The sequence below is a fragment of the Falco peregrinus genome, unplaced genomic scaffold (assembly GCF_023634155.1).
Source record: "Falco peregrinus isolate bFalPer1 unplaced genomic scaffold, bFalPer1.pri scaffold_29, whole genome shotgun sequence".
Classification (NCBI taxonomy): Eukaryota; Metazoa; Chordata; class Aves; order Falconiformes; family Falconidae; genus Falco; species Falco peregrinus.
In genome coordinates, this window is record NW_026599598.1 from 634003 (window position 1) to 775748 (window position 141746).

Below are 141746 nucleotides of genomic sequence, written 5' to 3' on the forward strand. Positions count from 1 at the left end.
TCTTCTTAACATTTCATTGTATTTATTTACGTATTTAACAGGTATTTAACAATCATCACAACATTTTCAAAATAAACTACTCATACAGTCCAGACAACTCGTCCCTGAACTCTTTTGTTCTTCTTTGTTGAAACATGTTTTACAAGTGTATAGGATTTGACCTGTGATGTGGTGTGCTACATTCGCAACTCTGGTGGGATCAGGAGGACTCACGGACACGGAATGCTCATTTGAAACCGGTGGGAACATTGATAATGTATGTTAAGAAGAGTGATTGTTGTGTACGTACCCATTTCCCTGAATATACTCAGGCAGGAATTCCTCTAGCTGGTATCCCCGTTCCGTTTGGGACTAACGGGAATAACTTGTGGCTAAGACCAGGATACGCTCCTTGGAACGAGACTGACCTCCAGACTTGGACAACACTGAATCCACACTTGTCCACTGTGAAGTGTGTTACTGCAAATGAAGCCAAGACACACGCAAATGCTCCCGCAGAGGGGGCGTGCCTAGGTGGGCAGCAGCTGAGGGCATGCGTGCTCAAGCACCTCCAAGTCCTTCCTGCCTCCAGGAGGTGGAGAGGTGGCCAGTGGTTGGCAGGCCTGGTCCTCTTGCAAGGTGGGGATGCTGGGGATGAGCAAGCACGTGGGCTGCAGCCACAGGCCATCCACATGCCTGAAAGGCTCTCTCACCCCTCTTGCTGGTCACCTAGTCCAGCTTCAGGTTCACTAGTGAGTTGCGCGCACACACAGGGCTCCCAGCAGTAGCTGGCCCGAGACACTGGGGCTTTCCAAGCGCTGGCTGCCTATGGCCTGTGTTGCCGTCAGCCTTTGCTAGCAGCCAGGCCAGGGGACCCACCGCGCAGCGGGTGCAGGGTGGGCCCACACAGGAGGGGCTTTGGGGTGGCTCTCCAGAAGAGGCCAGCGGGTCCTGTGGTGATCAGGCACAGGGCTAAGCAAGTAAAGCAGCCAGCGCTTTGCTTCTGTGTGCCTGGCTCCTTGATCCCCCCTTCTCTCCGTTTGCCGTGCTTATACGTGCCCCTCATCTTCCCTGGCTCCTCCCTTTCTCAGCCCTGCTCTCCTTGGCCAAGACAAGGCCAACCCCGCTTATTTTGCCCCACCGTGCTCCCAGGTTTGCCCCATCTGTCAACACACAGATGTGGCCTTTGGGTGCTCTTAGCTAGGTCCCCTTGCACTTGCGTGCCATTGCTGACGGGCTTGCCTGGGAACTGCTGTCCCTGCCAGAGTCCTCTCTGCAAAATGACCCCAAGCTCTTGAAGGTCAAGCAGCTGTGAAGCGTGGCCACCTCTGACGCCATTCCCCGCTAACCACCTGCCAAATGTGGTGCTGGAAGAGCAGCGTATCCCCAGCAGACAAGTTGTCTTCTCCAAGGACGCCTTCTGCCTGCTCTCCGCAGACCCACGGGAACCGGCAGCAGGTCCCTTGTCAAAACACAAAGCAGCCTTGAGCCCGCTGGCTTGGAGGCCCAGTTCTGGGGCCTAGGAAGCCCTGTGCGCCTCAAGCGCCTTGAGAGCAGCTCTTCAACTTTCAGGCAGAGCCTGCCCGCTCCTCCTCCTTGGGACCCAGTTGCTCCCTCCGCTGTGTTCCTTATGCCTCGCCACACAAGCCAGGGTGGCAGCAGGGAGCTGCCGCACCTTTCACAAGCTTTGAGGCTGCCATGCTTCAAGCCACTGCCCTCGCCCCCCACGGACCTAGCCCTGCTGCGCTTTAAATGCAGTGCACGTGCCTGGATCCTGCTTCTCTGCTGCACTCCAGCATGTGAGTGAGCAAGGCTCCCCCAGGCAGTGGCAGAAGGCAGACTCCTGAGACAAGGCTGATGCAGGATTTACCAAAGCCATGGACAGCAATGGCACGTACGGCTAAGAGCAGGAGCATCCTTGTCTCTCGAGAGCTTCACCTTGCTTGTCCTTGCCACAAATGCCCTGCTCAGTGTGCGCCCAGAACTGCAATCAGACTCATGGATAGCAAGGAGGACACGAGGCCTGCCAGAGGGCGTTGCTGTCACTGACATAGCCAGCGAGGACTGTGCTGCACCTGCATTTCACTGTTCTTTGTGCAGCAAGGTTGACACTGCTGGGCTACGCTTGGCTTATTTGGCTTGCCCAGCACTGTTGCCAGCCGCAGCCGTAAGAGACATTGGCTCTTGGACACCCAGGCATGCGCGTGCTGCCTGTAGTAGCCCCGTTCTCTGGCGTCTCTTTATTGGGAAGGAGCTGGTGGCATGGGGCTGCGGAGAGCAGGGCGGCAGGGAACTTCCCAAAGAGGCTGTGAGGCCAAGCTCGCTTTTGTCCTGTGAGCTGTTAGAAGGCAGAGCTGGGAGCCAGGCGCCGCTGCCTGCCATGGGGCCTGCCCACCCTGATGGCGCAAGCAGGGCATTCCACAAGGCTCTGTCGGGGTGCGCGATCCCAGCTTCTGCCTCCACTCCTGCTTGGGACCCCTCCTATTGCCTCCCCTCCCTCCCCTCCCCCCCCGCCCCCCCGACGCCACCACGCCCAGCACCCGGAACCAGGCACTCTGTGACATCAGTCCCACGTCCAAGGGAACCCCGGGCAACGGGAATCCTGCGGGCAGTACGTCAGCAGCCGTACTGGTGGCGACAAGCCCTCGTCCTTGCAGCTGCCACATGTCGCTGGCAGCGATGGGTTTTCTGCGTCTCCTCGTTGTCCTGCTGGCCGTGTGCTGTCCTGTGCACGGCACATGGGACAGCTGTGGGTAAGTGGCCCGAGGCTCTGGGAGGGAGTTGGGCAAGCCTTGTGGGCTTCACTGGAGGGGGCCTGCTTGTCCCCCATGGCCACCCCCCAGGTTCCTGAAAGCCATGTGGGAGGCTCAGTGCCTTGACAGCAGCCAGGCTGCCGGCACAACTCGTCTACGGGCTGAAGCAGAAAGCGGGGCGAGGGGAGCGGGTTTTGGCCCCACGGGTTTCCTCGGCCCGTCTGGCCATGCCTTGTGGGGAGGGAAGACGGCTGGCCTTCAGCCGCAACGGCGCAAGCCATCCAGCAGCACAGTAAGGAGTTTCTGGTTACAGAGGGAGCTGCGGGCTTCGTCCCATGGCTTTGCACTACGGCATGTCGCGCGTCGTGGGTGGCACAGATGCCCAGCCAGGGGCCTGGCCCTGGATCGTCAGCATCCAGGCTCTCGTGGAAGGAGGCACGGCGCACATCTGCGGGGGCTCCCTCATCAGCCCACAGTGGGTCCTCACAGCAGCCCACTGCTTCATTGAGGTCAGGTAAGGAGGACCAGGGGTCGGGGCTAGCCCCACAACACTAGCAGGTGCCCTGAGCGCAGCGGCACGTGCTACTGCCGTCCCCTTGCCCTGCAGCACGCCCAGTGCCTGGGCACTCCGGAGCCCCGCCGAGAGGCTGCTCAGGAGAAGGCTGGGCTCGTGCCACTGCTTCCCAGCAGCCTCCCGCTCGACACTGCTTGAGCCCAAGGCACGCGAGGGCAGTCGCAGCCTCCCTAGCGCTGCTTGCCTCTCTCCCTCGTCGAGCAGAAGGCAGGGCAAGTGCCGGGCTGCTGCAGCACGTGGCTGCGCTCCCTCTGAGCCCTCTCTCCATCTGCCTTCCAGGCACATCACCGTCTTGCGCGTGGTGCTCGGTGCTACCCAGCTGACTCAGCTGGGCCCTGAGGCTCAGGTGCGCGCCGTCAGGCGGCTGCTGGTTCACCAGCACTACTGGAACGTCACACAGAGGAACGACATTGCCTTGCTGGAACTGGACCAGCCTGTCCAGTGCAACAGCTACGTACAGCTTGCCTGTGTGCCCGACGCCTCGCTGAGAGTCTCAGAGCTGACAGCCTGCTACGTCAGTGGCTGGGGTGCCAGGAAAGCAAGAGGTGAGTGGCCCAAACGCAGTGGCGGCGCCAGTGCAAGCTTGGCCAGCTTGGGGAAGCAGGATGCGCTTCCTGACGGCAGAGGCGAAAGCCAGAGTCAGGCTGTGGGGGCGTAAGCCTCTCTCTTCGAGAGAGGGGCCGGCGCCATTGACCCAGAGCAAGGCAGAAAGGCAAGAGCGGTCCAGCGCCTGTCCGCATGCAAAGCCAAGCCCCGGGGGAGGGCTTCAGCCAGACGGGGGAGGAGAACTGGCAATGAGCTGCTGGGTGTTCATTCCTTTCTGTGCTCTTCACAGCTGGAGGATCGGCATACGCGCTGCAGGAGGCCCAGGTCCACCTCATTGATGCCAGGGTCTGTAACAGCAGCGGCTGGTACAGGGGGGCCATCCACAGCCACAACATCTGTGCTGGCTATCCGCAGGGCGGCATCGACACCTGCCAGGTAGGAGCGTGCTACAAGCCAAGCCCTGGCAGCGCAGGCAGCCCCGCCACAACCGCCCAAACGTGCGCCATCACGGCCTTTTGCTGGCCACTCACACTCCCATGGCTGGGTCCCCACCGCTGAGGGCCTTACCCGCCCCTCCCCATGGGCAAGCCCTTGCCCAGGGCCTGCCCGCCTTGTCCCAGAGGCCTGGCACGCTGCCCAGAAGGCCCGCCCGGTGCCCCTGGCAGCCCAGAGCTTCACCATCCCAGCCGTCTGACACACCTTCACCACCACCGTGAAGAGCGGTGAGAGCGAGCCCTGCCTTACAGGCCCACCGCCCCCTGCCAGGCAAGCTTCTACAGAGCTTGGCTGGCCACTGAATGCAGCTCTGGCAGGTGCCGTGAGAGAGAAGGAGCCAGCCACCGGGCTGACGGTGGCCACCCAACAACCCCTTCGTCCTCTCTCCTGTGCTGCAGGGGGACAGCGGTGGGCCTCTCGTGTGCCAAGACAAGAGCGCCGACTACTTCTGGCTTGTTGGCGTGACCAGCTGGGGGACGGGCTGTGCGAGAGCAAGGAAGCCCGGAGTCTACACCTCCACCCAGCACTTCTATGACTGGATCCTGGCGCAGATGGGCCTGCGCCCAGCAGTAACCACTACTGCAAGGCCACAGCCAGTCTTCACCTACACCCCCGTTCAGAGGCCGAGGCCAAGGCCAAGGCCAACAGAATCGAGCCGGTTTCCACCCTGCCCGTTTCCAGTCCAGAAGCTGCTGGACTTCTTTACTCGGCTGCAGGAGCTCCTGCAGTACCTAAGAGCGAAATAGCTTGGAGCAGCACGATGAGGAGCATCCAGGGCAGGCTGCAGCGCACAATGACCGTTTCCTGCTGGGGCAATGCCTGCTGACGAAAGGCAGCCTCAGTGACAAAGGCCTGCTCTGTCCTGCCCACGCTCCTCGCAACGGCAGAACCCAGCAGGCTGCCTTCTTGCAATAAAGTGTTTCCGTTGGCATGGCTAACCACGCGCCAGTGCACTGCAGTCTCCTGTGCGAGGCAAGGACTTCCAGAGCCGGCACCTGCCGAAGGAGGCAGGCTGCCAAGTCGGGCACAAAGGGTCACCGCAAAGGGCTGAAGCTCTGCCTGCTCCGAGAGAAGCATGAGGGAACAGTGGAAGGAAGGAAGGCAGGTCATAGGAGGGCTCAGGGCCTTGGGGGTGGCAGTTGGAAGCAGAGAATGCCTTAGGCTGGCTCCTGCTGGCATCCCTGTGGGCTTCTGTACGAGGCGCAAGCCAGCTTGAAAGTGGCCTCTCAGGGCCAGCTGGGCTTCAGGGGAAATCCACGAGCTGGGGCCTTTGCTCACGCCACGGAGTTCCTGGGCTTCCCCAGGCTGCTCTGCTTTCGCAGCTGCACCATGTTTCCAAGGCCAGGCCTACGGCTGCAGTGGCTGCCGGGAGCACCATGAGCTTTGAGTGGGAGCAAAGAGGCTGCTGCTGCTGCTGCTGCTCGGCAGTTGCCCCCCTCCCTGGCTGCCTTCTGGCTGTAGTAGCGGCCACGCTAGAGGAGCAACCGGAGGCCTGGGGCATACCAGACCCCTATGGAGGGGTGCCGCGGGGACTCGAGTGGAATGGTCGAGACTAGGGGACCGGGCCCCCAGTCCGGTGTCTTTTTGAGGGCTTGAGGCTCTGCAGAGGGGTCTGGGGTGCAACGAAGGCCTCAGAAGGGGGCCTGAGTGGACTAGAGAGAGCCTAAGGCAGCCTCCGGGTAGCCAGGGGAAAGGGTGCCCAGTGCCAGGTGGCCTCCACAGCCATCAGGGACCTGGGCACAGGCACTGTCATGTGGGGAGGCAGGGAGCGTGGCATGGGCTTGTTGTGCTCATCATCTCCTTGCCCCTTTGCGGTGCCTTGATGTTGCAGCTAGCCCAGGCACTGCCCCCCACCAGCACAGGGACCCTTGCACAGCACTCCAGCTTAAGATCACTGGCACCGGCTGCCCAGAGAGGCCCTGGAAACATTCCAGCACCACCTGCACATGATTTTGTGCAACCTGCTCTAGCACAGCCTGCTTTTGCAGGGCGTTGGACTCGATAATCTCCAGAGGTTCCCTCCAACAACGACCATTGTGTGATTCTGGGACTCGTGGCACTTTGGCTGAGGAAGAAGAGGTCAGGATCCTCAGGCCACCCGACACCTGACTGCCTTCCCAGTGTCTGTCCAAGAAACCTGCCAGTCCTCACTAACAGAAGTTGGACCTGCACACGTGGGCTTGCACATGTGCATGAGCACTGCAGGGCAACAGCCTTCTCTCTCTTCCCCGTCCTCTACTGCAGGGCGAGCGCAGATGTTCTGCCAAGGGAGCACCAGTCTGCACAGGCCCTGCTGCTGTCGCTGTCATGCAGCGGCTCTTCTACCCCGGGCTCCCGCTACTGTGTCCCACACCACTGGCCTGGTGTGATGGCAGAGCCAGGGGCACTGCCCGGTCTGCACCTTCCCGGTCCATCAGGGCAACCTGGGTGCCAGTGAGGAAGCTGGGAATTGCCCTTGGCCAGGCCCTCTCCCTGGAGTTGCCAGAGGAGGAATTCCTTGTGGATGGCAGGGATGCCAAAGCATGAGGAATTCCCCATTGGACGGCAGGGACAGTGCGTAGAGCCCCATCGATTTGAAGCCACCCCCAGCAGCCCCTCAGCCATGGCCACGGTCACACAGAACCTCACCGAGGAGCTCATCCATATCGTCCAGGACACCCTCATAGTAACCGGGCAGTACCAAAAGTTTCTGCAAGTAATGATGGCCAAGTGGCAAGAGGCGGTCTGTAGTGGGACACACACCACGCTCACCACCACCCCACAGTTCTCTCCCTCCCCCCCGCTAGGAAAGAGGAGCAGCAGGAAAGAGGATCAGCTCTATCCAGGGCTGCTGGAGCCCAGAGGGTTTTTCCAGGGCCTTCGAGTAGAGCTGCTGGGGGCAGATGCGCACATGGAGAAGATGGCAGATGGGGACAAAGGCCAAGGGGAGGACATGGGGCCAAGCAGAAGCAGCCCTGTGCAGGTGGGCAGAAGGAGCCCAATGGGGATGAGGAAGAGGAGCCCCATGACTCCAGACAGAATCAGCTCCATGGGCCTGGGCAGCACCATCCACATGGGGCCAGGCAGCAGCACCCCAGCAGAGCCCAGGCCCCAGCACCATGTCCCCATGGGCAGGGCACGTGGGCAGGCAGCCTCAGGACCGTGCTGGGCAGGATTGTGCCTGCAGGAGGGCTGCTCCCAGCTGTGGGGCTGCCCAAAGGCTTGGTGGAGATGCGACTGCCGGCACCACTGTGTCTGTTTCTGCAAGCCCCCGTGGTGGCAGCGCTGCTCCCACAAGAGCAATGGGTTACCCTGCCAGTGAGCAGCTTGCAGGGTGCAGGGCTGGGACACCCCTGGCGTGCCCCTTCATCTGAAATGTTCAATCTTTTCTCTATCCATGGTTCTATCTATGGAGCTCATCCATCCATCCTGCAGCTGGGGCTGCATCACCCTCAGTGCCTGAACCCAGCGGGGATGGTCTGGCATTGGGCACCGTTGGCACCCACAAAATGGGGGGTAGGGGTGTCTGGTACCACAGTGGGTGTGCTGGCAGCTGGGGACCGAGTCTGGCTGGAGAAAGGGCGCAGCAGGGACCCCATCAGGTCCAACAAGTGCTGAGTCCAGCCCCTGGGGAGGAACAAGCCCAGGCCCCGGCACAGGCGGGGGCCACCTTGCTGGAAAGCAGCTTAGCAGAGGAGTCTTGGTGGGCCCCTCAGGCAGCTGCCTACTGGTCAGGGGATCTGGACCCCTGGCAAAGGGGGGATCCAGTATGTATTGAGACCCCACGGTGAATCCGTGCACCACAAATAGGAAGGCATGTTATCCCCAGGCTGGCATTTCAAATGCCTAACAAATGGGGTATGGCCTTGGTCCCTTGAATGCTTCTCGTCCAAACCAGATAATAGGGTTGAAACATGGGAAATAAATCCCCTACCCTATCCGAATACTCCCCTCAGGAATTGTTCATGAACAGTTTGATGTGAGTTGTGAAATAGAACCACGGTCTACCCCAGAAGCGCGAAGCCTTATTCCAGGCACGTGTTCTTGTTGGGGTTTTCTGGCACCAGTGTTTAAACCTGGAGATCGTATGTGTTATGCAAAAACTACCAATCCAGAAAACGCATTGAAATATGTAGTTTTGCTTACTCACAAAACAAAATGGAATTTTGTGTGGGAAGGGAAAACAAACAAGCTACCACCCATCAGCACGCTCCACCGGTCAATATCCAGCCCCTCAGGGTCCGTTCTGGGCATGTTCAGATGGGAAGATGTACTTTGCACTAACTACTTCCTCAAAATTATTTACATATGCATAAGGCACTTGCCTATGGCCCTTTGCTCCTGGGGGGTCTTTAATGGGGTCTTTGGAGAGCGCTGGTGGTCAACAACTTGGTGAACTTCAGATGAACTTTCCTGGGGCACCTGCACTCTACTTGTTCTTATAGAACTTCATCTCTTCTCTGTGCTCTATGCTTTGGAAGGCAACGCTGCGTTACCCCACTTCCCTTGGCTACTGTTATAGCCCAGCTGCCTCAGAAGGCTTGCCACCCCTTGGTGAGCTAATTCAATAGGTGGAGTTAATCACTGCCGTAGCTGCAGCCTCTCCTAGTGATTCTTTATAACTTCATCCCATCAGCGAGGAGAAGCGCCCAGCTCTGCCGCTGAAGGGCAGAGCCCCAGCAGGGCCCCAGCCCAGCCCAGGCTGCGCCTGCCCAGCTCAACATGGCTGCTGGGAGGCTGAGGGTGGGCAATGGCAGCTCCCAGCATGCCACGGGAACAACATGGCTGCCCTGCAGCACCGGGCCTACAGCTCCCAGCATGCCCTGGGAACAACCTGGCCATGGGGCTGTCCCAGGCCTACAGCTCCCAGCATGCCCTGGGAACAACATGGCCATGGGGCTGTCCCAGGCCTACAGCTCCCAGCATGCCCTGGGGACAACATGGCCATGGGGCTGTCCCAGGCCTACAGCTCCCAGCATGCCCTGGGGACAACATGGCCATGGGGCTGTCCCAGGCCTACAGCTCCCAGCATGCCCCGGGGACAACATGGCCATGGGGCTGTCCCAGGCCTACAGCTCCCAGCATGCCCTGGGGACAACATGGCCATGGGGCTGTCCCAGGCCTACAGCTCCCAGCATGCCCTGGGGACAACATGGCCATGGGGCTGTCCCAGGCCTACAGCTCCCAGCATGCCCCGGGGCACGCCTTCTCCTAGCAGCCTCCCCAGGCAAGAGAGGGGAAACACCAGCCGTCCCCAGGGGCAGGGGTCAACAAAAGCCACCCAAGCGAGTTGGTGGCCAAACTGGATGCCTCAAGGTCAGGGTTTGTCTCGGCGGGTAGGTGAAATTCCTTGGCAGCGCACCTGTCCGAGCCCAGGTGCTTTGTTCCACGAGTCTCACGTGCACAGTCCTGTAGATGAGAAGAGTGACAAAGAAACCCTGCACAATGGCCGGTGCCAGCCACAGCTGTGCACGGGCAGCTTCCAGCCCTGGGCAGGAGTTTCCTCCTCTGGCTGTGCGGCGCAGGGAAGAGGTGGGAGCTGTGCCGGCGGCCAAACAGCCCTTCACCAGCAGCACGTGGGGAAGCCCAGCGGCAGCCGGCTGCTGGCTGCAGGGGAGGTGGTGGCTGCGTGGCCACCGTGTGTCGCCGTGCAGCCTCGTGTCACAAAGGGGCAGTGATGCGGCACCCACCCGGAACTTGTGACCTCACCTGGCCAGGGCTGGACATCCTGAGCAGCGGGCCAGTTGGGCCGAGCTGCCCGTTGGGATAACTCCTTCTTGAGCTACTTGCGTGGCTACCTCTTTCTAAACATTTCTCCTTTCCTGCTGACCCCTCCTCACCTTCCACCCTCTTTCAAAGGTAAGTTGGCTTTGACTTTTGGCACAGATCCTACAGGAGGTAGATCGGGAATAAAAGTGGAGGCCGCTCTCTGCCTCCCAACCTCTAGGCTGAGCTCTTCCACCCTTCTAGGCTGGCCAGACAGGCGCTATGGGGAGCGTTCCTCTTGGCTAATTCCTATGTCTTTCCCATCGCCTAGGCTAGGAAAGTAGGGAGGGGGCAGCCCGAGGCGTTGAGCTCAGCATAGCCTGACCCGAAGCCCACCTTGACTGATGGGTCAGGAAGGGAGACCAGAAACACAGCCCAGCAATGGCAACCGTTAAAGGAGCGGCCAAAAGGCAGTCACTCCTGCAGACAGGGTGGGCAAATGTGGGCTGGAGAGCCAGAGGGCTCTGCTGCCAACAGTTGCTACAGGCAGTTAAAACGACCACTGGAACACGTTTGATGGTGACTGCTGGCCTCTGGGTTTTTCGGTGCTTGAATGATTTTCTTGAGCTCCGCTTCTTTCATTGCAACCAGGTGACGGGATTGGAGCTGATCTTCTTTTTCTGGACTGCGTCCGGACATCCTTTGTCAGCCAAAGCTTCCCGCTGTGCTGCTGAGAGGAGCGATGGCCGCAATGGGGAGCAACTCCTGTGAGTAACGGTTTCACCAGCAGGCTTGGCCTTGGTGAATCCCCAAATGCAATGGGCACGGCTGGTGTTCCATCCCACAACGTTGCTGTGGGGACAACCTCAAGGGAATTCTGGGGCTTTTCCTGAGAGCAGCCAGGCCTACCCAGGGGTTTTGTGCAACAAAACCATCATTTCCCTGCAGTCGTTGCCAAGGGAATGGCTCCACCACAAAGGATCCTCTTTCCCCCGGAGAAGATTTGCATGGGCTGGCAGCAAAGGCAGAGAGCTGGAGCAGGCCTCTACAACCTGGGCAATACGTGCTTCCTCAACTCCGTGCTGCAGTGCCTGACGTACACCCCACCTCTTGCCAACTACCTGCTCTCTTGTGAGCACAGCGACTCCTGTGAGTACTTTTTGGAAGATCTCCTTGTCAGTCTGTTGGGCACTTCCCAAGGACCCCCAGAACCTGCCGCTGGATGCAGGAGAAAAGCAGCCCTTCTTTCTCAGCCACCGCCAAGGTGGTGCTCTTGGGACGCTCAAGCCTACAAGCCGCTTGGCCTATCGAGGCGTGTTTGCTGTCACAAAGATGCCTCTTTCTAGTGCTGCCTGCCGTTCCCTATTCCTGCATCTAACCTACATATTTGCTGGTTGCACAGAAAACTTCTGTCAGCGAGGCATCCCTCTCAAGAATGTTTTCTGTGTGCTGAGATGTCGTGGGCTTGCTGGGCCATTGGCACCTGGGGACGACTAGGAGACTGTCCTAGCAGAACTCCAAGGTCTCCATGAGGTTTCCCATCACAATGGCTCTTTGACTGACCTGACCAGCTTGCTTCCTTCCCTCCCTCCTTCCCTCCCTCCCTCTTCAGGTCAGCAGGAAGGCTTCTGCATGATGTGCATCATGGAAGCGCACGTTAACGATGCCTTGTCCACCTCAGACTGTGCCATCCAGCCCAGGGCCGTCATCAATGCCCTCTCACGTAAGTCATCTCAGCTGCTTTGACTTGCTATCCTCTGTTGGCAGAGGACTGAAGTACTACCTTCCTCTTGATTAGGAATAGGAGGGCATTTCACGCTTGGCATGCAGGAAGACGCCCACGACTTCTTACGCTGTACTGTCACTGCCATGCAGAGAGCTTGTCTGGCTGGAAGCAGCGCGTAAGCACAAGCAAACGACCTTTCAATGTTGCCCAGCGCTTTGGCCTCCTTGACGTACCCCATCAAGGAAAGCCTATGCCCAGGGCTTTCAGGCACAGGAAAACTCTTGGAGGAGATAACTCTCTGCCTTACCATTTCCTTCCAGCTGGGACATCTCTTCTCAATATACTACCATCGTCCATCAAATATTTGGGGGCTTCCTGAGGTCCAGAGGTATGTTTCCACAACTGTTGCTCTCCTTACACTTGCCTGTGCCCTGCTGTGTGTCTGTGAGAGACAGCTGAGCGTGGGGCTGGCTCGAGTAGGGATGAAGAGCATAAACGGGCACGGTCAATCGACTTCGCCTGTCGCTGATCGTTTCCGTTTGCCTTCCAGTCACGTGCTGCAGCTGCAAAGCAGTTTCCGATTCCTACGAGGCCTTCCTGGATGTGCCTTTGGATATCCAAGTAAGAGGGTTTCTCACTGTGCTTCAAGTCGTCCCAAGCTCCTTGTGGCTTCCCAGAATCTGCGCAGCTGGCTTTGAAAAGTGCGCTGTGAACACAGGAGAGCTGTGGGGGTGGTGGGAAGTGGTATGGGTGGTGTCTTCCTGCAACGGCCGTGGCAGTGGACTCCTTGTAGATGCTGGCTTTAAAGCTGGACAAGCACGCATTATCCTCTCTGCACCCCTGAGGGACTCTCAGCCACCTTCTCTTTGCCCTCCCTCAACACCCAACTGGCTCCTAGGCTGATGGCTCGTGTTGTTTTCATTCCTGATGACCCTGCACACCATCGGTAGCTGAACTGAGCGGTGGCACGGTGAGGTAGCTCTTAATAGTGCCGGCCGGGAATCTCTGGGAAGGGAGGGAAATGTTCGGCATCATACCCTCTTTCTGCCTCCCTCTGGCCAAGGTTTGCAGGGTCACAGTGGATCTCCTCAGCGGCAGCTCCCTGGGTCTTGTGGGCAACTCCTCCTGAGTGCTTGGGCGAGGGCATTTCCACCAGCTCAGAGCTCTCCTTTCTCACCCCTCCAGGCAGCCTCATCTGTCACCGCAGCTCTGGAGGACTTTGTCAAACCCGAGCAGCTGGCTGGTGAAAACAGCTTTCGATGTAACAGGTAAGAGGATGACTAACACCAGATTAAGACTTGTAGCTGTGTGGAGATGCTGCGTGTCATCGAGCCTCAGGAGGTTCGATGCACAATCAGGAGGCACAGCTTTTCTTTCTTCCAGCCTAATGGTTCTGAAGAGCCATGAAATGGCGTGAGGACGTGTGAGGTGGAAAAGGTTGTCTGGCCGCCGTGGGGCAAGCTAGGGTGCATTTCAGCGCTTTTCTCTCTGCTTGCTTTCAAGCTGTGGCAAGAAGGTTACCGCCCTCAAGAGGTTTACAATCGAGCGCGCGCCCAGGGTTCTCACGCTGTGCCTGAAACGCTTTGATTTCTCCGGCAAGAAGATCGGCAAGGTGTGTACGCAATTGGAGGGCCACTTTCTTTCTCGTCCTGGAGCAGGAGATTTCCCAAAGCAGCACGCTCTGTCACAAGCTGTTCAGGTGGAGCTTTTGGTGTTCCCTTCTGGGGAGAGGAGAGCTCCTGTGGCAAGGCAAGCACATGCTCTGCTGCGACAGAGCTGCTCTGGCCGAGAGCAGTTTCCTGCCACCCAAGGCGTCACCTGCTGCTTCAGGGACAAGCGAGTGTTGACGAGCCCCAGAGATGTATTTCTACACAGCTGGGCCCCGGTCTTGCCAGGCTCTTTCATGTCGTATGCCAGGATCCCTTATGAGCCCTCTTGGTCTCTCCACAGTTTGTGCAGTATCCCCAGTACTTGGATCTCCAGCCATACATGTCTCAGGGAGCAGCAGCACCGCCCCTCTACACCTTATACGCTGTCCTGGTGCACAGCGGTGGCAGCTCCTTGGCAGGACACTATTTCTGCTACACAAAGGTAAAGAGCCACTTCCTTCATCTCGGGGACTATGTGTGCTGGGGAAGGCAAACTTTGGCGGCGCTCTTTCTGGCAGCCAAGGTTCTGGGGGAGAAGGTCCCCTGACCAGCTGGGTGGGATTTGCGTTGGCGGACTCTTGCTTGTGTAGTTTTCTGCCTGTGTCGTTCGAGAGAAACCATGCAGTTCATCTCCACACGTCCTTGCCTTTCTTTGACAGGCCAGCAATGGACTCTGGTACCAGATGGATGATACGTCTGTGGCTTACTGTGACCGCAACACAGCTCTCGGGCAGCAAGCCTACTTACTGTTTTATATCAGGTAACAGCCAGGACTAACAGCTGTTCAGAACACGTTTCCTTTTCAGGGTTTTGCTATTTCTCTTCTGATCCTCCTGAGTTGTTCCGTCCCAGGAGGCAATTACTACCCGCACCACTCAGGGCTGTCGAAGGTGACCTACCTGCCGCCAGTCCTTCCCTTCCCTTGCTGGGCTTTAGGCTGCTGCCCCCATGTAAACTGCTATTTGTCTGCTCTCTGTAGGTGGCTGATAGAGAGCAGAGTCCCTGAAGGGGCCTACAGGGAAGATGGGGGGGGGGGGGGGGGGGAGGAGGACAGGACTCCTGCTCAGGGAGCGTAGTGATAGGGCGAGGGCCATTAGTTTTCAACTTAAGGAATGTAAATTTAGATTTAATGTTAGGAAGAATTACTTTATGGCAGGGGTGGGGTGACCGTGGAAGTGGTTGCCCAGAGAAGCTGTGGATGCCCCCTCCCTGGAAGTGTTCCAGGCGCGCTTGGACAGGGCTTTGAGCAAGTCGGTCTAGTGGAAGGTGTCCCTGCCTGTGGCAAGGGACATGACCTAAATGCTCGCCGAGGTCCCTTCCAACGCAAACTGTTCTGTGATTTTACGATTCCACGAAATGGAGGCCATAGCGGGTATGAAGAGGAGGTCTTGCTGTGACAGGGGCAGAGTTGGTGGGAAGACCCCAAGTGAAGTCCCCATTTGTAGCCTGACATGTCTTCTCTCTGTCATACAAACCGCTCCAAGTCAATGAGTGAAGGCCAGTGGAGGTTGCAAGAGCAGCCCTAAGTGGACATCACTCTTTTTTCTTATTTTCCCCAGATGCTCTGATGGGAAATCTAGTCAACAGGCGTCAATGTCACCAGCACCATCATATGCCCGCTCCTTCTTTGGTCAGCAGCGGGGCGGCAGGCAGCAGGCAGACCCTGTGGGACCACGGGATCAGCCTGATTGGACTAAGGTAACTCTGGGGAGGTGGGTCAGGGCAGCAGATGGACAGCAGGTTTCTTTCGGGGGTCTTGGCATTGCTCTCCTTGCCCCCACACACTGCAGCCTTCTTCAGAGCCACCACGCTGCTCCGTCTCAAAGCATCGCCCCTAGATCCAACCTACTTGTGTGCCTTCGGCCCCTCTGCCTTTGCAGCCCTCCAGGAGGGCCTCTGGGAGGTCTTTAGTTGTCGCCTCAGAGCGCTCTGGAGGTTTCCCACTGCTCCATCCCCTCCAGGAGGAAAGGACAGGACCTTTTCACAGCTCTCTTGGCAGGATATGGCGATGGGCATGGAGGACTCTGCAGAGGACAGCAGCTCCTGGCCAGGCGGGCTCAGCATCACCTCCCATGTGGACATGCCCTTGCATCACTCCTGCGTCTGTAGGAGGCTGGAGTCCTGCACTAGAGCTGCATGCCCACACTGCCATCCACCATTTGACCATGTGCTGCACACTGCGCGAGAAGACAGCCACCAAGAGGAGCACAGATTCAGCCCTTCTTCCCGCTGCCAGAGGAATGGTGCCAGGAAGAGAACCCGGAGCAGATCCCCGCAGCGCAGAAATGATCTCCACAGCTGCTTCGTGGAAACCACAGACTGCAAGCGCTCCACAGGGAGGAGGAGGAGACCTAGTCCTCCAAGTTGTCACCACACTCCCAGGGATAACACAGCTCCAGGGCCCTCCAAACGCAGCTGCCAGTATACTCCTGCACCCAGGGCTGCTCCCAGGGAGCAAACCCTGCCAACGCAGAGAGCGCGGAGCCGATCCCTGTGGCACCGCTATGATCTCCACAGGCAGTTCACAGAGTACCACCCCTCAGCAGCGGGGATGAGAACTGGTCCTCCAACACAGGACCGTGCTCCCAGCAACAACAGAACGCAATGGCCTTCCCACAGTAGCTCCCACTTGGCTCCCGCACCCAGGGCTCTTCTGGAGCAAGCCCTGCTCAGGCAGAGAGAGTGGACCAGATCCCTGCGGGCATGGCTAACATCTCCGCAACTGGTTAAAAACACACACCATTAAAACAAAACACACTCCTCAGGCCTATGCCAAGGACAAGCTGCCACCAATGAGGTTCATCTTCCACAAGGCATCACCATGCAGGAAATCTTCCAGACGAAAAGGAAACGATAAAATAAAGACATATCAAGCAAGAGCTGGCTAAAGGCTTAACTGGACGCAGTAGTGAAGGAGAGGCAAGCTTTTAACTGCCTGAATCTCCAAGAAGCAAGTGGAGTGTTGGAAGGTGTCTGAATGATCGAAGAGTAAGGGGAAGGGAAATCTAGCAGGCAAGCGCAAGGGCTTCTGTGCAGATGGGCTGCTGGAAAGGGGACTTCAGACGTGGCGTCCTTGGGCATGAGTGTATCTGCACGCTTTGGTGGTCCATTCTAAGTGGGGCTAGTACGGAGAAGGGTGACACCAGGAAAAGCCCAGGGCTGGGACCGCCAGGTGGGTAATAAATATCTCTGAACCTGTGCAGAGCCAAAGCTCCACTGCAGGCTGGCCAGCAGGTCCCTAAGGAAGGGATCCGTCAATCCAAGGAGCCAGTGAGCCACTCAGGTCCCCAGCCATCGGCAGCTCCAAGCCACCTCCATGGGCTTGGAGACTCCAGGGGCGATCACCCAGAGGCAGAACTGAAACCCATCGCTTGGCAATTACAGCCTGCCTCTTCAGGGGAAGCACTTCTTGTTTCCTCCAAGCCTTCCTCCTCCTGACGGCATCCTGTCCCACCATGCGGAAGGGCTCTTCTTAGAGATGTCTCTTTTGGGTTGGAATGCTGGACTTCAGAGCCTGCCTTCCTTGCAAGGAAACACGCCAAACACTAGAAAGCTTCAGGCCACTTTGGAGGCTACGCTCTGGCTGCTGAGGGAAGCAGGTTGGTTTGTTAGCTTCACCTTTGCCGGGGGCTGTGATGTGCCCGGCCCCACCATCCCAGCACCAGGACCACCCAGCCACCCTCTTGAGGCTCTGGGAAGGCGGGTGATATTTCCTTTACTGCGCCAAGTAGCTGACACAGGCTTTAGTCATTCCCTCTTTCTTGGCAATGCTTAGGATGGGCTTCAAAGAGGTTTAGTAAAACATTTCCCATCAAAAACTCTTTTGACAGAAAATGGCTTTTGGGCACGATGCAAACTCCTGTGGAGAAGAAAAGTTCACATCAAACCTGCTCAGCCGATGTGAGAGACCTTCATGAGAAACCAGGAGTTGTTTTCCTCCTCCCAACATTTTTGGCAAGGTACTGCTGATGCAAAAGGTTCTGTGTTGTCAAGGTGGACACAGGTTGGTGGTGGAAGTAATGGAGACGTTTTCATGTACTCCTGGGCCAGGAATCACTTGCGAGTGCTTGAATCTGACAGCAGCAGCGCCCAGGCAGAGCTGGGAGCAGCCCCTGGCGACATCTCTTGGCTTTATGGCAGTGTTTGCAGCCCCAGCACACGTCCCCTGCCCCCTGCAGAGATCAGGCAGGAGGCTGGAGGGAAGACTCCCACCGATGGCTTTTGCCTCCAGGCTGGAGCGCACTGTCCCAGGCTCAGGAGCCGCCACCTCCGCGCTCCCCTACCCCATGCTGGGGCAATAAGGCAGCACTCCTCCTTCTACAGAACAACACCCCAAGCTTACGCCGAGGATGAAACGCCGATTTCCTCCTCATGCAGGTTTCTCCCACGGCTACAGGCTGCCACAGGGCTGTAGGGTCGACGTTCACAGGTGTCTCGAATGCCAGCACAAGTGTGGCTTTTCACAGGCAACACTGCAGGGAGATTTCTGGAAGAGTGTATCAAACCACACATATTCATTTGCCTTTCGAGTCTGTTATGCCGAGGACCTGGCAAGGTCACTGGTTTTGCACAGCAGCGGAGATGCTGATGTAGCCACATGACTCCAAGGTCCAGGGGCTTGACAGGAACAAACCTCAACATCTCGGTGCTCACCAGAAAGTCAAAGGAGCTGGCAGTGAAACCTTCCTTTGAGACGGCTACATGAAATTGCATGGCAGAAACGGAGAGGCAGCAAGCTTTGGACCAAGGAAGCAGCTCTCTTTGCCCGGGGGCTGTAGCAAACTGCCGTGTTTCCTCCCCAGAAGCTTCCTCCGGTCCCCGCCCTGCTCGGCACCGAGCCCACAACGTTGCACTGCCAGTAGCACCAAAGGCAGACAAGGGGACAGGAGCAAGGTGTAACAGTCAGTCTGGGGTGGGAAGATAGGTGCGAGCTGACCAGGGCAGGAATCGTCACAGCCCTTGACAGGGTAAGTCTCGGCCAGCAGGGCAATGCAGAGGAGGTCCTGGAACATGTCACAGCTGAGAGGACCTGTCCTGATGGCTCTCCTGCATTTTCTGGTGTGGGGCAGAAGACGTGCTCCAGGGCAGGCCTGGCCTGCTGCACCACGGGAAGGACAGAGCATGGTGGACCCCTCCTCCCAGGGCCGGCTGCAGGGCTGCGAAGGTGGCTGTGCAGGCAGGGGTGCCCAGCGCTGTCCTTGCCAGCAGGGTCCCTGCAGCCCAGGGGGCTGTGTGCTGGGGCAGGGGCTCTGCCACCTGCCAGGGGCAGCTCTCAGCCTGCCGGGGGGCTCCCCACAGAGATGCGGGGAGAAGCTGTGCATCGCGTCCAGGCAGGTTTTGAATGTCTCCAGAGAAGCAGACTCCACAGCCTCTTTGGGCAGCTTGTCACACTGCTCCAACACTGTCAAAGCACTATAAAAACTAGCTGGCTGCTCCAAGGCTTTTACCATCATATGCCAGGTTAACTTCAATAAGTAGTTCCCACGCCTTGCCCCGGCACAGCCACCAGTCCCCTACAAGGTTTCAGAAGTTCATCTACGGGCCATGCTGTTTCTTCAGCCTCTTCAAGCCAGTCTACCCTGCTTCTCCCGGGGCCTCTCCTTGTCTCTCCGCCATCTTGGGAGGGGAGGGAGGGGGTGGGGGGGTGGGGAGCGGGTGCAGGAAGCAGCCACAGCTGCACATTATCCACGTCAGCCGCCAACACACCACCCCTGAGGCATGCCCACAGCTGTATATTATCAATATAATTAACCTGCCTTCATTCCTCTATAATTCCTCTACAATTCTCCCCCGGTTTTTTCTTTTCTTTTTTCTTGTTCTTCTTAACATTTCATTGTATTTATTTACGTATTTAACAGGTATTTAACAATCATCACAACATTTTCAAAATAAACTACTCATACAGTCCAGACAACTCGTCCCTGAACTCTTTTGTTCTTCTTTGTTGAAACATGTTTTACAAGTGTATAGGATTTGACCTGTGATGTGGTGTGCTACATTCGCAACTCTGGTGGGATCAGGAGGACTCACGGACACGGAATGCTCATTTGAAACCGGTGGGAACATTGATAATGTATGTTAAGAAGAGTGATTGTTGTGTACGTACCCATTTCCCTGAATATACTCAGGCAGGAATTCCTCTAGCTGGTATCCCCGTTCCGTTTGGGACTAACGGGAATAACTTGTGGCTAAGACCAGGATACGCTCCTTGGAACGAGACTGACCTCCAGACTTGGACAACACTGAATCCACACTTGTCCACTGTGAAGTGTGTTACTGCAAATGAAGCCAAGACACACGCAAATGCTCCCGCAGAGGGGGCGTGCCTAGGTGGGCAGCAGCTGAGGGCATGCGTGCTCAAGCACCTCCAAGTCCTTCCTGCCTCCAGGAGGTGGAGAGGTGGCCAGTGGTTGGCAGGCCTGGTCCTCTTGCAAGGTGGGGATGCTGGGGATGAGCAAGCACGTGGGCTGCAGCCACAGGCCATCCACATGCCTGAAAGGCTCTCTCACCCCTCTTGCTGGTCACCTAGTCCAGCTTCAGGTTCACTAGTGAGTTGCGCGCACACACAGGGCTCCCAGCAGTAGCTGGCCCGAGACACTGGGGCTTTCCAAGCGCTGGCTGCCTATGGCCTGTGTTGCCGTCAGCCTTTGCTAGCAGCCAGGCCAGGGGACCCACCGCGCAGCGGGTGCAGGGTGGGCCCACACAGGAGGGGCTTTGGGGTGGCTCTCCAGAAGAGGCCAGCGGGTCCTGTGGTGATCAGGCACAGGGCTAAGCAAGTAAAGCAGCCAGCGCTTTGCCTCTGTGTGCCTGGCTCCTTGATCCCCCCTTCTCTCCGTTTGCCGTGCTTATACGTGCCCCTCATCTTCCCTGGCTCCTCCCTTTCTCAGCCCTGCTCTCCTTGGCCAAGACAAGGCCAACCCCGCTTATTTTGCCCCACCGTGCTCCCAGGTTTGCCCCATCTGTCAACACACAGATGTGGCCTTTGGGTGCTCTTAGCTAGGTCCCCTTGCACTTGCGTGCCATTGCTGACGGGCTTGCCTGGGAACTGCTGTCCCTGCCAGAGTCCTCTCTGCAAAATGACCCCAAGCTCTTGAAGGTCAAGCAGCTGTGAAGCGTGGCCACCTCTGACGCCATTCCCCGCTAACCACCTGCCAAATGTGGTGCTGGAAGAGCAGCGTATCCCCAGCAGACAAGTTGTCTTCTCCAAGGACGCCTTCTGCCTGCTCTCCGCAGACCCACGGGAACCGGCAGCAGGTCCCTTGTCAAAACACAAAGCAGCCTTGAGCCCGCTGGCTTGGAGGCCCAGTTCTGGGGCCTAGGAAGCCCTGTGCGCCTCAAGCGCCTTGAGAGCAGCTCTTCAACTTTCAGGCGGAGCCTGCCCGCTCCTCCTCCTTGGGACCCAGTTGCTCCCTCCGCTGTGTTCCTTATGCCTCGCCACACAAGCCAGGGTGGCAGCAGGGAGCTGCCGCACCTTTCACAAGCTTTGAGGCTGCCATGCTTCAAGCCACTGCCCTCGCCCCCCACGGACCTAGCCCTGCTGCGCTTTAAATGCAGTGCACGTGCCTGGATCCTGCTTCTCTGCTGCACTCCAGCATGTGAGTGAGCAAGGCTCCCCCAGGCAGTGGCAGAAGGCAGACTCCTGAGACAAGGCTGATGCAGGATTTACCAAAGCCATGGACAGCAATGGCACGTACGGCTAAGAGCAGGAGCATCCTTGTCTCTCGAGAGCTTCACCTTGCTTGTCCTTGCCACAAATGCCCTGCTCAGTGTGCGCCCAGAACTGCAATCAGACTCATGGATAGCAAGGAGGACACGAGGCCTGCCAGAGGGCGTTGCTGTCACTGACATAGCCAGCGAGGACTGTGCTGCACCTGCATTTCACTGTTCTTTGTGCAGCAAGGTTGACACTGCTGGGCTACGCTTGGCTTATTTGGCTTGCCCAGCACCGTTGCCAGCCGCAGCCGTAAGAGACATTGGCTCTTGGACACCCAGGCATGCGCGTGCTGCCTGTAGTAGCCCCGTTCTCTGGCGTCTCTTTATTGGGAAGGAGCTGGTGGCATGGGGCTGCGGAGAGCAGGGCGGCAGGGAACTTCCCAAAGAGGCTGTGAGGCCATGCTCGCTTTTGTCCTGTGAGCTGTTAGAAGGCAGAGCTGGGAGCCAGGCGCCGCTGCCTGCCATGGGGCCTGCCCACCCTGATGGCGCAAGCAGGGCATTCCACAAGGCTCTGTCGGGGTGCGCGATCCCAGCTTCTGCCTCCACTCCTGCTTGGGACCCCTCCTATTGCCTCCCCTCCCTCCCCTCCCCCCCCGCCCCCCCGACGCCACCACGCCCAGCACCCGGAACCAGGCACTCTGTGACATCAGTCCCACGTCCAAGGGAACCCCGGGCAACGGGAATCCTGCGGGCAGTACGTCAGCAGCCGTACTGGTGGCGACAAGCCCTCGTCCTTGCAGCTGCCACATGTCGCTGGCAGCGATGGGTTTTCTGCGTCTCCTCGTTGTCCTGCTGGCCGTGTGCTGTCCTGTGCACGGCACATGGGACAGCTGTGGGTAAGTGGCCCGAGGCTCTGGGAGGGAGTTGGGCAAGCCTTGTGGGCTTCACTGGAGGGGGCCTGCTTGTCCCCCATGGCCACCCCCCAGGTTCCTGAAAGCCATGTGGGAGGCTCAGTGCCTTGACAGCAGCCAGGCTGCCGGCACAACTCGTCTACGGGCTGAAGCAGAAAGCGGGGCGAGGGGAGCGGGTTTTGGCCCCACGGGTTTCCTCGGCCCGTCTGGCCATGCCTTGTGGGGAGGGAAGACGGCTGGCCTTCAGCCGCAACGGCGCAAGCCATCCAGCAGCACAGTAAGGAGTTTCTGGTTACAGAGGGAGCTGCGGGCTTCGTCCCATGGCTTTGCACTACGGCATGTCGCGCGTCGTGGGTGGCACAGATGCCCAGCCAGGGGCCTGGCCCTGGATCGTCAGCATCCAGGCTCTCGTGGAAGGAGGCACGGCGCACATCTGCGGGGGCTCCCTCATCAGCCCACAGTGGGTCCTCACAGCAGCCCACTGCTTCATCGAGGTCAGGTAAGGAGGACCAGGGGTCGGGGCTAGCCCCACAACACTAGCAGGTGCCCTGAGCGCAGCAGCACGTGCTACTGCCGTCCCGTTGCCCTGCAGTACGCCCAGTGCCTGGGCACTCCGGAGCCCCGCCGAGAGGCTGCTCAGGAGAAGGCTGGGCTCGTGCCACTGCTTCCCAGCAGCCTCCCGCTCGACACTGCTTGAGCCCAAGGCACGCGAGGGCAGTCGCAGCCTCCCTAGCGCTGCTTGCCTCTCTCCCTCGTCGAGCAGAAGGCAGGGCAAGTGCCGGGCTGCTGCAGCACGTGGCTGCGCTCCCTCTGAGCCCTCTCTCCATCTGCCTTCCAGGCACATCACCGTCTTGCGCGTGGTGCTCGGTGCTACCCAGCTGACTCAGCTGGGCCCTGAGGCTCAGGTGCGCGCCGTCAGGCGGCTGCTGGTTCACCAGCACTACTGGAACGTCACACAGAGGAATGACATTGCCTTGCTGGAACTGGACCAGCCTGTCCAGTGCAACAGCTACGTACAGCTTGCCTGTGTGCCCGACGCCTCGCTGAGAGTCTCAGAGCTGACAGCCTGCTACGTCAGTGGCTGGGGTGCCAGGAAAGCAAGAGGTGAGTGGCCCAAACGCAGTGGCGGCGCCAGTGCAAGCTTGGCCAGCTTGGGGAAGCAGGATGCGCTTCCTGACGGCAGAGGCGAAAGCCAGAGTCAGGCTGTGGGGGCGTAAGCCTCTCTCTTCGAGAGAGGGGCCGGCGCCATTGACCCAGAGCAAGGCAGAAAGGCAAGAGCGGTCCAGCGCCTGTCCGCATGCAAAGCCAAGCCCCGGGGGAGGGCTTCAGCCAGACGGGGGAGGAGAACTGGCAATGAGCTGCTGGGTGTTCATTCCTTTCTGTGCTCTTCACAGCTGGAGGATCGGCATACGCGCTGCAGGAGGCCCAGGTCCACCTCATTGATGCCAGGGTCTGTAACAGCAGCGGCTGGTACAGGGGGGCCATCCACAGCCACAACATCTGTGCTGGCTATCCGCAGGGCGGCATCGACACCTGCCAGGTAGGAGCGTGCTACAAGCCAAGCCCTGGCAGCGCAGGCAGCCCCGCCACAACCGCCCAAACGTGCGCCATCACGGCCTTTTGCTGGCCACTCACACTCCCATGGCTGGGTCCCCACCGCTGAGGGCCTTACCCGCCCCTCCCCATGGGCAAGCCCTTGCCCAGGGCCTGCCCGCCTTGTCCCAGAGGCCTGGCACGCTGCCCAGAAGGCCCGCCCGGTGCCCCTGGCAGCCCAGAGCTCCACCATCCCAGCCGTCTGACACATCTTCACCACCACCGTGAAGAGCGGTGAGAGCGAGCCCTGCCTTACAGGCCCACCGCCCCCTGCCAGGCAAGCTTCTACAGAGCTTGGCTGGCCACTGAATGCAGCTCTGGCAGGTGCCGTGAGAGAGAAGGAGCCAGCCACCGGGCTGACGGTGGCCACCCAACAACCCCTTCGTCCTCTCTCCTGTGCTGCAGGGGGACAGCGGTGGGCCTCTCGTGTGCCAAGACAAGAGCGCCGACTACTTCTGGCTTGTTGGCGTGACCAGCTGGGGGACGGGCTGTGCGAGAGCAAGGAAGCCCGGAGTCTACACCTCCACCCAGCACTTCTACGACTGGATCCTGGCGCAGATGGGCCTGCGCCCAGCAGTAACCACTACTGCAAGGCCACAGCCAGTCTTCACCTACACCCCCGTTCAGAGGCCGAGGCCAAGGCCAAGGCCAACAGAATCGAGCCGGTTTCCACCCTGCCCGTTTCCAGTCCAGAAGCTGCTGGACTTCTTTACTCGGCTGCAGGAGCTCCTGCAGTACCTAAGAGTGAAATAGCTTGGAGCAGCACGATGAGGAGCATCCAGGGCAGGCTGCAGCGCACAATGACCGTTTCCTGCTGGGGCAATGCCTGCTGACGAAAGGCAGCCTCAGTGACAAAGGCCTGCTCTGTCCTGCCCACGCTCCTCGCAACGGCAGAACCCAGCAGGCTGCCTTCTTGCAATAAAGTGTTTCCGTTGGCATGGCTAACCATGCGCCAGTGCACTGCAGTCTCCTGTGCGAGGCAAGGACTTCCAGAGCCGGCACCTGCCGAAGGAGGCAGGCTGCCAAGTCGGGCACAAAGGGTCACCGCAAAGGGCTGAAGCTCTGCCTGCTCCGAGAGAAGCATGAGGGAACAGTGGAAGGAAGGAAGGCAGGTCATAGGAGGGCTCAGGGCCTTGGGGGTGGCAGTTGGAAGCAGAGAATGCCTTAGGCTGGCTCCTGCTGGCATCCCTGTGGGCTTCTGTACGAGGCGCAAGCCAGCTTGAAAGTGGCCTCTCAGGGCCAGCTGGGCTTCAGGGGAAATCCACGAGCTGGGGCCTTTGCTCACGCCACGGAGTTCCTGGGCTTCCCCAGGCTGCTCTGCTTTCGCAGCTGCACCATGTTTCCAAGGCCAGGCCTACGGCTGCAGTGGCTGCCGGGAGCGCCATGAGCTTTGAGTGGGAGCAAAGAGGCTGCTGCTGCTGCTGCTCGGCAGTTGCCCCCCTCCCTGGCTGCCTTCTGGCTGTAGTAGCGGCCACGCTAGAGGAGCAACCGGAGGCCTGGGGCATACCAGACCCCTATGGAGGGGTGCCGCGGGGACTCGAGTGGAATGGTCGAGACTAGGGGACCGGGCCCCCAGTCCGGTGTCTTTTTGAGGGCTTGAGGCTCTGCAGAGGGGTCTGGGGTGCAACGAAGGCCTCAGAAGGGGGCCTGAGTGGACTAGAGAGAGCCTAAGGCAGCCTCCGGGTAGCCAGGGGAAAGGGTGCCCAGTGCCAGGTGGCCTCCACAGCCATCAGGGACCTGGGCACAGGCACTGTCATGTGGGGAGGCAGGGAGCGTGGCATGGGCTTGTTGTGCTCATCATCTCCTTGCCCCTTTGCGGTGCCTTGATGTTGCAGCTAGCCCAGGCACTGCCCCCCACCAGCACAGGGACCCTTGCACAGCACTCCAGCTTAAGATCACTGGCACCGGCTGCCCAGAGAGGCCCTGGAAACATTCCAGCACCACCTGCACATGATTTTGTGCAACCTGCTCTAGCACAGCCTGCTTTTGCAGGGCGTTGGACTCGATAATCTCCAGAGGTTCCCTCCAACAACGACCATTGTGTGATTCTGGGACTCGTGGCACTTTGGCTGAGGAAGAAGAGGTCAGGATCCTCAGGCCACCCGACACCTGACTGCCTTCCCAGTGTCTGTCCAAGAAACCTGCCAGTCCTCACTAACAGAAGTTGGACCTGCACACGTGGGCTTGCACATGTGCATGAGCACTGCAGGGCAACAGCCTTCTCTCTCTTCCCCGTCCTCTACTGCAGGGCGAGCGCAGATGTTCTGCCAAGGGAGCACCAGTCTGCACAGGCCCTGCTGCTGTCGCTGTCATGCAGCGGCTCTTCTACCCCGGGCTCCCGCTACTGTGTCCCACACCACTGGCCTGGTGTGATGGCAGAGCCAGGGGCACTGCCCGGTCTGCACCTTCCCGGTCCATCAGGGCAACCTGGGTGCCAGTGAGGAAGCTGGGAATTGCCCTTGGCCAGGCCCTCTCCCTGGAGTTGCCAGAAGAGGAATTCCTTGTGGATGGCAGGGATGCCAAAGCATGAGGAATTCCCCATTGGACGGCAGGGACAGTGCGTAGAGCCCCATCGATTTGAAGCCACCCCCAGCAGCCCCTCAGCCATGGCCACGGTCACACAGAACCTCACCGAGGAGCTCATCCATATCGTCCAGGACACCCTCATAGTAACCAGGCAGTACCAAAAGTTTCTGCAAGTAATGATGGCCAAGTGGCAAGAGGCGGTCTGTAGTGGGACACACACCACGCTCACCACCACCCCACAGTTCTCTCCCTCCCCCCCGCTAGGAAAGAGGAGCAGCAGGAAAGAGGATCAGCTCTATCCAGGGCTGCTGGAGCCCAGAGGGTTTTTCCAGGGCCTTCGAGTAGAGCTGCTGGGGGCAGATGCGCACATGGAGAAGATGGCAGATGGGGACAAAGGCCAAGGGGAGGACATGGGGCCAAGCAGAAGCAGCCCTGTGCAGGTGGGCAGAAGGAGCCCAATGGGGATGAGGAAGAGGAGCCCCATGATGCCAGACAGAATCAGCTCCATGGGCCTGGGCAGCACCATCCACGTGGGGCCAGGCAGCAGCACCCCAGCAGAGCCCAGGCCCCAGCACCATGTCCCCATGGGCAGGGCACGTGGGCAGGCAGCCTCAGGACCGTGCTGGGCAGGATTGTGCCTGCAGGAGGGCTGCTCCCAGCTGTGGGGCTGCCCAAAGGCTTGGTGGAGATGCGACTGCCGGCACCACTGTGTCTGTTTCTGCAAGCCTCCGTGGTGGCAGCGCTGCTCCCACAAGAGCAATGGGTTACCCTGCCAGTGAGCAGCTTGCAGGGTGCAGGGCTGGGACACCCCTGGCGTGCCCCTTCATCTGAAATGTTCAATCTTTTCTCTATCCATGGTTCTATCTATGGAGCTCATCCATCCATCCTGCAGCTGGGGCTGCATCACCCTCAGTGCCTGAACCCAGCGGGGATGGTCTGGCATTGGGCACCGTTGGCACCCACAAAATGGGGGGTAGGGGTGTCTGGTACCACAGTGGGTGTGCTGGCAGCTGGGGACCGAGTCTGGCTGGAGAAAGGGCGCAGCAGGGACCCCATCAGGTCCAACAAGTGCTGAGTCCAGCCCCTGGGGAGGAACAAGCCCAGGCCCCAGCACAGGCGGGGGCCACCTTGCTGGAAAGCAGCTTAGCAGAGGAGTCTTGGTGGGCCCCTCAGGCAGCTGCCTACTGGTCAGGGGATCTGGACCCCTGGCAAAGGGGGGATCCAGTATGTATTGAGACCCCACGGTGAATCCGTGCACCACAAATAGGAAGGCATGTTATCCCCAGGCTGGCATTTCAAATGCCTAACAAATGGGGTATGGCCTTGGTCCCTTGAATGCTTCTCGTCCAAACCAGATAATAGGGTTGAAACATGGGAAATAAATCCCCTACCCTATCCGAATACTCCCCTCAGGAATTGTTCCTGAACAGTTTGATGTGAGTTGTGAAATAGAACCACGGTCTACCCCAGAAGCGCGAAGCCTTATTCCAGGGACGTGTTCTTGTTGGGGTTTTCTGGCACCAGTGTTTAAACCTGGAGATCGTATGTGTTATGCAAAAACTACCAATCCAGAAAACGCATTGAAATATGTAGTTTTGCTTACTCACAAAACAAAATGGAATTTTGTGTGGGAAGGGAAAACAAACAAGCTACCACCCATCAGCACGCTCCACCGGTCAATATCCAGCCCCTCAGGGTCCGTTCTGGGCATGTTCAGATGGGAAGATGTACTTTGCACTAACTACTTCCTCAAAATTATTTACATATGCATAAGGCACTTGCCTATGGCCCTTTGCTCCTGGGGGGTCTTTAATGGGGTCTTTGGAGAGCGCTGGTGGTCAACAACTTGGTGAACTTCAGATGAACTTTCCTGGGGCACCTGCACTCTACTTGTTCTTATAGAACTTCATCTCTTCTCTGTGCTCTATGCTTTGGAAGGCAACGCTGCGTTACCCCACTTCCCTTGGCTACTGTTATAGCCCAGCTGCCTCAGAAGGCTTGCCACCCCTTGGTGAGCTAATTCAATAGGTGGAGTTAATCACTGCCGTAGCTGCAGCCTCTCCTAGTGATTCTTTATAACTTCATCCCATCAGCGAGGAGAAGCGCCCAGCTCTGCCGCTGAAGGGCAGAGCCCCAGCAGGGCCCCAGCCCAGCCCAGGCTGCGCCTGCCCAGCTCAACATGGCTGCTGGGAGGCTGAGGGTGGGCAATGGCAGCTCCCAGCATGCCACGGGAACAACATGGCTGCCCTGCAGCACCGGGCCTACAGCTCCCAGCATGCCCTGGGAACAACCTGGCCATGGGGCTGTCCCAGGCCTACAGCTCCCAGCATGCCCTGGGAACAACATGGCCATGGGGCTGTCCCAGGCCTACAGCTCCCAGCATGCCCTGGGGACAACATGGCCATGGGGCTGTCCCAGGCCTACAGCTCCCAGCATGCCCCGGGGCACGCCTTCTCCCAGCAGCCTCCCCAGGCAAGAGAGGGGAAACACCAGCCGTCCCCAGGGGCAGGGGTCAACAAAAGCCACCCAAGCGAGTTGGTGGCCAAACTGGATGCCTCAAGGTCAGGGTTTGTCTCGGCGGGTAGGTGAAATTCCTTGGCAGCGCACCTGTCCGAGCCCAGGTGCTTTGTTCCACGAGTCTCACGTGCACAGTCCTGTAGCTGAGAAGAGTGACAAAGAAACCCTGCACAATGGCCGGTGCCAGCCACAGCTGTGCACGGGCAGCTTCCAGCCCTGGGCAGGAGTTTCCTCCTCTGGCTGTGCGGCGCAGGGAAGAGGTGGGAGCTGTGCCGGCGGCCAAACAGCCCTTCACCAGCAGCACGTGGGGAAGCCCAGCGGCAGCCGCCTGCTGGCTGCAGGGGAGGTGGTGGCTGCGTGGCCACCGTGTGTCGCCGTGCAGCCTCGTGTCACAAAGGGGCAGTGATGCGGCACCCACCCGGAACTTGTGACCTCACCTGGCCAGGGCTGGACATCCTGAGCAGCGGGCCAGTTGGGCCGAGCTGCCCGTTGGGATAACTCCTTCTTGAGCTACTTGCGTGGCTACCTCTTTCTAAACATTTCTCCTTTCCTGCTGACCCCTCCTCACCTTCCACCCTCTTTCAAAGGTAAGTTGGCTTTGACTTTTGGCACAGATCCTACAGGAGGTAGATCGGGAATAAAAGTGGAGGCCGCTCTCTGCCTCCCAACCTCTAGGCTGAGCTCTTCCACCCTTCTAGGCTGGCCAGACAGGCGCTATGGGGAGCGTTCCTCTTGGCTAATTCCTATGTCTTTCCCATCGCCTAGGCTAGGAAAGTAGGGAGGGGGCAGCCCGAGGCGTTGAGCTCAGCATAGCCTGACCCGAAGCCCACCTTGACTGATGGGTCAGGAAGGGAGACCAGAAACACAGCCCAGCAATGGCAACCGTTAAAGGAGCAGCCAAAAGGCAGTCACTCCTGCAGACAGGGTGGGCAAATGTGGGCTGGAGAGCCAGAGGGCTCTGCTGCCAACAGGCGCTACAGGCAGTTAAAACGACCACTGGAACACGTTTGATGGTGACTGCTGGCCTCTGGGTTTTTTGGTGCTTGAATGATTTTCTTGAGCTCCGCTTCTTTCATTGCAACCAGGTGACGGGATTGGAGCTGATCTTCTTTTTCTGGACTGCGTCCGGACATCCTTTGTCAGCCAAAGCTTCCCGCTGTGCTGCTGAGAGGAGCGATGGCCGCAATGGGGAGCAACTCCTGTGAGTAACGGTTTCACCAGCAGGCTTGGCCTTGGTGAATCCCCAAATGCAATGGGCACGGCTGGTGTTCCATCCCGCAACGTTGCTGTGGGGACAACCTCAAGGGAATTCTGGGGCTTTTCCTGAGAGCAGCCAGGCCTACCCAGGGGTTTTGTGCAACAAAACCATCATTTCCCTGCAGTCGTTGCCAAGGGAATGGCTCCACCACAAAGGATCCTCTTTCCCCCGGAGACGATTTGCATGGGCTGGCAGCAAAGGCAGAGAGCTGGAGCAGGCCTCTACAACCTGGGCAATACGTGCTTCCTCAACTCCGTGCTGCAGTGCCTGACGTACACCCCACCTCTTGCCAACTACCTGCTCTCTTGTGAGCACAGCGACTCCTGTGAGTACTTTTTGGAAGATCTCCTTGTCAGTCTGTTGGGCACTTCCCAAGGACCCCCAGAACCTGCCGCTGGATGCAGGAGAAAAGCAGCCCTTCTTTCTCAGCCACCGCCAAGGTGGTGCTCTTGGGACGCTCAAGCCTACAAGCCGCTTGGCCTATCGAGGCGTGTTTGCTGTCACAAAGATGCCTCTTTCTAGTGCTGCCTGCCGTTCCCTATTCCTGCATCTAACCTACATATTTGCTGGTTGCACAGAAAACTTCTGTCAGCGAGGCATCCCTCTCAAGAATGTTTTCTGTGTGCTGAGATGTCGTGGGCTTGCTGGGCCATTGGCACCTGGGGACGACTAGGAGACTGTCCTAGCAGAACTCCAAGGTCTCCATGAGGTTTCCCATCACAATGGCTCTTTGACTGACCTGACCAGCTTGCTTCCTTCCCTCCCTCCTTCCCTCCCTCCCTCTTCAGGTCAGCAGGAAGGCTTCTGCATGATGTGCATCATGGAAGCGCACGTTAACGATGCCTTGTCCACCTCAGACTGTGCCATCCAGCCCAGGGCCGTCATCAATGCCCTCTCACGTAAGTCATCTCAGCTGCTTTGACTTGCTATCCTCTGTTGGCAGAGGACTGAAGTACTACCTTCCTCTTGATTAGGAATAGGAGGGCATTTCACGCTTGGCATGCAGGAAGACGCCCACGACTTCTTACGCTGTACTGTCACTGCCATGCAGAGAGCTTGTCTGGCTGGAAGCAGCGCGTAAGCACAAGCAAACGACCTTTCAATGTTGCCCAGCGCTTTGGCCTCCTTGACGTACCCCATCAAGGAAAGCCTATGCCCAGGGCTTTCAGGCACAGGAAAACTCTTGGAGGAGATAACTCTCTGCCTTACCATTTCCTTCCAGCTGGGACATCTCTTCTCAATATACTACCATCGTCCATCAAATATTTGGGGGCTTCCTGAGGTCCAGAGGTATGTTTCCACAACTGTTGCTCTCCTTACACTTGCCTGTGCCCTGCTGTGTGTCTGTGAGAGACAGCTGAGCGTGGGGCTGGCTCGAGTAGGGATGAAGAGCATAAACGGGCACGGTCAATCGACTTCGCCTGTCGCTGATCATTTCCGTTTGCCTTCCAGTCACGTGCTGCAGCTGCAAAGCAGTTTCCGATTCCTACGAGGCCTTCCTGGATGTGCCTTTGGATATCCAAGTAAGAGGGTTTCTCACTGTGCTTCAAGTCGTCCCAAGCTCCTTGTGGCTTCCCAGAATCTGCGCAGCTGGCTTTGAAAAGTGCGCTGTGAACACAGGAGAGCTGTGGGGGTGGTGGGAAGTGGTATGGGTGGTGTCTTCCTGCAACGGCCGTGGCAGTGGACTCCTTGTAGATGCTGGCTTTAAAGCTGGACAAGCACGCATTATCCTCTCTGCACCCCTGAGGGACTCTCAGCCACCTTCTCTTTGCCCTCCCTCAACACCCAACTGGCTCCTAGGCTGATGGCTCGTGTTGTTTTCATTCCTGATGACCCTGCACACCATCGGTAGCTGAACTGAGCGGTGGCACGGTGAGGTAGCTCTTAATAGTGCCGGCCGGGAATCTCTGGGAAGGGAGGGAAATGTTCGGCATCATACCCTCTTTCTGCCTCCCTCTGGCCAAGGTTTGCAGGGTCACAGTGGATCTCCTCAGCGGCAGCTCCCTGGGTCTTGTGGGCAACTCCTCCTGAGTGCTTGGGCGAGGGCATTTCCACCAGCTCAGAGCTCTCCTTTCTCACCCCTCCAGGCAGCCTCATCTGTCACCGCAGCTCTGGAGGACTTTGTCAAACCCGAGCAGCTGGCTGGTGAAAACAGCTTTCGATGTAACAGGTAAGAGGATGACTAACACCAGATTAAGACTTGTAGCTGTGTGGAGATGCTGCGTGTCATCGAGCCTCAGGAGGTTCGATGCACAATCAGGAGGCACAGCTTTTCTTTCTTCCAGCCTAATGGTTCTGAAGAGCCATGAAATGGCGTGAGGACGTGTGAGGTGGAAAAGGTTGTCTGGCTGCCGTGGGGCAAGCTAGGGTGCATTTCAGCGCTTTTCTCTCTGCTTGCTTTCAAGCTGTGGCAAGAAGGTTACCGCCCTCAAGAGGTTTACAATCGAGCGCGCGCCCAGGGTTCTCACGCTGTGCCTGAAACGCTTTGATTTCTCCGGCAAGAAGATCGGCAAGGTGTGTACGCAATTGGAGGGCCACTTTCTTTCTCGTCCTGGAGCAGGAGATTTCCCAAAGCAGCACGCTCTGTCACAAGCTGTTCAGGTGGAGCTTTTGGTGTTCCCTTCTGGGGAGAGGAGAGCTCCTGTGGCAAGGCAAGCACATGCTCTGCTGCGACAGAGCTGCTCTGGCCGAGAGCAGTTTCCTGCCACCCAAGGCGTCACCTGCTGCTTCAGGGACAAGCGAGTGTTGATGAGCCCCAGAGATGTATTTCTACACAGCTGGGCCCCGGTCTTGCCAGGCTCTTTCACGTCGTATGCCAGGATCCCTTATGAGCCCTCTTGGTCTCTCCACAGTTTGTGCAGTATCCCCAGTACTTGGATCTCCGGCCATACATGTCTCAGGGAGCAGCAGCACCGCCCCTCTACACCTTATACGCTGTCCTGGTGCACAGCGGTGGCAGCTCCTTGGCAGGACACTATTTCTGCTACACAAAGGTAAAGAGCCACTTCCTTCATCTCGGGGACTATGTGTGCTGGGGAAGGCAAACTTTGGCGGCGCTCTTTCTGGCAGCCAAGGTTCTGGGGGAGAAGGTCTCCTGACCAGCTGGGTGGGATTTGCGTTGGCAGACTCTTGCTTGTGTAGTTTTCTGCCTGTGTCGTTCGAGAGAAACCATGCAGTTCATCTCCACACGTCCTTGCCTTTCTTTGACAGGCCAGCAATGGACTCTGGTACCAGATGGATGATACGTCTGTGGCTTACTGTGACCGCAACACAGCTCTCGGGCAGCAAGCCTACTTACTGTTTTATATCAGGTAACAGCCAGGACTAACAGCTGTTCAGAACACGTTTCCTTTTCAGGGTTTTGCTATTTCTCTTCTGATCCTCCTGAGTTGTTCCGTCCCAGGAGGCAATTACTACCCGCACCACTCAGGGCTGTCGAAGGTGACCTACCTGCCGCCAGTCCTTCCCTTCCCTTGCTGGGCTTTAGGCTGCTGCCCCCATGTAAACTGCTATTTGTCTGCTCTCTGTAGGTGGCTGATAGAGAGCAGAGTCCCTGAAGGGGCCTACAGGGAAGATGGGGGGGGGGGGGGGGAGGAGGACAGGACTCCTGCTCAGGGAGCGTAGTGATAGGGCGAGGGCCATTAGTTTTCAACTTAAGGAATGTAAATTTAGATTTAATGTTAGGAAGAATTACTTTATGGCAGGGGTGGGGTGACCGTGGAAGTGGTTGCCCAGAGAAGCTGTGGATGCCCCCTCCCTGGAAGTGTTCCAGGCGCGCTTGGACAGGGCTTTGAGCAAGTCGGTCTAGTGGAAGGTGTCCCTGCCTGTGGCAAGGGACATGACCTAAATGCTCGCCGAGGTCCCTTCCAACGCAAACTGTTCTGTGATTTTACGATTCCACGAAATGGAGGCCATAGCGGGTATGAAGAGGAGGTCTTGCTGTGACAGGGGCAGAGTTGGTGGGAAGACCCCAAGTGAAGTCCCCATTTGTAGCCTGACATGTCTTCTCTCTGTCATACAAACCGCTCCAAGTCAATGAGTGAAGGCCAGTGGAGGTTGCAAGAGCAGCCCTAAGTGGACATCACTCTTTTTTCTTATTTTCCCCAGATGCTCTGATGGGAAATCTAGTCAACAGGCGTCAATGTCACCAGCACCATCATATGCCCGCTCCTTCTTTGGTCAGCAGCGGGGCGGCAGGCAGCAGGCAGACCCTGTGGGACCACGGGATCAGCCTGATTGGACTAAGGTAACTCTGGGGAGGTGGGTCAGGGCAGCAGATGGACAGCGGGTTTCTTTCGGGGGTCTTGGCATTGCTCTCCTTGCCCCCACACACTGCAGCCTTCTTCAGAGCCACCACGCTGCTCCGTCTCAAAGCATCGCCCCTAGATCCAACCTACTTGTGTGCCTTCGGCCCCTCTGCCTTTGCAGCCCTCCAGGAGGGCCTCTGGGAGGTCTTTAGTTGTCGCCTCAGAGCGCTCTGGAGGTTTCCCACTGCTCCATCCCCTCCAGGAGGAAAGGACAGGACCTTTTCACAGCTCTCTTGGCAGGATATGGCGATGGGCATGGAGGACTCTGCAGAGGACAGCAGCTCCTGGCCAGGCGGGCTCAGCATCACCTCCCATGTGGACATGCCCTTGCATCACTCCTGCGTCTGTAGGAGGCTGGAGTCCTGCACTAGAGCTGCATGCCCACACTGCCATCCACCATTTGACCATGTGCTGCACACTGCGCGAGAAGACAGCCACCAAGAGGAGCACAGATTCAGCCCTTCTTCCCGCTGCCAGAGGAATGGTGCCAGGAAGAGAACCCGGAGCAGATCCCCGCAGCGCAGAAATGATCTCCACAGCTGCTTCGTGGAAACCACAGACTGCAAGCGCTCCACAGGGAGGAGGAGGAGACCTAGTCCTCCAAGTTGTCACCACACTCCCAGGGATAACACAGCTCCAGGGCCCTCCAAACGCAGCTGCCAGTATACTCCTGCACCCAGGGCTGCTCCCAGGGAGCAAACCCTGCCAACGCAGAGAGCGCGGAGCCGATCCCTGTGGCACCGCTATGATCTCCACAGGCAGTTCACAGAGTACCACCCCTCAGCAGCGGGGATGAGAACTGGTCCTCCAACACAGGACCGTGCTCCCAGCAACAACAGAACGCAATGGCCTTCCCACAGTAGCTCCCACTTGGCTCCCGCACCCAGGGCTCTTCTGGAGCAAGCCCTGCTCAGGCAGAGAGAGTGGACCAGATCCCTGCGGGCATGGCTAACATCTCCGCAACTGGTTAAAAACACACACCATTAAAACAAAACACACTCCTCAGGCCTATGCCAAGGACAAGCTGCCACCAATGAGGTTCATCTTCCACAAGGCATCACCATGCAGGAAATCTTCCAGACGAAAAGGAAACGATAAAATAAAGACATATCAAGCAAGAGCTGGCTAAAGGCTTAACTGGACGCAGTAGTGAAGGAGAGGCAAGCTTTTAACTGCCTGAATCTCCAAGAAGCAAGTGGAGTGTTGGAAGGTGTCTGAATGATCGAAGAGTAAGGGGAAGGGAAATCTAGCAGGCAAGCGCAAGGGCTTCTGTGCAGATGGGCTGCTGGAAAGGGGACTTCAGACGTGGCGTCCTTGGGCATGAGTGTATCTGCACGCTTTGGTGGTCCATTCTAAGTGGGGCTAGTACGGAGAAGGGTGACACCAGGAAAAGCCCAGGGCTGGGACCGCCAGGTGGGTAATAAATATCTCTGAACCTGTGCAGAGCCAAAGCTCCACTGCAGGCTGGCCAGCAGGTCCCTAAGGAAGGGATCCGTCAATCCAAGGAGCCAGTGAGCCACTCAGGTCCCCAGCCATCGGCAGCTCCAAGCCACCTCCATGGGCTTGGAGACTCCAGGGGCGATCACCCAGAGGCAGAACTGAAACCCATCGCTTGGCAATTACAGCCTGCCTCTTCAGGGGAAGCACTTCTTGTTTCCTCCAAGCCTTCCTCCTCCTGACGGCATCCTGTCCCACCATGCGGAAGGGCTCTTCTTAGAGATGTCTCTTTTGGGTTGGAATGCTGGACTTCAGAGCCTGCCTTCCTTGCAAGGAAACACGCCAAACACTAGAAAGCTTCAGGCCACTTTGGAGGCTACGCTCTGGCTGCTGAGGGAAGCAGGTTGGTTTGTTAGCTTCACCTTTGCCGGGGGCTGTGATGTGCCCGGCCCCACCATCCCAGCACCAGGACCACCCAGCCACCCTCTTGAGGCTCTGGGAAGGCGGGTGATATTTCCTTTACTGCGCCAAGTAGCTGACACAGGCTTTAGTCATTCCCTCTTTCTTGGCAATGCTTAGGATGGGCTTCAAAGAGGTTTAGTAAAACATTTCCCATCAAAAACTCTTTTGACAGAAAATGGCTTTTGGGCACGATGCAAACTCCTGTGGAGAAGAAAAGTTCACATCAAACCTGCTCAGCCGATGTGAGAGACCTTCATGAGAAACCAGGAGTTGTTTTCCTCCTCCCAACATTTTTGGCAAGGTACTGCTGATGCAAAAGGTTCTGTGTTGTCAAGGTGGACACAGGTTGGTGGTGGAAGTAATGGAGACGTTTTCATGTACTCCTGGGCCAGGAATCACTTGCGAGTGCTTGAATCTGACAGCAGCAGCGCCCAGGCAGAGCTGGGAGCAGCCCCTGGCGACATCTCTTGGCTTTATGGCAGTGTTTGCAGCCCCAGCACACGTCCCCTGCCCCCTGCAGAGATCAGGCAGGAGGCTGGAGGGAAGACTCCCACCGATGGCTTTTGCCTCCAGGCTGGAGCGCACTGTCCCAGGCTCAGGAGCCGCCACCTCCGCGCTCCCCTACCCCATGCTGGGGCAATAAGGCAGCACTCCTCCTTCTACAGAACAACACCCCAAGCTTACGCCGAGGATGAAACGCCGATTTCCTCCTCATGCAGGTTTCTCCCACGGCTACAGGCTGCCACAGGGCTGTAGGGTCGACGTTCACAGGTGTCTCGAATGCCAGCACAAGTGTGGCTTTTCACAGGCAACACTGCAGGGAGATTTCTGGAAGAGTGTATCAAACCACACATATTCATTTGCCTTTCGAGTCTGTTATGCCGAGGACCTGGCAAGGTCACTGGTTTTGCACAGCAGCGGAGATGCTGATGTAGCCACATGACTCCAAGGTCCAGGGGCTTGACAGGAACAAACCTCAACATCTCGGTGCTCACCAGAAAGTCAAAGGAGCTGGCAGTGAAACCTTCCTTTGAGACGGCTACATGAAATTGCATGGCAGAAACGGAGAGGCAGCAAGCTTTGGACCAAGGAAGCAGCTCTCTTTGCCCGGGGGCTGTAGCAAACTGCCGTGTTTCCTCCCCAGAAGCTTCCTCCGGTCCCCGCCCTGCTCGGCACCGAGCCCACAACGTTGCACTGCCAGTAGCACCAAAGGCAGACAAGGGGACAGGAGCAAGGTGTTACAGTCAGTCTGGGGTGGGAAGATAGGTGCGAGCTGACCAGGGCAGGAATCGTCACAGCCCTTGACAGGGTAAGTCTCGGCCAGCAGGGCAATGCAGAGGAGGTCCTGGAACATGTCACAGCTGAGAGGACCTGTCCTGATGGCTCTCCTGCATTTTCTGGTGTGGGGCAGAAGACGTGCTCCAGGGCAGGACTGGCCTGCTGCACCACGGGAAGGACAGAGCATGGTGGACCCCTCCTCCCAGGGCCGGCTGCAGGGCTGCGAAGGTGGCTGTGCAGGCAGGGGTGCCCAGCGCTGTCCTTGCCAGCAGGGTCCCTGCAGCCCAGGGGGCTGTGTGCTGGGGCAGGGGCTCTGCCACCTGCCAGGGGCAGCTCTCAGCCTGCCGGGGGGCTCCCCACAGAGATGCGGGGAGAAGCTGTGCATCGCGTCCAGGCAGGTTTTGAATGTCTCCAGAGAAGCAGACTCCACAGCCTCTTTGGGCAGCTTGTCACACTGCTCCAACACTGTCAAAGCACTATAAAAACTAGCTGGCTGCTCCAAGGCTTTTACCATCATATGCCAGGTTAACTTCAATAAGTAGTTCCCACGCCTTGCCCCGGCACAGCCACCAGTCCCCTACAAGGTTTCAGAAGTTCATCTACGGGCCATGCTGTTTCTTCAGCCTCTTCAAGCCAGTCTACCCTGCTTCTCCCGGGGCCTCTCCTTGTCTCTCCGCCATCTTGGGAGGGGAGGGAGGGGGTGGGGGGGTGGGGAGCGGGTGCAGGAAGCAGCCACAGCTGCACATTATCCACGTCAGCCGCCAACACACCACCCCTGAGGCATGCCCACAGCTGTATATTATCAATATAATTAACCTGCCTTCATTCCTCTATAATTCCTCTACAATTCTCCCCCGGTTTTTTCTTTTCTTTTTTCTTGTTCTTCTTAACATTTCATTGTATTTATTTACGTATTTAACAGGTATTTAACAATCATCACAACATTTTCAAAATAAACTACTCATACAGTCCAGACAACTCGTCCCTGAACTCTTTTGTTCTTCTTTGTTGAAACATGTTTTACAAGTGTATAGGATTTGACCTGTGATGTGGTGTGCTACATTCGCAACTCTGGTGGGATCAGGAGGACTCACGGACACGGAATGCTCATTTGAAACCGGTGGGAACATTGATAATGTATGTTAAGAAGAGTGATTGTTGTGTACGTACCCATTTCCCTGAATATACTCAGGCAGGAATTCCTCTAGCTGGTATCCCCGTTCCGTTTGGGACTAACGGGAATAACTTGTGGCTAAGACCAGGATACGCTCCTTGGAACGAGACTGACCTCCAGACTTGGACAACACTGAATCCACACTTGTCCACTGTGAAGTGTGTTACTGCAAATGAAGCCAAGACACACGCAAATGCTCCCGCAGAGGGGGCGTGCCTAGGTGGGCAGCAGCTGAGGGCATGCGTGCTCAAGCACCTCCAAGTCCTTCCTGCCTCCAGGAGGTGGAGAGGTGGCCAGTGGTTGGCAGGCCTGGTCCTCTTGCAAGGTGGGGATGCTGGGGATGAGCAAGCACGTGGGCTGCAGCCACAGGCCATCCACATGCCTGAAAGGCTCTCTCACCCCTCTTGCTGGTCACCTAGTCCAGCTTCAGGTTCACTAGTGAGTTGCGCGCACACACAGGGCTCCCAGCAGTAGCTGGCCCGAGACACTGGGGCTTTCCAAGCGCTGGCTGCCTATGGCCTGTGTTGCCGTCAGCCTTTGCTAGCAGCCAGGCCAGGGGACCCACCGCGCAGCGGGTGCAGGGTGGGCCCACACAGGAGGGGCTTTGGGGTGGCTCTCCAGAAGAGGCCAGCGGGTCCTGTGGTGATCAGGCACAGGGCTAAGCAAGTAAAGCAGCCAGCGCTTTGCTTCTGTGTGCCTGGCTCCTTGATCCCCCCTTCTCTCCGTTTGCCGTGCTTATACGTGCCCCTCATCTTCCCTGGCTCCTCCCTTTCTCAGCCCTGCTCTCCTTGGCCAAGACAAGGCCAACCCCGCTTATTTTGCCCCACCGTGCTCCCAGGTTTGCCCCATCTGTCAACACACAGATGTGGCCTTTGGGTGCTCTTAGCTAGGTCCCCTTGCACTTGCGTGCCATTGCTGACGGGCTTGCCTGGGAACTGCTGTCCCTGCCAGAGTCCTCTCTGCAAAATGACCCCAAGCTCTTGAAGGTCAAGCAGCTGTGAAGCGTGGCCACCTCTGACGCCATTCCCCGCTAACCACCTGCCAAATGTGGTGCTGGAAGAGCAGCGTATCCCCAGCAGACAAGTTGTCTTCTCCAAGGACGCCTTCTGCCTGCTCTCCGCAGACCCACGGGAACCGGCAGCAGGTCCCTTGTCAAAACACAAAGCAGCCTTGAGCCCGCTGGCTTGGAGGCCCAGTTCTGGGGCCTAGGAAGCCCTGTGCGCCTCAAGCGCCTTGAGAGCAGCTCTTCAACTTTCAGGCGGAGCCTGCCCGCTCCTCCTCCTTGGGACCCAGTTGCTCCCTCCGCTGTGTTCCTTATGCCTCGCCACACAAGCCAGGGTGGCAGCAGGGAGCTGCCGCACCTTTCACAAGCTTTGAGGCTGCCATGCTTCAAGCCACTGCCCTCGCCCCCCACGGACCTAGCCCTGCTGCGCTTTAAATGCAGTGCACGTGCCTGGATCCTGCTTCTCTGCTGCACTCCAGCATGTGAGTGAGCAAGGCTCCCCCAGGCAGTGGCAGAAGGCAGACTCCTGAGACAAGGCTGATGCAGGATTTACCAAAGCCATGGACAGCAATGGCACGTACGGCTAAGAGCAGGAGCATCCTTGTCTCTCGAGAGCTTCACCTTGCTTGTCCTTGCCACAAATGCCCTGCTCAGTGTGCGCCCAGAACTGCAATCAGACTCATGGATAGCAAGGAGGACACGAGGCCTGCCAGAGGGCGTTGCTGTCACTGACATAGCCAGCGAGGACTGTGCTGCACCTGCATTTCACTGTTCTTTGTGCAGCAAGGTTGACACTGCTGGGCTACGCTTGGCTTATTTGGCTTGCCCAGCACCGTTGCCAGCCGCAGCCGTAAGAGACATTGGCTCTTGGACACCCAGGCATGCGCGTGCTGCCTGTAGTAGCCCCGTTCTCTGGCGTCTCTTTATTGGGAAGGAGCTGGTGGCATGGGGCTGCGGAGAGCAGGGCGGCAGGGAACTTCCCAAAGAGGCTGTGAGGCCATGCTCGCTTTTGTCCTGTGAGCTGTTAGAAGGCAGAGCTGGGAGCCAGGCGCCGCTGCCTGCCATGGGGCCTGCCCACCCTGATGGCGCAAGCAGGGCATTCCACAAGGCTCTGTCGGGGTGCGCGATCCCAGCTTCTGCCTCCACTCCTGCTTGGGACCCCTCCTATTGCCTCCCCTCCCTCCCCTCCCCCCCCGCCCCCCCGACACCACCACGCCCAGCACCCGGAACCAGGCACTCTGTGACATCAGTCCCACGTCCAAGGGAACCCCGGGCAACGGGAATCCTGCGGGCAGTACGTCAGCAGCCGTACGGGTGGCGACAAGCCCTCGTCCTTGCAGCTGCCACATGTCGCTGGCAGCGATGGGTTTTCTGCGTCTCCTCGTTGTCCTGCTGGCCGTGTGCTGTCCTGTGCACGGCACATGGGACAGCTGTGGGTAAGTGGCCCGAGGCTCTGGGAGGGAGCTTGGGCAAGCCTTGTGGGCTTCACTGGAGGGGGCCTGCTTGTCCCCCATGGCCACCCCCCAGGTTCCTGAAAGCCATGTGGGAGGCTCAGTGCCTTGACAGCAGCCAGGCTGCCGGCACAACTCGTCTACGGGCTGAAGCAGAAAGCGGGGCGAGGGGAGCGGGTTTTGGCCCCACGGGTTTCCTCGGCCCGTCTGGCCATGCCTTGTGGGGAGGGAAGACGGCTGGCCTTCAGCCGCAACGGCGCAAGCCATCCAGCAGCACAGTAAGGAGTTTCTGGTTACAGAGGGAGCTGCGGGCTTCGTCCCATGGCTTTGCACTACGGCATGTCGCGCGTCGTGGGTGGCACAGATGCCCAGCCAGGGGCCTGGCCCTGGATCGTCAGCATCCAGGCTCTCGTGGAAGGAGGCACGGCGCACATCTGCGGGGGCTCCCTCATCAGCCCACAGTGGGTCCTCACAGCAGCCCACTGCTTCATCGAGGTCAGGTAAGGAGGACCAGGGGTCGGGGCTAGCCCCACAACACTAGCAGGTGCCCTGAGCGCAGCAGCACGTGCTACTGCCGTCCCGTTGCCCTGCAGTACGCCCAGTGCCTGGGCACTCCGGAGCCCCGCCGAGAGGCTGCTCAGGAGAAGGCTGGGCTCGTGCCACCGCTTCCCAGCAGCCTCCCGCTCGACACTGCTTGAGCCCAAGGCACGCGAGGGCAGTCGCAGCCTCCCTAGCGCTGCTTGCCTCTCTCCCTCGTCGAGCAGAAGGCAGGGCAAGTGCCGGGCTGCTGCAGCACGTGGCTGCGCTCCCTCTGAGCCCTCTCTCCATCTGCCTTCCAGGCACATCACCGTCTTGCGCGTGGTGCTCGGTGCTACCCAGCTGACTCAGCTGGGCCCTGAGGCTCAGGTGCGCGCCGTCAGGCGGCTGCTGGTTCACCAGCACTACTGGAACGTCACACAGAGGAACGACATTGCCTTGCTGGAACTGGACCAGCCTGTCCAGTGCAACAGCTACGTACAGCTTGCCTGTGTGCCCGACGCCTCGCTGAGAGTCTCAGAGCTGACAGCCTGCTACGTCAGTGGCTGGGGTGCCAGGAAAGCAAGAGGTGAGTGGCCCAAACGCAGTGGCGGCGCCAGTGCAAGCTTGGCCAGCTTGGGGAAGCAGGATGCGCTTCCTGACGGCAGAGGCGAAAGCCAGAGTCAGGCTGTGGGGGCGTAAGCCTCTCTCTTCGAGAGAGGGGCCGGCGCCATTGACCCAGAGCAAGGCAGAAAGGCAAGAGCGGTCCAGCGCCTGTCCGCATGCAAAGCCAAGCCCCGGGGGAGGGCTTCAGCCAGACGGGGGAGGAGAACTGGCAATGAGCTGCTGGGTGTTCATTCCTTTCTGTGCTCTTCACAGCTGGAGGATCGGCATACGCGCTGCAGGAGGCCCAGGTCCACCTCATTGATGCCAGGGTCTGTAACAGCAGCGGCTGGTACAGGGGGGCCATCCACAGCCACAACATCTGTGCTGGCTATCCGCAGGGCGGCATCGACACCTGCCAGGTAGGAGCGTGCTACAAGCCAAGCCCTGGCAGCGCAGGCAGCCCCGCCACAACCGCCCAAACGTGCGCCATCACGGCCTTTTGCTGGCCACTCACACTCCCATGGCTGGGTCCCCACCGCTGAGGGCCTTACCCGCCCCTCCCCATGGGCAAGCCCTTGCCCAGGGCCTGCCCGCCTTGTCCCAGAGGCCTGGCACGCTGCCCAGAAGGCCCGCCCGGTGCCCCTGGCAGCCCAGAGCTCCACCATCCCAGCCGTCTGACACACCTTCACCACCACCGTGAAGAGCGGTGAGAGCGAGCCCTGCCTTACAGGCCCACCGCCCCCTGCCAGGCAAGCTTCTACAGAGCTTGGCTGGCCACTGAATGCAGCTCTGGCAGGTGCCGTGAGAGAGAAGGAGCCAGCCACCGGGCTGACGGTGGCCACCCAACAACCCCTTCATCCTCTCTCCTGTGCTGCAGGGGGACAGCGGTGGGCCTCTCGTGTGCCAAGACAAGAGCGCCGACTACTTCTGGCTTGTTGGCGTGACCAGCTGGGGGACGGGCTGTGCGAGAGCAAGGAAGCCCGGAGTCTACACCTCCACCCAGCACTTCTACGACTGGATCCTGGCGCAGATGGGCCTGCGCCCAGCAGTAACCACTACTGCAAGGCCACAGCCAGTCTTCACCTACACCCCCGTTCAGAGGCCGAGGCCAAGGCCAAGGCCAACAGAATCGAGCCGGTTTCCACCCTGCCCGTTTCCAGTCCAGAAGCTGCTGGACTTCTTTACTCGGCTGCAGGAGCTCCTGCAGTACCTAAGAGCGAAATAGCTTGGAGCAGCACGATGAGGAGCATCCAGGGCAGGCTGCAGCGCACAACGACCGTTTCCTGCTGGGGCAATGCCTGCTGACGAAAGGCAGCCTCAGTGACAAAGGCCTGCTCTGTCCTGCCCACGCTCCTCGCAACGGCAGAACCCAGCAGGCTGCCTTCTTGCAATAAAGTGTTTCCGTTGGCATGGCTAACCACGCGCCAGTGCACTGCAGTCTCCTGTGCGAGGCAAGGACTTCCAGAGCCGGCACCTGCCAAAGGAGGCAGGCTGCCAAGTCGGGCACAAAGGGTCACCGCAAAGGGCTGAAGCTCTGCCTGCTCCGAGAGAAGCATGAGGGAACAGTGGAAGGAAGGAAGGCAGGTCATAGGAGGGCTCAGGGCCTTGGGGGTGGCAGTTGGAAGCAGAGAATGCCTTAGGCTGGCTCCTGCTGGCATCCCTGTGGGCTTCTGTACGAGGCGCAAGCCAGCTTGAAAGTGGCCTCTCAGGGCCAGCTGGGCTTCAGGGGAAATCCACGAGCTGGGGCCTTTGCTCACGCCACGGAGTTCCTGGGCTTCCCCAGGCTGCTCTGCTTTCACAGCTGCACCATGTTTCCAAGGCCAGGCCTACGGCTGCAGTGGCTGCCGGGAGCGCCATGAGCTTTGAGTGGGAGCAAAGAGGCTGCTGCTGCTGCTGCTGCTCGGCAGTTGCCCCCCTCCCTGGCTGCCTTCTGGCTGTAGTAGCGGCCACGCTAGAGGAGCAACCGGAGGCCTGGGGCATACCAGACCCCTATGGAGGGGTGCCGCGGGGACTCGAGTGGAATGGTCGAGACTAGGGGACCGGGCCCCCAGTCCGGTGTCTTTTTGAGGGCTTGAGGCTCTGCAGAGGGGTCTGGGGTGCAACGAAGGCCTCAGAAGGGGGCCTGAGTGGACTAGAGAGAGCCTAAGGCAGCCTCCGGGTAGCCAGGGGAAAGGGTGCCCAGTGCCAGGTGGCCTCCACAGCCATCAGGGACCTGGGCACAGGCACTGTCATGTGGGGAGGCAGGGAGCGTGGCATGGGCTTGTTGTGCTCATCATCTCCTTGCCCCTTTGCGGTGCCTTGATGTTGCAGCTAGCCCAGGCACTGCCCCCCACCAGCACAGGGACCCTTGCACAGCACTCCAGCTTAAGATCACTGGCACCGGCTGCCCAGAGAGGCCCTGGAAACATTCCAGCACCACCTGCACATGATTTTGTGCAACCTGCTCTAGCACAGCCTGCTTTTGCAGGGCGTTGGACTCGATAATCTCCAGAGGTTCCCTCCAACAACGACCATTGTGTGATTCTGGGACTCGTGGCACTTTGGCTGAGGAAGAAGAGGTCAGGATCCTCAGGCCACCCGACACCTGACTGCCTTCCCAGTGTCTGTCCAAGAAACCTGCCAGTCCTCACTAACAGAAGTTGGACCTGCACACGTGGGCTTGCACATGTGCATGAGCACTGCAGGGCAACAGCCTTCTCTCTCTTCCCCGTCCTCTACTGCAGGGCGAGCGCAGATGTTCTGCCAAGGGAGCACCAGTCTGCACAGGCCCTGCTGCTGTCGCTGTCATGCAGCGGCTCTTCTACCCCGGGCTCCCGCTACTGTGTCCCACACCACTGGCCTGGTGTGATGGCAGAGCCAGGGGCACTGCCCGGTCTGCACCTTCCTGGTCCATCAGGGCAACCTGGGTGCCAGTGAGGAAGCTGGGAATTGCCCTTGGCCAGGCCCTCTCCCTGGAGTTGCCAGAGGAGGAATTCCTTGTGGATGGCAGGGATGCCAAAGCATGAGGAATTCCCCATTGGACGGCAGGGACAGTGCGTAGAGCCCCATCGATTTGAAGCCACCCCCAGCAGCCCCTCAGCCATGGCCACGGTCACACAGAACCTCACCGAGGAGCTCATCCATATCGTCCAGGACACCCTCATAGTAACCAGGCAGTACCAAAAGTTTCTGCAAGTAATGATGGCCAAGTGGCAAGAGGCGGTCTGTAGTGGGACACACACCACGCTCACCACCACCCCACAGTTCTCTCCCTCCCCCGCCACCAGGAAAGAGGAGCAGCAGGAAAGAGGATCAGCTCTATCCAGGGCTGCTGGAGCCCAGAGGGTTTTTCCAGGGCCTTCGAGTAGAGCTGCTGGGGGCAGATGCGCACATGGAGAAGATGGCAGATGGGGACAAAGGCCAAGGGGAGGACATGGGGCCAAGCAGAAGCAGCCCTGTGCAGGTGGGCAGAAAGAGCCCAATGGGGATGAGGAAGAGGAGCCCCATGACTCCAGACAGAATCAGCTCCATGGGCCTGGGCAGCACCATCCACGTGGGGCCAGGCAGCAGCACCCCAGCAGAGCCCAGGCCCCAGCACCATGTCCCCATGGGCAGGGCACGTGGGCAGGCAGCCTCAGGACCGTGCTGGGCAGGATTGTGCCTGCAGGAGGGCTGCTCCCAGCTGTGGGGCTGCCCAAAGGCTTGGTGGAGATGCGACTGCCGGCACCACTGTGTCTGTTTCTGCAAGCCCCCGTGGTGGCAGCGCTGCTCCCACAAGAGCAATGGGTTCCCCTGCCAGTGGGCAGCTTGCAGGGTGCAGGGCTGGGAACCCTCTGGGGTGCACCCCCATCTGAAATGTTAAATCTTGCAGGAGCGGTCTGCAAACTAGGACCATGCGTGGCAATCAGTTAGCTGAGGGGAATGTGCTCGAGCTTGTCTAGACAACAATTAACATGATGAGGCATGTTTGCAGAGCACAGGGGAGTGGGAGACAGATGGCGCCAAGGATGGCACCATGGAAAGGTAACACCTTGCTGTTAATTGATGAAAGTGTCCTTTGTCGTTAACCACCAATCAGGGATTGCCTAGTCTGTAATTCTTAGCTTAAAGAACCAATCTGTTTAAAGCACGCAGCTTCTGAAAACATATATAAACTTGTGATTGTGTACAATAAATGGACATTTGCTTGCATCAAGCTGCGTCCCGTCTCTTCATTCGCCACAAAATCTTTCCTCTATCTTGGTGCTGGGGCTCATCCATCCATCCCGCATCTGGGGCTGTGTCACCCTCAGTGCCTGAACCCAGTGGAGATGTGGGCGCTGCTGGCACCCACAAAATGGGACATGGGGGTGTCTGGTACCACAGTGGCTGTGCTAGAATGGGGGGACCAGGCTGGGCTAGAGAAAGGGGCCAGCACGAACCTTATCAGGTCCAACAAGTGCTGAGTCCAGCTCCTGGGGATGAACAAGCCCAGGCCCCGGCACAGGCGGGGGCCACCTTGCTGGAAAGCAGCTTGGCAAAGAAGGTCCTGCTGGGCTCCTCAATGAGCTGCCTGCTGGGCAGGGGATCTGTGCCCCTTGCAAAGGGAGGAACTGGTATGTATTGAGACCCCACGGTGAATCCATACACCACAAATAGAAAGGCATGTTATCCCCAGGTTGGCATATTCAAATGGCTAACAAATGGGGTATGGGCTTGGTGCCTTAAACATTTTTGTCCAATCTAGATAATAGGGTTGAAACATGGGAATAAATCCCCCACCCCATCAAAACACTCCCCTCAGGAATTGTTTGTGAACCATTTGCTGTGAATCGTGGAATAGAACGATGGAGCATGGCATACCCCAGACTTGTGAACCCTTATTCCAAGCATGTGTCCTTGTTGGGGTTTTCAGGCACCAGGGTTTAAACCTGGAGATCCCACCTGTTATGAAAAAACTACCAGTCAAGGAAACACATTGCAATACGCAGTTTTGCTTCCCCACAAAACAAAATGGAATTTTGTGTGGGAAGGAAAAAAACCAAACTACGACCCATCAACACGCTCCACTGTTCGATATCCAGCCCCTCAGGGTCCGTTCTGAGCATGTTCAGATGGGAAGATGTACTTTGTACTACCTACTTCCTCAAAATTATTTACATATGCATAAGGCACTTGGGTATGTCACTTTGATCCTGGGGGCCTTTCTTATGGTCTTTAGAGATCGTTAGTGGTCAACAACTTGGTGAACTTCAGCTGAACTTTCCTGGGGCACCTGCACCCTACTTGTTGTTATAGAACTTCATTTCTTCTCTGTGCTATATGGTTTTGGTGGCAACACACCGTTACCCCACTTCCCTCGTCTATTGGTATAGCCCAGGTGCCTCAGAAGGCTTGCCACCCCTTACTGAGCTTATGCAATAGGTTGAGTTAATCATTGCTTTAGTTGCAGCCTCTCCTAGTGATTCTTTATAACTTCATCCCATCAGCGAGGAGAAGCGTCCAGCTGTGCCACTGAAGGCAGCAGCCTCGAGTCACCAGGCTGCTCCCTACAGGAAGCAATCCCGACTGCCTGGATCTCGCCGCTGACAGGCTGTATTTAAAAATGAAGTGTTTTCCAGCAAGGGAAACAAGGCTTGAGCACTCATACTCCGGCTGGTGACTCTCCCAGGCAGCTGCATATTGCCAGTCCCTCAGCAGGACAGGTGTAGCCAGGGCCCTGCCGGAGTCAGCAGCAAAACACGCTAGCCCTATTCCTGCAGGAACTACAAACGCCAGGGCGGCTGCGGGGGGCTCTGCGAGTCGGGGTGCCTGGTGCCTGTGCCCAGGGCATGTGCCGGCACCTTTCCCTCCTTAGCTCTCAGCTCACCCCCAGGGCTGCCCCGGCTGGGCCTGACTCCAGCTGCTCCGGGGGCCCGGCACACCGGGGGGTTGGAGCCTCCCCACCGCACCCCCAGGCAGCCAGCAGGCAGCAGACATCCCTGCGCTGGCCTAAGGGCCTCCCTTGCCCCACGGCCGGCCACAGGCCCCCCTCAGCTGGGACACAGCCCCAGCACAGGCTGTGCCTGCCCAGACCAACATGGCTGCCAGGAGGCTGAGGGTAGGCAACAGCAGCTCCCAGCATGCCCCGGGAACAACCCGGCTGTGGGATGGCCCCGGGCCTACAGCTCCCAGCATGCCCCGGGAACAACCTGGCTGTGTGGCAGCCCCGGGCCTACAGCTCCCAGCATGCCCCGGGGCACACCTTCTCCCAGCAGGCCCTGGGGTGCCCCTGCCCTGCAGTCGGGCCCTGTGGGGACACCAGCCCCCAGCCCTTGCCCTGCAGGCCCCACAGCCACTGCCCGGGGCTGCTTGAGCACAGGCCCAGGCCCTGGAGCCCCCGTGGGGCAGGGACGAGGGGGAGAGAGGCACCGAGCGACAGGGAGAGGTGGGTCAAGGCAGTGGGGTGGCCGGAGAAGGACAGGAGGCATCCAGAGGGGCAGGGGGAGCGGGAGGGGCTAGGCAGGGATGGAGAAAGGACAGGGACTGGTGAGGAGCAGGCAAAGGGTGGGAGCGGGACAGAGACAGAGGGGCAGGGGGGTGCCCGAGGGAATGCAGGATCAGCAGCAGGAGAGAGGGACAGGGAGAGGAGCGGAGGGGCGGGAAGGGGGACAGAGGCACAGACCAGCACAGGCAGGGCGAGGGGACAGGATGAGCAGGCTGTGGCTTTGGCAGTGGGTGGCAAAGCTGCTTCTGTGGGTCTTTCCTTTCCCCCTCTGCCCTTATCCCCTCCCCACCCTTCCCCTCGGTGAGGCTGTGTCTGTGGTGTGCCTGCTCTGGTGAAAGGAGCTCCTGCGCCAGCCTGAGGGCAAAAGAAGAGGGGCAAGGAGCGAGTTGTCGCAGTCCTTAGTTTGCAGGTTTAATGTATTGTCCCTGTTCAGAAAACACAGCGTGTATGTGTGTCAGTGGTGCCGGCAGATTTTTGTTCTTTACAGCAATTTCTTTAAATACCAGACTTCATGCAGAAGTTTCACACGGTGCTGTGCTTCTAGTAAACAGAATTGCTTTTATGCATGCTGCAGTCTGGAGGTGGCAAGTGCCAGGTGAGAGATGAAGATGGAAATGAAAGCAAGTGACGCACATGCGGTGGTGATCGTGCCACAAGCATGCTGTGTATTGACATGGGAGAACGCTGCAGGGACTCTCAGAAGTCAAGGTTTTCAGTGCTGTTTCTGTATTTGAGACCCAAGGGATGGTTTCCCTCTGCATGCGTTTCTGTGCAGGCATGTGCATGGAACATGGGTGTGTCTCTGTGCCATAAGTGGGACTGATGGCAGCTTTTCATTTCATTCCAACTCAAAAGTAAAGAAAGACTGTACCTGCAAAAGAATTCAAACAGCCGTCTTTCTTTCCCAGAATGAGCATAGAAGCATGGGGGAGCAGTTTGCAGGTTCAGAACTTGAGCCTGCTCTGGGTGGTAAACCCTCAGGAGAGGAAAGAGAAACCCCACTTTTTTAACTACAGCTCTGCTTCCCTTAATGTGTCTTCTTGTTAGATTGTGTTGGTGGTTAGTTTAAAAGGACATGATTAAACTGTGCTTGTTTATCAAGATATTTGAGGGTTATTTACTGTCTTAAATCCACTTACGAGTGGGGCACTCTGCTGCCCTGTGGGCAGTACAATGTCAAGACTGGTAATTTTCCTTTTCTTCCCTAGTGTACGGATGCATTTATGAAGGCAAGTGTTGGGTCTTATTGGCGCCGCACAAGAAACCAACGTGTGATACCCAGACATTCACTGTTAGAAACAGGAAAAAGCTATGGGCCCTTGCTTCAGATTCTGCAAAAGATGTACCAAGGCTGAGGAAAATGGCAAAAAGGGAAGAAATGCCATAGCATAACTTTGGGATGGCAGGTGAGGTTTTCATCAGTGTTCCTCAAATGTGGCAGCCTCATTTTGTTTGCGGATGTGGTGTTGAACTCAAACTACGAGACTAGTTTCCTTTATTGCGGGTGATACTATAGCGCACGTACCTTTCATGTCCCAAGTGAAGTTGCCAAGGCTGTAGTGGAACTTCTGCAGAACCACCTCAAATTTTCCTTAGTGCGTCATTTCCTTCAACAGTCAAGTCCAGGTCTGTGGCATACAATAACCCCTCCCCCATTTGGGATCTGGATGTGGCTGATTTTTAATTTAGACTTATCTGCTGTTAGAGATTTTCTTTTTTTGGTCCAAATAGGGAAATGCTGATTATGTGCATTCTTTTGCTTTTTCATAGTGTTGTTCCATGTTTAGTCATTTGTTCCTTACAAAAATAGTGTATGGGTGTCTATGAAGCTGGAGGTGTTTACGTTCTTGCGGCTGAATGTAGCAGTGGAGCTATCTTGCTGTATTTAAATCAAGAGGTGCGTAATGTAATTTCACTTAAAATCTGGTCTCGGTAGGCAGATCCTACCCTGACAAGCATTTAAAAAAAAAATAATTAAAAAAAATCAAATCTGTGAAGAGGTATAGGTGGAGCACCTGAACTAGTGCAAGGCAGGAATTCTCTCTCTGGTATCCACACATTGCAGAACTGTTGCCATCATGACCTTGAAATAGTGAGCCATTAATGTTAACTACTAGCAGCTTGTGAACCTAACAGTCAAGGTAGAAAATAATGTCCCACTGCCACCTTTTTTTATTTTTCTTTTATGTTTTAAAGTTTCTGATTTGATACTTTCTGATGTATTTGAAACCTGTGTCATACCCTGTGTAGTTTGTGACAGGTGTGTGGCAGATGGGACTTTTCTGCTTGGAGAGGTGGTGAGATGGAGAGTGGAGAATGGTTTTATGGCACAAGTGTAGAAGTATAACAAGGGATTAAGAGGCTTGTGTACCTTGCTGCCAGTTCAGTGGCATGAGAATTCCTGTAATGACAAATTCCTTCTGGCTCTGAAGGAATGGACATGCCAACCTGCTGAGTTTCCACCCAGAGCAACACTAGCAACGGATGTCGTTCCCAAATGGTGAGGTAGTTATAAGCTTCATCAGTAGTAGAAGCTGTGGAGAAAGTCGCGAATCGTCTGCCGTTCTGCAGGTCAAGTGCTTGGCTCTTTTCTCACTAGTGTTGATTTAAGGGTACGTTGCTTATAAATAGCACTTGACCTTTGTAATTCTTCATACTGCTAAGTTCTCGGTGCCATAAGAGAACCATTGTGCTGTGAAGGCCCTGTAAACATACGGCAATGTTTGTGTTTATCCATATTGCCTTCCCTTAGATGATGTTCTTTTGTAATTTGAAACCTTAGTGGCAGGATTTGGGGCTTTATCCTGATCAGCCATCTAAGGGCCAGCTCTTGGCTGCAGCTGCAGCATAAGTATTCAGGTAGTTTGAGCACCAAATGAAACTTCCACTTGGCTGTCATTTTGGCTATTCCCTTCCTCTTAATTTTTATATTTTAATTAAGAGTTTTAAGTATTTGGCTTCCTTACAGAAAAAAAAAACCCCAGTGCTATCCTTGTCCTGTTATGATAGACCCCTAATCTAGAGGGCAGAAAGCTGAGACCACCAGGAAGACGTTGAGAGGAAGGGGAAGAATGTTAGAGCCATGAGTTGGGTGTTCTTCAGCTGGCCAGATCTGAGGAGATGGAAAAGGTGCCTCCCAGGTAGCTAAAGGGAGGCACAGGAGAGCAGCTGGGAGCCAGAAGTGTGGTGTGGGCATACGGAAGTGCTACACTGTGGTGTGTCAGGCAAATTATTTTCAGGAACTTTCATATTTGTTGTCATTTCCCAAGCTCCTGAGGTGCAGGAATGCTGGAGGCAAGAAGCTGCCAGCATCAATTATGTGGAGAAAGAACACTTCTATCTCCATTTTACTTTCCTCACTTCTATGTTTTGGTGGCAGGGCAGTAAAGACCCGGACCTGGACCCTGACCCTGACCCTGTGAGTACACAGGCAGCTTGTGTGGCCAGTGCCAGTGCGGTTCTGGCACAGAGGATCAAGCGCTTCATGCTTCAGAGCTGTCAGGCTGATACTCTTCAGCACTCAATGACGCTCTAAATTACAGCTAAAGGAAGAGAGAAATATTGCTTCAGAGCTTGATAATGTTGTTCTGATCCATCCTTTTGCTTGTTCAGTGGCTACAGAAGGGAGCCACTGCCTTGGTAGGAGCATCCATTGAGTTCTTCCTGTGTGATATTAGAAAATCATTGTGTCTGTTTATGCATGAGATCATTACAGTAGGTGTTTTGAAGATGTTCACGTGTGGTACATCAAACCTTTGCCAGTAAAACAGTAAATCCATGCAGTGGGGTCTAAAGCACGCAGATCCAGTGCAATCCTCCAAAGAGCTTTGAAAGTCTGTCCCCGAGGGTACAGACCTGGCTGTTGGTGATTCTGTTGACCTGCCTTTTATAGCAGGTTGCTTGGAGAAGTTGCTATGTCAGAAGTCGTCTTCTGCGGGCTGGATGCTGCAAATGGTAGGATGTTTAAGGAAGCAAATGAATAACCTTCAGACTTGGTTTTACTCTTTTAACAGATTGTACACAAATGGGAGGCCTGAGCAGGCTGCTTTTAGCAGGGGAACGTGACCTGACTGCACAGGAGGCAAGGAACTCCCTTCTCTCGCTGACCATGAGCCCTCAGTTTCAAGGCAGATCTGAAGAGGAATATTTGACCCGTGGGAATTGCAACTTCAGATACGTAACTCAGGTGGGACCGCCGTGTGTGCCCTGTGATAGGAGCCGTGTATCCCAACCGTGAACGTAGAGGTTGGGCCCGGTTTTTAGCTTGGTTCAGTATGAACTCTGCTGGCTGATTCTGTAATCAAGGGCAGGCAAGTCTGCCCCCTGAGAGGATGTTGTCATGGGTGGAAGGGTTGAAGTGCAGTGACTGCATCAACAAACAGGTGGTTTGAAAAGTCTTTTGGGCAAGGGTCTGGTACGCTGGTGTAATGCCTTTTCCCTTTTACAATGGTGTCCAGTAAACACAAGTGTTCCTGCATGTGTCCAGTAGCGCAGAGACCTCTGTACTTTCTTTGGACTGATTGTTGTATAAGATCTGGGGGTTTTTGGACAGCTCTGAAAATTGTTCAAAAGGTTTCTTGTATGTTGGATGAAATGGGTCATCACTTCCATAAACCTCTAGCCTGTAAAGAAGAGCCGTGGAAGTAAGGAGATTTTATTTTTTTTCTCTTTTTATTGTCACTGGGAGGAAAAGCAGTGATTAACTATTGACCTGTGATACCCCAGATGCAGGCTGTGCAGTGCATTTGAGGTGGATCACTCCTGTACTGCCAAGACTGAGCCCAGACTCCTCAATGCTTTGCACTCTGGCAGTGGAAGTCCTTGTGCAACTGTGGGTACTGGCTTTCTGTGCTGTAGCGTGAAAAATACAAAGCACTGGGGTTAAGGTTTGCAGAGAAGTGGGAAAAAGTTTATTATTTTGTGCTAGGAAGAGAATGTCCTGTACTTTTCAAACTTTGAATGTCTCCACTTGGAATTTAAAAACTGCTTTTAACTCTGCTGCTATGTTTCAGTGGGCAGGAAGGTGTCTTGTAGTTACAGATGATCCGTTCCCTTAAGAAGGATCTTTGCCTTCTGAGTTGAGCTTTCTTGGCTTTACATGAAAAGTGCCTCAAGCTGTACGATTTCAGATGGCAGTGAGGGAATTACATCTCCGTGGGGATTTAGAGAGAAATCCAGAAGTATGTTGCCTTATCGTTTCAGTATATGAACTTTTCTAAACAGGATTTGCTGGGTTTTGAGCAAGAGACCCACTTCCCACGTGCCTACATAAACCCCGTTTTCTCGGACAGACACATGCATTATGGTTTGTGATGCAATATTTACTTGATTCGTAAGCCGTACTGTGCTGTGCTCTTCTGGGCTTGTCGTAGTTCTTTGAAACGCAGCCCTGCGCATCAAAGGGGCAAGCTGTGTGATCTTCTTCCCCCCACAACACAGAGCAATGTAACTGTCATAAGTACCGGCAGAACAAAACTAGTTGAGGGATTTGTGGGCTGCTGTTCGAATCATGGTGGGCCAGGAATCAGCCCATGCTTACTAATACGTTTAATTGTCCTGCGCCACCTGAGGGGCAGGACAGTGTCAGGGCATTTTCCCAGGGAATAAAACTGGACATGTCTGATTCTCTCCGAGGGTCCCCTATGTAAAAAAAACATCCTTCAGCACCATCTGGGTGCTTGGTGTTCTCAAAAGGACCCAAAGGGATGAAGTTCACTCCTGCTGCCTGCGTGACAGCAGGAATTATGTCTGCAGCTGTGCTTCTGTGCACTTCGAAACTGCCTCCGTTTCTTTGCTTGGCCAACCAGAAGAAAACCAAAAAAACCAAAAAAAACTAAGCTGAGTTGGCAACAGTGTCTTGCTGTCCTCTCTGAAGGAAGTAATTTACCATCATCTCGCAGCTTGTCAAACGTGCACTAAGTGTGAAGAAGAACATGACGTGCACTGTCCTAAGCTCTCAGCAGGTCAGGTTTTGCTGTCCTCTGGAAACTTTCTAGCTCTTCAGTTTTCCTCCACAAAGGTCACATTGTTTGGAGTAGTGATGAGGTGGCCCCCCAAATGCCGCAGCTTTGTTTCTAAGTGCTGTTAAAGTATTTTGCCTCCTGAAGAGACTGTGTTCCTCATGAGGAACGGTTACTTCTCAATAGTGATCCCCTTTCCGTCTAAAGGGATGGAGCTTGAGACTGTGGAGGTGGAGGTGCTTGGTGAGGGAGGCAGTCAGGCAGTGCCAGTCTGGGGTGCCCAGCTGCGCAGGGCAGTGACGGCACCCGTGTGCCTGGCGAACGCTTCTCTCGCGGTGTTGCAGGGAGAAGGTGTGAGGGTGCTGGGAGAGAGCCGGCGCCCCTGGGAATGACAGCAGCTAAAGGTGAGGGCTGGCTGCGTGGGCAGCAAAGGGTGAGCCAGCCACTCCCTTTGCAAATGCAGTGGAGAGGGAGGGAGCCCCTCCATCAGCACAGCAACGTCTGCTGGGGCAGGGCCGGAGGCACCGGCACCCAGGGCAGGGCTGGCAGGGGGTCTGAGAGAGCCACTCTGCCACCCCCTTGCTTACTGAGCCTGTGGGGAAATCACTTTGGGGGCAGCGATTAAAAAGTGCATGCAAAGTTTTTAGGTCCAATTGGAACACTGAGAAGGGGTTCAGGGCCTTTCTCAGAGCGCCACACGTTGCATAGTCATGTGTCATACACAGGTTTGGTGACTGGTTTCTGGCTTCTAATGCAAATGTGTACGCATCCTCAGTAGCACTGCTGAAGTGTTTTACGGACTACGCGTGCTCCCCAAGCGGGATTTTGGCCTCTTTGGGGCAGAACTATTTCAGTTAGAGGTCACCATCTCCCACTGCCACAGTTATCTCTGTCCTATTTTAAATTCATTTTCTGTTGATGTCAGTGGATCCCAAGACCTGATCAGCTTGTGTTCTCTTGCAGCCAGAACTTCCCTCATTTGAAGGCTTCTTTCTGCCTTCTTTCAGCCAGGGCAGGGCTGGGAGGGAGTTTGAGAGAGCCACTGCCTTGCTTAGGGACCCTGTGGGGAAATTGCTTTGGGGTGGGGGCAATTCGAGAAACCTGGGACCTCAGAGAAGCATAGTATTACAGGAAGCTTTTTAGGGTAAAAGACAGCTGTCGCTTTCAGGATGGCCGGCATTCACCATCCTAAATGTGTGTTGCCACGGCTCCCTAAGCAACGCAGCCTGCAACCTCAGCACGTGCTGACAGGAGTAACGGAGGCTGGAGCGGAGTGGAGACCCCGCGGCCAGGCTCTGTTATGCTCCTGCAGGAAGGGGAACTGGACGGTACCACAGAGCTGATGAGATGTCCACTGCCATGATTTTCCCTTTTATAACAAATTCTACCAGGGACAAGCAATGGCAGAAAAGGCAGGAATATGGTTACGCCAGTACTTCACAGTCCCTTGAACTTCTTGTAGTTCCAGCGTACTGGATGGACTGTGCCCAGATTCTTTCTTTTCTAGTGAGTCTGGTGGAAGAGAGGCAGCTCCTGCAACCCGCCAGACTTCTTGGGATTTAACTTCTCGTGCTGGCCCTTGGCACTTTGACTCTGGGACTTCCAGTCCCAACTTGATTAGTGTTGCCCAAATGTTTTTCATTGCATCTGTAATGCTTTGTGGCCCTTCTGCCCCGCTGAGGATGCCATCAATGTATCGATACACTGTGAGGCCAGGTGGAATGGTGATCTGTGCTAAGGCTGTGGCCAGAGCATTGTGAGCGATAGCGGGGCAGTGTTTGTATCCTTGCAGAAAACTGTTTGAAAACATACTGAGTCCCGCTCCAGGCAAAAGCAAACCGGGCTTTTTCTTGTGCGTGGAGCAGAATCACGAGGAATGCATCTCTAACATGTAAAGCATCTAAAGGTAACCTAACATCTATGCTAACCCTAGTGTCCCACAAAAATCACTGGGTAGCTAGGTTACTGACAACGAAAGGAGAGGAAACAGCACTGGGAGAATGAAAATATCCCACTAAGTCAATTTTTTTGTCTACCTATACAGCAGAAGTGTTCTTTCGTGTTAAAGGCAGAGTATGTTCTGATTTGCACTGCCCCACTAAATGGTTTTATGCTGCAAAGGTTTACTAAGAAATAATTGTTAGTGTTCTTCTTGGTTATGCACCCACATCTTATAATGAAAAAATTAGATGATAACATCTTTGCTGTGCTACACTGTTCTATAACTGAGAGTTAGGTTGTGTTTTCATTTTAAGCATTCTCAAAAAAATACGGATAATTACAGCTTTTACTAACAGCACTGCGGCAAATGTGAATTCACTGGTGGGCTTTTAAGCCTCACCTCAGCATGTTTGATGTAGGAACAAACGTAACAAGTACTCTAGTATTTTTGCCAATGCTTTCCTGCACAAATTGTATTAAAAGCATAGATTCTTCTGGTCTTCCATGCAGAAAGTATGGTGAGAATAAATCTGATATCAAAATGACTTCTTCAGATGTCAGAGGTTTGTTTAGAAATGTCCACTGCGTGTATTTTTTCTTATTTACTTGCAGTGGGTCATAACAACCTGCAGAGAAGATATGCAAAGTACGCCATCCCTATTATTTCCATTCCTGGGTTATGATCGAATTTGGCACAGAATTTTAGATCAGTTGCAAAAAGTAATTCTGGGCCACGCATATTCAGATTGATCCATGATCCCAGGCAGCTGTATGGGATTTGGTAATTTTCTTTAATAAGGAAAGGAAAACTGCATGTATTATGGAAATGAGAATTTAGTGAGACAAAGGGCAGGTCCAGTTCCTTTTTCACTAATACACAGAGATGTTCTAACATATCAAACGAAAAGAATTTCTAAAGAAGTAGACCTTTCTGAGCTGGAGAAGAGGTAGATGAAATAGAAAAGATAGATCTAAAATCTGCAGCAAAATATTGCCTCTAAAGGAAGATGTGTTGGGTTTTTTTCTTTCATGGAAACAAACCAACAATTACTGTGCGATTCTCCAAACTGGAAATTTGCAAAAAGCTGTGTAGCGTGGTTTTCAGTAGTATAAAAAGCAAAAGCTCTTCAGGGTTTCAAGTATATCTTTGCAACAGCTGTTAAAAATATGCAAACAGACAGATTGTTCCATTGTATGAAAACACCTTCATTTACTACTTATTTGTCATACAGGGAGTAAACTAGCAGTGACGACCGTTGGAAAGTTTTAGATGAATAAAAAAATCCTCCAAACCAGGAAAAATACTGTGCTATCAGGTAGCTGCAGCTTTGCTGTGTGAGCTTATTATTCACATAGTGACACATTTTTCTAGATGTGTCACTTAAGGCAGGGATGGCTTCTTATTCTAAAAAGCCATTTGCCTAGAGCAGTCGCTCATGTGCCACATACAGGATTTTTATGCTAACACTATTGAAAAATTTCCCTAGAAAATTTTTCACCTCCTTCGAGTAAATACAACCGATGTCCCTAACTGTCTCAGTTTCCTATTCCACCATAGGTTGCTGTATTTCAAAGACAAAGTTAACCAACGGCTGGTTACTAACCGAGGGCTCAAACCAATTTTTGGAGCAGTCAGGTAGAGAGTTGCCATTTAGTCTGGACCCACTGAAGTGCCAATGTAAATATAAACAAAAGAAGGTATATCAAACTTTAGATTCTCTAGCAAAACAACGGAAAGGATATGAAGAACTATGTCTTGTCTACTGTCTGTTTCCCATATGTGTGGTGATCGGCTCCCTGGAAAACAAGAGGCTGGGCTGGTCCTGGCTGTGGCCATGAACTTGCCAGCTGAGTGCTAGGTGGTAGCAAGGAGAGCACTAGAGGAAAGCACAGACCCATTGACCCAGCACCACCGTTCTCGTGTTCTTCATGCATTTGAGGACTGTTACCCTAAGGCTTAACCCTTAGACTTAATCCTACCTTAAGACTTAACCTTAAGACCCCTGAGACTTAAACTTAAGAAGTAAAGCTGAAACTTAAAGTTTTTAACACTAAGAATTGACCCTAGGTCTTAAATTTAAGACTTAACCTTAAAACTTAACCCTAAGACTTAACCTTAAAACTGAACCCCGAGACTTCACCCCGAGACTTCACCTTTAAAATAAACCCTAAGACTCAACCCTAAGAAAGACTCAACCCTAAGACTTAGCCTTAAGAAGTAACCCTAGGACTTTAACCCTGAAACTTAACCTTAAAACTTTAACACTAAAACTTAAATTTAAGACTTAACCCTGAGACTTAACCTTATAAGACTTATCCCTAAGACTTTAACCCTAGGACTTAAATTTAAGACTTCACCCTAAGACTTAACCCAAAGACATAACCCTGATACTGAACGTTTAGACTTCACTTTAAAACTTAACCCTAAGACTTAACCCTGAGACTTAAAGATTTTAACCCTAAGAATTCACCCTAGGTCTTAAATTTAAGACTTAACCCTAAGACTTGTCGGAGAACTGTATTGGCCATAACTCCCCGACGAGATGCCCTTGCCCTGAACGACAAGCGCTTTCCCAGTTTGAGCCATTTGCTTTTAAAACCGACTCGCCCGAGCCGCCCCGCGAGCTCGCAGCGCGGGCCCCGCCGGGGCCAGCGGGGAGCTGCTGCTGCCCGGTACGCCGGCACCCCCCGGGCTTCCCGGCAGCGGCCCGAGTGCTCTGCGGGGGGCGCAGCGCCGCCGCCACCCGCCGCGCCTCTCGCTGCCCCCGGCCCCGCTCGGCAGCGCCGCGGCCGGGCACCGCGCAGGAGCCGCCGGGCACCGCGGGGCAGGAAGTGACGTCACTCGCGCGGGACACGCGCCGGAGCAGACCCCGCCCCCGCCAGCAGAGCCCGCCGGCCGTTTAACCGCCGCGCTCGCCGCTGAGGGAGGCGCTGTCCGCCGCTGCCGCGCTGAGGAGCAGCCTGTGCGCTCGGCTTCCCGCCCTCTGGTGGTTCGCTCCGTAGACAGCCGTACCGGGCCGCTGCCCGGGGCCCCGACCCCCCGTCCCTGCCCCGGGGGCCCCCCCCGATCCCCCTGCCCCGGGGGCCCCCCCGATCCCCCTGCCCCGGGGGCCCCCCGATCCCCCGATGCCCTGCCCCGAGAGCCCCGATGCCCTGCCCGGGACCCCCGATCCCCCGGCCCCCTGCCCCGGGGGCCCCCCGACCCCCCGATGCCCAGCGCCGGGCCCCCCGATGCCCCTGCCCCGGGGGCCCCCCGACCCCCCGATGCCCAGCCCCGGGCCCCCCGACCCCCCGGCCCTGCCCGGGACCCCCCATCCCCCGGCCCTGCCCGGGGCCTGCCGCAGCCCGCCGCGTGCCTCCCGCCATCTCTTCCCTGAGGCGGGACCGTGCCGCGGGATGAAGAGGTTTTTCGGGTTCGGGAGGAAGAACAAGGGGCGGCCGGCAGCGGCCGGCAGCGCCGCCAAGCCCTTCCCCACCGGTGCCTACGAGCTCCGGCTGCAGGAGCTGGGCAAGCTGCACCGTGCGGCCGCCCGTGGCGACCTGGGTCAGGTGCGGCAGAGACTGAAGAAATGCGGCATCGACGAGCGGGACATGGCGGAGCGGTAAGCGGCGGGGGGGGCAGCAGCGCCGGGCGGTGCTGGGGCGGGGTGCGGGGGGGTTGCGGGCAGCGCCGGGACCCGCAGGTGCAGCTGCAGCCGCCGGCAGCTCAAGGGCGCTGGGAGCGAACGGCAGCATCGCTGCGGGGAGCCTCAGCCTGGGCGGGGAGCCAGGCCTGTGCTGCCAGGAGCCCTTGGAGTCGGCCGAGCATCCCCCGTCTTGCCCCGGCCCCCTCCGTGCCCTCGTTCCCGGGGGTGCTGCCTTGCCTGGGGGCGCAGGAGCGGCAGGGGGCCGGCAGCAGCCTGGCCAGGGGGGTTGCAGAAGGAGCCTCAGGGCCATTCTCCAGGCAGGCTTGGAAGGCAGAGTGCATGCACCTCGGAGGCCTCGGCGTGCGGGGTTAGTAGTTGAGCTGAGCAAGCTGCACTGCCTCAGCTGGGAGTAAAAGAGGGGTAAGCGCTGTGTTTAGGAAAGGGTAAGTGTGCTGTGTATTGGTGCTGTGTGGACGGTTGCCTGATGTGCCTTTTGTGACTGTGGTGTTGCAGCCAAAGCAACATCAGTCTGATTTTAGGTGGCAGTTACTTTGCTGTTTGCTCTGTGGCCTTGGTACAGCTAATTAGTGCCTTGGTTTGGAAGATCTGGGCAGTGCCATGCAGAGGAAGCTGCTGCTTCTGGCAGGTGGTAGGATGTGTGCTTTTGAGTCAAGCACAGCAAGTACTTGGCAGTTATATCTTAGGGAGAAGCCCTGGGCTGCAGCATAGCTCCTCATGGTCCACCGTAAGCATAAGGGAATCAGCTGAGGTTTTTGGGTCTTGGATGTGTCGAGCTGTTAATGCCTTTTCTGAAAAGACTGAGTCAAAACATCCATGACATTCAGAGGAGATGCTGGTTTAATCAGAGTACTTCAGCATCCTGGGCTGTCTTTTCTGAAGACTGGACTTTTGCCAGCCAGCTAGCTTATTGCCCTGAAAACACCTGAAACTGTCTAGATTTGTAGGAAGGCAATGAAGAGTGCAGTCAGTCAGCATGTGGGCTGTGTGCCTGAGTGTTGCCAGCCAGTATTTGTTTATGCAGCTGGAGGTGGGGGGTGCCATTTAAGGTGGCTTGAGTGCACTTTTGTGCATAATTCAGCTGCCAGAGTCGAGGTGCCCGATGGCATTTATGGAAATAGTTTGGAACCTTTCTCTCTTTCTTCTTACTGCTTTCTGATTCAGTCAGCAGTCAGTCACCAGCTCTTAGCAGACCCTGGTATGAATTTTCGCTAGTTTTTGCGTTTCAAGTTCATCTTGTCTAGAAAGCTTTTTTTCCTCTGAAGGGTTTCCTTCTGTGTGCCAGGCAATTATCAGTGTTATAAGAGGACAAATACAGTCACAAACTGTAAAAAAACAAGCCGGGGGCGGGGGGGGAGAGGGAGGGAAGAAAGAAAAGGCAGCATACTATGATGAGCACGGTGGTGGTTTTGCCGTGATAATGCCCAGTGCTGAAAAGCGAGGCTGAGAGCAATTTGGTGGCCAGAGCCTGCCTACTTGCTGCAGCCACTGCCCTCTGTACCAGCCATGAGGGTTGCAAGGCCACCTGTGCCCTCTTAGTGCTTGTGGGTGTGATGTGTGTTGTGAGTGACCACCAGATGCAGGTGCGTTTCAGGGCTTCGTGTTGGAAGACTTGGTATCATTGGAAATAGAGGTGAAGAGTAGGAAATAATGCAAAGTAACGGCAACAATGTGTGCGTTGGTTGTATGAATATCTCAGGTTTGCTGCTCAGGATTTCCAAAAGCAAAATCCTGCACCAGGAGCATGGCAAGGATCACACCAACAGGTTCCTTCCATAAAGTGGGTCCTGTAGCCCATAAGACCTCCCGAAAGTGTGCCTGATACAGCATCAGTTAGGAGCAGGCAGCTTTCAGAGGTGGTCTAGCAAAACCTTCAGCCTCACTGACAGAGACGGGCAAAAGTCAGCACAGAGTTGGAAGCACTGCAGGCACAATGCCAGCTAGTCATGGATCCTGGGTCAGAGCTCATCGCTAAGGGAGATTGACCCTGTCAGCTGCCTGTCAGACTGAACTCCAGCGCTTTCATTGCTTGGCTTGTAGCTGCTGGGTTGTCGGCTCAAGGGCCATTCAAAGTGTGTACTGCCAACCTGCTGTTTCCCAGTGGGGTTGTTTCGTGGCTGCTCAGGCATCAGCAGTTCTCCTCTACTCTGTAGGTGATCAGCGTAGCATTGCAGGAGCAGGAACAGAATCTGGGCAGTGTCCCCAGGGCTGGGTGGCAGAAGAACTTCGGTGTTACTGGAGGCCTCTTGCAGGGACAGGCAACCCTGAGCCCTGGTGTTCTCTGCCAGCCTGTTCCCTGAAGTGGATCTTCTGTGGAGCACAGCAGGCCTTGCTCCAAGCAGAGCCGTCTCCTGTTGACGGACTGAGAGGCTTGGATGAGGAGGACAGCAGCAAGTCCACAAGTTTTCTGAAGGCTTTTCTGTTTGCAGAGCTGATAGTGACTACTTCACGTCTGTCATGCTTCCTGGCGGTTGGTAGTAGCAGCTTTCAGATGATTGTGGACTCCTTCATAACCGGTCCTGGTTAGCTTTCAGATAATCTCAGTCAGTCATTTCTTCAGAGATGAAGAATCCCGCATGTTTCCATGGAAATTTCTCAAAAAGTGGTGGTAGTTGCTCTTGAGCTACTCCTCTGTCAGTGCTCCAGTCTGTTCCCTGTCTGTAGCAAGACATTACAAATTCTTTGAAGTTTTCTGTATTTCTCTCATCCTCATCTTTGTTGCAGTGGAGGAGGATGTCAGCTGCCCTGTAGCAAGTATCTGTGTTACAGATTACTGTGTTTCTGCATCACCTGCCACTGCATTTGTGTACCTCTCCCTTTCCATTCCCCCTTAGCCAGGGAGCTGTTGTGCTCCTGTCTCAGCAAGGTACCCAAACAATTGCAAGGCTAGTTGAGCTTTCCTAAATACAGAGAAGGACCTACCTGCAGCGATGTGGTTCAGAACCAGTGCTGGTGTTCCCCTCAGTTCTTGAGGACCTGTGGGATTGTTACTGCATCACCTTCAAGGGAGGAAGGTCCCAGCTGTTTTCTAGCTTGTCTTCTGCTCTGTTGGGACAGGTGTCCTGCAGAGCAGCAGGTGCTTTGCTTCTGCACAGAGTGAAGCTTGTGCTGATTTGTGCCTCTGATTTAGGGGGAAACACATGCAAGGACTTTCTGGGCAATTTCTTTCAGTATAAGTAGGCTGGTTAATTGACATCAGACCTAAGATGATCTGTGGTTTGAAGGAGGGGTTTTTTGGGGTGGTTTTTTGTGGGGTTTTTTTTTTTTTTTTTCCTCTGGCAAGGCTTTAACTTGAAGAAAAGAGTTTCATTTTCTTATGCTGGTCGTGTATTATGGAAACACAGTATTCCGTCCCTGGAGAGGACTTCCTCTGTAGTAGGCTTATTATGACTATCATAGTTATACATATCTGAAGGATCAGGTATTACTTTCCTGTACTCAGGATTACAGTGTTCTGCTGTCTGGTTTGCTGCATGTGATGGGGGGCACTTTGGTGCAAGTGAGTACTTGGTTTTGTTGCAGTAGTAAGCAGGCTAGAGAAAAAGCAGAAATCTTCAAAGTGCAGGGAAACGCTGATACTCTTTATATAAAGCCCATCTACATCTCTGATACTTCTGGCACATGAATAATTATAGAACTTAGAGGGTTGCTTGCCATAGTTCTCAGATGCCCAAGCTTTTTTGCTGTGTCACAGGTGTAGTCCTGCTGGAGGCAGTGACCACCACCTGGGCACGGGAATCTGTGCAGATTAAGTTCTAGAGTGAAGGAAATGGCACCTTACTAAGCAGATGCTGCGGAGGGGTTTTGCTGGCCAGTCTCGGGTGTTTGGTGCACAACTGCTGTTACTGGTAACAGAATGAGAAATCGTTTCTTAAGCTTGCTTTGTGCAAAGTGAAACTTGTGGTCATATCAATTTATCAGAGACTGAAATTATTTCTCTAGTTGTCTGTGCTAATTTAATATGTTTAATTTTTAGGACACCGCTGCATCTTGCTTCTGCGAATGGCCATGTGCATGTTGTTACATATCTCGTAGAAAACAAGTGTAAGCTAAATCTTACTGACAGTGATAACAGATCACCACTGATGAAGGTATGTGGAATATGTCATGCTCTTTCAAGTGGGGCTTGTCAACTGTGCATTAAATGAGAGGTGGCTGGAAGGATTCTTTACACAGCTCTGCATAGAAGCATGCATCTGGTAATCAGCGTGGAATAGGCATATGTTAGCTCAGCTTTGAAGGTGCTCTTATTTTCCAGCATTGGGAAGCCGGGGCAATTGTAACAGAGTGCTGGCAGTTCTTCCTTTTTTGCGTGTTGTTCCCAGGCAGTACAGTGCCAGCAAGAAGAATGTGTAGCTATTCTGCTAGAGCACGGTGCCAACCCCCATCTGGCGGATGCTGACGGCAACACTGCCCTTCACCTTGCTGTCCGATCTCCTAATACAACCGTGGCGGGGCTGTTACTTGAGCATAATGCCAATATTAATGCTCGGAATAAGGTAAATTTTTGTATTTGTTGAAGAAGTTCTTTCAAAAAGTTGTATTAGTATTTCTCTTGTAGGGTTTTTTATTTTTTTACTTTTATTTTTAAATTTATTTATCTGCCCTTTCAGGAGGGAAACACTCCGCTTATTCTTGCTATCTCTGAACATCATGAAGATATAGCAGAGTTTCTTCTGCAGAAAGGAGCTGATGTGCATGCTCGAGATCACTGTGAAAGGTGAGTGGTTTGTCAAAACTCTGCATGGGTCTCTTTAGTATTCTTTAGGTTGGATTAATCAGAGGCATGAGAGTGAGCTCTGAAAAAAAAAAACCGGGGAGCCACATAGCAGCTATTTCTGTGTGGCTTGTGAAAGCACATCTGCGCTTGGCTGTTGTCATACCTCAGTGGGTGCTTTCCTCGTTGAGGATTACAAGAAGGCATTGCCTGTGGTGTCCCTTCTGGCAGGAAACATGCTGTTAGCTCAGCAGCACTGCCTCGATTTGCAAAAAACATCTCCTGCATAGTGGCGTAGTTTGTACGTGAGTGTTGTCTATGTGGAAGCTTTGTCTGAAGATTGAAGGTTTGGTTGTTTTGACTCCCTCTTGCATTTTATGGTTGCTCTTCATATTTAATGAAAACTGCTTTTTCTTTTGCTCATTCAGTAATGAGGACAGTAGTTTTTGAGAGCAAACAGGAATAAAAATAATTACAGTGTCTGTGTCAAATGATCTACTTCGTAACATATTTTTGGTGTTTCAGAACCCCACTTATGACTGCAGCATCTGGTGGACAGCTTAATTTAATAAAAGTTCTTCTTGGATATGGTGCTGATCTTTTCCATAAAGACACTAACGGATGGACAGCTGAGGATTATGCTGTTACTCATGGATATTCTAGGTAAATTTTTGACTTTATTGTTAGAATAGGTTGTCAGTTGTCAGTGTGGCTTTTGAATGGTTTTGGTAATAGCAGCAAGGTTTAATGGTGTGTTGAAAGCTGTCCTGAAGCTGTGCTCAGTGACGTCTTCTGATACGTATCGTTCCCTGTGTCTAGTATTAATCTGGATGTTGAAGAAAATTTCCGCCCCGAATGGTCTGTTAGATGTCAAGTTTTGATGCTAAACTTGCACCTGCCCAATACAAACTCTAAAACACGTCTGTATCCTACAGTTACCCAGAGGTAGAACGTGGCAAACTGAAATGCATGTCGGTCCTCTCCTCAGACCAGCACCATTGTCCTTACTGACTTCCACTACAATGAGCAGGAACTACCAGCCTTTTCTTTCAGAGATCTAACATATCCCTTTTGTTAAAGTCTTAAGCAGTTTCACCCCTCTTATGGATAGCTTTGTACCTGTGCGTATCCCTTCTCTAAGGTGGTTATGTGTGCTTAACAGCTAGGGTGAAAATACTGTGCCGAGCTGGAGCTAATGGCTTCGTAGGTGTGGATATGCACCTCTAGAGTGAACATGACTGTAGTGAATATTGAAGTAGGTAGTAGCCGTGCAGTAAGTTCTGTGTGTATTACTCTCGGTGAATGCATACAAGCATATGAATTCCTACGGCTGTGAATACGTGTAGGGTGGATAAGTGGCTGTTAACTGTTCTATTAAACTGTATAAGCAAGTATGTGGTTGTTTTTACCAAATACGTTTCTTCTCTTTCCCTATATAGTCTTTGTAAACAACTGGTGGCATACGCATTCCGGGGAGACAGAGACGAAGGTGGTGCACAAGGCGACACAGTACCTGGCATTCCTCACCGGGCCGGAGCTGCTGGCTTGACGTTGGGTGCACCTGCTGTGGACAGAGGAGGTAGGATCTTTAATCACGCAGGAGCTCACGAGGAAAATCGCTGTGGCCTTTTCTTTAGGGGGTTTGTGTTGTCAGCGCTCGCTGTGTTCACCGTTGACTTTAGTGGAGGCATCAGGTGGGGTAGCGCAAGAAGCTTTGTGAATATGCTGACTTGTTGCTGGTTGGAGGTGCTTCTTGTCAGGGGTGAAGGCAGCTGCGATTTGTGTGCTACAGGCCCACGTACCGGGTTGTTGCCTTCTGCCTGCCAGATTGCCCATCTGTATAGGTTTTCATACCGAGAGAGAAGGGGGACAGGGAAGGAACTAGGTGAGAGTGGTTTTGGTTTTGGGGTGTGTACTTGTACCTGTAGATGGCCAGTCAGATTGTGAAAATGAATTGCAAAAGCAGTAGGTTCATCCTGAGTAGTTGTGCATCTTCCTGTAGCTGGGAAGCAACAGATGAGTTAGCAGGACTGTACATGTCTTGTTGATAGCCACTGAGTTTGTGCAGTGGTGTTTTAATATTAATAGTTTCACCTGCACTAAGCTGCTTTTAGTGAGTTGTCTTATTTCTCAGCATCAGTTACGATTGTTTCTGTGTAGGTGCTGTAGAGACATACTTAGGAAAAATCGTCTTGGAAAAGTCACTTGGTTAGGAACAATAATGCAGCTTCTGTGTGTACTGTATCTTCATGGACATAGTTTGATTCCAGTAAAAATAAATAACACTTCTACTTCCAGTAATTGTATGAAATAAACGTTAAAAAGTCCATATTAACTTGTGATCCAGAAAAACAATTGAATTGCCTTGTTATCAAAAAATTAGCTCCTTCAGTGAGTTCATTTTAAAATAATAAAAAAAAAACCCACAACTCCTTAATTTTTAAGATCCAGTCTACGCTTATGAGCTCATATAGCCCTAGAGGAATCTTAGAAAACTAATCTTTTAATATAGATCGAACTTCTTGTACTTTACATCTCAGGCCCTACAGTGGGAAGTTCTATCCTTTCTGGTTTTTTTTAAGGGTGTTACATCAGAACTTTGCCGCAAATGGGCAGCAGACAGCGTTCAAACACAGTTTATTACTCCTTTTTAAAATATGTCGTGAAATATGAGCAAAACGTGAGATATTTTTCCGAGTTCACTTTTCCCAGGTAGGGGAATTTAGTTTAGAGCCAAACTTTGTTCCTTTGACTTAGGACTAGTTATTTTGATCTAGTCAGCGATGTGTAAAGTTTCTTGATAGACTGAAGGAAGATGCGGAGGTTTTTATATTTTATTTTATTTTTGGAAAGGGCTTGGTACAGGTAGTTTAATCAACAAAATGTTGCTTTTACCCAAGCAGCACTCTGTGGCTGCCTCCTGTGCACATAGATAATTGCTGTGGTACCACATTGTGATGACTGGCAGGCCTGGGTTATTTTAAAATATGTGGCTTGAAGAATAATACTGTTGTGTGATTCCAAAATTAATATGCCCTCAGGGAAATATGGGTTCTTGAACCAAGTAATTTGCTCAGTTCCTTGAAGACAGTAATACTACTAGCATAAGTCCACAACGTTATGGGAAATCCTCACTTGAAGAGGCATAGGAAGTGTGAAGAGCATATTTATGTGGGTTAAGGACTTGGGAGGAGAAAGAGTGTGCTGTGTTCTCAAACTGTTTATAGTAGGGCTTGTTTTTCTTGAGTAGTACGAATCTTTTTCTCCTTGTGCTCAGTTTCCTGGAAAATGACCCCGGCCTGTTGAGTGAGAGGGATTAGTAGCATGCAGGGAACGCTTAGTGGCATTGATTCTGCAGTCTCTTGCTTGCACACACAAAGCGCAGGTCCTGCATCATGAGTCCCTTTGACAGGCTGCAGTAAAAGCTTTGAAGCCCCTGTCAGAGGAGAAGCTCAACTGATCGTGGGACAACGGAGGAATACCCACTTTGAATTCTTTGTTTTAATCTTGCTCTTCATTCCTGTTTTTCTGGGATCTTCAATGTAGTCCTTCCTCCTTTTGCTGCTACTTTTGCACTTGTTGAACATTGTTCAAAATATTCACCTCTAGTGAGCAAGTCGGTACATTTAAGAAGTTGGCTCATGCTTATTTGAGTGTTTACTTTTTGTCAGAACATGAACCTTTTTGTTGATTACAGACTGGCAAAAACCTCCAAATGAATGGCTTCCACCTCTAGCATATCGAATGACAGACTTTTCAGATTTGAAGTTGGAATTTCTTTGGCAAAAAGTAATTATGTATTTTTTCTAAAAGCGAGGGTTCAGATTTCTAGTATGTCTTCAGTGGCAGCTTTTTTTAGCTGCTGCACTGCGTATTGGTGTGTTGTTCCTACAGAAACCATTGGTTTTTCATCATAGAGCTCTTGGAAAAGAAACGAGTGCTTCAGTGTGCTTTTTATCTGCTGTATCACCTTTTAAGAAAACTGAGAAATGGAGAAGGAATGAGAAACAATCTTGAGGTCCTTTTTTAACTCTTACATGTGTATTTTTGATAGGAGTCCTCTTGCCACATCCATTCCGTGTATTTGTGGTAACATCAATATAAGCAGGACGCCCTGTTGCTCTGAGGCAAATGTTACGGCCTTGTCACACAGACATTTGGTGTTGGGTAGCTGCAATAACAGAACCACACCATTCATTGATATAAAAAATAACATTTTACTAAGTAGGATGGGTAGAGCAGGTGGATGGTGATTTGTATTCTAAAGCTTCTGTTCCACAGCACATAGACACGCGTACACACACAAGCACACATGCATGACACTCACAGCAGTCAGTGCACCCGTTTTGGTCCAGTTGTGGCCTGCCCTATAGCCCTGGGGGAACAGGGTATTCACTCCGACTGCTTGTCAAGCCTGCGTTCTGGCTGGTGGCGTAGCTTCTCTACATGAGCAGTTCAGCATGGTCAAATCAATATATGCAGGGCTTTTACCTTCAAACTGAGGTAGGAGGGGGCTGTGTCTGCATCAGGCACCATCTGACACAACTGGCTAGTGTACCTCCAAAGTTTGTTGGCACCTACAGATTTTTGGGATGCTTAGACGGAGGGATTTTACGTGTGCCGTACGTATAAAACACTCTACAAATATGAAGGAATTGCATTGGCAGTCAGTGCTGGGCAAGGACTAGTCAAGCTGAGAGAAATGCAAAGTTGGCAGTACAGTAAACTGCCACGAATCTGTTTCAGTGTTTCAAAATATTGGAATATAGGTATTCTACAATGGAGCAAGTAAATTAAGTTACAGTGTTTGACACTGTCCCTTAAGAGTAGAGTTCTGTAGGTTGTGATAGGTTTGGCTTCTACTTCTTGTAACTGTAGAGTAGGCTGATGGTCACAGTACATTCTCCCATTGCTATAGCTTTGTTAATGTACTGGTTATGTTTTCCAAATTTCGGGGGATTCACATTTATTCTGGTGCCCTTGTTTGGTCTGTCCTTGACACGCCTTTCCCTAAATGGATATAGGAATGCCACAATCTCCTAGCCAGACATCAAGAACGGGAAAACCAAAGAAAGGTATTCTATACAGTAGCATTTCAACTATGGAACATGCTGTGTGATGTACAAATACTAACACACCTGTGATGTTTATTATCTTGGAGGTCTCTATTCTGATGGTTTTGGTTTTATAAATTAGGTTTGAGAGCAGGCTTTGGGTGCTTTTTGTTTGCGTGTTTTGCACGGGTCCTTAATTACTGAATTGAGTGATTGCTTTGTGTCATTAGTGATAGTAAATAATATTAAAAAAAAATATATATGCTCTTCTGTTACTCCAAAATGAAAATGGACTTCAGTTAAAGTAGAAACAAGTGATCCCTAGATACTACTTTTCTAGATCCCGTTTCTACAGTAGGGCATCAAGATCTGTCTGAAAACTAGCTCATAAACTTTCTCTCTTGCTTTTTTAAAGGAGAATGGGAACTGGTTTTGATCCTTGCTTAAAGTTACTATCCATGGAAAGCAAAAGTTCAGATAACTTACTCAACATGATATGCCCTTTGTTTTCTTTTCCGTTTAATGATTTTGTCTAAGACCTCGGTTTGGCTGTCATCATACAACTTTATGGAAGGCCACCAATCTCCTCTTTATAAGCAACTTCATTTTGTGATGATAGTTAACGAGAACTAATTATCGAGGACTTGAGGAATGCTGAAATAGATACGATGTGGAGGCTCTGTTTGGTTTTTTCCTTTCTGTCCTGGGAATTGAAGAGGCCTTTTATTTCATCTTAGGTGTTGATAATTGAGAGGTTTTCGCACTCTTCAGGCTGGATTCCTAGAGTTCAGGTTTCTTTAGTACATCGGTGGTGTGCTAGAGTGCGCTATGGTTGAGTTTGCAACATGTGCATCTGGGCCACGCTGCCGTTCAGAGGGATCTTGACAAGCTGGGTAAATGGGCTGTCAGGCCTGTCTTAACAGAATTCAGCAAGGGCAGGTGCCAAGTCCTGCACATGGAAAGGAACAACCATTTGCTACAGCACGTGCTGGAGCTGCCTGGCTGGAGAGCTGCTTTGCTGGGAATAGCCAGAGGGTCTTGGCAGAAAGTGAGCTGAGAATGAGCCAGCAGGGTGCCCTGCCGGCTGAGAGGGTTAACGGTGTCCTGGGCTGTATGAAGAGCAGCATAGCCAGGAGACTGAGGGAGGGGATTGTACACCGCTTCTTGGCCGTCCCTGGGTTGTGTCCAGCTCCCTGGGTATAATTTTGAGCCCCCAGTGCAAGAGAGAGTGGTCTTTCATCCGTGAGCGAGTTCAGTGGAGGGCCATCAAGCTTTGCCAGGAGCAGGACTCCTTGCCTTTGGGGGAGAGACTGGGGGAACCGGGCTTGTTCAGTCTAGAGAAGAGATGACTTTGAAGGGGACCCAGCAGCAGCTTCCAGTACGTGTGAGGAGAAGACAGAGACAGGTGCCTCCCAGTGGTGTGTCACATGAAGCAAAGGTACAAGAGGCATAAATGGAAAGAAGAGAATTTCTAACGGAATGTGGGCAGCTTCACCATGGTGAGAACAGTAAAGCAGAGAGGTTGTGCAGTCTCCCTCCTTGAATGGTTCAAGATCAGACTGGATAAAGCTCTATGCAGCCTCATCTGACCTCAGAGCCGAGCCTGCTTTGAGGAGGCGGTTGGCTGAGAGACTTGCCGAGGTCCCTTGTGACCTGATTTATCCTGTGATCCTATGTGCCAGTTGCTGTCTTAACATGGATGAAAGCTTGGAGTGTAGTATAGAGTGCCCTGGGTACGCCTGTTTTGCCTGTTGAATACCCTTTTTGGTGCAGCGTAGAGAACTGCTGGGGATTCTTCTACGTGAGGATAAGCTTTAGATCTTGGTTATGCTTTTTGATGTTTTTTACCTTTTCAGGATAACGTGTAAGTGGGTAGAGCACCAGCTAGTATAGTATATAAACCAGTAAAATCTCTGTCAACAGGGTGTGCTTGTGTGTGCAGTATGAGTACTTCAGCAGTTCATTTATTTACCGTCTTGCTAAAGCACCAGTATTTTATAACTGTTTATTAACACAGCATATTCATGCTATGCTGGGCTTTTTTAGTTTAGAGGTAGTTCTTAAACTTTTAGGTATAAAAGTTCAAAGGATCTAAAACTCTAGTCTTTTTTGTTTTGTCAATTCAGTGTGGCTTGAAAAAGCAGTTGTTTGGAAATGCATGCATTCATTCATGCTGTCTTACGTTAAGTTGACTCCCCAAAGTTTCATTCTGTTATGACATGTAGAGTTGTCCAGGTTAAATGTTTGTATGTGCTGGTTAATTTTTAGCATGCCAAATCTAATTTCAACATGTCAATTCGTGTTTGAACAGCAATAGACGGCTTGTCGCAAGGAGACTCAATCGGGTAAGACTTTAAACATACCCAGCACATACCTGAGGAATGATTGGAGAGACACGGTACTCATTTTGCTTTACTTTTTAAGAAGCTTGGAGAAAGAGGGGAGCGATGTCAGTTGGCATACTTCTGAGGAAGAACTCGATTTTACTCCCAAGGTACGGTGTATTTACAGTAAATGTCCTATAAAAATAAGTGATCTGAAGGCAAGTTTTCTGGGGGATTGAAAGAAACTACAGTTCTAGCCAATATTGTTTTCTCCTTAGAAGCACTCTCTGACCTGCCAGCCTTTCTTCTGCTGTGAGTTTTTCCTAAAAGACCTGTAGCTGTGGCAGATCATGCAGTAGATTTGTGGTTTGAGGCAAAAGAGCAATAGGCGACGAGATAAATCGCCACAGTTTTATTTGTTCTTGGTCATTTGAGTCAGATTTTAAGTTTATAAGTTACTAATATAACCTGTTCTGTTCTTCCCCAAACACTGTTAATGTTTCCTGTAAATTTCGTGATAGAATCCTAACCGATAAAGGGCACTTTTTAATGAAGATGTACTGAAATCCTTCATCACCTAGTTCTCCTTTCCTCCTCATCAGGTTACTCAAGAGTGCTCAGCCGATGAGTTACTCAAATGGGTCATCTTTTTTTTTTCTATTGAGATGGCATTCTGTGCTTGCATGCAATCTCACACTGCATGTTTTCCCTCCTTTTTTTGAATGCTTAGGTAGTATTCTTTTTGTCAGCTACAAGCTCTCAGGCCTGCTTTTTTTGCTAGTGTTCTGAAGCATTATTAACTTCTGCAGTGATGTCTGGAGCATCTGTTCTGTTGCTCTGGGATTCTGCAGCGATGAGGAACCAGTGTTCTAGTTCAACCTACTCTAATACTGGAGGTGCAAGCATGTTCAGTTTTAACATGATTTCATTTTCTTGCACCGATTTAAATACAAATTATGCATTTTTTGGCATGTTTTTGAAATTTCAGGATATTCTGGTAAGTGTACTTGCAGGGACTAATTAATGCATTAAACCTAGGGTTCTTAACAGTTACTTCCCTTGTGCACACTTGCAGGTAAGCATCCAGAAGCTGCGATCTTAAATATAACTGAGTTTTACTGAAGTACTACAAATATTAAACCCAGATTTTTCAAACTGCTATGCATGTAACCATAGTTTTGGAAACAATTTTCAGAAGGGTGCCTGCATGGTATTTTGGGGGTGAAATACTCACTGAATTGCATATGTGAGGAGTGTTTTTGTAGTTAGAAGTATAGGATGGAGCCAGCACCTGACCGCTGTCGAAAGGACAGCCTGATTACATTTAGTGTTCAAGGTTTGATGTGACCAAAGGATTTGTTGTTGTCGTTAGTGTTCTAAAAGAAAATAATCATTTATTTACAGAAGCTGCAGAAGCCAAATTTGACATTGTTAATGAATGTTTCCCAGCAGTTCAGGAAAAACAGTAAGCTATTTGGAAAAGATTGCATAGTATACTAATATATAAAAGTAGATTTGCTAAGTAGTTTTTTAAACAATTCTTTTCCTATAGTAAATGAGAAAAGTAGCACTTTGAAAACACTGCACTTAGGCATTTCAGAAAAAACAAGTCATGTTGTTAAAATGAAGGTATTAATCCCCTCCTAAGCCTTTGTCCCTGGCGAAGTCCTTCCTCCATCCTGCCCATCCTTGACTTGGTTCCTTTTCCAGACATTCCCAGATTACTCCGTTAATCTGGTAACATGCCTGTTGCCATTCCCATAACTCCTTTTGTTGTTTTGACATAAGTGCCATGTCTCCAAAGACGGTGAATAATGAAGTATCTTGCAAGTCGGTACCAAAGCAAACTGTCTTTCAGAATCTAAATAATTTGCAAGATAAACAAGAAAGCTGGAACAAGAAAAGCATGATTCAGGCAAAGTTTCACAGAAATGATGACTCCCTTTTTGCAGAATCTAAGATGACAAACTGGAAAAAAGAGACACCTCAGCTTCTCTCAGATAGTTGTGGTCTTAAGGAGAAAAAGTCAAGCTTCAGTAATGGCTTTGAAAGTGATAATAGTTCTTTGTCAGCAGGAAAAAGCCCAAGGCTTGAAAGTCAAAGACCAAACTCTGTCTGTCTTGAACAAGTGGATGATGAAGATACAGAAGAAGAGCAATGTGAAGTAGATAATAAAGTCTGTGAAGCACTGAAACAAGAAAGTGAACACTTGTGCTTGAATAGGCATGACGAAAATGTAAGAGCAGCGTTTCACTCAGGCACCAAAGTAAGTTATATAAGGTTGATTCAATCACAAAGGTATTTTCTAAGGGTGATAAAGGTAAGAACCAAAAGGTAAACTGGATTTCTGTTAATATTTCACGTATATCCATCTTTTGATCATCCTTTTTTTATAATAGAAAATGCCTTTACTCCTAACCAAAGCAGTTTCTTAGGTATAAGAATAATATTGGGCAGTATTTTCAATGGTTTTTTTTATTGGTTGCAGTGGTTTTGCAGGAAAACAAATAGGCAGTATAATTTTTCTGAAATAAATTAATTTTTTTCTCAGTTGTATGTACAGTTTTTATCTGTCAAGATTTATTGCCATTTAGTAAAATACCTGGTGTGATGGCTGAAAATGAGGAACCAAAAAGTTTGAGTCAGATTGAGAGCAGGAAGTTAGTGATTTTCCTGGAGCAAAGTAGAGGAAAAGGAGCGTGTTCCAAAACAATGTAACTGAAATGAAAGCTAGAGTTAGGCTGACAGGAAGAATTGCTTCTCAGGAGCTTTGCAGAGCCAGGGCTAATGACTTAGGGCTAATGTCATTGCTGTCTCCTCAGAGATTCCCAGAAAAACTGAAGGCCTTGTAAAACAAAGCTCAACAAAGTTTCCCTGTTGTCTTACACAGGAGAAGCATTTTTAAAGTTGTTGTCGATGGGTGGCTAAGAAGGTGCTTGTTTCTGCTATTTCCAGCTGTTTGGTCAATCTCTTTTAGGAAAAATCACCTGAACAGGAAGAAGAGGAGAAGGAGCAGGAAAAGGAAGACGCTGGTGAAGAGCTACAAACTGCAGTTGTTGAGGGTGTGAAAAACTCTATTTGTAATGATAGCCATCAAGTCCACAGTGCTTCCAAAGACAACACTGGTGAGAGAAGTGAGTTAGTGAATACTGCTCCCAGTTCTTCCTCTATAAATATTAATGCACAGTAAATGAACTGAAATGGTGATTGACTTCTGAAACAGTAAGTCTTTCCCTTGCCTGTGAACCCTAGTGGGCATTGGCAAGGAGGAAAGTAGCTTTTGTTCCTTATCATTCGTTCCTGAAGAACAAATTGTGGCCTTGGATTCCAAACGATGCTAAATGGAGCAGGTGTCATTCTTGGTTTTGTTGCTGTGTTCTCCCTGAAGCGATCAGAACAAAATGCACAGTTGAAAAAGAGGAGGATTAGAGTGTCTTGGTGTGACAGTAGTATTGCCCTTTCTGGCCCGTGCTGTCAGACTGAAAAGTTGTGATTGCTCTTGGCTGAAGCCTGGGAAAGATTTGAGTCAATCTGAGAGAAAGCTGTTCTGTTCCAGTGCCTCACCTTGTCCAGTTTTAAAACGTAGAAAGTCTCTCCAGTGCCACGCTTGAGTGTGCTTGAAAGCATTGCCCCGTCAGTCAGGGCTGAGCACTCCGGTGCTCACCTCAGGTCTTGGAGCAGGAGGAGAAGGCACACTTTCCACTCTCTGTCTCCAGAGAGTAGAGTGGTGTGGTAGGTGTTACCAGAGCGTGTGTAGCTGCTGATCAAATGCTACAGAGCGGGCCTGGCAGAACCTGCTGTATTCCAGGTGTTGTGCCTATACATGCTCTTCTGTCGGTGCATTTTAGCATAAGCCTGCGTTTGGCACAGTGTAAGTAGTCCTAGCTGAGGCTGGAACCAGCAGTTCCCCTCTGCTAGGACGGGTGCCCTCACTGGTCTCTAGCTCCTTTCCCGTTTTTTGTGCGCATGTCTCCACGAGAGCGAATCCTGAATCAGTTTTACCTAACGGACTAGCTTAAAACAGAGAAATGAAGATAGTTTAATCTGGCCAGGAACCTACTGAGACTGAGCCTTGCGTGTGTCTAGTAGAGAAGAGACTGGGATGTTAGCCCCTGAGACAGAGACAAGTTGTGTGTTTGGGGTGAGTTTTTGGGCTGTGAGCCTCTCCTCTTTTTAAATGGCAATGCTTAGGTGTCTACCTTCTGGGAAGGTGCAGGGTAAAAACTGCTAGTCAAGGAAGATCTTTTCTGGTAGTGCTACAAAAGGAGCATTGTTTCTTGGTGATTTTAGCATGAAGATGTGTCGGGTGGTGTTTCTATGGTACTTCTTGCACAGTGGATGGTGGTAGTCAATGGCAATTTCTGGAGCTGTGGACTGGAGAGCAGGTGACCTAAACTCCGTATGCCACAGGGCTGCAGCGTGCTGGAGCCTTTTCCTGAGTGTGACCCAAACACGTCTTCAGTGCTGCTTGTAGCTGTGTCAGCTGTTGTGCATAGCCATCTTCTGCTGGAGAGGAGGCAAGAGAGGTGGCGATCTAAAGGAAATACCATGATGTTGTGTGCTGGGTGTGAAGAAACCCTTGAATAACACTCACTCCTTAGTTTGTCCTCAGCAACAGAACCGCTGTGCACCTTTTGGGCGCAGGGGTGATGGGGAAAAGCAGAGTGAAATAGAAGGGCTCAGTGTCTCCCCTCTTCCTGCATTTGTAGGTGCCCTGACAGCAGTGGGAGCAGAGGAAGAGGAAGATGCTGAATCTCCCTGGGATTCTGAGGTATTTCCTGTGAAGGAGACCAGGGTTCCCAGTGGTGGGGGTGGGGAGTGAGATCCAGAAGCACTCGGAGCTTGGGCCCGGCCGCGGCTGAGGCTTATTTCCTCTCTTCCTGGTTCTGCTGTATGTTTGTAACTGGGGGCCCTTGAAATACTTGTGCTGTGTGCTAGCTGTTCAGCGAGGCTTGGGATGCTGGTAGGTCGAGCTAATGATTTGGGTCTCATGGCAACTGGCCCTTGCAGTTGGGTTTCTAGTACAGTATTGCGGCAGTGAAGTTTCTTGCTGCTTAAAATACTCTTGAGCTCCTCACGGGGGCTGGCGGGATTGTTGCTTTTTCACCACACAACTCTGTTCCGCTGACGTGTTCAGTGGTTGCCCTTAGGGTCTGCAGCCTAGATGATTAGCTGCTTCGGAAAAGAGCCTTTCTACCGTTTTGGCCCTTTTTGAAAGTAATGCTCAACAGAGATACCACACGTGCTGGCTGTGTTGGCCCTTTTAGTTCTTCCTGTCTGTGGTAATGGGTTAGAAGAAAACGAGCAGAGTCTGTAGCTTACCCCCTCTGACTTTTCTTGTGAGGAAGAAGGAACTCTTCCCCATCTCCTTCTTACAAATACAAGGCTAAAATATTATTGGGGGGGTTTAGGTAGCTTTGGTTTCTGTAAGCTTTGTCTTGCTCGTCTTTGTTCAGCCCGTGCAACTGGGAGTAGCAACGTGTTCGCTCCCCACTGCAGGATGTGTGCCTGGGGAACATCAGCACAAATTTGAGTGTCGGGTGCCAGTTCAGTCCGAAAGTTGGGTCCCCCCCAGACCTGCAGTTACAACCCACAGCTCGAGTTACCGTGTTAATTCTCTCTTGCGGCTGTGCAGTTTGCCAACGTGACAGAATAGTTTAGATGAGTTGTGAGGTTTTTGCCTAAGATCTGAAAACACACAAGTCTGCTGTGATTTTCCAATAGACTGTGTCTTGACGTGCCCTTTCCAAGGGGCTTATCAAAGGCTTTTGTGATTCCATGCTGTGCAAGTTGGCTTAGCAGGAACATTTTGCGTAGAAATGAGTTGAGAATTTGTACCGATGCTCACGCCCGTGTTTTATGTTACACAGACGGATTCTGAAAGCCCGGAGGAAGGATCACCTGGTGTGTTGCTTCCAGCTGCAGACAGACACGGAGCACGCTCGTGGATTGTTTCAGGGGAGCGCCAGACTGGTAACTTCCTGGTGGACTAAATGTTTGTCTGTAAACACGTATAGGCTGAAGTGAGCTGTTATCGATGTCTGCCTTAGGAATGCGCTTACGGTGTGGGTGCGCGCTATAGCAATGAAGTGCTTAGTATTTGTTAATTAACACCAGCTCCCACGGCGCTTGCTGGCAAGTTTGTAAAGGAAGTTACCTTGTTTGCATGATGTGTGTTCTTTGGATGTGTCTGTATTTTTTTGGATTCAGGTTCTTGTGGCATAGTGATGAAAGTGTATGTGGTTTAGGGCTGACCTGTCTGAACACCTAAACATCCTTGGATGATGATGTAGCAGGAGAAAGCTATGATCTGGCCAAGCATTTTTTCCCCCCGCCTTAATTTTTTTTTATACCTTTCTGTTATGCTTTGCCTAGGAGCTAAAATGTGAGTTCAGGGTTTCTGCCTGTACTTTGTGATGCTGTCTCTTGAGCATCTGGAGTGTAGAATGGCAGGGAAGTTTTGCTGTTGGGGTAGAACTCTCATCTGAAGGATTTCTTTTTTACTAGATGGTCAGTCCTGCTTGTAGTGTAAGTACAATAGAATAGCTGAAGAAGCTAATCCAGTAAGCTGGAAGCAAAACTTTAAAAGCTCCTGGGAGTTTGTAAATCTACTTGTCGAGTAGTTGTCATGAAAGTCTGCTTTGTATGAATCTACTAAGATGAGTTTAAAATCAGTGTAAAAAGGGGATAAAAGGTGATTATGATAATCTTGCTAAGGTATTTCCATACTGCTAGACCACCAAGTTTCCTGAAATCAAATGCTGTTTGTTTTTTAATTATTTTTTTAAATACAAAAGTTTTGCTATGGAGCCATTCTTAATAACGTTCCATACACTTCTTTCATGAGAGGACTCAAACTGTAAGATGGCTAAAGCAGAGGACCTGAAAAATATAGGTGGGCCAGTAGATTGTGTGGGTTTGTAAGTGATTTAATGTTGGAAAAGAATCTTAAAAAAAATGAAACTATTTGGAACTGTGCTATAAATGCAGATTACAACCAATTGTCATTTGGGTTTTTTCTTTTCTTGCAAGCTGAACCAGAACAACCTGATAAGAACTAGTTTGATTCTTCCTCATTGAATGATGTGTATGAGATTTCTATGTCTGCACCCATGTTTTCTCTGTCCTATCGATGGAACGGAAAATATCCCTCAACATCAGGGTCATAGAGCTGTTATTTTATATAATTCGTAGTGTTCTTTTATGATAATTCATTACAGCAGACCAGCGTTGGCTTTTGAAATAATCTTTGTAGAAAGCAGGATTCAGCTCCTCCAAATAAGTATTTTGATCTTGTTTTGTTAACAAGCAAATCCTTATTGCTTCCTATGGATTGTCCTAGTTCTGTGAGTATTATTTCTTAAATCCAAGGTGCATGATGGGAAGCATGCACTGTCCCTTTCTTGTATACCGATACCAATGCTGGAGGATAAGGTAAATTGAGTGTTAAGTATCGCAGTCTCGATGAAATAATGCTTGCAACTAATACTTAGTTGTAGAAACTACTGATGTTGAATGGAGTAAAAAGTTTATACATTAAATAAAAATTGAATAAAATAACACTTTCTGAAACATTTTTCACTTCCAGGCTTTTTGGAGAAACCCAACAATTCCCAGGTAAGTATTTGTTCATGTCAGACTGACTGCTTGTTCTGCTCATTAAATATTATGGAGTTACTTTAAGTGTGATTGATTTTTTTTTTTTTTTATTTTTTTTTTTTTTTTTGTCATTGGATTGTCTTTCATAGCTGAAGGCCCCTGAATCTGTTTTGGAAAGGAGTGAAACCTCTCCTAACAAAAAGCAACAGAAATCAGGTAATGTTCACTTCATGTGGCTCTGGGTTTAGCTTCATAATCTTTCTAGACAGGAGTATTTATTAAGGCATCTGATTTGTTTTGCAGATCTTTTGGAGGAATTCGGCTTAGGAGATGCAGAAGATGTTGAAGGTATTCATAACAATCTCTTTGTAGTGTTCTTTTATGGACAGACCCATTGTACTTGCAATTTTCTTTCTAATATTAAATTAATGGCTCTAGCAAGGCATCCCGGGAGCAGGTGGTCTACTGAAATATACCTCGGTGTATGTGTTTGCTCCCTCCTCTCGTCTGCTTTTCCGCACTGTCCATACCCTTCCATGATGTACGCTTCCTACACCGTACTTGCTGTCATTTCCCCTTTTCAGGCAGTCCTGAAGTTTGCTTCTCTTTCAGTTTCTCAACCCCCCCCTTCCTGCCTTTCCTGGGTCTCTGAGCATGTGCTGTGGCTGATTCCAGGCTAGGGATCTGTAGGCTAGGCTGTCCAGGAGCTGCAGGTGAGCCACAAAGGGTAATTCTTGGGCTCGTGCCGTAGCTGTAGTTTTCAGGAATTATTACTTGCCTGGCTTTTCTCTACCTGCCTGGCAGTTGTTTTGAATCATGTACAAACACGTTCCTCTGAGGCTTCCCTCTCTTGTTTCATGGAAAATGACCAGCAGGCTCAGAGGCAGGGGAAGGAAGTGAGGAAGAGAGACAAGACGGGAGGAAATGAGTGTCAGCGTGTTTCAGGAATTCTCTTTTCTTCGGAAACAAGGCCAAAGTTGAAGCGGCTAGCTGGTCGGCTATGTATTGGAGAGAGGATATGTAACCTGAATGGGTTTTTAATGTCTTTGTTCTCATGTTTATCAATTTGCATATTTGATGATTTGTGTTGTATTTTGTATTAATCACACTTGTTAATCAGATGAGAAACAATTTGCCACTCAGGTTTTAGAGTTTCTACAATTGGCTATTGACAATATAAACCAGAGAGAGGTGAACAGATATGTAGACAAGTAAGTGGACTTGTAACTTCTAAGTATAGAATACAAATAGTTCCAAGTTCTTTGGCATCTTCGCTTTAGGGGAAGAAAGAAAAAAAGGATTGTTGATCTTTTGACAATAATAGAGGTGCAGCTTCTCTCTAGAAGTATGTCCCTCCTTCTCCTCTCGCTCTTCTCCCTTTCATGTGTTTGCAATGGGTAAGCAACAGGTCCCCTTTTGCCCTTTATTTTGCACTGACGGTGTTCTGGTAAGACACACAGATATTGTTAGAGGTTGTTCAGTTAAAACGTGAGTTTTGGTTATGTCTGTATTCCACAGTAATGTGGAGTGTAGCCCCATAATGGACCAGTACGTTACAATTTTACAAACACAGAAAGGAAAGGTTGCCTTTTCATGGCTCGCTTCATGTCAGCTGTTTTTCCTGTGTGGCTTTATTCATTTGCGTCATGCTGGTTTTTACCCATATGTTATCTTGAAGGTCAGGTGCTAAGAAGTAGATGTAAAAATTTCTTTCTTTCAAACATTTTATGTTGGGATTTGGGTTTAAGCAATTTAGATTGCTTCAGCAAAGCATCCTGATTCCTGCAGCACAAATATTTCTGACTCTAAAGGGCTTGAATGCCATCCGTGACAACTTTATTTGATAAATCTGGAGAACAGGTACAGTATCTTGCATAATTAAATATCCAATGAGAGATGGAATTTCCCATTCTATTTACTTTGTTACTGACTCATAGGAATACATTCTTAAAATTATTTTTGAGTCAAAACAAAATAGCGGTGTTCTCATGTTTTCTGTATAGCAAAGTAGGTGCTGTCCACTGTAATCTGCAAAAAGTCGTTATGTACATTATGTACAATTTATGAAGAGGGAAGTCTCAGAACAGAGTGGAGAGGTAAAGACTAAGTGGAAAGAACGGCGATGACTAGAAGTCATCTTTCAGTGCTAGCTAGAGAGCAGACAGAGTAAAAGGTGGGGGAATGACAGGCAAAAATACTGGAATCTGGTTTACCCTGTGAATTTTTTATATACATTTTTTTGAATGACGGGCTCTTCAGAAGCCTTGGAGTAGGGTTCTACCAGTGTTTTAACTCAGAATTTCTCCCTGTGCTAAAAGCGAAGAACTCTTGACGATGAGGAGTCATCCTCTTTCACAGTGTTGACAGAAGCCAATAACACAGAAAATAGACTCGTGAATTACTGCTCCAAGAAAAGAAGAAATTTTACTTGCAACAGCTAATGGGAGGAGTCCTTAGCTTTTTAGTTGATGTTTTTTGAGTTATTTTTCCAGTGGTTGGAAAAATAATTACTGACTAGAGTTACTGACGCGATGAGAACGGGGATTTTGCAGGTAGGAGAACACTGTAGCCTTTCACCTTTCCTGCTTCTTCCTTGTTCTGTACCCATCATACAGAAATGTCAAGATTGATTAAACCCTATGGAAAAGGATTCTTAGGGGCTCCAATGTTATCAAAATCTTACCTCAAAAGGGAGACATCAGACTCAAATAGCTGCTGCTGAAATCTTTCCTGTTGACTGTGATGGGCAAGGCTGAACAGGAGTTAGGGTTGCTTTTCATTCTAGCAGCATGGTGCCTAATTTGAAAGTGACTGCACTCTGAAACAGAATCCAAAAGACGAAGACGCCTACGTACTCTGAACAGAGAATGTGACTTGCAGCCTTAGAAGGGCAGTACAAAACTCTGGGTGCTCGCAGGTCTGCTTTTATCCAGTTTTCAGGCAGATACAGTTGAGCAGAAAAGCTTATTCAGTCTGTGTTGTGCAGACCGGAGAGGTGTCACAGCTCTCCTGCATCCACAAAATATTGAAGTCTATCTTCTAAGCAAAATTGTGGTGCCTGTGTTACATGATGGGGGTGATGGCGCATATCAAATTGTATGGTAGGAAGCTGCCTGCTTTTTGCTGTTTGTGACCTGAGTGAACATTGGTGAAGTGACAGAAGAAATCTGGTAAGCGTACCTTCATGGAAGCAGAGTAGGAGCAGCCCCGTCTGTCTGACCGACTGACCACCCGCTGCTGTACTTGGGTGGAGAGGCTTCTAGGAGTAGCACGTAGACAATGAAAGTTTGTAAAAGGAGTCACCTACAGGAGAAAATGCCAAGAGTGAGGTTGGCCTTGTGACTCATAAATAGCGGGCCCTTTTGTATTTTTGTGATTTTATCTATGTTCTTCCTGTCTTGCTCGCTTTTCTTGTGGGAAGAATGTTGTGTCCCTCTCCAGCAGCGAAGCTTTGTGTATTGAAAGGCTGTTAGGTAGAAGCCATAGGATGATGGAGCAGGAAAGGAGATGCAGAGTGATTAAGGTGAAAAGAATCCATCTCTGGTTTTAGATGCCACACTTGACCTGCTGGGACTTGTTTCTTTCTGAATACTTGTTCCTTCAAAATGTTCCGTGTGCCTTCCACACAAACAATACAATGAGTTGCTGCTTCTAAATTGTGTCTGGAACTATCTGGAGTCCAGTTCTCAGATATAACAGAGATTCAAGGTAGGCACCCCAGAATGGGGAGCCCAGACTGAGTGAGTGACTGCTTCCGAGGAGTTTGTGACCTGTCCAGTATTACGTAGAAATTCTGAGAGAGGAAAGGATGGAATCCAGTTTTCAACGGTAAAAACATCCGGATCGTGGGTGATTTCTCCACATTTCACAAGCCTGTCTTTCATTCAGCGGCCCGTCCATGTCTTCTGGGACAGATGGGGCAGCAGTTTGACTGAAATACTCTGCCTAGATCCATGTCTAGAGACAGATTTGTGTTGTGCAAGGAATAAAGCTGGGGTCTTCAAGATTTCAAGCCTGTGGCTTTGTTGTTCGTGATTTTCTGTGCGCAACACATAGGGAAACTGAAATTGCGGGAGGAATACTGTGTGGCGCACAGTGTGTCAGAGATACAGAGGTGTATATCTGCGTATGAGAGAGAGTTGTTGTGCATGTTTAAGAAACAGGAATGGCCTCTTTGTGACAATGTGTAGTGATTTTCAGCACATTTCCCTTATACATTAAAAGGTAGAATGCCTTGGAAGAAAGGAATTCACCCAGATGCATCTTAAATCTGTGTTACGATAATTTTCTCTCGGAGTGCACAAATTTGAGGGGATTTATTTTATGTTAAGATTTTTGTCACAAGTAGGATGATTCAAGATGCACTCTAGGTGTAAATAAGTAGTATTAAGTCGTGCTGGTTATAAAAATGTGTGGTTTTTCACTGCAGGTGAGAACTCAGGATCTACCTTTCATATGTCATCATCAGCTGAAAAAGACAACGTGAAGGATGCCATTGAATATTATGGGGTGCAGGTATGTAAGCCCAAATATTTTGGATTACAGTCTGATTCAGTAAGTTGTATTATACACTAAGGTAAAGAAAACTTACCAGTCTGAATATTGCTGAAGAGAGAGTCCTGTAGGTGAAGGCTGCGTTACAGTCTGAAGGAAAGTTGGATACAGTCGTCTTATGGTGGGGTAAAATCCTTGTCCCTATGTCGGATGCTTGCTGTTATGCTGATTTGTTTTCAGTTGGTTTGCTTAAATTTTGAGGGGTGTTTTTCCTCTTGTGCACTGCTGAGAAACAAATGTGCGGCCACATGTGGGGTTTTTTTTGCCTGTGCAAAATGCACATTCAAGTGAAGAGGGAGATTTGTCTGTAACATGCTGATCTGTTTGATGAAACATGCCGGTCTTCCTCTTTGTAAGACAAAGATCAAAGAGAGCACCTTGAAATGTGGTGACCTTTCTGAGGCTTCCCCAGCCTCTGCAAAATACGCTCTTGTTTGGCCACGTGAAGTGTTTGAAAAGGGTTTTCTCAGAGGGTATCCTAGAGGGGAATAAGGCAGGCGTCCCGCTTGTGTTGGGCGTGCGGGGCAGGGCTGCACAGAGGGGTCTGGCGTCCTCTGGAACACCCAAGGGACAGCGTAGCAAATGATTTCCACCCCACAGCCGGGCATCACGAGAGAGGGACGTGCCTAATTCTAGGAGGCAAAGCGCAGGACTTAAGCCTGTTGCAAGGTGTAGTAGTTGGCCAGTGAGCTTGGGAAGGGGGAGGGTGAGACAGGTGGTGTCTGGCTGAGGTGCTCCTTCCCTCTTGTGAGCGGAGGGGTCTTTGCCGCGGGAGAACAGGGCCTGGCTGACAAGAGAGGAGCGCGAGGAGCGTGAGGGTCTCAGCCCGCTGGGACACCAAGGCTGCAGGCCCTGTTCAGAAGGCACCGTGAGGGGAAGGAGCGTGTGGGCAGGACTGTGACACGGGGCAGAAGCAGAAACAGAGCGTGGGGGACAGGGACTTGAGGGGGCTGGGTAGGGTTAAGGCGTGGTGCGGTTTTCCTGCGAGCTTGGGTTCCTGATTCCTGGGATGAGGGCAGGAGCAGGCAGGTTTCCCTAATAAATCCTTTCCTTTGCACCTTGGAGTGGAATTTATTATTTCTGAAGCTTGGGTGAAGAAATAATCCTCCCTTAGCCAGTTCTCTGTGTGGTGAACGGTAAGAAGCTTGTCATGTTCATTCCCGTTGGGTTAGCTTAGGTGGCCGGGGACGGTGCAATGCCAGACGGTAGAGCGCGATGGAGGGAGGAGGGTGGGTGAGAAAAATGTTGGCAGTTTTAATGAAAAACGGTATTACAGCGATAAACCGTGAAAAATAAACATGCTCTGTGACAAGCGCCGGCAGTTACAGAAAGCCAGCAGGCTAAAAGGTAAAAGCAACCCTAATGCCTAGGCAAACCTAACCCAAGAAACTGTTGTCTCTGAGTCCTTCTCTTGTTAAGAAGATGGTGATGCAGTGAACCTTTCATTTAGCGTCCCTTGATTGTTCTTATAAAAATGGCTTTCAAAATGCCTTATTTCTATTATATGATGAGTTTGCAACAGAAGTTGCATAGATCAACTGTAATATTTTTTTCTTGATAATCTTTCTGTCTGTACCTGTTTACTTAAGGATAAATATATTTTAGAAACTATCAACTTGATAGAAAAAACAGCACATGAAAATCACACTGATAAGGCAGAAATTTCACATCAGAAATTTCACAGCAGAAAATGAGGAATTGCCCAGTGCTGACAAGCAGTTCTAAGTCCAAAACCTTGGAAAGAAAGAGATGCAAGAATGTGGGTTGAAAATGAGAAGGGGGAATTGAAAACAAGTTTTAAAAACGTTACAGCAGAACTAAAGCAGCTGCTTGGTGAAATTAATGAAACTGGGAAAACTCCTTCCCTTGTGGAAGAAATGTCAGAAGATGGCTTCAGTGCCGAGTTGAAGAGTTCTCATGTTGTTTCATCTCATGCAACAGAATCAAGTAACAGCTTAGAAAGTAAAGGTGAATTTGGAGACATTAAACTTATGCTAGGTGGAAAAGTACCCAAAATGGAAACTGTAATCCGAGTCTTGGTGTCCTTTCTGGTCAAGATAACTGAAATGCAAACATGGAAGATACCTGGAGTACAGATGAAGAAGATTGCACGTATAATATGGATGATACGAAGGTGCCTCTAGCAGATGGAAGCAGTAGAAACGTAGTGGGAGGTCCTGAATACTCCCCGAGATACAGCTTAAAACCCAGTCTTTTGGATGACATTTCTAATATTATTCCTACAATAAGACAGTTTCTCCACGTGGTGAAAATGGACTTTTTGTAACAGAGAGGGAACTTGGAAAAGACTCTGGATTTAGTGATGTTTTTCCCAGGGACTGCTTTATCAACAAAACAGGAGAAGCAGAAATGGGAAGTCTTTTTGCAAATGCTCAGCAATCATACGTCATGCTGAAAAGGAATCTTGATGAAGAACTAAAACAAGATACGGGAAGATTAAAGGGTAAGGTAGGAATGCTGCAAATAGTATTCCTGGCTTTGGAGAAAGAGAAGGTACAGCTGCCAGAAGAGGTAGTTCACCTGCTGCTCTTTATTCTTTAATCTCGCTCTGGATCAAGGGTCCTGTTCACTTTAGCTATTCATCGTTAAAGGAGGATGCTTCCTACAAATTGGGTTTTGTTCTAATGGAAATAGGTGACTGGTGAACAAAGGGAGCAGTGGAGAGTTGTCTTTTTCCCCATTTTTGGAAAACGGAATGCATTATTGCTCCAGTGTAACAGTAGGTGGCACTTGGTTCCAGTGCAAGTAGTTATCACTACATTGCCTTAAAAAGAAATCCATACAATTCTGTCTGTTCTGATTCTGAGTCAAAGAATGAAAATAGCTTCTGAACAGGGTCTTGACTAATAATTCATGTGCTGTGATATCTGCATGGTGTGTCTTCATTGCCTTTCACTAAAATTCCTCTTCCCTGTGAAACCATTTGTGTTTGTGGGTTTGGGATCTTTTTTTTTCTTTCCTCCCCTTGTTCAGGGAGCAGTAGCCCAGTACAGTTCCACTTGATATTCTTTTCTGGCGGTGTTCCAGCTGACATTGTGCAGTCCTCCTAACTCTTTGTCCATCAGTAATGCTTTCCCTTTTTTGTTGTTCTCATGTTTTAAGAGACGCCATTGTTTTCTTTCTAAGGGCTGTATTCTTGTTATCTTTAATCATGAGTGAATTCAAAGTACTTTCAATGACATAATATGCTTTGTAGTGTAATTTTGTGAAAATGCTTCTCTAATTTTATATTATTTCAGGGGTAAACCCTGAATTAATCAGTCTTGGATGTGGTGTTTCTGTCTTTTAGAAATACTAAGAAATACATGAAGCTTAACTTTCTTTTTATAGGTTGAGAAGGAAAAAAGCAAACGAAGAATTTCAAAAGTGCAGGCGGTGGCAAAACAGGAATGTCTTGGTAAATTAAATATACCATCAGACAACATCACTAATCGGCAAATGAAACAAAAGATTACTGTAAGGAAGAATGACTGTTTGAAAATGGAGAATGAAAACACTCTAGAAGAAAAAGACAAAAAGAGTTTTTCATCTGAGGAGAGCTCAAAATTGATTAAAATGCCAATGAAATGGTAAGCTAAGGAAATAATCTCTAATTCTTATTTGTAGTACTACGTAAGTGTCTTAGGTTTTCTAATATTGTAGTAGTTGAAGTAGTTTCCTCAGTGGTGAAAGCCATAGTGAGTAGTCCACTGCTTCTCAAAAAGTGAAGAAAATGTCTTTTTAGAAAACACGACGCTCACGATATTCAAATTTATTGCCTGCTCTACAAAAAAGAAAAGGGGAAAAAAAATAAACCCCCCACCCAAATTGCTGTGTTTTCCTTGTCAATACTGAGGCAAAATGCATCTTCAAAACCAGAACTGAAGACTGGAAAAAGCAGTTATTTTTGTAGGAAATGGCCACCTAGAAAAGAAAAGTAGGAACTTGGGGTTTGCTGCTACTCCCTTTTCTAGGTGATTTTAGTGATCTCCGTGCGGTTGGTGTTTTCCTTTTCATTAAGTTAGTATGCCCTTTGTCGGGAGAGGGGAAAAGATGATATTACCAAACCAATCTCAAAAGCCTAAAGAAGGCACACGTATTTTTATGTAAACCTAAAGCAGGAGTTTCTTCCTGTCTGTCCTTCAAAGGAATCTCTGCTCTAGATGCTTTCTGTAACATGGATATTACGGGTATTCCAGCTTAACCTGGATCTAGCTCAGATTCCACGTGTCCCCCCCACTCCTAGGGGCAGGTGTTTTAAGTACTTGGGTATCTTCCACGATCTTTGCAGTCAAGTCTGTGTTTTTATAGTAGATATTTTTTGTCTCAGTCGTTTCTGGACATCATCTTATGTCTGTTTCACAGAGATATTTTTTGTAAGCCTACTCACTTGGTGATTTTTTTTTTCCCCCCCCTTTCTGTTTAATGCAGTAAAATGGCCCTGAATGCCAAAGTTGCAAAGAAAAGTAGAAGGCAGCCTTCAAAGCAGAAGGCTCATCAGCCGATGAGCTCTTCCAGTGGCAATCATGGTCAAGTACGGGATGAGAGCACTTCCAGTGAAACATCTGAGGATGAAGGAAGGTATGCATATAAGGAATGCTGAAAACAAAAACTTACTTAATGATGTAAGTTGACCTAAGAGCTAGAGGCAAGTTTGGGTTTTTGTTGTGTGTTGAGGTTTTTTGTAAACCTGATGCATATGAAGATTCTTGTTCTTTCTTGTGACCACACTACCTGGTGCACTTTGTGTTGACAAACACTTTGCTTTTGTTTAGAGTGCTTTGAGCATGCTGGCCAAGTTAATGATAAGGTCACTGTGCACAAATTCTGATTAATTACATGAGTGTGTGCACAGGCATAGAAGTATTTTATGTGTTTAAAAAGGGTGAGGCGAGACTTACAGAAAAGCAACATCACTCTTTCACTGCAGGTGTCTCGGGATTTTTTGCCCTGCTCCCCGCTCCACCTTTTCTCTTGCAGCTGTGTACCCTCCTGACTTCTTGCCCACCCTGAACTTACTTGTGTGGGTTGTGGCAAAGTGAGAAAGAGAAGTTGTTGACACTGTTCAGCACTAGCTAAAAATCTGGTGTGTTATCAACGCCGTTTTGGTCAGAAATCTAACACACAGCGCTGTGTGGGCTGCTGTGAAGAAAATAAGCTGCATCCCAGCCAGACCCAGGACACCAGAGAATCCAAAATTACAGTTCTTTGACCTGTAGGAGAAGGATTCTCGGTACTGAAGAGAGCTAAACCCCTGGTGTTAAACAGGGAATGCACGTAACCGTATAGCTCCATGTCTGTAGCTGTAAGATTTCTGTCACTTTGTGTGAAGCTGAGAGAACAGTTATTTCAACTATTTGCTTAATATCTTGCGGAAAAAATAGCCTTCCAATAGACATAATAGTACACAATAATTGTTTCAGTCTTGATCTATATCTAGCGAAGTTACTATACTAGATTTTCATTTAATTCACTTCTGAAATGAAGTTTTCAAACAAACTTCAGGTATTATTCATACTGCAATGTAAGCATTCCAGTACTGAAATATATTTCTGTTTTCTAGACCTGCAGCAACAACTGGGAGTGAAAAGAGCAAGGTACTGTAAACTAAGTTCTTGATAAACAGTTTCTGTCAACTTTTAATCACGTAGATGGGAGCAGTGTTTATGTAGTGATCAACCAGATGTACGGATTGCTGCTGGTATGCAGCTTTATTGTATTTGAGACAAATCTGTGGGCTGTGAAGGAGAGAATGAATCATTCCTGCATTTGTAATGGTCTGTAATCCTAGACAGTGGAATTACAGAAAGTACTGTATTTTTTGTAGGTCAGCATACCCACGGAAGTAACTGATGACCCTGGTTTAACTCACTCATCTGACCCAACTTCAGAGGATGTGGAATTACGAACTTCAACCTACAAGGAGGCTATGCTGCTGTTAGAACAGCTTCGTGTGGATCATACGGGTATGTTTTCAAGTCACCGTCTTCAGCTGTTACAAGTTCCCCTTAAAACATGGTTTCTTTGTATGCATTCCTAAGTATTTTAGTTTCGTATTTTGATATAATATCTCTTTATGATTAGAGATCCCCCTCAAAAGCTGTGAGACTGTCACCTGACCTGAGACGTTGCCTGCATTACCAGCCGATGTGCCCTTATGTTATCATTGGTTCTCTGTCTAGTCAGAGCTGGAGAAGCAGCTTCTTGCAAAGTACAGTTCAGCTCCTTCTAATGGGGTCATCAAAAGTCAGCAAGAGCTTTTTCTTCTTTATATCCCCTTGATGTGGTTTAAGCCCAGCCACACCAAAACACCTAAGCACCACACAGCCACTCACTTGTTCCACCCCAGTGGGGTGGGGGAGAGCATCGGAAAGGGAAAAGTGAGAAAACTCATGGGTCGGCATGAGGACAGTTTAATAGCAAAAGCAAAAGCCACGCACGCAAGCAAAGCAAAGCAAGGAATTCATCCAGCACGTCCCATGGGCAGGCGGGTGTTCAGCCATCTCCAGGACAGCAGGGCTCCGTCACGCATAACAAATACTTGGGAAGACAAAGTGCCGTCACTCTGGATGTCCCTCCCTTCCTTCGTCCTCCCCCAGCTTTATATGCTGAGCATGATGCCGCGTGGCATGGCACATCCCTTGGGTCAGCTGTCCCAGCTGTGTCCCGGCCCGGCTCCTTGCGTACCCCCAGCCTGCTGGCTGGTGGGGTGGGGTGAGGAGCAGAAAAGGCCTTGGCTCTGTGTGGGCGCTGCTGGGCCATAAGGAACACATCCCCGTGCTACCAACCCTGTTTGCGGCCCAACTGCAAAACATGGCCCCGTACCAGCGACTGCGAAGAAAATTAACACTATCCCAGCCACAACCAGCACACCCCTCAACAGCTAATGACAAAGAGTACAGCAAAATAATGGCTTTGCTTAAAAATAATAAATAAATACATGTATAACAGGAATCAAGATGCTTGCATATATGCACAAGGCATTATATAAACATAAGCATCACTTACTAGGGCTCTTAAACTATGCTAAAATTTCATTAGGCAAGTGTTAACCTTGGCTGAAGGCCAAACTCCCCCCCCAGTGCTGCCACTGCCCCTCCTTGACAAAATGGGGCGAAAAAGCTTGTGGGTCAGTGTGAAGGCAGGGCTGTCACTTCCCAGTGACTGTCACTGGCAAAACAGACTCCACCGATTAAAATACATTTGGATAGTGAGAAACAAAGACCCCAAACCTGAGAAGGACACGTCGGCACCCCCCCTGCTCAAGCTCTGCTGCGCTCCTTCCCTGCCACCTCCCCAGGCAGCGCGGGGAGGCTGCGGTCTGCAGTCGGGACGTAGCAGTTTCTCTGCTGCTCCGTCCTCGTCCCTTTTCCCTGCTCCAGTGTGAGTCCTCCCCCAGGCTGCAGTCCTTCGGGGAAAATCTCCTCCAGCCTGGGCCCTCCATGGGTCGCAGGTCCTTCGGGAAGGATCCGCCTGCTCTGGCACGGGGTCCTCCGCAGCACTGCGCTGTGGGTATCTGCTCCAGCATGGTTCTCTCCGGGGCTGCAGGGGAATCTCTGCTCTGGCACCTGGAGCAGCACCTCTCCCTCCTCCTTCGCTGACCTGGGTGTTCGTTTGCGGGGCTGGTTTTCACATGCTTTTCCCCTTCTCTGCCCGTTTCGCCCTTTCCTGCATTTGTTTTTCCTGAGGTGCTGCCAGCACGGCTGAGAGGCTCAGCTGTGCCCTGCGGTGGGTCCATCGAAACCGTCCATGTCCAGCACGGGGCGACCCCTGGCTGCTTCTCAGAGGGACCTTCCCACTACCGAGACCTGCCACCTGCACCTAATGCAGCAAAGCGTTGAACAGCTTATACATTGGGCAGTATTTGTGCAGCTTTGTGTCTTTTCTATCTCAAAGCAGGTTCTGCTATTTTGTTGAAACTGCAAAACATACTTCTTGAATATGAACAGAGAATAGAACGTGGGACAAATCGGTATACAGCTCTCTCATGCGAAGTAAGGGAATTGGAAGGTGAAAAGAGGGAGTCACGGTTCAGAGCGGAGAAGACTCAAGATTTGAAATCCATATTGGCTCACCAAGAAGCAGAATGGAAAAGTGACATCCAAAGCCTTAAGTATGTAAACTTGTGGTCTGATAATGTATTATCTTGTCAGTGGTTTTATTCCAAAAGGCTCTGATGGTGCGGGCAACAGGGTGAGAAGTTTCTAGTCTTTTGGGTTTGGGTTTTTTGAATCCCGTGGGCCAGTTATGCTATGAAGTACATAATGTGAGAGGGAAAAAATGGCCGGATATCAGCTCCATGTACAATGTTCTGGATGATGTTTTAACTTTGTTTTCTAGCAAGAGAAGAGGACAAGAGAGTGTGTATGGGGAAATCGGATTTATAAGAGAGATCTGAGAGATGGTTGGGTGTGGGTTTTTTTTTCATTTTGTCCTCGTGGCTTCAGTTGGCCTATAATACTAGGATTTCTGGTAACTCCACCCAGTGCAAGTCAAACCAGAGCTTAGAGCATTTGTTTGCTTACCTGTTTGTTTGTTGGAAAGGTCAAGTTTGGGATCGCCCCTTTCCCCACACTCCTGAGCTAGACCCGGAGGTGTGAGGTTTCTCATCGCTGTTGACATCACGTCAGACAGGGGTGGCCAGCAGGCACCGTAGGCAGCTGAGCAAGGACAACTGCAGAGCCCTGGCCTGGGAGGGGAGATCTCCTCGTGGTGATCCCCGGTGGGATGGCGTGGCTGGGGAGCTGGACCAGCAGGGCCAGGCGGCCCAGGCAGAGAGCGAGCTCAGCAGGAGCCACCGTGAGCTGGCAGCTGGGGCGGCCCGCAGCGGCCTGGGCTGTCTGGGGGGCAGCAGTGCCAGGGCACTGGGGGCAGTGAGTGCCCACCCCTCCTCAGGGCTTGCTGAGCTGTGTCTCGAGCCCGGGGTCCGGTTTTTGGCCGCCCAGCCCAGGAGATCTTGCCCAGCCCGTGTGAGGTCGGCAGGGAGATGCCGGGCTGGCGCGGGGGCAGGAGCACCAGCCCTGTGAGGGGAGGCTGCGGGAGCTGGGCCTGGGGGAGTTGGGCCTCCCAGCGCGGGGGAGGGGAGTACGAGGAAGACGAGGCCTGTCCCAGCTTGGCCTGGGTTTGACTTCAGCAGGTGTTCAAAATCCTCAAGCATCTGTCAAGTATAAAGAAGTAGTATTTTCATTCTAAGTGAATTCTCCAAGCAGCGTTAAATTTATACTTTCAAAAGTTACACTTTTTGTGAAATTACGCTAGAAATTATATGTAAAGCTTTTTCCTTGCAATATACGCCATTCAAATACAAATGTTTCTGTCAGTCTTTCAAGTAATTTTAGTGGTGGTTGATTCTTGTTTTGCAGAATTTCTAAAGCAGGCTTTCAATTGGCAGTTCTTTCCTTACGTTGGTACTTGGTTTTTATTTTTTTCTTCATCATTGCAAGTATATCGGAAAAAATAGTCAAAATAAGGATCAAACACAAAGCTGCTTTCTTGTTTGGGTACCGTGGGCACACCATGGACCGTTTTTTACCATGTCAGTGCTCATTGCTGATTGTTTCAGTTGGTAAAGAAGCTGACCTTCCATAAGGCTTTCCTTATAAATCAGCTTCAAAATGAAATTGCTGTAGTTTCTCCCAGAGGTAGATCCACTGAGGTTTAAAACTGGTTTTAATCGTATCCAGCTTAAACCCCATGCATTTCTGAATCTGGTTTTGAACACTGACATCCTTCTGGAGTACATAGAAGCTGCTTGTTCTGTCTGTGGGCAGCCTTACAGAAGGCTTGCTGAAAAATTGTTGGGTCTGCCATAGATAAGTGGCGTGCTGATTCACCAGTATTGCTTCTAGTCACTGAATCCGTAATATGTAGCCTCAGTATACCAAGAAAATGTATATTAACCATAGTAAAAGTTTATGATGCTTTGATCCGATGAGACAACAAACTCCTTTTTCAACACAATGGCTTTAATATGAAGAGGATTTATTTTTTTATTATAGAAGTGTACACACTAGTGTGCATTTCCCTGTGTAACCTTACAGAAAACTGGTACATCAATCAATGGTTTATTTCCGTATCTTGTACAACTGATATCATGGACAATGGAATGAAGTTAGAATTCTTTAAAAAGTTGAAAAGTACAGTGAAAATATGGAATCTGGAAACATTTAAGTTTTTTTATGGTTTGAGTTGTCTCTGCAAGTTCATCATGTGGAACATCTACTTTTATATCAGTGCTTTTGTTTCTCAAATACTCTGTTAAATCCCAGGTGTTCTTTGAAACAAGAAGAAGCAAAGAGACTCAGAGTAGAAGTGCTCTGTGAGAAAGTGAGAGAAAAACTCCAAAGGAAAGAAGATCAATATTGTAAAGAAAGGGAGGGGAAACAGAAACTTGAGTTACACTCAAGGAATTTAGAAATGGAGATAAGAACACTGAGAAAGCTCTTGAAACGGGTATATTAAATAATGAATTAAACACTTTCTTTTCTGCTTCTTTTCACTTGTATTCCAGTATGCCTAGAGAAGGAGGGGCTTTGTTCATGGAAGAGGCATTGGATAACTATTGCCAAATTTTGAGGGCAGTAGAGAACAGTTGGTTCACAATTGGTCTGTTCTTTTTTTTTTTTTTTTTTTTTTTTTTGGCTTTGCAGTTTATTAATCCTTTTTTTTCTTTTTCAGAATTTAGGTTTCATTTGTATTTCGGGCAAAGCCTGACTTTTTTCTAAATTACTACAAAACATCCTGTATTTCTTCTTCTTATATTTTCAGAAGAAAATTAAAATTTATTCTTTATAGGTGGATTATCATAGCTGTGGGGAATCAAAAATCTTTTCAAGTATTCTGGGGAGAGTGGGAAGGTGTATTGCTAGCTCTGATTTTTCTCGAGATGCAAGCAGTTGTATTACTGTAGGTTGAAGAGGAACGTGATGAAACACAGACACAGCGCTCTCAGGAAAAGAGTGCCGGAGCCCTTCAAGAAGGAATTTTGAACAACCACCTTGGGAGACAAATGGAACTAGAAGAAGAGACAAGAAGATCTATAGGAAAAAATTCAGAGGTAAGCAGATATTTTTTTTTCTAATAAGTCAGATTTCACCATGTTTGTTTTAAAGTCATCATAAATCTTATATAACTTTCCGTGTTTCTTGACGGATTATTTACAACTTACGAGTGGAACTTAACTGTGTAAATACCTTTCCTGTTTTCTCTTATGTCTTTAAAAGTTCTGGAAAGCAGCATCACTCCTGTATGGACCTGAATGACTTGTGCAAGTCGGAAACTAATAGAACACACTATTTACCCCGTTTCGTAACCTATCTGTTATTTGTCATTTCACAGACATTTTATTATCACTTTTTAGGGTTTCTAGCAACGAGACACCTAGCTACCTATGTCAAGGTTGACCAGGAAGAAAGTTGTTTGACAGTGTTTGTGTTTCCATTGCTTTTTTTTTTAATTAGTTATTCCCTTATTGAACTTACTTACTTCAAGTATGCCTTTCTTTTCCACCTCCACATACTGAAAATTTATGATCGAATATCAACAATGAATTCAACTCTCTGTAGGAGTTAGAGTAACTGGAGGAGAAAAAGCAACCATCAACACTGTATTAAAAAAGATCTTGAAAAGAGTTTACTGAATTTCCTAAGAATGTGCAGTGCTTGGAAGCCTCGTTTGTTCCTGGCTGTGCTGCCCAATAAATGTAGGGTGAATGTGTTCAAGTGGAAAAAAGTTACACATACAATAAAGAGGAAATATCCAGGACTATTGCATTCTGGGGGTGATTGAGTTTTATAGCTAACTTCCAGTAACACAAAAGGATAAGTGTTCAGAAGACATTTGAGAAGGAAAATACCCTTTCTAGCCTTGTTTTTATCAGATCTGTAGCACAAGTAATTCAACCTTAAAGGCAATATTATAAAGGCATGCACATACAAGAAAGCACTGTCATTTTAAAAGCTTTACACTTGAGATGTTTTAAATAATTTTATTATTTGGTTGTAGGTTTAAGGGGGTATTGTGTGTTTGGGATGTTCACTTAGGTTTTAAGGAGATGTTACACTTCCGTTGTGTACGTACATTGTACATGCGCGTGGGTTCACAGAGTAGCTTATTGCCTGAAACTTCATCTTTGAAGTCACCCTTCAGTATTAGAAATGTTAAAATGCAGTTTATTGCTGAAGTTTTTTTTGTAGATTCGTTTCCCAATTGGCTCTTTATTCATGTTCCCTGTCATTCAGGAATCCAACACTGAGAGAGAAAAGGATCTGTTGTACAAGAATCAGTTACTACAAGATGAGATTGCTGTGCTAAGGCTAGAAATCAATCAAGTAAGACTTAAGCACCAGGAGGAAGAAGGAAAATCTTTAGAGGAAAATGAGACCTTGAAAGAAAAAAATGAAGCTCTCAAAAAGGAACTTAAACTGAACAAGGAAGCATTAACACAAACGGTTCTTCAGTACAATGCGCAGCTGGACTTCCTAAAGACAGAATCTGCAGTGCTGACTTCCAAACTTGAGCAGACAAACGAAAGTAAAGACAGACTAGAGGCAGAAATTAAATCATTTCATTCCCGCCTGAATGCTGCTGTTCAAGAACTTGAACGTCATCGGTCATCAGAAAAGGATGCTGAACAAAGATTTCACAGAGAACGTGATGAATGGCATCGCTTGCAAGGCAAGCTCCATCATGACCTCTCCGACACGCAAGAAACCAACAAGAGCTTGTCTCAGCAGCTGTGTAAAGCTGAAAGCAAAGCTAATAGGCTAGAAAATGAGCTTCACCAGTTGGAGCAAACCCTCAGAGAAAAAACTTTGCTTTTAGAAATGACACAAAAAGAGTTAAGTCAAGCCCAGCGTCAGGCAAAGGAATGTGATCGTGCTCAACAACTTGAGAAAGATCCAGTAAGCGAACTTGTAATAAAACAGGAGTCCTTGCAGGAGCGACTGGCCCAGCTCCAGAGTGAAAACCTTTTCCTGCGTCAGCAGCTGGAAGATGCACAGAGCAAGAGGATCATGAAAGAAGAAGTAGTGAATGATGTGCAGGACCGGTTGAATGATACTCTGAACAAACTCAGAGCTGATAGGGAAAAGCAAATTTATCTCATAGAAGAGCAGAACAAGGATTTAAATGCCAAGAGTACTGATTTAAGGAAACAAGTCTTCGAATATGAGACTGACAAAGTAGAAAGAGAGGTAAAGGATATGCTTAGAAAGAACAATTTAAAGTTTGTCCGTTCTTGAAATTATTTTGTTTCTACAGTGCACCTGGTATGTTATGTGCATGGGACCAAAGAATACCGATTTGTTCTGGTTTGTTATGTTTCTCTCGGAATTGCGGAAGGTTTTGGCAAACGGGGTATTAGTCCTCAGATCTAAGCAGAGAACAGAAAAAAGGTATCCAAGTCTAAGCTTTGATCAGGAAAGGTGATTCTTCTTACTTAGTTCATAAAATGTTGAAGAACTCCAAAAGATCAGATTCCTCTAGAAGCCCCTGCCTGCTGGTTGGTGGGAGATCCCATGAAAGCTTTAGATGGGTCAGCGTTGTCCCATGAAGTGCATTCCTACGTAATCCCTACTGTGAGCAGAGGCACTGCCAAAAGTGTTCTCCAGCATCTTTTCCACCTCTTTGTCTAGAAGAGGATGGCCTTTGCTTCAGCGAGGGCATCTGTTTCTGTAGTTACGTATTGGTCTGTTTGATGTGAAACCTGAAGGGATGGAATATCCTCAGGAATTCTGTCCCATGCCATTCTGTGGAACGTGGCTAACGGATAGAGACGTCCGGCAGCTTCTCTGTGGAGAACGCTAGATGCACAGACTGTACGTAGGTATTTTTCCTGTGCTCTGTGTGTGTGATACATCTTTCTTTTCTCTTTTGAAAGTGCGAGAGTGAAAGAAAGGAAGGAAAGCAGCTGGTAGAGTTGAAACACCCAGTTGAACTACGTCTGGACCAAGAAATGAAAAGAAACCTCGATCTGCAGAAAGACTGTAAGAGGTATGGCTTTTTAGCATGGTGAAGAGGTATCCCTGCGTAGAAGTCATGTTTTATTAAACTTTAGTGTAAAAATAGGTGTACCTAACTGTGAGCAGATGCCGGCCTCGTGCTAGTTCTTGCAAGGTACTTCTGTACACCAGCCCCTAGTTTTCACTAGCTGCCAAAACAACTGCAGCTGCAGGTTGCCCTGCGGTCCTCCTGGGAAAAAGGGAGTCTTTCATTCCTCTTTTCAGGTGAAATCTGGACTCCCCAAGTGTATGTGGCACAGGAATACTGGTTTTTCCTGGTAATTCCTGGTGTGTCAAGCACGTTAAAGATGAAGCAAGCGGTGTCTGTGCTGTTTACATGAGAGTATGTGAAAAAGTCCAGTTTTGTTCCTTTGCTTCATTGTTTTTGTGACTCATTTGCTGTGCAGGTTGAAGAGGCTGCTGAGCAGAGCTACGAAGAAACTAAGGGTGTATGAGGAGAGAGGGGGACTGTCCCAGCTTAATTTGCAGGCAGAAATGAAGAACAGGTATTCTGAAATGGTCAATGAAGCTGACAGATTAAGAACAAAGGTGAGCTTTGCTTTGTTTGGGTTATTTTGGTGGTGGTGGTTTTTCTTTTGGAACCTCTGTTCTTTCTTCGTACTTCTTTTCATGTTGTTGATTTTGACTTTTGTTTTCTTGGCTGTATTTCTGAATTGATTTGACTGGTTTTTGATGTTCCCTCTATGGTCACAGTAGTAGACGGCTGTGATACTGATGTAGTTCCTAAGGGTAAAGATGGAAGTGTTACGTATACAGCAGTATCTGCGAGGGCACGTCAAGGGCAGGCTGTCGTGCAGAGGAAGGGCAAAGCAAGAGCCACAGCAAGGCTGGCAGGGTCTGTGACCACACAGGCCGGGGATCAGCCCCACAGGCTCTCACCAAGAAGAGCAGAAGAGTTCTGGGGACAGTAAGCAGAGTGCTCCAAGAGTGCAGATCACCAGGCCGGTCCATAGGGATGGGCAGGTCTGCAGTCCTACTGGGCCGTCACGTCCATGGGTGAGGGTCAGGGCTGAGAGCAGTGAAGGCCCAGCGCAGGCCTGGCTGCAGCTTGAGGCCGTGGCAGCATCGTCGGGCTCCGACGGATGCATTCCCTCTCGGAAGAGGGGAGTAACGCCACCATCACTCGGAACAGCTCTGTGCAGTTGGCCTTGCCCAAGGTCACCCCCTGAAGCCTGTCTCGGGCACGAGTTGAGCAGGAGGCAGGTGGGGGTTTGCTTTTCGGAATGGTGTCTTTGCTTCCCAGGGCACAATGCAGTGTGAGGTGATGCAGAAAAAATGACTGCAGTAACTTATTGCTTACTAGTAGCTGACTCAGTCCGTCTTTCCTGGTCTTGGAGACCCAGAAACGCTTTTGAGGTTGCTCTGGCTGTTTGGTAGCATGGAACCTTTTATCTGCTTCTCCGCTCATTACTGAGATTTGTTGCTAAAGTAGCTGTGTTCCAAAATTATGCTCCTTTTTAGAAGATGATATTGTAGAATGAGTCAACTGCCTTGAGAGTGGCTCATTTTTAGTTCACAGGTTAGCAGCATGTTTGTGTTCCTGTTGGAAGAGTTATTTTGAATGACAGGGAATGGAATTACGTTTGGGCAATTTTAAATAAGTGTAAAGTTTCTACTTGTTTTAGAGACTCTTTCAAGTGTTGACTCTGCTGGTTTCCCCCACTTTTTTAAAAACAAAAGAGGATGGGATATCATGTTTTATGGTTAATAGGTATAGACAATGGATGTTTCTGGAGGGGGAAAGAAGGGGACAGAAGCTGTAGTTGACCATTGGGACCTATGGGAAGTCTGATATTTCCTGGAAATCTTTTGAAAACAAACCGTAGCTTTGACCTAAAGAGACTGTCTTCTGCCACCAGTGCTGTAAAAGCGGTGTTCTGAACCACTGTTTCCAGATCCATTAGCGTAATGGAAGGAAAGGGTATCCGTTTCTTGTCTTGTCAGTTCTGTGACGAAGCTTTGACCGTGTGAGAGCATGTGACAATTCCTCTGAAGCGTGACACATGGTTTTTTTCTGATGAAACCAGAATGTGGCTGTGATGTAACTGGGTATGGGTGTGTTTGATTTCCTATGATCGTATGAACACCTCGCAGAAGAATAGCCCTGGTGCTTTTCAGCCTAGCCCTGCGGGTGTCATGCCGCTGGTTTGGTACCTCTCGGTCCGTGACCCACTGCAGAACTGAGGAAGGATGGGAACCTGAGGAATGCTGTCAGAAACTATGTGAAAGCTGTTCTTGTTTTGAAAGAAGAGCCTGGTTTCACTTTTGTTTTAACACTGAATCAGCAGATGGTAAATACAGTGTTGATGGCCAACTCCTTTACCAATTTTCACAGATCTGACTAATTTTAGATCCCTCTGAGTTCCCTGGTTTTTTTCCCCTTTCCTGTGTACAGGTTGATGAACTTTCCCAGCAGCTGGAGATAAAGTCTAAAAAAGGCATGCAGCTAGAAGCACAAAATCATGATTTGCGAGAGGAGTTGTCCACCATGCGTGGGAACCATGAAGAACTGGAGAAGAGCAAAAGCCAGCTGAAAGAAGAGGTGGCTAATCTCAAACACCATATGGAGACTAACATGGTGGATCGCAGCCAAATAGAACAATACAAAAGAGAGGTGGAAGAACGAGCTGCACAAGAAATAAGACAAAAACTGCAAGAAGTCAACCTGATTTTGCAGGTAAGTTAATTTCTTATGTGTGTCTGTTATAGACTTCTGTTTTGGTTGTCATTTTTAGGGGTGGTGGTGGTGCCTGATTCCATGTGTTACGCTGTACTTCTGTTTTTCCTGAAGGGCAGTGGGAGAAGGGAATATGGTTGGGCAAGATGCTTTCATGTGCATGCAGTGTGCCTGCAGGCCCTGAATCAAAAACTTGCCCAAGGTGTGGATTTTCATTTTGCAGTTCTTGGAGGGGTATCACTGTCCACTGGTCTTGTTCTCATTCTTTATCCTTGAATGGGTATTGCAACTTAGAGTTGTCACAGCCAGGCATACGCATCTTCCTTAGTCATTGCACAAGGGGCAACGCTCAGAAAAGAAGTCACCAAAGCTGCAGGGTGCGGGGTGGGGGTGCGGCATCTCCATAATTTCTTTGAGGAATGCTATGCCCTGTCCTACAGAGATAGTGTTTCTTCATCAGTAGCTTTGATGAGTAATAGTGCTAAGATGGGGGTTCTTTCTGAATGAAAAGAATCATTCAGTGTGGTAGTTCCAGGGTTCTGCCCTGGTCGCTGATGGCAGTGAGGAGGCACAGCTGCCTCGCTGAATAGAGCTGGGCCCTTGAAACTGGGTACGTGCAATTGACTGGCGAGGGGAGTTCTCTTTTTCTTTGCGGTGGTTGAAAGTGTGTATCTACTTCAGATGCAGGCAGCCTCCCAGGACAGATTAGAACAAATCAGAGCCAGTCATCACGCTTTGCTGACAAGCCAGCTAGAACAGAGAATTGGAGACCTTGAACGTGAATTAGACAGGATAAAAAATACCCAGCGAGACAGTACTTTTCAAAAAGAATCCGCACAGGCAGAAGTGGAAAAGTACAAAGACCTGTATCTGGAGGAAGTTAAAAATGGAAGGTGCCTAGCAAAAAAACTGGAAAGGTAAGTCCCTGCTCTTTTGGGGTGATAATAAGATACTACTTTTTCCTCAAGCAGTTTTCTTCATTAAATACCTTTTCTACATCTGGTCAGCATTATGCATAAGATAGCATATTTGTGATGAAAGTACCTTAAGGCTCCCCCCTGTTCATTGGAACTATCTTCGCTTCTCTTCAGTGTTCCAGCAGTAACGCCACCGATCATGGGCGTTAATAGGATATTTTTGAAGTTGAGTTTGTTTTAACAGGCAGCCTTTTTGCCAGTCTCTAATCTCCGCTGCTTCTTCTAAGTATGGCAGAAAAGAGAATGTCACGTCCTTTACTGCTTGAATAAGGATAGGCCCTTCAGAGAACGGCATTTGGTGCTATGAAGAAGAACAACAAAAATCTTTTGGCTTCCATTTTAGCAGCATGTCATAGGTTTCAGCTTTCTTTGGGAAGGGAAGGGTAGCCCAGAGTTCTTACGCAGGTGATGTACCTTTCAGAAAAAGCTATGTAAACCCACGGTGTGCACAGACTGCTTTGAGGCCTTAATGCTGAGAAGTCCAAAGTATTGGTTAACTCTTGCTGCTTCTTGCAGGTAGAGTGACTACTTAGAAATAGGCTCTCCAGAAAACCCCCAGATCCAGTTATGGAGATTTTTTTGGACTCTCTTAATCCCTTCCACTTTCCGAAGTCAGATAATAGTCAAAGACCTGGAGGGTAACTTTGTGGAAGTGTTATTACCAAAGATAATTCTTTGTATGCTTCTGAATGTTTCAGAGCTAATGAGAGACTAGCAGAAGCCAACGCTGAGCTCCTTCAGGAGTGCCATAGAAGCAAACCTTTAATTGCAAGCAGCGCTGTCAGTGGTCCAGTTCTGTATTCAGCTGAACTGGGACATATTAGCAACAATCCGGCACTGAATAGAAGTCTAAATCTAGGAGGAAGCTTCCTAACCCCGACCGGGAATACGTTACCATCAAGAAACAGAGTTGAAGCCTATGTGGCTAAGGTAAGCGTTTTTAAATACTGTTCTCAACTAGTGTTGAAGAGTATCTGTAAGCAGGGTTGTGCTTTTCAGTCTAAAGTTAGAATCCATTTCTAGTTCCAAACCATATGCTCTAATATGCCAAACCAAATTGCTCATCAAAACAGTACACAACTAGGTGGTAGAAACGAAGACTTTTGGTCATCAGGGTTATACAAATTTCCAGAAGTGCTCAAAGACCAAAAAATACTGAGATCTAAATGATGGACTGCGTAACAGCATTCTTTTGCAAGAGAAACTGTGATAAAGAATACTGTGGCATAGGAAGCTGCCAAATAAGCTCTTCAGTAAAATTTAGTGCCGATGCCCCATCCCTGGCAGTGCTCAAGGCCAGGCTGGGTGGCGCTTGGAGCAACCCGGTCTAGTGGAAGGTGTCCCTGCCCATGGCAGGGGGGCTGGAACTGGATGATCTTTACGGTCCCTTCCAACCCAAGCCATTCTGTGGATGACCTTTTTTAAAACAGCTAACTTCATGATGAGTGCAAAATCCCATCAGACATCTTTGTTTGAGACACCTTTTCCTTCTTCCCTGATCTTCATTTTAGCAGTTTCTTCACCGGAACTTGTTTTAGTGCAATACCAACAAAGGGATGCTTCAAAAGTAGGATGGCATGAACAGGACACGTAACTTCTCACTGGAGTGCGGGACGTATGCTGTGCATAGGAGGCATTTGTTTTTGGGGGTCCTGCTATGTGGTGTTATATGTAACTGCTCCTCAGGAAGTCTACAGAGCTTTCTGATTTTGTACAAAAGCTGCAACCTCTGCGTACCTCTGGTCAAAGTATGCCCTGTAATTAGCAGTCAGCATGCTAGCACATCCCTCACAGAATGGTAAACGTGATATCATGAGAGTTGGAAACCAGATGTCAGTCGTTGTAATCAGTTTCCCACCTAGCATAGGACTGAGGCATGGGCAAGCTTGCCTGTTCAGTCAGTGTCTGTCCCTCGCATATTCTGTTGTTGAATGGATGTGAGAAGCATTCGCTCACTTTTAAGTCTGTCTCGGTTCGCTGGTCCCACCTACACTGGAAAGAATCCATTTAAATAGCGTGTCTGCATACTGTGCCTGGTTTAAGAAAAAGAAAAAACCAAACCAAACAACAAAACAAAAATGGACAAAGCGGTGTGTAGGTAGTGCGTAGCAGCGGCAGTTAGAGATGAACTTTTCTGTATCGTTGCGAATGTGTTTTTTGTGTCAGAGGGGTGGACATAACGCTGCATAAAGAACATGGGAGGCAATTAGTACTGTACCATCTGCAGGGATTATTCTGCACGCAAGCAGCAGAAAGGAGGCAAAATTCAGGGATCCACTGCAAAACTGAAGTAAGGAGAAAGCCAGGACAAGGGAACAAGAGGGACAGGGAGCAGGGAGCAAGTGAGGGCAGGGGAAAATGAGAGAGAGATGGGAGCGAGATGTTACAAGAAGAAAAAGGCAAAGGAGGAAACCATCCCGCTTCTAGGAAAAAAGCTGTCCTAGTTTAAAAGAAAAGGGTTTAACAGTTGTGGTTTCTTTTTTTGAAGAAGAAACAGGAAAAAAAGAATAACCTCCCTGTTACTAAATCCAGCTGCACATCTCTTTATGATATTTCTTCCTGTAATCACCAGTTAGGGAACGACTGAGACTAATTGTAGTGGCGCTGCTTGTAGCCTCAAGTCACCTGACGTTCAGTGTATTCAGGGAAGTCTTAAAACCTGATCTTCTCTGGAGTCCTTCAGAAGAAAGGAACTGAGTTCTCAGAGGTGCAGTAGTTGCTGGAGGGCGTGCATCTAAGTGAGTATTTCGCTTAGAGCTGCGGGCTTAATTTTTCTCAGTCGGGTGCAGTATGTCACGTGCATAGCATGCATCTGAGAAAAGAGGATTGAATTGGAACGTAAGACTTTGAAGTCAGGAAGTAACAAAAGGGGAAAAACTGCATGTATCCCTCTGCATACAATAATGGGTGGCAAATCTCAATCAGTTTCCAAATGCAAAATCACCAGATGCACAGTCTGTGCAGTCATTTCCACAGGGGTCCCGTGCCATTCAGGAGGCAAGTTGGAGCATGAGGGAAGAAATCAGAGATTATAGTGTTAGTCTACTTTGAAATGCTTTGCTGGTTGTGCTGCCTAGTATTCTGTCTGTTCACCAGACTGTTTCAAAGCAGAAGAATTTCTCTAGACTCCAAGCCTTTTCTTCACTTCACTGTTTACTTCAGTTATGCCTCAGCTTTGTTTTCCCACTAACCTGGTTCCCTTCTACAGAATTTGCCTTGCCTTTAAATTCAGGATGCGCAGTGCTGCCTTGGCTGGAGATGACAAATGCTTCTGCCACTGAAGCTCTAGATGACAGGGAGTTAAGAAGCTGAAATTGCAGTGTGCCTCAGGCAGTCCTTTTGCACCGCTTTTTTTAGTCAAAGCTCTCTGCAGATTTGGTGTTCCTTGTAGTAGCTTCCTCAAGGTGAGAAGGGCTATTGGAAGTAGGGAACATGCCAGCCATTCTGAAGAGGAAGATGTTTGTGTACATTTCGTTTGTGCAGAAGCTTTGAAATAGCTTCAGGGGCAAAGAGGTGAAAATAGTTCACACTGCTATTATTCAGAATGATGGTGTTCATTGGTCCTGCAGCTGCTGGAAGAAACACTGGTAAATGATGCTGACAAGAGGAAGGAGTGCTCCACTAGCAAGTGGACACAGTTTCTTCTTTAGACTTAACTAAGGAATTTGGTGTTCAAAGGCTTGAAAGATTGCACCGTTTTCCTAAACATGAGGCATGACTATCAGTGATTACACATAGAGCCGTACATGTTGAAGATGGTCATGTCGCAAGTTCAGCAAAAACCGAGCATGTTATTCTTAAAAAAGCATAAAGAAATGTGTTCCATTACAGTATAGCCCCTTCCCCTTTATCAAATATATACGCGACAGAAAAGAATCACCTTGAAGTGCAAAAGGATCTTTAAAAATACCAAAAAGTTCATATTGGCACAAGCTTATTAACCAGCAGAATCCCAATCCCATGCAAATGTCTTCAGGTTTTTTTGGTGGCTTTTATTTTTATTAGAGCTTCAGTGATGTGGAATAAATTACAAGTACTTGACAAATTCTGTGCATGTCATTAGACAGTGACCGTAGCAACTAGCAATTCAGTATTTCAGACCTGCTCCCTTAGTCCTAAGGCAAGGAACGTCTCCTGCAAGTGCTGCAAGGAGGTTTTGGGACTGGAGTCCTGTTGTTAGGTTTAACAAATGTCAAGCTTAAATCCTAAGAGCTGTGCCAAAGGCTGGTGAAAATGAACATGGGTGTCTTGACAGACAAGAGCAGTGAACTCTGCAACCAGGGTGAATCAGTGGGTAAATGAAACCAGTTTAATGTGGGAAGGGAAATGTCTGCTTCCTACTTCATCTTTCAATTTCTGTTCCGTTTCTGATTTGGCTTTCTGCACTCTTGTAGCAGTCTTTGTTGTTAGCTTTTTTACTTTCTTCATTTACATGTAGGCCACGTTCTTGTTTCTCGCTGAAGACCTGTGAACTTAAGGCCATTTTTCTTTCTTCTTCAGCTCCTTCATCAAAAACCTGCCCGTCTCTCTCTTCTCTGCAGCCAGATACATGGCAGGGTTTGCAGCCAGCATTGTTTAATATTGGGTGGTATTTTTTTATACTGGAAATGTTGTCTATTTATGCTCTTAGGTTTTGATTAAAACTTACTGATGTATTCACATTTTCCTAACACTGCGCATATTTTGAACTTTAGTTTGTCCAAGGGAAAGAATGACTGCTGCAGGGGACTTCTCTGCTTTATGTGTTTGTAATGCAGTGGCTTCTGTGGTAGTTAACCATCTGTGAGATGATAGTCTATGGATTTAATCTGTTACAATGGAACTTCTTTGAGCTCTGGGAGTAGGCTGGTTTACCCTCCTTGCCAGTTCTGGTATTCAAAAAGTTCTTGGTGGTCACAACAGTTGTGTCTGGAGTACCAGTACTGTTCTGAAGTTGAGCATCATCTCACGGAGTCTTACAGGATCCAGCTTACTCTGCGCTAAAGCAGCCTGTGTGGCTAAGTAGTAAGTCAACACCACTTTCTGAAAAAGAACTGTTGAGAAGGTGCCTGCTGCAAATGAACACCTGGTGTGTTACCGCCTGAAGAGGTGTGCAGTGAGGTGAGAAGTACCTGCTCAGGAGGTTTGGGACACTCAGCTGTGATGCCTTTCCCAGGGGTTTGGGGAGAAGGAGAAAAGTGGAGGCAAGTTAAGGTCCTCGGAGGTGTATTTTGCCTGGCTCTTCATTCATTCCCTTGTCAGAAATCAGCGTGTTGGCTTTATTTCCGCCTGTTTCTCTTCCCTCAGACACGGATGAGAATCACAAAGACGTTGATGGAATGAATAAGAGGAAAACAAGATCTTTTTCTTCTCTTGATTGATTCGTACATGTTGCGGAGGGTCCTGTGGACCTTTTAGTCATTGTGAAGACTCCAGAAACGAGGGAAAGTGGTTTCTTCTAACACCTCAACTGCTACTTATTTGCTTGGGATTGGTCCTGGGTTTGGGCCGTATTTTGGTCTAGGCATTAGTTTTCCTGCTTTTCTCTGTTACCTGTGTCTCGTCCGGGATTTTGCTTCTGCTTGTACCTGCTGGAAAACAATTAGAGATTTGGGGGGTCCTTTTCCATTGTTCATGCGGCTCTGTTGGCACAGAGTATTTCAATGAAGTATCACGGAGGGGTGCTTCTCCTGCAGGATCCGGTGAATTTGGTCCCAGCTTTCCCTGTGTTCCTGGAGAGAGAGCCCTTCCCTCCGCTTCGCTGGTTTACAGCCCCGCTCCTTTGACCCTTGCAGTTACTGCCTGTTACTGCTCCTCTTGTGAGGGTCAGCAGAGTGGTTTCCTTCCTGAGGCTCTTGCTCTCTGTGTCCTGTTGAGTACCCTGTGCAGTGTTTCCGTTCTTGTTGTTGTTGTTACGCTGCTAGGTGGGTCTGCTCATTTCATAAAATAAATGGTTCTTCCCCCAGGAATTCAGTACTAAAATCAAGAGAGTCGCAGAAGGAGTGAGGGGAAGGGGCCTCTAGCGATGATCTAGTCCAGCGTCACCCCTGCTCAAAGCAGGGTCAGCCGTAGCAGGTTTCTCACTGTTCTGTCCAGCCAGGTGTTATACATCTCCAAGGATGGACACGCCACAACCTTTTCTGGGCAACTTGTTCCAGTGGCTGTCCATGCTTACAATTTTTTAAGAAATAATAATTATAAAAATCCTTATGTTAAAATTTCCTCTGTCTGGATTTGTGCCTATTCTCCTCCCGTTCTTTTGCTTGGCACCGCTGAGAAGAGTCTGGCTCCATCTTCTGTACTCCCCCCACCAGGTATTTATACACATAGATAAGGTCCCCCTGAGCTTTCCTGTTCTCCAGTAAAGAAACAGTTGCAGCTCTCAGCCTCTCCATAGAGCTCACAAGGTCCAAGCCCTGCAGCATCTTCATGGCCATCGTAGCCCTGGAAGCTGTATGGTATCCGTTTGGAAATTCACTCCTGTGTGTCACAAATTTGATGGGAAAAATGTAGGAGTAGCAAGTATCATCAAATGTAAACAACAGCATATAGCGCTTGGACTGTGACTCTTAATTTAAGAGATGTGATTCCTTCTTGTGAAGGCTTCTGAAGGCAGAATCATAAGTGAGAATAACTTAATTGGTAACAATACCCACTTTCTAGGGGAGAAGAGGCGTAAGTGCTCCTTTGCAGTGATCCAGGCTGATTCCAGCTACATAATAAACCCCACAGCACTCGCTGCGTAGAAGCTGTAGCTGCGGTTGTCTTTCTTAGTACACAGTGTGCAAGAAAAAATTGTGTGTGCTTTTATATTTTTATAAATGTGTGTCATGGTATTTGCAATAACAATAAAAGTTTTGGCATCATCTGTAGGAGCTCTTTCAATTTCCCATCTTAAGGTGGAGAAAAGAAGAATATTGGCACACGCTTTTTTCTATACAAATGGTGTATGTCAATCCTGCAGCAGCTGCTGGTGCAGCTCTTCTCTCTGTGAAGTTGCAGAAGCCAGCCTCAACTGGCTGATTTGTCCCTGTGGGTGGCATCTGTACATATCTCGGCGTGTAGCTGACATTCTGTTCGTGTGTTTGATGATAAACTTCAGCCGTACCTTCACCGCAATAACTGCGCTAGGCTTTCTTGCTTTCTTCCTGTGTATTTTGTTAAATGCCCAGTAATAATCCAGCTGGCGAGTTACAAATTGTTTTGTTAACGTTGCTGAGCAATGAGGCAGCTGCAGCCCGACTGACCAAAAGTTTCTCTTCAGTAGAAATCAAACCCCAAACCAAGATGTGTCTATTTGGAATTATATTTTTAGGTTTTCTCTCATTATGTGTGGGTTTTAAGAATGTTTTAGAAGTTTAACATTAGAAAAACGTAACTGTTAAAATATTAACTATATTTTCTGTATAATTCTAGGTACGGCAGGAACTAGATGAAAGAATCGCTAAAGAACTTAAACAAGGTAATGTGTCACTATGTTAGGGGCATTTTTAAGGAAAAAGAGGAGTGTTCCTAACTCTTGAACATAATGGCTTGAAAGCTGTCAAGTTCCTGTGCTAAGCACAGGGAGGTTTTTCTGCTAGCTTTCCAGTTTAGACTTGAATGTGAAAACTTCCTGCTTACCAAAAGATTGTGTAGAATGTTATGCAGTTGCCTGAAAAAGACAAGTGCAGAGAAAACTAACCCACTTCCTCTACACGGGTGGCTCTTGGCTTAAGCTGAAGTCACGTTTTTCTAGAGTGAATCCTTGAGCACAAGCATCAAACGTAAAAGAAGCCCTGAGAGAAGATGTTTATAGACTTCAGCCATCACTGCTTCTTCCATGTGCATCAGTTGCATTCCGCACTAAATCATACCGTGCACATTCTCTGCTGTTGGACCTTGATTTTTGCTGTTTCTTATTCATTGCTTGTATTTGTAGCTTAGATGTTGCAGTCTTTTTTTGAATAAGCAAGGAAAATAGAATCAGTGATGAAAGATACCCTTTCTTTAGGAAAAAATTATTTAGTAGCACTTAGGCAAACATAAGATGAGTTGAATGCTTTTAACACATAGCATGATGAAGCCAGGTGTCGAAAGAGGAATTCCACCTGTTTCAGGGTAGTCGTTCCTCCAGAGTCACTGCTTTGCTTTGCAGTGACTGGTGCTATTTCAAAGCAGGTAGCCCCTGCGAGAATTTCCTTCTGTTCCTGCATGCTTTTGGTAATACAGAGAGTGTTCAGCTGTAGCTTCACAGCTCGTTCCATGTGTCCGAATGGACACAAAGCCGTTGCATTTCATCCGTGTGCATTTTGAACCTGACTGTGCGTCTGCTAGGTGTCATAGAGTGCGCTTGGTTTCAGGACCTTGTCTGAAAAACGTGGCTGGAGAAGAACAGTAAAGGTGGGCTTGCATCAATTGAGTATGTGTTTTTGTGGAGGAAAGAGGGTTTTGCCAGGGTGAGTTACAAAGACGCCCCTCAAAGAAAGTGCCAGGCTAGGAGACTTGTCCTGGCCTGACTGCATTGCAAAGGCGTTTGCGTTTTCACCGGCGGATTCTTTTTAAGTTTGTCACAGAGAAGGCAGAAGCTGTTTTTTAGGAGCAGAGTTCCAATAAATCACTGCTTTGAACATTCAAGGAAAACAGATGCTGGAGGTTCGAGAGGTCTGCAGGGGGGCTCAGTTTAGCACTGGTGTAAGCAGGAGTCGTTTGTGGATTCCCTGAAGATGTTCAATGTGTAGCCTATAGAATTTCTTTCGCTGGCTTTAGAAATACTGTTGACTGGTAGGCAAATGTGGAAAAAGATTGTTTCTCCCTTTGTGCCTAGCCCTTTGATTGTTACGATCCCTTGGAAGTTTTTAAATCTCTTTCTGGACTGTAGTCTCTCCAGTTATCCATAATGTTTTTATAGTGACTGATTTGGCCCTGTCTAGGGTAAAAGCAACACGGGAATCTTGTTTCTCTTCTCCCTAGCCACTGCTGAACTTGAAGCTGGATCTGCTGGAGCTTCTCCCGTGGTATTTTCTGATGGATCTTCAAAAAGTATCCACGTTGACCAGGATCCCCTTTGCAGGGCAGTACAGGAGTACCGTGATGTTTTAACCAAAAATTACCTGATTTGAACAAAATGCTGGGAAAAAAGCTCTGGAAAGGATTTTGTTTACATAGTGCGTCTATAGTTTCTCCTCCCACAGTTCAGATGTGCAAATGTGTTTATTGCAGTCCGAATGTGAATTCTATCAAATGGATGTCAAGCACATTGCACTTGCCTGTTGGCTTATTGATGCATAGGTGTTTTATTTTGCACTCGCCATAAGAAGCACACCTGTTTTTGTCGGACTAGCAGAATGACTCACCTTGATTCTTGAGCTTGACAGGATTGTCAAAATGTTTCTTATCAACGTAGAAGCATTATTTTTTCTCCACTGATGTTCTGTGTTTTAACAAAAGCATTCCCTTTGTTCTGCTTAATCCTTTCACCCTGTGTGTTTTTAATGTTTCCAGTGTTACTTTAATGCTTAGGACATCATTTGATGTGATTTGAGCCTGCTGCTTCAGTCCAGATGCCGTGACTGCTTCTGCCGATAAAGTGAAATCTTTACCAGTGGTCATGCTGGAGGACGGGGCACTTCACATTGCTGTCACCTTATGCGCCTTAGGTTTAACATTACTGTGAGTGTGTAGCAGTGCCAAGAGAGTTACGTGGTGGGTTTGGTATGTTTGTTTTGGATCACAGGACCACGGAACGGGTGAGGTTGGAAGGGACCTCTGGAGGTCATCCGTTCTAGCTCCCCTGCTCAGGGAAGGCCGCCCAGAGCTGGTTGCCCAGGACCATGCTGGCTTTTGAGTATCTCCCAGGATGGAGCCTCCATGGGCAGCCTGTGCCAGTGCCCAGTCACCCTGATCGGAAAGAGGCATTTCCTGACGTTCAGCCCCAGCCCTCTGTGTTTCCGTTTGTGCCCGTGGCCCCTCACGGTATTCATCTTGGGGTTTGTGTTAAAGGCCGCTGCAGCTGTAGACATTCCCAGTTACTACATCAGCAGCTGCGCTGTACCTGAAACACTTCATGTGCGGGAAAAATGAATGTTAAAATACTAACTTCCAGTCTCCTCAGTACTTTCCAAACCTTGTATGATAGGGCAGCCAATCTTTTTGTTGCTGCTAGCAGCTGATGATGTGGTGGCTGTAGCCCAGATGGTAGCCAGTGTTCTGGGACATTTGTGTCAATAAAAGAAGCAGGTTTACTTATTTCAGGGAGTTACCTGTTACTGAAGATCTGCGTTGTCATTTCCTGTCCACAGAAGTCAGTAGTGATCAGAAGATGATAGAACAAAGTCCCAGTTCTGGGAAAGGAAGAATGGTTGTTCCGAGATCAATTAAGACTGGAAAAAATTGGGGGTTTTACCCACTAATTCAAGGACTTGGGTTAACAGGCAGTGAGGAAAGCAATGAATGTTGCTGTGACGCTGTTCCTTTTTATATGAATACATATTTGTGAAGTTAATGCACTGTATTTAATTCAGATATTCTGTTTCAACTTGAAATTTAATAAACTTTGTCATCTAGTATATGTCTTTGTTTTATCGTTCCCCTTCTTGACATCGCTTTCTACCCCTTTCCCTAACCGTACAGCTCTCCAGAGCGCTCTGCTCCTTTCAGCTCTGTTCGCCGCTGCACCTTCAGCCTGTCCTGGAGGCCAGGCAAAAGGCCAGCATGCTGTATGTTGTGGTATTGCTCATGATCAGTTCCCAGACTTTTCCTGTATTTTAGAGCAATCCTCCTTGTGGTTTGGGCAGAAGGTAGCAGGTGGGCTTCTGCTGGCTGGGAAATCCCACAGGTTTTGATCCCGTGGGGAGCCAGCCAATTTGTAGCTGCAAAGGGAAAAGGCATAACAAAACTTCTCCAGCCTGCACCAGAGTGGTCAAAGAGAAGTTCAGCTTTTGCCGCTTTCTAGTGTGTCTCCACAGAGGAAGCAGGGACAGAACATGTTGACGTTCACGTTGTGTTGTCAGTCACTGTGATAAACTCAGACGTGACCTGTGCTCAAGTTTCTTCACCGCTCTCTGCTGCCAGCTCTTAGTGAGAGGGGAGAGCTCTTGGCTGGTGGAGCAGCAGAACAGAAATTCGGTGTTGGCATCTGCCATAACCGGCATTGGTAGCAGTTATGATGAGGCGTGAGGGCGGTACAGAGAAGGCCAGGCAATTCCTGCGCTCGAAAGTCCGTCCCCGGTGTCACTGTGGGGACACTCCTGATGAAGCAGGAGAGGGCATGGCACTTAGGGGAGGCTCTGAGGCCTGGAAGACAGGGAATGTCTGTCCCATCTTCAAGAAGGGCAAGCCCGAGGAGCTGGGAACTGCAGCCTCACCGTGCTGCCTGGGAAGGTGGCGGAGCACGTACTCTGGAAGCCGTTTCCGAAGACTGGGGACAAGAAGTTGGTAGGGAGGAGTCAGCATGGGTTTGCACAGGGTGAAATCATGCCGCACTAACCTGGTACCTTTCTAGCGATGTGTGAGTAACTGAGTGGACAGAGGAAGAGCAGTGCGTGCTGCTTACCTTGGCTTTAGCAAGGCTTTCTCTGGCTTGTGCCCTAACAGTCAAGTTCAGGTTCAGGAGCTTCCTGATCTCTTTCCAAAGGAGAAAGCAAGCGTGTTTCTTGATTTCTTTGCTCAGGTACATTAGAAACCCTTTGGGGTCAGTAGCTCCAAGCAGGTTGCAGATCTTTGCAATCAGTTGTATGGAATAAACAATCCTGTTCCAGAAAATCTTATTATGCCAGTTGCTTTTTCCTCATGAGCAAATGTGTCAGGAGTTTCCCAGGTTTTGCTGTCTTGAAAATACCATGTTGAATGGTGGCTACAAAACACGAGTTTTTCAGTTTCTCAGTGGCAGAGTAGTGGTTGAGTAGTGCTGCTGCAGCACTAGTATGTCTTCCCAGTGAGTCCTGACTTCTGAAACATCCAGGCGTTTGCTTATAATTCATTGCTGATCGCTGCCACTCTGTTCCGCTGATGCTCTGCAGAGGGAACCTAACTCTGGTATCTATCCTGTAAGCATGCTGACCACCTGTGTCCTGTTTTCATCCTGCCTTTACCTCAGAGGTACCCCTCGCCACACTTCCCTGGATATAGAGATAAAGCACTTGTGGCTAAAAACAAAGAAGCTGCACGTTCTGTGTGCCTAGAAAAGCCAGTGGTGAATGCTGCTTTACTGCTGGCTCCCAGCGAGAAGCGGAGGTTACCGGCTGCTGGGCAAACCAGCGTTAACATCGAGCACAGCAGCAAGGGAAAGCCCAGTCCAGTCATTCACTGCAGTGATGACGTGTCTGTTCCTGGTTGCCAGTGAAAAACCTGCTCTCAAATGTGGGTGGCTGCTCCTTGCTGCTTGTTGGAAACAGCCCCAGCTACCCTGCAAGTGGTGCGGTGTCGTGGTTTAACCCCGGCTGGTAACCCAGTGCCACGCAGCCGCTCGCTCGCTCCCCCCCTCAGCCAGAGGGATGGGGAGAGCTGGAAAGGAACGTAAAACTCAAAGGCTGAGGTAAGAACAATTTAGTAATTGAAACAGAATAAAAATGGAAGGATAGCAAGAACAATGACAGTAATAGTTATAATGAAAAGGGAGAGGGAAAGGAAGAAAGGAGCACGTGGTGCACAACGCAACTGCTGGCCGCCCACCGGCTGATGCCCAGCCAGTCCCCAGGCAACAAGCCCCCTGCCCAGCCAGCCCCCAGGCACACAGAGAGCAGGCGTGCCGTCCCATGGCACGGAATACCTCTTCGGTTGGTTCGGGTCAGCGGACCTGGCAGTCTCCCCTCCCCAGCCCTTGCGCCCCTCCAGCCTTTTTGCTAACGAGGCCTGAGGAACTGCAGTGCCTCACATCAAAGCCAAAAGACAGCACTGCGCTAGCCCCTAAGAAGATAACTAACGCCATCCCAGCTGAAACCAGGACGTGCTGCTAACACATCTGGCAATACCCGAGCTCACCATGCTGAAGCAGAGCTGTATCCTGTTCTATAAAGCAGGGAACTGATCTTCTGTGCAGGTGTCTGTCTTGCATAATTTCTGTCTAAGCGTCTGGACCAGTTACCTAGCGTCGTAGTACCTGGCCACGCACTATTCGCACACAGCGAGTGCATGCTGAGGGTTGGTTGTTTTGCTTTTTTTTCATTTTGTCTGTACAATGCTGCAGGAGCGGGCTGGAAGCTAGGACCATGCGCGGCAATCAGTTAGCTGAGGGGAATGTGCTCGAGCTTGTCTAGACAGCAATTAACATGATGAGGCATGTTTGCAGAGCACAGGGGAGTGGGAGACGGATGGCGCCAAGGAAAGGTAACACCTTGCTGTTAATTGCTGGTAGTTAACCACCAATCAGGGATTGCCTAGTATGCAAGGCTTAGCTTCAGGAACCAATCTGTTTCAAACGCGCAGCTTCTGAAAGTGCATAGAAACTCGTGCTTCTGTACAATAAATTGACATTTGCTTGCATCAAGCTGCGTCCCGTCTCTTCATTCGCCGCACAATGCAAACAGTGCAGGCAAATTGCATGTGACCAAGGGAATTTCAGCTTTTTCCTGCACCCCACTGCCAGTGTTCCTTGCACTCCGGAGCAAGGAGTTCAGACAAAGGATGCCTTTCTTAAGCAAGGCAGAAATGTATGAGACTTTGAACAAACAGCATGCCAAGAGATGTTTCCCACTACCAAACCACATCTCTTCAACTATGCCTATTAGTGGAGCTTCTTCTCTAACATGAGCTTTGGTTTCTTTCCTATCCATCACACCTTCAGCTCCAGACCACAGTGTCAGGCATTCTACTGCTAAATCCAGCAGGCTGTTGAGGATGTGACAGTGCAGAAACATGTATAGCTCTATATACGAAGATACGTGCCTGTAGCTGTGTCTGCAGACGGAGATACCTAGCTAGATACAGGTACACACAGCGTGGATCTCTCTAGCAGCCTACTGGATTTGGCAAGCCCCTTCCTCTGAGTCCTTCATTTGGGTTCCCGCCCAGCCTTGGGCCTCTCTGCTCCCCTGAGCTGGTGCAGATGGGCCTCTGAAGAGCTGGCAGCTCCTCTGATGGGCCTGGGTCAGCTGGAGCAGGGTATTACTCCGTGTCCCACCCCACCTGCACCACAGTCTCCCTGTCTCTTTTGTGAAGGCAAGCAGAACAGCTTTTCTCACGTAACCCAAGACTTCACTCCTCAGTGCCTCAACACCTTCCAGCATTCATGTGGGTCAGATTTCTCACACTGTGTCACTTGTACCCGTTATTTACCCATAAACCCCCAAGAAATTGGCAAGACGACCTTTGGCTGTCCCAATCTCTCCTCATACCAGTGTCTGTTAACTTAACATTGCTGTTGGCTAACTGATTTCTTTTCACTTCTAAAACAGGTTAACATCACAGAAGGCTTAAAGAAATAGCAGTGTGAAAGACAACTTCTTAATCTGCTTATAATTATAACGTCTTTGCATGCCTTTTCCTAGCACAGCTAGTTTGAGAAGACTATGGAAACCACCATCAAACAGAGCTCCTCTACATGACAGCCAGCAGCATGGCAGCACAAGGTGCAGGTGCGGGGAGGTATCAGGGTACCTAGAGAAGGCCCCTAGGACAAGGGGTGGACAACCAGTTTTTCAGCTTTTACTGTACCATCGGTTTGATTTATGCCTCCTCTCGCCCGCTGGTTACATATTGCCAGTAGCAGATGGTGTTGGCTCTTTGCACCTGCAAATGAAGTTGATTTTATAATTGTATTTCTTGACACAGTCAACCTTGAATTTGCAAATTGCTTTTCATTGATAGTACCGCCTTTCCCCAAGCATAAGCGCTACTTTAACTGAGGCTACTGTGATAGCTGATCATTGTACTACCTGTTAACTATGATGAATTATTAATGATTAGTTATTACTATTAATCACTGCTAGAAGCACAACAAGGACAGTGACTGTTAGGAAGACAAGCAGCACAGTCCATGTTTTATTCAGGATAATCTGGACCACACACTAGTTGGGCCTTTTGAGCACAGCTGTGTATCACAAACAACAAGGACAATATTCACTTTTTTTCTTCCTTGCAAATTCTGTTCTATTTGTAGAAACTGAGTACAAGTTCTGCTCCCACCTCACAGGCCCACCCCCAGATGTCTACAGCAATACCTTCATGCAGAATGGAGCTCTAGGCACCTTTATAAACAAACAAGCAAGCAAGCTTCCTTCACATCTATGAACACCCGTGGCATCTACACGAATACTACTGCCAGTCACCTTCTTGCTGGTGAAGTGCCAATTGGCCATAGCCTTAGAGAAAGTTCACTTTGAACCTCCGGCTGTATTATCAAAATCCTGTGCATAAAACTGCGTTCCCTGTTGCAAGAATGAATAGACAGTTATTACCCAGCTCAAATGCTCCTCTTTAATGGCTCTTCATGAAACAGCATCATGCTTACCTATTTCTGGAGCATCAAGGCAAAAATAACCCTGTCCAAAGCTAACAGTCCTTTCACAGCAACTAGGTAGCCACAGTAGAAATTATTTACCAAGGAATCCTAAATCACACAGGCCCATTCCAGCTCCCTTTTCCACATAATTCTTCAGACCAATCTAATCAACAATGTGTCTTTGTATTTACTGTTCATAAACTCTAATTGTTTTGTGCTGCCCTCTAATTTTCAGGAGTTGCAGGGCTGCTTCCCAGAAATACATCAATATCTCAGAGAAGCTGGGGTTTAAAACCTGGTTTGTTTCTTGGCATCCACAATGGCGCTGAGCTTTCTCCCATCAAGAAAAGGACATACTTGGGGGATTTTTTGACTCATCTATTTTGGGGCAAGGAAGAAATTACTTTGAACATGGGCTGAATTTAATCTTCGCCTTATAAATGACTGGCTGTATTACATTCCAGCTTCATCCCTGCAACAAAATCCTGCACCTGTATTTTGCCATCTGTCATAGGAGGGGCCCGAGCCACTGTGAGAAAGACCAGCTTTCATTTTGGACATGGAAGACGAGATGTGTAGATGTTACGGGCATACAGACAGGAGCAAACAAGAGAAAAGTAGGTACCAGAAGTGCAGGGGTAAAACGATGGATCACTGGCTTTTGCAATTTACCTAAACGTCCTTATGTCTAGATTATCTTCACTGGTTAAGCCTTTCTTGGTGCTGTAGTAGAACCTTTGTCATTCTAGAAGTTTTTCACTTTAATAAGTTACTGTGGCTCAGATGGTACATGGAAGAGTGCAGGGAAACTTCAGTGTTTTCATAAATAGCGCTCAGCTGCTTAAAGGCCCAGGGTGATGAAGGGCATTGCCCTGGGTACATCTGTGTGTTGAAGCATGGCATTAGCAGTAGGGTAGCCTGGCAATTCCCTTTCGGCTATGAGCAATTCTACTGGCACGTGCACTTGGCAGAAAAGCAAAACTGCTGACGTACACAATGTGATTGTAGAGCATCATACACATCTTACAAAAAAAAAAAAAAAAAAGTAAGGTCTCCCAGGTTGAAGTTTGTCTTTCTTACTGCTTTCTACACTGACCGGACTTCTAAAAAATGGTGGAATCAGAAGTTAGATAACACTCAAAATAAAAAGGAAGCTGTCCCCTTCACCCATATAACAATCATCACTTACATTATAACAATAGCTAACTCTACCAAATATTTGAATTCTGTTCCATTTCTCATCAGAGGCACTTTCCACTCAGATCCTGGCAATTTTAATTGAATGCGAGCTGATGACTTTTCGGGGAAGCAACCTTGAAAATCAGAAGCACAGTTCTTCCCAATGCTTCCCCAGTATAGTTACACAGAAGAATCTTAAGCCTTTTCAAAGGCCTCTTTGCACTTGCTAGACATAAGCTGCCCTTACGCCTGACTCTCGTATCCAGGATGAATTAGAACAAGCAGGAGAAGAAACATGGCAAAAAGCAAGGCCGTTTCCGCTCAGCGTTGATGAGCACGCACTTCCATGCATTTTGCACTTGCAGTTTAATCATGGAAATCATTCTGCACACTCCTCCTGCTAATGACCTGATTGTTAGGAGAAAGGTGGGCCCCAGTCCTATTGACTGTTTACATCTTCATGTGCCCTGGTTTTGAAATCTATTTCCACACTAGCTGAGGTTCTACAGTGTTACATTCCCTCTGCAGCATCACACACTTTCAATCAGCATCGGCTCTTTAGCCATAATCGCTTCCTGCCCTGGCTTCTGCTCGGCACTGCAACTTGCTGCAGAACAGAACCCCCCCAAACCTGGTCTGTGTGCATGAAATGGTATAGATGAAGTGGTATTTAAGTGGCAGTTGGCAAGAACTGCTTATATTCATTGGAAATGCTGTGAATGAGTTTGAAATGGTTGTAAATAGGTTTTCACTGTTGCATGTTTTTTCCTGGTCTTCCGCATGCATGTTGTTTTAAATGCAATTTTGACAATCTGTCCCCTGTATCTGAGGGCACTACGTCACCTGCATGTTCCGTCAGTGCAAATACTGCAGATTCTTGCCATATGCCACCTGCAACTCTGGCCACTTCACAGAAACGTCACAGCATTCATCTGCACACAGGTAGGTTTCCATCTGCATCATAAGCAGAGCTGAAGTCTGAAATTATACAAGTGAGAGTTCCGAAAGATTTAAGCGCAAAAATCCAAAGCAAGAACCAACATTTTAAAATAACATTTGATGATAGAAAGCTTCCATATGAAATTCTAGTGCCCTAAAATATTTCTTGGTAGGGAATGTTTTCTCACAATTGCTCAGTATTTCTTGTAATATGAATGACATGCACAATAATTGTATCTGTGTTAGAGAAAACCTCCCTATAATGGGCACTGCTCTAAAACCTAACTTTGTCCACATTCAACAGGTTTGCGTTCTGCTTGCTTCTACTTTTTGTGGATTTCACTACTTCAAATCCAGCTTCTTTCATTTCTCCGCCTGTATAATCTCCGCTTGTTTCTATGCAGAGCACTGTAATCACTGCTGAGAAAATTGACACTAAAGATAAAACTAAAGTACAAAACAAAAAGATGGTGGTGGGACAACCAGGAAAGCTGTTTTGGTGGACAAAACCAGCGTATGCACATGCCCTTGTGCTCCCTTGAGTAATGAACACCTTTTATCAAAAAGTGCAAGTAGCAGACAAGGAGTTCAGCACCGAGTGAAATTTCTTGGCGTTCAGCAGCACCGTGCCTGATGTAAGGCTCAACGGCAGCAGCACGTTGTTCCACTCAAGTTCCAGAGTTTCTGGAACGTTCTGCAAGGCTCCAGGAAGGAAGGTATTACCGCCTGGGTGAGGTCCGGCCCTTAGTGCTAGCAAGTAATTCTTGGCAAAAGTCTGAATGCTATTGTGTTTTCAGCTTTCATTTCCACCTTTGTCAGTGAAGCTTTTATTTTCTTCAGGGACAACATTGCTACTGGAAGAAATGTCAGCATTTCTGCCATAACTAAACACTACTATAAAAAAAAGGCCCCAGAAAAGGTCCCCAAGACAGAATATAGCACACTGGAAGAGGCTGTTAGAACAGGACTTCCAGGACAAATGCCTGGCTCTTTGCTCTCTTCTGTCATATGTTTTTAACCTAAGCCTGGTACAAGTTTTCCCTCCCTCCCTCAAGGCTTGGTCCACACAGATAGCACCTTCTGGCACATCTAGGTTTTGCGGTTTGTCTGTGCATACCCGATATAAGAAGTATGTCTTATTATTTAAGCAACAGGGAAGCAAAGACTGATTTACGTGACACAGCTTTACTGGATCTTTACCGTGACTGAAGAACTCTCTTCCACTTAAAATAAAAACAATCCACAGATTTACTTTTGTGATTCTAATCAAGGAACTGCCGTTTCCCCAGCTAGAAAGCAGAAATAAGGACACAATTAGTAAAAATTAGTAGAGTTGCATGCACAGGTGCCAAAATGCACCACAGACCAAATGTAACTGGCAAGCACAAACCGTCCTGACGTTTCACTGGCGTGACTCACATTCATAGTTTCCAAGTCTCTTCAATCAAGGCTTCTACCTTCTTCAGAAGTGCCTTCATCGTTGTTGTCTTTTAATTCCTAAAGGAACAACAGCTCATGGCTTGGTGTTTGTCATATTAACTGTGGAATTAATTAAATTCTTTCTTAACAATGCACAGAGAACTCAACCCTGGCATTTAGGATCATTTCTGTATGAATCTGCAGAATAAAATTCTTAGCAGAGCGCAGATTTCTGCAGGAGAGACTGAGAGGTGGAATTATGTTACCACATTTGCTATGGAAGTAGTACAGCAGTGGCCATGAGAAATCATACGAACCACCTGTACTGTATCTTCAGCTCTAGCACAGTGTGTTCAGTGTGTCTCTCAGCTGCTTTACTTATAAAACGGATTGAAGAATAAATGCTCCAGGAACTCAGGATGACAGGCTATAGCTGATAGCAAAGGTTGAGTCATACAGAAATTCTCCACTGTTGGAGTAAGTCCTCAAAACAGAATCCATGTTCTTTCAATCCAAGAGGCCATGCAGTATTTGAAGAACTTTGGTAGCACATACGTGGACATGGAGGCACTTCACATGGACTGCAACTAGGGACGTTGCCCTTGGACCACAGAAGATGGCTCCTGCATTGCTTCATGCACAACAAATGAATGTAACTAATCTTTTTATAAGACAACTCAGTCATTTCACTGGAGGCATCCTTTTCCAGTACTCATCAAGACTCGTCCTTTCACTCCATGATCTCTATTAAACAAACAAAAGGAGGAAGTGACCAGCCTAGGGCAATGCAGGAAACTTAATGGAATATGACAATTACCTCCAATTCAGCATTACTTCTTCTTGTCCTTAGCATCACCTTTCTCTGCCCTACTCATTTTAGTAAAATTGGTTTATTACTCTGCAAGGACTCATTGGATTTTAGGGAACATCGTCTGTTATTGATTGAATCTTTAATCTAGGCTTTTTGCAGGAAAAGACAGTTTCCAAGAGCACTATGGACTATGATGACCCTTTTCCTACCTCAGCAGGGCTCTTCACATATCGCAAGGAACCAGCTCAGTCATCCAGCCACAGTGGGCAGAACCACTGTAAATGCCTTCAAGTCTGAAAAGGGAGTTATTTTTTTTTTGTTGAGGGTACTTTTCCATCAGAAAGCATAAAGCACAGGCTTTTTGTAGACAATACTACTCCTCATCTCCCAGGAGACATTTGCTTTGCTACATCTCTACAATCGGTGGGAATCGGCAGAGATCCTTTGCCCCAGCCAGCTGACACCCACTGACTGGCATTCCCCCACTCAGCACACAACGGTAATCTGTGGTGCTCTTTCTCCATTCCAGTTCTCTTTCGTACCTCCTCAGCACCAGAAATAACTTTTCCTCCCCAAAATTCAGCTCTGCTTCATTTCCTCTATGTTTTACCTTTTCACCACTTTCAACACTTTTGCTACGCTGGCTGCAGTGTCGGTTCACCTGGAGTCAAGATACATCTGCAGCCTTCACACCTGCTGAGCTTCCACCCTAGGCTCTTCCTCCTCCGGGGACTAACATCCTCTAGCTTTCTGGTTTAGTATCACTGATACAAGGCCATCACTCTATGTCCACATTCTGGTTTCAATCCCATTTATTTTTCCTACTTTATTAAAATGAGTCAAAGTAAATTAATGACATAAAAAATATTAACTTTCAGGGATGACCTATTTTTTAGCTGGACTGCACTACAGGTTTGATTCAATGAAAATAGTTTCAGGGTGGTTATAATTCAATAATGCATCAAATACTTTTCCTGAGTGCTTTCTTTCCACCACATACATACAGGGATCTAGCTATCCACTATGGATTAAAAGTTACTGTAAATTCACAAGACTGTAATTTAATTTCATAATTTTTAAAAGCATATTGGGCCCTAGATTAAATTTCAAGATACCCCTCCTGACTGGGTGTAAGAGACTGTGCTGCTGAGACCCACCATCGCCACAGCAGATGTTTTGTCTCAGCATTGCTATGGCAGGAAACGCATGCCATCCCCACAGGGAATGATCTATAATACATTGTTAAGGCAGGAAGATAGCACCACTGGCACAGAAGGGATTTAAGGCAGGAGGGTAACACCACTGCCACCGCAGAGATTGGTCTATACATTGTTAAAGGAGGAAACCGACGGACACCATGGAGCAACGGGGGAGGCTGGTCCTGCACAACCCAACCAAACCCCTGTGCATGTGCCCAGACTTGGGGTCAGGGGGGTCAGGGTGCCCAGAGGCCCCTGAGGAATGTTGGGCACGTACACCATTGCCGGGTGGAAGGTGTGGTTAAGCAGAACAGCTTATAGCAACTCCATAAAAAATGGAACCAACTAACATGGGACAGAACGTTCCCCCACCGGACTGGGAAACGAATCAGGCTGTTGGGACGCTGCAGCTCCGGGGTGGTAGCTATTGCCGTGAACTCTTTCTTCCCTTATTTCTTTCCTTCCTTTCTCTCACTTTAGCTCTCACGCTCTCTCCCTTTGCATTTGCAGATTTATTGTTAGGCAAATAAAGTTCCTTGGCTCTTGACTCTGTGTCTGTCTGTCTGTCTGTGTGTGTGTCAAATAAAGTTCCTTGGCTCTTGACTCTGTGTCTGTCTGTCTGTGTGTGTGTGTGTGTGTGAGTGCGCATGCGTGTGTGTGTCTGTGTCTCTGTGTGTCTGTGTGTATCTGTGTGTGTGTCTGTGTCTGTGTCTGTGTATGTGTCTGTGTCTGTGTCTCTGTGTGTGTGTGTGTGTGTGTGTGTGTGTGTGTGTGTGTGTGTCTGTGTGTCTGTGTGTGTGTGTGTGTGTGTGTGTGTGTGTGTGTGTGCGCCTGAGATGTGCCTTGGTGCGAACTGAGTGCGGAGTCTGGATCCGCGGTTCTGTTTGTCCGTGAGGAAAACAGCCGAAGGACAAAGCGATAGAATTGAACAAGAGGTGAGTCTCTAAAGAAGTTTACAAGTGTGACCTCCTGAGAGTGAAGGGCGGCGGCAGGGGTGGGAAGTGGTAAGAGAATTTACAGTGAGGCCCTCTCAGGATGAAATAACCCCTCTTTGGTGAAGTGTGTGCCCACACTTCTACAGATGTTCATGATGTTTCCCCCACTGAAGTATGGGGCGAAGATTTCTATAAACTGGATGACTTTTGGGAACCTATCATGCTCGCCCAGCTGCCTGAGGGTGAGAATGGGCAAAAAATCAGTGGTTCCAACCGCAGAGTATAGTGGATAGGATCACAATATTGCAGAAGGAAGCTAAAGTTAGGCCTGGCAAGGGAAAGATCCATAATTTGTGCAGTTTTAGGGGCAAGTTTGCAGCAGCCATAGAAGATAGGAGCCAAAGATTGTGTCAAGATGATGCCGTGGTAGATTCCTTGAAAATGGCAGTTAAAACACCGCCAGAGCAGTCAGAAAAGACCAAACAGCTATTAGAGCAGGAGAGAAACCAGAATGCTTTGTTAAAAGACACATTAAGAGAAGAATTGTGGAAACAAAGTGACTCGTTTGGGGAGGTGGAGTTGAAGTTAACAGAGAAAGGGATTAGACAAATATATGCCCGGGGGAAAAAGAGGCAGCAGAAAACCCTCCTCACATGTATCCCCTAGTTAAGACTGAGTGTTTATATGAGACAGACAACGACACTTGTGCCCAAATTGTGCCCAAATGGTTATTAAAGAGCCTCCGTTTACAGCAACTGAGTTAGTAAAATTAAGGAAGGATTTTGCAAAGACTCCAAAAGAATCTGAAACAGAGTATGTTTGGAAAGCGTCCTTGTCAGGAGGGGATGGGATTTTGTTGTCAGAGAAGGAAGCAGAAGGATACTGGGGCCCAGGTGTGTTTCTAACTGCTGGCAACCATCAGGCCCCATGGTCATTAACGCAGAGGGCAGCGTATTGGGCCGGGGGAGTGAACCCTCTGGAAGGGGAGACCCCCTAGCCATAACAGGTACGGTGGATCAGCTGGTAGAAAGTGTACAAAAGGCAGCTTGTCTGCAGATGATGTATGACAGGAGGCTTGAATCTCACCAGGGCTCCCCCATGACGATGCCTGTGGACCCAGAAGGGATGACTCTTCTAATTCGAGGACTTCCTGATTCTTTAAAACCCATTGGGATCCAGCTACAGGGGAAAATACAAAATACCCCCATATCAGGCAGAGTTATGTGAGGGGAAATTGCTCAAGAGCTAATTAACTTTGGGACAAAATACGGTCCCGTTGGTAGGTCCTGGCAAAGACCTGAAATGAGAGCCGCAGAACTGCGGGAAAAGCTGAGGGACGCTTAGCACAGGCTCAGGGAAGTCAGAATTCTAAATCGGTCCGATGTACTGATCTTAGGGGAGGGAGACCCCTAAGCCGACAGGAATGGTGGCAGCTGGGGCTCCAGAGAGGTATTCACTGGGATCTAATGGATGGGCTCCCGACCCAGAAACTGGAGAAATCTGTACAGACATGGTCAGGGCACAAAGTTAGTTTCAAGCCAACCCCTAGTGCCCCACCATCAATAGGCATCGGGGAAAAAGCTGATGAAGTGAAGAAACTATCCTCCATCCCCCGAAGGTGGGGGGGGAAGGGAGGGTGAATGTTTATTAGGCAACTCACCTTAAATTTGAGAGGAGATTTAATGATTACAGTGGCCGTTGGAACACAGAAAAAACCAATCTTGACACAGGAGCACAAATTACTGCACTGACGCAGAGTGAGGCAGAGCAATGTGGAATTTTGACTTTGTCTAAAACCCCAATTGTCCTAAATGCTTTAGGGAAAACTCAATCAGTACCTGTGGCCTTGGTAACATTATGGATGCCAGGGGAGGCAGACCCAGGTAACACCCAGGCTGCAAAAGGCCCTTTCCCGACAAATCTTTTGGGCATAGATGTACTGAAGGGCAGGCAGTGGTATGATACCCAGGGGAATTCATGGTCCTTTGGCACGCCTCAGATCAGAGAATTAGCTGAAACGTCCTGGGCAGAAGAGCGCCTGTTGCAAGCAGCACCTACCCTCCCCCCTTCCAGGATGACTAATGTGACAGCCTGTCCCTTGCCATTAGGGGCCCGGAGGGGATAGCTCCTGTGACCGAGGATCTTAAACACCAGGGCATTTTAACATTCACCCACTCCCCATACAATTCCCCAGTGTGGCCAGTTGGTAAATCAAATGGGAAGTGGAGATTGACTGTAGATTATCGTCGACTTAATGCAGACACTGGTCCCTTGACAGCAGCAGTGCCTAAGGGAGCTGAGCTCATCTCACTCGTCCAGGAACAGGCTCATGCGGTGATGGCCACAGCTGATGCGAAAGAGATGTTTGTCATGGGTCCCCAGCAAGGGGAGGACCGTGATCGTTTTGCTTTCACATGGGAGGGACCGCAGTATAGCTTCACTCGCCTCCCTCAGGGATATAAACATTCTCCCACCTTAGCACGTCACGCTTCGGCACAAGAATTAGCCCAAATTCTCCCAGAAGAGGGAGTTAGAGTTTATCAATACACCGATGATGTTTTGATAGGAGGGGATGAAATTATTCCAGTACAGGTGACACAAGGAAAGATTGATTATACAGCACTTAGAGTCTCTGGGACGCCAGGTACCAGAGGGAAAGATACAAACTGCTGCAAATGAAGTGAAATTTTGAGGGATACGGTGGAGAGGAGGTTCAGCCTGTATTCCTCAGGACACCCTCTCAACACTAGAGCAGGTAAAAATTCCAGAAAATCAAAAGGAGCTGCAGCATGCCTCACGCTTATTGTTCTTTTGGAGAAGACACATCCCAGACTTTGCAATAATTGCACGACTCTTATATGGCCTGCTGCGAAAAGGAGCAGCTTGGGAATGGGCTCCAGCCCACGATGAAGCGTTACAGCTTTTGGTGTCCGAAGCCAACACCCACCACGCTTTGGGTCCTGTTCACCCCACTGACCTGTCCAGATTGAGTGGGGGTTTGCACACTCAGGATTGTCCGTTCGTCTTTGGCAAAAAGGACCCGAAGGTCCTACCCACCCAATCAGATTTTACTCCAGGAGCTTTAGGGATGCTGAGAAACGGTACTGTAATTGGGAAAAAGGATTGTTTGTAGTGAGTGTTGCTCTCAGAGAAGCGGAGCGAACCATACGCCAACAGCCTCTAATTTTAAGGGGACCTTTTAAGGTAATTAAACCTGTGTTAGCAGGAACTGCACCCTGCACCCCCCCACGCCCCCACCCCCCCACCCCCTCCACCCGGGGTTAGGGTTAGGTTTTTGATTCAGACTATTAAGTACAAGACCAGGTGTTGTCCATGATCAAGTAGTCTAAAAACAGTAAAGCAGCAGCACTGGAGTCTACCCCAAAACAAACCCACTTGTTTAAAAAAGGTTTGATGAAGGAGTATGGCATTATACAGGAAGATGTAGCATTTCAAAGACAGTAATAATATTGGTGAGCTATGGATTTACGCTAATGTATTTATTCAAACAGTATAGTACAAAGTACAAGTAATTAAGCTAATGTTCCAGGAGGTGACACTGCTCTGGTCATTTTCAGCTGTTCACATTATAGAATTCTGATCATTATAATCAGTGATTATTTCTTTGACTTGAATGCCTTTTGTATTGTTGACTTCCATTTATTATGAATTTTCTAGTCTACCAGTGACTGAAAAAGTGTTAATTAGATTATGCTTTCTTTCAAGGAAAAATGAATTATCTGAGAAGAGGCCGATGCTTGTTCATAGTTTTAGCATTTTTGATTTTATTTAAGACTTTATAACAAATTACTAGATATGGCGGACTATATTCGGGTTGTGATTTGATACGCATGAGCAGAATATACTTTCATTTTATATTATATATTATATATTAGACTTCTCTTTTCCTGGGAAGGTAGATTGAAATTGTCATGGATAGAGATGAAGAAGAACTTGAGGAATTGCAATCCAAGTGGTGGTGTCAGCTTTTTGTAAATGCTAAGGTTTTTTTCAGACTAAGCAAAAGTATTTGGGAGGTTATATATCTATTTTCAGCATCCAGTGCTTAAAGTGAGTGGGGGACATAACCTTAAATGTAAACCTCCCTCTTGCCAGTTCAATAGAATTACAGGTGAAATGGTTCTAATTTCACCTTTTTATACTACCCAATTTAATGAATACCAAGGTGGGGGAAGTATATCAAATTATTTCAGGTGAAAAGTGATACATGCACTTACTCATTTGGTTCTCTCCAGATTTGGAATTAAAAACTTTACCACTTATTACATGATTCAAAAATCTTTGTTGAAGGGAAATGCAACTGTTTCATACTCTTATGATTCTGACGCTTTTGATAATTTGAAAATTACTATTATAGAAATATTTAAAACTCCGTTTCCAAATCTGGCTAGTTTATGTTACCATTGACTTGTTCCTCTGTTATGTAATTAGTTCTGTGACTAAAAAAATAGCCTGAAATTTACTGTCCAGTGAAATGGATAAGTTCTGGATACCTATCAATTGTAGAACTTGAAGTGTAGCTATTTAGTTATTGGACTTGCCAGCGCTGGCGAGAAGAGCCGGCCACGCAGCCTCTTGCTGCTCAGCTGCTCAGCACGAACCGCATCTGACCGTGCAGTTTGTCTAATCCAGTCAAAAGGTCAGTTGTCCCAAACAGACCCTACTCAGCTGTGCAGCACTTGGAGTACACCAGGGTGCTCAGTGGCTCCAGGGACTCTGCCAGCGATGAAACCTGCTACTGCTGAGGCGGGGGAGCCCCCAGGCTTGGTGGAGGAGCGAGGAAGAATGGCACTGAGAAAAGAAAGGACAGGCACCTGGGAATTCTTGCTTCTTCCTTCTGCTCCCCCAGTTGCTCTCAGCCTAAGGGTGGCTGCTTCAGGTGCGTTCCCTGAAGGCCATCTTCTTCAGTCCTGTTGGCCGTCAGTGTTTCTGGAGCTGTCGAGCAAGAGTGTTAGACTCTCTAGACACAGAATTCTAGAAAGCTCTCAAGAAACAAGCTCTGTTGTACTTCCAAAATAAGATGCACAACATTTTGTGGAATTCTGATACTGTTTTGTGTTTAAATTAGCATGTTATCAGTTTCCTCTTTTCCCCCCCCTGTGATAACTGGAACCCATATTCTTTCCTGAAAGGTGGAATTTTAAGAGGTATCTTTTCAAGGTAATATGGACGATGTTGAAGTATAATATTAGTCACTGTTTGTCCACCAGGAAAAATGCTATCAGAAGAAATTATTCTTATTTAAATGAAGTTTTTTTCATGCTGTCACAGCTCTATTTTCTGTATCAGCTGCCTTCATGTATAATAGTAAAAATAATACAGGCTTATAAGTATGATACTGTTAAAGCAGAATACCAAATTTTGATATACACTGTACATACCCAGCAACACTTCTGCAGAGTTGTACTGTGTAATATTAATAAGACTCATATGCTTATTTTTAATCAGTTTGCATGGAATAGGAAGCTAGTATAGCGAGCTTTGGTGAAAATGGCATAAATGCTAGAAGAGTTTAATGGGAATTTTTAAATAATCCTAGGTCCAAAGCCTAGTTTTTTGTTGGGTTTTTTTTTTCAGTCTTGGGGTTGATGGAGATTGGGTTATAGAAATACAGAATTTTTTTAGAATAGGATTTTTTTAATACCAGCCTTTTTTATTTTCTGTTGTGCATTTTTTTAAAACAATTTTGCAGTATAGAGAAATACTAAAGTAATCATGAAAATGAAAGTACCGTATTTCTTTCAAGGACTTTTTTTTTAATAGTCAGTGCTTCTCAGGGCAGGAATTGTGCATGTCTGCATTGCTGAATAGCATCTAGCATGGTAAGGCCTTAACTGGGGTCTGTGGTTACTCTTGGAGTCTAAACAAAAACTATGTAAAAAGCTCCAATGTAAAAACGGTTATACTGATGGATTGCGGCGAATGAAGAGACGGGACGCAGCTTGATGCAAGCAAATGTCCATTTATTGTACAGAAGCACGAGTTTCTATGCACTTTCAGAAGCTGCGCGTTTGAAACAGATTGGTTCTTGAAGCTAAGCCTTGCATACTAGGCAATCCCTGATTGGTGGTTAACTACCAGCAATTAACAGCAAGGTGTTACCTTTCCTTGGCGCCATCCGTCTCCCACTCCCCTGTGCTCTGCAAACATGCCCCATCATGTTAATTGTTGTCTAGACAAGCTCGAGCACATTCCCCTCAGCTAACTGATTGCCGCGCATGGTCCTAGCTTCCAGCCCGCTCCTGCAAGATTGAACATTTCAGATGGGGGTGCACCCCAGAGGGTTCCCAGCCCTGCACCCTGCAAGCTGCCCACTGGCAGGGCAACCCATTGCTCTTGTGGGAGCAGCGCTGCCACCACGGGGGCTTGCAGAAACAGACACAGTGGTGCCGGCAGTCGCATCTCCACCAAGCCTTTGGGCAGCCCCACAGCTGGGAGCAGCCCTCCTGCAGGCACAATCCTGCCCAGCACGGTCCTGAGGCTGCCTGCCCACGTGCCCTGCCCATGGGGACATGGTGCTGGGGCCTGGGCTCTGCTGGGGTGCTGCTGCCTGGCCCCATGTGGATGGTGCTGCCCAGGCCCATGGAGCTGATTCTGTCTGGAGTCATGGGGCTCCTCTTCCTCATCCCCATTGGGCTCCTTCTGCCCACCTGCACAGGGCTGCTTCTGCTTGGCCCCATGTCCTCCCCTTGGCCTTTGTCCCCATCTGCCATCTTCTCCATGTGCGCATCTGCCCCCAGCAGCTCTACTCGAAGGCCCTGGAAAAACCCTCTGGGCTCCAGCAGCCCTGGATAGAGCTGATCCTCTTTCCTGCTGCTCCTCTTTCCTGGTGGCGGGGGAGGGAGAGAACTGTGGGGTGGTGGTGAGCGTGGTGTGTGTCCCACTACAGACCGCCTCTTGCCACTTGGCCATCATTACTTGCAGAAACTTTTGGTACTGCCTGGTTACTATGAGGGTGTCCTGGACGATATGGATGAGCTCCTCGGTGAGGTTCTGTGTGACCGTGGCCATGGCTGAGGGGCTGCTGGGCTTGGCTTCAAATCGATGGGGCTCTACGCACTGTCCCTGCCGTCCAATGGGGAATTCCTCATGCTTTGGCATCCCTGCCATCCACAAGGAATTCCTCCTCTGGCAACTCCAGGGAGAGGGCCTGGCCAAGGGCAATTCCCAGCTTCCTCACTGGCACCCAGGTTGCCCTGATGGACCGGGAAGGTGCAGAGCCGGGTAGTGCCCCTGGCTCTGCCATCACACCAGGTCAGTGGTGTGGGACACAGTAGCGGGAGCCCGGGGTAGAAGAGCCGCTGCATGACAGCGACAGCAGCAGGGCCTGTGCAGACTGGTGCTCCCTTGGCAGAACATCTGCGCTCGCCCTGCAGTAGAGGACGGGGAAGAGAGAGAAGGCTGTTGCCCTGCAGTGCTCATGCACATGTGCAAGCCCACGTGTGCAGGTCCAACTTCTGTTAGTGAGGACTGGCAGGTTTCTTGGACAGACACTGGGAAGGCAGTCAGGTGTCGGGTGGCCTGAGGATCCTGACCTCTTCTTCCTCAGCCAAAGTGCCACGAGTCCCAGAATCACACAATGGTCGTTGTTGGAGGGAACCTCTGGAGATTATCGAGTCCAACGCCCTGCAAAAGCAGGCTGTGCTAGAGCAGGTTGCACAAAATCATGTGCAGGTGGTGCTGGAATGTTTCCAGGGCCTCTCTGGGCAGCCGGTGCCAGTGATCTTAAGCTGGAGTGCTGTGCAAGGGTCCCGGTGCTGGTGGGGGGCAGTGCCTGGGCTAGCTGCAACATCAAGGCACCGCAAAGGGGCAAGGAGATGATGAGCACAACAAGCCCATGCCACGCTCCCTGCCTCCCCACATGACAGTGCCTGTGCCCAGGTCCCTGATGGCTGTGGAGGCCACCTGGCACTGGGCACCCTTTCCCCTGGCTACCCGGAGGCTGCCTTAGGCTCTCTCTAGTCCACTCAGGCCCCCTTCTGAGGCCTTCGTTGCACCCCAGACCCCTCTGCAGAGCCTCAAGCCCTCAAAAAGACACCGGACTGGGGGCCCGGTCCCCTAGTCTCGACCATTCCACTCGAGTCCCCGCGGCACCCCTCCATAGGGGTCTGGTATGCCCCAGGCCTCCGGTTGCTCCTCTAGCGTGGCCGCTACTACAGCCAGAAGGCAGCCAGGGAGGGGGGCAACTGCCGAGCAGCAGCAGCAGCAGCAGCCTCTTTGCTCCCACTCAAAGCTCATGGCGCTCCCGGCAGCCACTGCAGCCGTAGGCCTGGCCTTGGAAACATGGTGCAGCTGTGAAAGCAGAGCAGCCTGGGGAAGCCCAGGAACTCCGTGGCGTGAGCAAAGGCCCCAGCTCGTGGATTTCCCCTGAAGCCCAGCTGGCCCTGAGCGGCCACTTTCAAGCTGGCTTGCGCCTCGTACAGAAGCCCACAGGGATGCCAGCAGGAGCCAGCCTAAGGCATTCTTTGCTTCCAACTGCCACCCCCAAGGCCCTGAGCCCTCCTATGACCTGCCTTCCTTCCTTCCACTGTTCCCTCATGCTTCTCTCGGAGCAGGCAGAGCTTCAGCCCTTTGCGGTGACCCTTTGTGCCCGACTTGGCAGCCTGCCTCCTTCGGCAGGTGCCGGCTCTGGAAGTCCTTGCCTCGCACAGGAGACTGCAGTGCACTGGCGCGTGGTTAGCCATGCCAACGGAAACACTTTATTGCAAGAAGGCAGCCTGCTGGGTTCTGCCGTTGCGAGGAGCGTGGGCAGGACAGAGCAGGCCTTTGTCACTGAGGCTGCCTTTCGTCAGCAGGCATTGCCCCAGCAGGAAACGGTCGTTGTGCGCTGCAGCCTGCCCTGGATGCTCCTCATCGTGCTGCTCCAAGCTATTTCGCTCTTAGGTACTGCAGGAGCTCCTGCAGCCGAGTAAAGAAGTCCAGCAGCTTCTGGACTGGAAACGGGCAGGGTGGAAACCGGCTCGATTCTGTTGGCCTTGGCCTTGGCCTCGGCCTCTGAACGGGGGTGTAGGTGAAGACTGGCTGTGGCCTTGCAGTAGTGGTTACTGCTGGGCGCAGGCCCATCTGCGCCAGGATCCAGTCGTAGAAGTGCTGGGTGGAGGTGTAGACTCCGGGCTTCCTTGCTCTCGCACAGCCCGTCCCCCAGCTGGTCACGCCAACAAGCCAGAAGTAGTCGGCGCTCTTGTCTTGGCACACGAGAGGCCCACCGCTGTCCCCCTGCAGCACAGGAGAGAGGATGAAAGGGTTGTTGGGTGGCCACCGTCAGCCCGGTGGCTGGCTCCTTCTCTCTCACGGCACCTGCCAGAGCTGCATTCAGTGGCCAGCCAAGCTCTGTAGAAGCTTGCCTGGCAGGGGGCGGTGGGCCTGTAAGGCAGGGCTCGCTCTCACCGCTCTTCACGGTGGTGGTGAAGGTGTGTCAGGCGGCTGGGATGGTGAAGCTGTGGGCTGCCAGGGGCACCGGGCGGGCCTTCTGGGCAGCGTGCCAGGCCTCTGGGACAAGGCGGGCAGGCCCTGGGCAAGGGCTTGCCCATGGGGAGGGGCGGGTAAGGCCCTCAGCGGTGGGGACCCAGCCATGGGAGTGTGAGTGGCCAGCAAAAGGCCGTGATGGCGCACGTTTGGGCGGTTGTGGCGGGGCTGCCTGCGCTGCCAGGGCTTGGCTTGTAGCACGCTCCTACCTGGCAGGTGTCGATGCCGCCCTGCGGATAGCCAGCACAGATGTTGTGGCTGTGGATGGCCCCCCTGTACCAGCCGCTGCTGTTACAGACCCTGGCATCAATGAGGTGGACCTGGGCCTCCTGCAGCGCGTATGCCGATCCTCCAGCTGTGAAGAGCACAGAAAGGAATGAACACCCAGCAGCTCATTGCCAGTTCTCCTCCCCCGTCTGGCTGAAGCCCTCCCCCGGGGCTTGGCTTTGCATGCGGACAGGCGCTGGACCGCTCTTGCCTTTCTGCCTTGCTCTGGGTCAATGGCGCCGGCCCCTCTCTCGAAGAGAGAGGCTTACGCCCCCACAGCCTGACTCTGGCTTTCGCCTCTGCCGTCAGGAAGCGCATCCTGCTTCCCCAAGCTGGCCAAGCTTGCACTGGCGCCGCCACTGCGTTTGGGCCACTCACCTCTTGCTTTCCTGGCACCCCAGCCACTGACGTAGCAGGCTGTCAGCTCTGAGACTCTCAGCGAGGCGTCGGGCACACAGGCAAGCTGTACGTAGCTGTTGCACTGGACAGGCTGGTCCAGTTCCAGCAAGGCAATGTCGTTCCTCTGTGTGACGTTCCAGTAGTGCTGGTGAACCAGCAGCCGCCTGACGGCGCGCACCTGAGCCTCAGGGCCCAGCTGAGTCAGCTGGGTAGCACCGAGCACCACGCGCAAGACGGTGATGTGCCTGGAAGGCAGATGGAGAGAGGGCTCAGAGGGAGCGCAGCCACGTGCTGCAGCAGCCCGGCACTTGCCCTGCCTTCTGCTCGACGAGGGAGAGAGGCAAGCAGCGCTAGGGAGGCTGCGACTGCCCTCGCGTGCCTTGGGCTCAAGCAGTGTCGAGCGGGAGGCTGCTGGGAAGCAGTGGCACGAGCCCAGCCTTCTCCTGAGCAGCCTCTCGGCGGGGCTCCGGAGTGCCCAGGCACTGGGCGTGCTGCAGGGCAAGGGGACGGCAGTAGCACGTGCCGCTGCGCTCAGGGCACCTGCTAGTGTTGTGGGGCTAGCCCCGACCCCTGGTCCTCCTTACCTGACCTCGATGAAGCAGTGGGCTGCTGTGAGGACCCACTGTGGGCTGATGAGGGAGCCCCCGCAGATGTGCGCCGTGCCTCCTTCCACGAGAGCCTGGATGCTGACGATCCAGGGCCAGGCCCCTGGCTGGGCATCTGTGCCACCCACGACGCGCGACATGCCGTAGTGCAAAGCCATGGGACGAAGCCCGCAGCTCCCTCTGTAACCAGAAACTCCTTACTGTGCTGCTGGATGGCTTGCGCCGTTGCGGCTGAAGGCCAGCCGTCTTCCCTCCCCACAAGGCATGGCCAGACGGGCCGAGGAAACCCGTGGGGCCAAAACCCGCTCCCCTCGCCCCGCTTTCTGCTTCAGCCCGTAGACGAGTTGTGCCGGCAGCCTGGCTGCTGTCAAGGCACTGAGCCTCCCACATGGCTTTCAGGAACCTGGGGGGTGGCCATGGGGGACAAGCAGGCCCCCTCCAGTGAAGCCCACAAGGCTTGCCCAACTCCCTCCCAGAGCCTCGGGCCACTTACCCACAGCTGTCCCATGTGCCGTGCACAGGACAGCACACGGCCAGCAGGACAACGAGGAGACGCAGAAAACCCATCGCTGCCAGCGACATGTGGCAGCTGCAAGGACGAGGGCTTGTCGCCACCAGTACGGCTGCTGACGTACTGCCCGCAGGATTCCCGTTGCCCGGGGTTCCCTTGGACGTGGGACTGATGTCACAGAGTGCCTGGTTCCGGGTGCTGGGCGTGGTGGTGTCGGGGGGGCGGGGGGGGGAGGGGAGGGAGGGGAGGCAATAGGAGGGGTCCCAAGCAGGAGTGGAGGCAGAAGCTGGGATCGCGCACCCCGACAGAGCCTTGTGGAATGCCCTGCTTGCGCCATCAGGGTGGGCAGGCCCCATGGCAGGCAGCGGCGCCTGGCTCCCAGCTCTGCCTTCTAACAGCTCACAGGACAAAAGCGAGCATGGCCTCACAGCCTCTTTGGGAAGTTCCCTGCCGCCCTGCTCTCCGCAGCCCCATGCCACCAGCTCCTTCCCAATAAAGAGACGCCAGAGAACGGGGCTACTACAGGCAGCACGCGCATGCCTGGGTGTCCAAGAGCCAATGTCTCTTACGGCTGCGGCTGGCAACGGTGCTGGGCAAGCCAAATAAGCCAAGCGTAGCCCAGCAGTGTCAACCTTGCTGCACAAAGAACAGTGAAATGCAGGTGCAGCACAGTCCTCGCTGGCTATGTCAGTGACAGCAACGCCCTCTGGCAGGCCTCGTGTCCTCCTTGCTATCCATGAGTCTGATTGCAGTTCTGGGCGCACACTGAGCAGGGCATTTGTGGCAAGGACAAGCAAGGTGAAGCTCTCGAGAGACAAGGATGCTCCTGCTCTTAGCCGTACGTGCCATTGCTGTCCATGGCTTTGGTAAATCCTGCATCAGCCTTGTCTCAGGAGTCTGCCTTCTGCCACTGCCTGGGGGAGCCTTGCTCACTCACATGCTGGAGTGCAGCAGAGAAGCAGGATCCAGGCACGTGCACTGCATTTAAAGCGCAGCAGGGCTAGGTCCGTGGGGGGCGAGGGCAGTGGCTTGAAGCATGGCAGCCTCAAAGCTTGTGAAAGGTGCGGCAGCTCCCTGCTGCCACCCTGGCTTGTGTGGCGAGGCATAAGGAACACAGCGGAGGGAGCAACTGGGTCCCAAGGAGGAGGAGCGGGCAGGCTCTGCCTGAAAGTTGAAGAGCTGCTCTCAAGGCGCTTGAGGCGCACAGGGCTTCCTAGGCCCCAGAACTGGGCCTCCAAGCCAGCGGGCTCAAGGCTGCTTTGTGTTTTGACAAGGGACCTGCTGCCGGCTCCCGTGGGTCTGCGGAGAGCAGGCAGAAGGCGTCCTTGGAGAAGACAACTTGTCTGCTGGGGATACGCTGCTCTTCCAGCACCACATTTGGCAGGTGGTTAGCGGGGAATGGCGTCAGAGGTGGCCACGCTTCACAGCTGCTTGACCTTCAAGAGCTTGGGGTCATTTTGCAGAGAGGACTCTGGCAGGGACAGCAGTTCCCAGGCAAGCCCGTCAGCAATGGCACGCAAGTGCAAGGGGACCTAGCTAAGAGCACCCAAAGGCCACATCTGTGTGTTGACAGATGGGGCAAACCTGGGAGCACGGTGGGGCAAAATAAGCGGGGTTGGCCTTGTCTTGGCCAAGGAGAGCAGGGCTGAGAAAGGGAGGAGCCAGGGAAGATGAGGGGCACGTATAAGCACGGCAAACGGAGAGAAGGGGGGATCAAGGAGCCAGGCACACAGAAGCAAAGCGCTGGCTGCTTTACTTGCTTAGCCCTGTGCCTGATCACCACAGGACCCGCTGGCCTCTTCTGGAGAGCCACCCCAAAGCCCCTCCTGTGTGGGCCCACTCTGCACCCGCTGCGCGGTGGGTCCCCTGGCCTGGCTGCTAGCAAAGGCTGACGGCAACACAGGCCATAGGCAGCCAGCGCTTGGAAAGCCCCAGTGTCTCGGGCCAGCTACTGCTGGGAGCCCTGTGTGTGCGCGCAACTCACTAGTGAACCTGAAGCTGGACTAGGTGACCAGCAAGAGGGGTGAGAGAGCCTTTCAGGCATGTGGATGGCCTGTGGCTGCAGCCCACGTGCTTGCTCATCCCCAGCATCCCCACCCTGCAAGAGGACCAGGCCTGCCAACCACTGGCCACCTCTCCACCTCCTGGAGGCAGGAAGGACTTGGAGGTGCTTGAGCACGCATGCCCTCAGCTGCTGCCCACCTAGGCACGCCCCCTCTGCGGGAGCATTTGCGTGTGTCTTGGCTTCATTTGCAGTAACACACTTCACAGTGGACAAGTGTGGATTCAGTGTTGTCCAAGTCTGGAGGTCAGTCTCGTTCCAAGGAGCGTATCCTGGTCTTAGCCACAAGTTATTCCCGTTAGTCCCAAACGGAACGGGGATACCAGCTAGAGGAATTCCTGCCTGAGTATATTCAGGGAAATGGGTACGTACACAACAATCACTCTTCTTAACATACATTATCAATGTTCCCACCGGTTTCAAATGAGCATTCCGTGTCCGTGAGTCCTCCTGATCCCACCAGAGTTGAGAATGTAGCACACCACATCACAGGTCAAATCCTATACACTTGTAAAACATGTTTCAACAAAGAAGAACAAAAGAGTTCAGGGACGAGTTGTCTGGACTGTATGAGTAGTTTATTTTGAAAATGTTGTGATGATTGTTAAATACCTGTTAAATATGTAAATAAATACAATGAAATGTTAAGAAGAACAAGAAAAAAGAAAAGAAAAAACCGGGGGAGAATTGTAGAGGAATTATAGAGGAATGAAGGCAGGTTAATTATATTGATAATATACAGCTGTGGGCATGCCTCAGGGGTGGTGTGTTGGCGGCTGACGTGGATAATGTGCAGCTGTGGCTGCTTCCTGCACCCGCTCCCCACCCCCCCCACCCCCTCCCTCCCCTCCCAAGATGGCGGAGAGACAAGGAGAGGCCCCGGGAGAAGCAGGGTAGACTGGCTTGAAGAGGCTGAAGAAACAGCATGGCCCGTAGATGAACTTCTGAAACCTTGTAGGGGACTGGTGGCTGTGCCGGGGCAAGGCGTGGGAACTACTTATTGAAGTTAACCTGGCATATGATGGTAAAAGCCTTGGAGCAGCCAGCTAGTTTTTATAGTGCTTTGACAGTGTTGGAGCAGTGTGACAAGCTGCCCAAAGAGGCTGTGGAGTCTGCTTCTCTGGAGACATTCAAAACCTGCCTGGACGCGATGCACAGCTTCTCCCCGCATCTCTGTGGGGAGCCCCCCGGCAGGCTGAGAGCTGCCCCTGGCAGGTGGCAGAGCCCCTGCCCCAGCACACAGCCCCCTGGGCTGCAGGGACCCTGCTGGCAAGGACAGCGCTGGGCACCCCTGCCTGCACAGCCACCTTCGCAGCCCTGCAGCCGGCCCTGGGAGGAGGGGTCCACCATGCTCTGTCCTTCCCGTGGTGCAGCAGGCCAGGCCTGCCCTGGAGCACGTCTTCTGCCCCACACCAGAAAATGCAGGAGAGCCATCAGGACAGGTCCTCTCAGCTGTGACATGTTCCAGGACCTCCTCTGCATTGCCCTGCTGGCCGAGACTTACCCTGTCAAGGGCTGTGACGATTCCTGCCCTGGTCAGCTCGCACCTATCTTCCCACCCCAGACTGACTGTAACACCTTGCTCCTGTCCCCTTGTCTGCCTTTGGTGCTACTGGCAGTGCAACGTTGTGGGCTCGGTGCCGAGCAGGGCGGGGACCGGAGGAAGCTTCTGGGGAGGAAACACGGCAGTTTGCTACAGCCTCCGGGCAAAGAGAGCTGCTTCCTTGGTCCAAAGCTTGCTGCCTCTCCGTTTCTGCCATGCAATTTCATGTAGCCGTCTCAAAGGAAGGTTTCACTGCCAGCTCCTTTGACTTTCTGGTGAGCACCGAGATGTTGAGGTTTGTTCCTGTCAAGCCCCTGGACCTTGGAGTCATGTGGCTACATCAGCATCTCCGCTGCTGTGCAAAACCAGTGACCTTGCCAGGTCCTCGGCATAACAGACTCGAAAGGCAAATGAATATGTGTGGTTTGATACACTCTTCCAGAAATCTCCCTGCAGTGTTGCCTGTGAAAAGCCACACTTGTGCTGGCATTCGAGACACCTGTGAACGTCGACCCTACAGCCCTGTGGCAGCCTGTAGCCGTGGGAGAAACCTGCATGAGGAGGAAATCGGCGTTTCATCCTCGGCGTAAGCTTGGGGTGTTGTTCTGTAGAAGGAGGAGTGCTGCCTTATTGCCCCAGCATGGGGTAGGGGAGCGTGGAGGTGGCGGCTCCTGAGCCTGGGACAGTGCGCTCCAGCCTGGAGGCAAAAGCCATCGGTGGGAGTCTTCCCTCCAGCCTCCTGCCTGATCTCTGCAGGGGGCAGGGGACGTGTGCTGGGGCTGCAAACACTGCCATAAAGCCAAGAGATGTCGCCAGGGGCTGCTCCCAGCTCTGCCTGGGCGCTGCTGCTGTCAGATTCAAGCACTCGCAAGTGATTCCTGGCCCAGGAGTACATGAAAACGTCTCCATTACTTCCACCACCAACCTGTGTCCACCTTGACAACACAGAACCTTTGCATCAGCAGTACCTTGCCAAAAATGTTGGGAGGAGGAAAACAACTCCTGGTTTCTCATGAAGGTCTCTCACATCGGCTGAGCAGGTTTGATGTGAACTTTTCTTCTCCACAGGAGTTTGCATCGTGCCCAAAAGCCATTTTCTGTCAAAAGAGTTTTTGATGGGAAATGTTTTACTAAACCTCTTTGAAGCCCATCCTAAGCATTGCCAAGAAAGAGGGAATGACTAAAGCCTGTGTCAGCTACTTGGCGCAGTAAAGGAAATATCACCCGCCTTCCCAGAGCCTCAAGAGGGTGGCTGGGTGGTCCTGGTGCTGGGATGGTGGGGCCGGGCACATCACAGCCCCCGGCAAAGGTGAAGCTAACAAACCAACCTGCTTCCCTCAGCAGCCAGAGCGTAGCCTCCAAAGTGGCCTGAAGCTTTCTAGTGTTTGGCGTGTTTCCTTGCAAGGAAGGCAGGCTCTGAAGTCCAGCATTCCAACCCAAAAGAGACATCTCTAAGAAGAGCCCTTCCGCATGGTGGGACAGGATGCCGTCAGGAGGAGGAAGGCTTGGAGGAAACAAGAAGTGCTTCCCCTGAAGAGGCAGGCTGTAATTGCCAAGCGATGGGTTTCAGTTCTGCCTCTGGGTGATTGCCCCTGGAGTCTCCAAGCCCATGGAGGTGGCTTGGAGCTGCCGATGGCTGGGGACCTGAGTGGCTCACTGGCTCCTTGGATTGACGGATCCCTTCCTTAGGGACCTGCTGGCCAGCCTGCAGTGGAGCTTTGGCTCTGCACAGGTTCAGAGATATTTATTACCCACCTGGCGGTCCCAGCCCTGGGCTTTTCCTGGTGTCACCCTTCTCCGTACTAGCCCCACTTAGAATGGACCACCAAAGCGTGCAGATACACTCATGCCCAAGGACGCCACGTCTGAAGTCCCCTTTCCAGCAGCCCATCTGCACAGAAGCCCTTGCGCTTGCCTGCTAGATTTCCCTTCCCCTTACTCTTCGATCATTCAGACACCTTCCAACACTCCACTTGCTTCTTGGAGATTCAGGCAGTTAAAAGCTTGCCTCTCCTTCACTACTGCGTCCAGTTAAGCCTTTAGCCAGCTCTTGCTTGATATGTCTTTATTTTATCGTTTCCTTTTCGTCTGGAAGATTTCCTGCATGGTGATGCCTTGTGGAAGATGAACCTCATTGGTGGCAGCTTGTCCTTGGCATAGGCCTGAGGAGTGTGTTTTGTTTTAATGGTGTGTGTTTTTAACCAGTTGCGGAGATGTTAGCCATGCCCGCAGGGATCTGGTCCACTCTCTCTGCCTGAGCAGGGCTTGCTCCAGAAGAGCCCTGGGTGCGGGAGCCAAGTGGGAGCTACTGTGGGAAGGCCATTGCGTTCTGTTGTTGCTGGGAGCACGGTCCTGTGTTGGAGGACCAGTTCTCATCCCCGCTGCTGAGGGGTGGTACTCTGTGAACTGCCTGTGGAGATCATAGCGGTGCCACAGGGATCGGCTCCGCGCTCTCTGCGTTGGCAGGGTTTGCTCCCTGGGAGCAGCCCTGGGTGCAGGAGTATACTGGCAGCTGCGTTTGGAGGGCCCTGGAGCTGTGTTATCCCTGGGAGTGTGGTGACAACTTGGAGGACTAGGTCTCCTCCTCCTCCCTGTGGAGCGCTTGCAGTCTGTGGTTTCCACGAAGCAGCTGTGGAGATCATTTCTGCGCTGCGGGGATCTGCTCCGGGTTCTCTTCCTGGCACCATTCCTCTGGCAGCGGGAAGAAGGGCTGAATCTGTGCTCCTCTTGGTGGCTGTCTTCTCGCGCAGTGTGCAGCACATGGTCAAATGGTGGATGGCAGTGTGGGCATGCAGCTCTAGTGCAGGACTCCAGCCTCCTACAGACGCAGGAGTGATGCAAGGGCATGTCCACATGGGAGGTGATGCTGAGCCCACCTGGCCAGGAGCTGCTGTCCTCTGCAGAGTCCTCCATGCCCATCGCCATATCCTGCCAAGAGAGCTGTGAAAAGGTCCTGTCCTTTCCTCCTGGAGGGGATGGAGC

General features: G+C 50.6%; 1 protein-coding gene, 1 long non-coding RNA gene and 1 pseudogene across 2 annotated transcripts; all 3 read left to right on the top strand.

The window, feature by feature from the left end:
- The first annotated feature begins 48320 nt into the window (after nt 1-48320).
- Nucleotides 48321-52804, top strand: LOC129783336 (uncharacterized). Its single transcript, XR_008745248.1, has 3 exons — nt 48321-48484; nt 49753-49950; nt 52558-52804. It is a non-coding gene; the product is annotated as an uncharacterized LOC129783336 (long non-coding RNA).
- A 6865-nt stretch (nt 52805-59669) lies between these two features.
- Nucleotides 59670-60051, top strand: LOC129783319 (formin-2-like). Its single transcript, XM_055793309.1, has one exon. It carries the CDS (start codon nt 59677-59679, stop codon nt 60049-60051), a length of 375 nt encoding a protein of 124 aa, XP_055649284.1. The 5' UTR covers nt 59670-59676.
- A 1984-nt stretch (nt 60052-62035) lies between these two features.
- On the top strand, nt 62036-112540 carry LOC106112441 (ankyrin repeat domain-containing protein 26-like; annotated as a pseudogene).
- Nucleotides 112541-141746: the final 29206 nt, after the last annotated feature.

Coding starts and splice junctions, on each gene's coding strand:
- LOC129783319 (XM_055793309.1), top strand. CDS start 59,677: ATGCCCCTGCCCCGGGGGCCCCCCGACCCCCCGATGCCCAGCCCCGGG.